This window comes from Diceros bicornis, chromosome 24 (assembly GCF_020826845.1).
Source record: "Diceros bicornis minor isolate mBicDic1 chromosome 24, mDicBic1.mat.cur, whole genome shotgun sequence".
Taxonomy (NCBI): domain Eukaryota; kingdom Metazoa; phylum Chordata; class Mammalia; order Perissodactyla; family Rhinocerotidae; genus Diceros; species Diceros bicornis.
Genome location: NC_080763.1, coordinates 11,149,776 through 11,293,954, shown reverse-complemented (window position 1 = coordinate 11,293,954; position 144,179 = coordinate 11,149,776). Strand labels below are relative to the sequence as shown.

Genomic DNA, 144,179 nt, shown 5'->3' with positions numbered 1-144,179 from the left:
AATTTATTCAAAGAACTTTAGAAAATCCTAATGAAAGGTCAGACATAAATAGATGGAGTATATGTTACCTATGACTGAGCGGCTAACCAGCGTATTTCCCCAGCACCCTCACGGAATTCTGTCAGCTGCCGTGTGTGCTGTAGTTAAATCTCTTTTTTATTCAAGTAGTTGAGTGGGTTCTATTGTCTGCAATAAAAACCTTGGTTACTACAGAAGACAAGGAAACAACTAGAATTGCTTCTCTATAGAAAAAAGGTAATCAGCGGGAAGAGGAGAGGAAAAAGAGGCGAGGATGGAGAATGGCCGAAGGAGTTTAGAATGGGCACATCCAACACTCAGTTTTATTTAAACTCTCTGTGTTACTAAAACGTAAACTTCTTCCATCGCCCTAAACGATCAGTGAGCGGTCTTCTACATATTCAAACGTCTTTCAAGGAATGGATGGTACGTGTTTGGGTAAATTGATAAAAATGGATTCAGTTCCTCGTCTGGGTCAGTGCAGTATAGACACAAGAGCAGCCATCAGCAGTAAAAGTGCAGTGGTCAAGAGACACTTAGCAGGAATAAAGAGTTGGAAGAGACTACCATAATTCAAGCTCCAGGAACTGGATTCCTAAGATTTCTACGAAGAAGGATATGGGAGTAAGGCACTTGAGCTGACCTCTGAGTTACACAAGGATGAGCTTCTTCTAGCCCATCGGATCCCCTGGAGGGGTGATTACAGCAGACTGCTGAGCTCCACGAGTTTCTCAAACCATAGGTCTGGGGAAGATGATCACTTACATTTCTAACAAGCTCCAGGTGATGCTAATGCTGCTGGTCCAGTGACCGTACTTTGTAAACCCCTATTCTAGACCCAAAAAAGTAGGTCTTGCTAACCTGGGGCACATGATACATTGAGAGATTTTGAACACATGTCTATGAGCCAGGTAGAGAAATTTTTGTTAGAATATCTAGAGTTTGAAATTTATTTTTGTAGAAAAGTTGTTAGATTTTGTTATCAATGCATTGCTGCTGAAAGTAAAAATTGGTGCAATCTTTCTGAAGGGAAATTTGGCAACATGAAAATATCAAATGAGTATATCCTTTGATTCAGCAGTTCCACATCTAGAAATAAGTAATAAGACAGTGTAAAAAAGATAAATTCAATTATATTCTTGGCAGTATTTTCCTAATTATTAAAAAACCCTAATTGTCCATTAAAAGGTGATTGATAAAATAAATCATAAAATAATCACCTTCATGAGACAACATTCACAATGTACTATTTAGTGAAAAGGCAGGTCAGTGTGGTCCATGTTACTGTAGTACTTAGTGCTACGCAAAGTGCCAGGGTACTAACTGATTTTTAACATCTGTGAAAATTATAAATCAACACACTGCCTCCATGGAAAATCTTTTGTCATAGCAAATAATGTAACAATTTATCTTAACCTCAATGTCTTCGTATGCTAAAGGGGGATAAAAATCAGGATTTATAAAATGTAGGTTTCTTTCAGGCCTTAATGAAACTAGAACAAGTGCTTTGAAGACAGAAAGACATTACCAAACACTTGCCCAGTTTACGGGGATCCTAGGCTATACGCCATCATACATTAACACAGCAAACATCATACGGCTTTTTCAAATAATAGGTAATTGCGATACAGTAATGTGTTTAATAAACAATTTCGAAAGAGAAAAAGCAGAGCACCAAATAGTATGTATATGCCAGTACAACTGGATGTGTGGATGGGTGAGCTACATCCAATGTGAATTCAGGACTCTGGCCATGTGCTCTACAGAGCTGATACGCATGTGCCCATCCCACTACAAGCACATGGAAATTCTGGATGATATATAACCAGTAAATTAAATGTAATTACATAGGTGAGCTCCAAAAGACAAATAGTCCCCAGATTCCAAAATCAAAGAAAATCAAAGCCAGAGCCTCAACAATTCACTGGGGTTTTAGTCTCAGATTTAGGGGTGATGGGCCTACACAAGGAAGAAGAACAGGCATTAAAGCTCCATCCACAACTCTCTGCCAGAGTGAAACCCAGCATCTTAAAGAACACTCTTGCAAGTGAAAAATAAGACTATACAAAGCCTGCTCACTAACCCAAAGAAAAAGCAAAGACATTGCTGAGTGCCCTGGGTCTTGAGTTGAAAAAAAAAAAAAAAAATCACCCATGAGAAACAGAAATCCTAAGCTTACACAAGGTGAGGGGTTTAAATTTTTCCTCCATGCGTAGTTTAAGAACCCCAGACAAATAGTTAATATAAAAAGTGACCCAAGACCACTAAAATCCCCAGGGATCCAGTAAACACAACACAAAAATCTCTGTCCTTAGGGACTGTTTCACAGTTCAGGGCTTACGGAAAATTCTCACTAAAGATGAACTAGCAAAATTAAATGTCATAGACCACATAAGGAAATGAATCACAATAAGGGAGAATCAGCAGTCACCAAAATTGACACTTCCAGGAGTGGGAATAGATGGATCTAATAGACTAGAAAATAATGTTTTAAAATAATTGAGAAATCATATTGAAGAAATAAGGTACTACAGAAAAAAACAAAACTTTTTTTGAGTAACCAAATAAGAATTTTATAAATGAAAACTATTATCCCTGGGATGAAAAACACTAGATAGGTTAAATACTAGGTAGACATAATTTAAAAGAGAACTGTTGAAGTGGAGAACAACTCTGAAGAAATTATGGGGTGTAGGGGGTGGGGAGAAAGGAGGGAGAGAAAGAGAAAGAAATATGAAGATGACTGAATGAATGGATATGAAACAGAAAGAAAAGCTTCAACATACATCAGTCTAACAAGGTTTAAGAAAGAAAGAAGAGAGGGATTGGGGGAGAGGTCGTACTCAGAGAGATAATGACTAAGAATTGTCCAGAATTAGAGAGGTGAGAATTAAGATTGAAGTGTCTTGGGGCAGGCCCCATGTCTCAGCAGTTAAGTGCGTGCGCTCCGCTGCTGGCGGCCCGAGTTCGGATCCCAGGCGCGCACCTACGCACCACTTGTCTGGCCATGCTGAGGCGGCGTCCCACATACAGCAACTAGAAGGATGTGCAACTATGACATACAACTATCTACCGGGGCTTTGGGGAAAAAAAGGAGGAGGATTGGCATGGATGGTAGCTCAGGGCTGATCTTCCTCACAAAAAAAAAAAAAAAATTGAAATGTCTTGAATAAGATAAATAAAAACAAATCACCCAAAAAAAGCAAAATACTTACATATAAATCTAACAAAATATATACAAGTTCTATGTGAGGAAAACTACAAAACTCTGATGAACAAAATCAAAGAACTAAATAAATGGAGAGAGATTCCACGGTCATGGGTAAGACTCAATGTTGTCAAGATGTCAAGGTCCCAGCTTGATCTATAGATTCAATGGAATCCCAATGAAAATCTCAGCAAGTTATTTTGTGGATACTGACAAACTGATTCTAAAGTTTATATGGAGAGGCAGAGACCCAGAATAGCCAACACAATATTGAAGGAGAAGAACAAAGTCAGAGGACTGACAATACCCAACTTAAGCCTTACTATAAAGCTACAGTAATCAAGACAGTGTGGCACTGGTGAAAGGATAGACAAATAGATCAAGGGAATAGAAAAGAGAGCCCAGAAATAGACTGCCATAAGTAAAGTCAACTGCTCTTTGACAAAGGAGCAAAGGGAATACAATGGGGCAAAGATAGTCTCTTCAACAAATGGTGCTGGAATATTGGACATCTACAGGCAAAAAAATGAAGCTAGACACAGACCTTATACCCTTCACAAAAATTACCTCAAAATGGATCATAGACCTAAATATAAAATGCAAAACTATAAAACTCCTAGAAGATAACATAGGAGAAAACTTGGATGACTTTGGGTATGGTAATGCCCTTTTAGATACAACACCAAAGACAAGATCTGTGAAAGAACTGATAATCTGAACTTCATTAAAATTAAAAGTGTCTGCTCTGCGAAAGATAACTGCAAGAGAATGAGAAGATAAGCCACAGACTAGGAGACAATATTTGCAAGAAACACATCTAATAAAGGACTGTTATCCAAAATACACAAAGAATTCTTAAAACTGAACAATAAGAAAACAAAACACCTGATTCAAGATTGACAAGGGGGGATGTTCTCTGTGCTGTGGTATATTTAGCAACACCCTTGGCCTCTACCCACCAGATGCCAGTAACAACCTCCTAATTGTGACAGCAAAAAATGTCTTCAGACACTGTCAGATGTCACCTGGAGGACAAATCATCCCCAGTTGAGAACTGCTCTCTCTGGCCAAAGGACTAGGAAGAGGACAGCCCAAGAGGACAGAATCTTTTCTAATATGCCTGCTCTAGGCAAATACCATAAAAGAGCCACATCCCTCTGCCTCTCCACCAGGCGCTGTGTAGACCAAGGGGAGGAGCCCTGTTGACCATCCCTGCCCTACACCAACAAAGCAGAGTCAGCATGCCTTCTCCTTTCCACTGGGTGCTGCAGAGAGGGTGGGTGGAGCCCCCTTGACTATCCCTGCTTTGCACTAAGACAACATCAGGAAAGAGGCAGTGCCCCTCCCTCTCTTCACTGTCACAGTGACCACAGAGGCCACATGGACTGCAGAGAGAAGCACCATTGACCACCACGCACTGTACCAAGTGTAGGACAGCACAGAGGCAACATCCCACCTCATCTCAACTAGTAGGGGCTTGGGGGGTAAATTACAGAAAAGAGGGAACTGGATAAAGGAATCTTATAAATCTGTGCATGAAGACCTGAGCACATCCCTAAATAATCCATGCATAAAACCAATCTGAATCAACACAGGAAACTTTTGAGAACTGAACTACAGTGAGAAATACCATCCAGGTTTCAAATTCTAGCCTGTGGGTAATCAATCAGGGCAGACCAGAATAGCACTGCAAAGGCTATGAAAACTAAATTGACATTCAAACTACAGCCCACAAAAGTGGATAAGGATGTGAGTTTTGAACTTAAGCAAGTTGATGGCCTCCAAAACTATAACATTTAAATACAGGAACCAGAGTCTTGTTACATAATACTCAAAATGTCTAGGATACAATCCAAAATTATTCATCATACCAAGAACAGGGAAATTTCAACTCAAATAAGGATAAGAAAATCAACAGACAGAAACACCAAGATGACACAAATGTTGGGATTATGACAAGGATTTTAAAGCAGTTATCATTAAAATACTCCAACAAGAAATTATAAACCCTTTTGAAATGAATTGAAAAATCAAAAGTCTCAGAAAAATATTGAAGATATAAAGAACAAAATAGAAATAATAGAACTGAAAAATGCAATAACTGAAAAAATTTTAAAACTCACTGGCTGGGCTCAGTGGCAAAACGGAAATGACAGAGGAAAGAATCAGTGACTTTGAAGATATATCAATAGAATTTGACCAGTCTGAATAAAAGAAAAGGTTGGGGAGAAAAAATGAACAGAGATTCTGGGAGCTGTGGGACAATAACAAAAAAAGCTAACATTTATGTCATTAGCATCCCTGAGGGAGAGGAGAAAGAATGCAGAGTTGAAAAACTACTTGAAGAAGTAATGGCTGAAAATATCCCAAATTTTGAGAAACAGATCAATCTGGAGATTCAAGAAGCTGAGTAAACCCAAAACAGGAGAAATCCAAAGAAATTCACACCCACACACACTATAATTAAATTTCCAAAAACTAAAGACCATAAAAAATCTTGAAAACAACCAGAGAGAAATCATGCATCATCACCTATAATGGAATAACAGTTCAAATGACAGTGGACTTCTCATCTGAAATCATGGAGGCCAGAAGGAAGCGGCACATTTTTCAAGTGCTAAAATAAAAGAACTGTCAAGTCAGAAACCTATATCCAGTGAAAATGTCCTTTAGGAATGAAAGAGAAATCAAGACATTCTCAGATGAAAGAACACTAAGAAAATGGTGCCAGCATTCCTAGTCTAAAAAAAAATTGCTAAAGGAAGTTCTTCAGAGAGAAGGGAAATGATACTGAGAGAAATTTGGATCATGAGGAATGAAGAAGAGAAACAAAGACGATCAATATCTGGGTAAACACAGTAGAGAATTCTCCTTTTGAGTTCTTTAAAATATGTTTGAATCTTGAAAGCAAAAATGATAACATTGTCTGATGGGGTTTTCAGTGCATGCGTATTAGTTTGCTAGGGCTGCCATAACAAAATACCACTCACCAGGTGGTTTAAACAACTAAAATTTATTTTCTCACAATTCTGGAGTCTAGAAGTCCGAGATCAAGATGTCAGCATGGTTGGTTCCTTTTGAGGCCTCTCTCTTTGGCTTCTAGATGGTCATCTTCTTCCTGTGTCATCACATGGCTTCCCTCTGTGTCTCGCTGTGTCCAAATTTCATCTTCTTAAAAGGACACCAGTCATATCAGATTAGGGCCCACCCTAATGACCTCATTTTAACTTAATTACCCTTTAAAGACCCTATATCCAAATATAGTCATATTTTGAGGTACCAGGGGTTAGTTTCAACATATAAACTCTGGGGGGACACAATTCAGTCCACAACAGAATGTGAATATGATATACAAGATAACTAAAATATACAGGGAGGGACTTATATGCTGGTAAGATTTCAATTTTTTATTGAAGTGGTAAAAGATTGATTCTAAGTAGGCTGTGAAAAGTTAAGTATGTATATTGTAATTCCTAGTGCAAACACAACTATACAAGATATAGCAATAGATAAATTAAAATGGAATACTAGAAAACATGCAAATAACCCAAAAGAAGGTAGAGAGGGAGCAACAGAGTAACAAAAACATATCATGACCAATAGGTCTTGTCCCAGCAATGCAAGTTTGGTTAACGTTACAATATCAATGACTCATTTCCAGTTAAAAATGGCAGATTGAATATATGCATTTATCTCCATTCCCGCCTCTTACTGAAATTAGAGAAAAGGAATTTTTTTTTAAAAGGTAAAATCAGCATAGACAAAAAGAGCAAGGAAGAAATAATAGCAGACAAAAAACATCAACGCATTTTTGGAAGATTGGAAGGAGATAGCTAAAAACTAAGTTTCACTCATCTACACAAGAGACATGCCACGATAAGCAAGCCAATTCACTGCTGTAGAATCCCAGAATGGCTCTGTAATTGTGGGTACCTGTTACCTCAGAAGGTGGGAGTATGACTGAAAATAGGAGAACTGGTGCAAAGATTTATAGAGCACTAATTTTCCAGAAGACCCACCTCCACTACTAAGCCAAAGGACTATTCCCTTCCCGTTATTGAACTGAACTGTGTTCCCCTAAAATTCACAGGTTGAAGCCCTAACTCCTAATGTGACTGTATCACATTAGGATACAGTCCTATCCTAATGTGGAGGATAGGGCCTTTAAAGAGGTAATTAAGGTTAAATGAGGTCATAGGGTGTGGACCTATCCAATAGGACTGGTGTCCTTATAAGAAGCGGAAGAAACACGAGAACTTTCTTTCTCTCCGCCATGTGAGGACACAGTGAGAAGGCAGCCATCTGCAAGTCAGGAAGAGAGGTCTCACCACAAACCACCCTACTGGCTCCTTGATCTTGGACTTTCAGCCTCCAGAACTACGAGAAAGTAAATTCTGTTCTTTAAGCCACCCACTCCATGGTATCTTCTTATACAGCCGAGCTGACTGAGACACTAGGTCTTGGGACCTCGGTTTAATCCCTGAAGAAACAAAAGCAGGGGCGCTCTGGGTGTGGGAACCTGGCATCCCTTGTGGCAAGGATGAAGTTCTATGCTGAAAACAGGGTATTCAGGAAGAACCTATATAATGAAGGGAAAGATCGCCAGACCTCTTTACCTTCTGGACTCAAAAATGATGACAGCTGGGCTGATACACATGCGTGCTTACACAGTGAGAGACAGAGACAGCAGAGACAGGAAACTGGAGTATTCGTCTGTAAAGAAAATGACTGGGCCCAGGAAAAATATCTAAAAATACCAACAGCCGGAGGTCCACAGTGAGATGCATTCCTGAATAATCCCCCTGAAGTGACACAAGTAAAGCAGTCTACAACCCCGCCCTCACAAACATGGATTTGAGTGCCTCCCTCCCACATGTGAAAGAACAACCAAGGATCATATCTCCTTTGCCAAGAACCTAATGAAGGACTTGTTCCAGCCTAACCAATATAGAGCAAGGCAGCGGTTCTCGAACATTTTGGTCTTTGGACCCTTTTACAATAAACTCCGAAAATGTAAGGACCCCAAAGAACTTCAGTTTTTGTGACTTTTATTTATCAGTACTCACCATGTTCAAAATTAAAACTAAGAAATTTTTAAAACAGAAGAATACACAGGCACAACACTCTATTAGCCACAGGGTGATGATGGCCTTGCTCCTTGTGTACCCTCTGCAAACTCTATGTACATGAGAGAAAAAGAGAATAAAAAGACAAATACAATCTTAGTATTATTATGAAAGTAGTTTTGACCTCGCAGACCTCGAAAAGTCTAGGGAACTCCACCCCTGGGTTCCTAGGTCCACACTTTGAGAACTGCTGGAGTAAAGGATGGGATCCAGGAAAAAGAGGAGCCTCACAGTAGGGAAACAGACTGAATTTGGGAAACATTTGAGTGGTTACTATATGCAAGCCACCATGCTTATTCAACAGAATGACAAAATTGAGGAAATACACCTAAAAGTAAACCTTGCCCTCAAGGAACAAACAGACTAGAGAGCGGCCAAAAAAGAAAAAAACTTAAGAGGTATAGATAGAATGAACAATGGATTCTGTTGAGAATCTGATGGATAGTGGCATCTGTTAGAGAGCTGACAAAGACTACAAAAAGAAAACGGCATGTGATATGGGCCGCAACGGAGGAGAGAATCCTTTTTAAGAAAATAATTTCGGGGGGCTGCATAGTAGGTAAGTTCGCGCATTCCACTTCCACGGACCCGTGTTCACAGGTTCAGATCCCGGGTGCGGACATACACACCATTCATCAAGCCACACTATGGCGGAATCCCACATACAAAATAGAGGAAGATTGGCACAGATGTTAGGTCAGGGACAATCTTCCTCACCAAAAAAAAAAAGAAAAGAATTTCAGCCTTCTCCCTTCTATTCATTTTACATAGGCTGATTTTATCAGATAAAAATGTAAATGCTTGTCTTCAGGACACAACTCAATTTATTAAGACTAGGATAGTCCTCTCTTGATTACAAGTAGCTAATGACTCTAACTGCATCTCTTTTACTGTAGAATAGCTTTCAGCTGATAAGTAGCAACCAAAAAACTCAAGGTATTCAGAGTTATAAGAAAGGGATTTGCAATAAAAATTAATATTTTCCATTAAGCAAACCTCTTCAGAATAGTTTCATATTCTAAACTCTAACTCTGAGTCAATGATCTTAAAGCAAGAATTCAGCCAGCAGTTTGTTGTCACACAGAACAATATTATCAGGCAGCCAGGAACTGTCCAGTTTCCAGGCATCTGTCACCCTCTTACTAAGTCAAAAACAATAGTTTGAAATGAATAAAATCATTTATAAGAATATACAATACAAACATATAGAGGCTTAAAACCTTAAATAATCTCCTATCCTCTTATAATGCTTCATACATTGGCAAGGCACCTTAATAAAATCCACTTGCTCCCATGAGAGAACAGCTTCTCTTTGATCCCATTCTCGTCCCCCTTATTTTTCTCACTCTGTGCCGTTCATTGACTTTCAACTCTAATTCCATAGCTTTGTCCTGACTTCCTTTATTTTTTAACTTTTCCAAAAATCAGACCTTTTTGAGTGTTTCAGTTTTTAAAAATTTGTAACCGTTTTCATAAAATTCACAAAGCATGTGGTCTTCTGCTGATTCAAAGCTTCCCCAGCAGCATCTCATTCAGACGTGACTTCCCAACAATAGCTCAAAAACCAAAACTTACCCTTCCCTGAGCCCTTCCACTACCATCATTCCTACAGTCCAACAGCATTCTGGTAGGAGAGCAGAGAACAATTTCTTTTCTGATCAAGGCAATTATCATTTCAGGCTTTACCATCCCAGTGTTATCTAAAGTTTTAAGGAGGAATGTGATACTCCAAACAAAAATCTAGTTGAAGAAGTAGATACTAAAAGTTTCATGAGCAGTATGGCAGACGGATTCTAAGATGGGCTCCAACTGTCCCCACGTCCCTACTCACACCCTTGTTAATGCCTTCCCTTTGAGTTTAGGCAGAATCTATAGCTCGTTTCCAACCAACAGAATATGATGAAGGTGATGAGAGGTCACTTCCATGATTCTATCACATAAGATTTTAAAAACCTGTCTTGCTAGGAGACTCTGCCCCTTGCTAGCTCTGATGAAATAAGTGGCCAAATCGAGGAGGTTCATGTATTAAGGAACTGAGGGTGGCCACTGAGATCCTTAGTTTGTCAGCCCACAAGGGTTTGAACCCTGCTAATACCATGTGAGCTTGGAAGTGGATCCTTCCCCAGTCAAGCCTCAGGCCTTCAGATGAGAACCCAGCCCTGGCTGACACCTTAATTGCAGCCCTGCAGACTCCAGACTCCCAGAAGCCCTGCCCAGACTCCCGACCTGTAGAGCCGTGGGATGACAAATCTGTATGGTTTAAGCCACTGAGTTTGTGGTCATTTCTTATGTAGCAATAAATAACACATACAGAGGGACCACAAAGAAAAATAACATATATAACTATAATTATGATTGTAATTATCACCACTAAAATCTAATAATTGATTTTATGGTAATGGGTAAGTTAAGAAAGACATTATAATTATTTCGCGTCTAAAAAGCCTGAGGACAGGCTAAGAGGTGAAGGGTTGTCCTCTACTTTCCCTCTGGGGAGAAGCAGGTAAGGGCTGGTTGAAGGCAGCCTAGCTGCTGGGAACTCTATAACCCTGAGATTGACAAAGCCAGTGTGTCTCAGCCAAAACTCACAGGAATAGTGTAACCAAAGGAAAAAGCAGATCAGCAGATACAAGAGTTAGAGCAGGAGCTGGAAAGCAAGAGAAACAGGGAATGTCAAGATGGGAAGCAGGAGGGCTTCCCAGGGCAGGAGTGTGAGACAGAGAATGGCTGCCCTCAGAACCTGATGGGCAAGGCTAGGACCAGCGGAGCCAGCAGGCAGATGAGGTCATTATGTATGGACAACACTAGAAGATTAAGCCTTTATAAAGCTCAATAATGGGACAACCAGCAATTTTCTCAGGCTTATCGACGTCATTGGACAGGCTTTTATAAGACTTCAGAGCCAGGAGGGTATCAAATCCTGGCAGGGATCCTGAGACAACATCCACTCAGCGCTCCACCCACCCATCAGTCACGCCCAAGAGAGGGGCAGACCACAAAGCCCAAAGAGATCACCAAGAGCAAATCAGTAGAGAGGATTCCAGAATCCTCTTGGATCTTTAATAAAAGAAACAGCTGTTATAGCCCCTCTAAGAGCCCATCACTGAAATCTCCCAAGGTTATTACAAGTTGTCTGTGCGCACATGCACCACAAGCCCACAGGCTTGCTGTCTATGCTGCAGGCACACTTGTGCAGAACAGTAAGCACTGGGGAAGAAAACATCATGATTAATACTTCTATTTAAAATCTGAACTCCCTTTGGGTGCTTTCTCCTATATTCTCTTCCCTGAAGTCTTACCTTTCTACACAGATCATTTGGTCTTCATTTTATATTCTTCACAAAGAAAAGTGGAACCGATGACTGGGGACCCCATTTCTGAAGGTCCAATTGTTCTTGTAACATGAGGCACACTCTACAGAAGGGATCTTGTAGAGGGTGAGGAGACAAACATTTATTTAATGCCTACTAAGTGCACCATCTCTTAATTCTTGCAACTCCTGACAGTGGAATAAGACAAAGCCTCTGGGAAGTTAAACAGTTTACTTGGTGTTACCCAGCCAGTGAGCGGCAGGTCCAGCGTTCAGAACTCAGGCACCTCTGAAACTAAGCCTGTGCTTTCTTCCACCATCCCACACTGAGTTCATCAATCTTCTGAAATTTCTATTGAGCTAAGTCAACTGACAATCTAATTTTTATTGGTGATAGATTATGAGTAAAGTAGCATACAAATACACTAGTATACAAGCCAAGGAAATTTTCCCATTGGGTGGATAAAATAATTTTGTCTTTTAACCTTCATTCCACTTTAAGTCAAACTATAAAATGTGACTTAGCGCATTCCTAAAAACAAAACTCTCAAGAACATTATACTCTGTCGACAAGAAAGTCTATTGTAAAGGGATGGTATCTACGCATAAATTTAAACTGCCTAAAATCAGATGTGCATAATCCCTTAATGGAAGGATGATAGCCGCACATAAGAATTTTATTTCCTATCTGTGCTTCAGATACCTCCCTAATTTACTAGAAAGAGCTGTCATTGAGTTTTATTATCATTTTCACATACAGATAATCATTGTTAAATGGCATAATGGGCATCTTTCTATCAACCAATAATGGTAAATAATAGTAGTTAATTATTAAATGACATCCTAGTGACCTGACAGATCAAATGTCATCCAGATCTTCCACACAGAGGAGGAGGTTTATTCCTCCCAAGAGATCTGGCCCATTTCTATTACAAAACATTAGATATTAACCCCTTATCAGATATACGGTTTGCAAATGTCCTCTCCCAATTGTTAGATTGTCTTTTTGTTTTATTGATGGTTTCCTTTGCTGAGCAGAAGCTTTTTAGTTTGATGTAGTCCCATTTCTTTATTTTTTCTTTTGTTTCCCTTGCCTGGTCAGACACAGTATTCAAAAAGATGCTGCTAAGACCGATGTCAAAGAGCATACTGCCTATGTTTTCTTCTAGAAGTTTTATGGTTTCAGGTCTTACATTCAAGTCTCTAATCTATTTTGAGTTATTTTTTGTGTATGGTGTAAGATAATGGTCTACTTTCATTCTTTTGCATGTGGCTGCCCAGTTTTCCCAATATCATTTATTAAAGAGACTTTCCTTTCTCCATTGTATGTTCTTGGCTCCCTTGTTGAAAATTAGCTGTCCACAGATGTGTGGGTTTATTTCTGGGCTCTCAATTCTGTTCCATTGATCTGCGTGTCTGTTTTTGTGCCAGTACCATGCTGTTTTGGTTATGATAGCATTGTAGTATATTTTGAAACCAGGGAGTATGATACCTCCAGCTTTGTTCTTTTTTCTCAGGAACCCTTTAGCTATTCAGGGTCTTTTGTGGTTCCAATTAAATTTTAGGATTCTTTGTTCTATTTCTGTGAAAAATGTCATTGGGACCTTGATAGGGATTGCATTGAATATATCTCAACAACAAAGAAACAAACAACCCAATTAAAAAATGAGCAAAAGATCTGAACAGATATTTTTCCAAATAAGGTATACAGATGACCAACAGGCATATGAAAAGATGTTCAACATCACTAGTTATTAGGGAAATGCAAATCAAAACTACAATGAGATATCAATTCACGCCCATCAGAATGGCTATAATTAATAAGACAAGAAATAACAAGTGTTGCAGAGGATGTGGAGAAAAGGGAACTCTCATACACTGCTGGTGGGAATGTAAACTGGTTGCAGTCACTATGAAAAACAGTACAGAGATTCCTCAAAAAATTAAGAATAGAACTACCATATGATCCAGCTATTCCACTGCTGGGTGTTCATCCCAAGAACACGAAAACACGAATGTGTAAAGATATACACACCCCTATGTTCATTGCAGCATTATTTACAATAGCCAAGACTTGGAAACAACCTAAGCACCAATGAATGGATTAAGAAGATGTGGTATATATACACAATGGAATACTACTCAGCCATAAAAAAGATGAAATCTTGCCATTTGTGACAACATGGATGGACCTTGAGGGTGTTATGCTAAGTGAAATAAGTCAGAGGGAGAAAGTCAAATATTGTATGATCTCACTCATAAGTAGAAGATAAAAACAACAACAACAAACAAACATATAGATACAGAGATTAGATGAGTGGTTACCAGAGGGGAAGTGGGGAGGGAGGAGGGCAAAAGGAGTGACAGGGCACATGTTTGTGGTGATGGATGGTAATTAGTCTCTAGGCGGTGAGCATGATGTAGTCTACACAGAAATCGAAATATAGTGATGTACACCTGAAATTTATATAATGTTATAAACCAATGTTACCTAAATAAAAAAAATAAAATAGGGGCCAGCACCATGGCGTAGCGGTTGAGTGCTCACGCTCCACTGCTGGCAGCCTGGGTCAGCTCCCAGGCAGGCACCGACGCACTGCTTGTCAGCCATGCTGTGGCTGCGTCCCATATAAAGTAGAGGAAGATGGACACAGATGTTAGCCCGGGGGCAGTCTTCCTCAGCAAAAAGAGGAGGATTGGCATGGATGTTAGCTCAGGGCTGATCTTCCTCACAAAAAATAAATAAATAAATAAAACATTAGAAAGTAGTTCAGTCAAGAAAAAGCTTCACTAGGCTTACCAAATCAAAGATACCATGCTGAAATTAAAACCTATGGAATTCTACTCAAATACTATGAAAGTTGTCATTCTGACTTTCAGAATGTTTCATTAGGATAACACTGAATGAGTAAATCAGTCCAGAATACTGTCTCCATACCCATCCTTATGTTTTCTTCAAGAATTTGATTATTGGTTTAAAAACAAGAGGAGGAGTTTGGAAAACAAAACAAGATCAAGCAGCTTCTCAGACCCTTTCTTCTACACCGTTTATAATTACCCAGGCTTAGTCAGCTTTTCAAACTTAAAACAAGTGCACTACCCATATATGTCAAATCAATACATTTCTCAGAACTCTAGTTACTATTCTATAACACTAACAATGTCTAACTGTATCTATGCTATCATTTCTTACTGCAGAATTGTTACTTTTCTTAAGTGCAATGGCAGTACGGGAGTTCTGGGAGGAACACAGTGTGCACACAGGCACACTGAAGCATCATGGTTAACATAACATGACGTCCTGGATTTGCTCTCAAAATACCCCCCTCAAAAAAAAGCAGAGGGTGGGGGGAAGATGCAATAAGATTGGCAAAATTCTGATGATTGTTAAAGCTGGGTTACCTGAGTACATGGGAGTTTATTATACTATTCTCTCTTCTTTTGTATGTATATAAAATTTTCATAATAAAAAGTTTTGCTAACATTATCATCTCAAACCAGAATTAAGAGTCCAGAATTAAGAGTCTTGCAACATTCCTTCTTTCAAAAAGTAAACTCAATAGTGTTAGACCACGCTGCCTAGAATCACAGCTTGACATCCCAGCGCTGTCATTTATAAGGTTTTTTTTCCTCAAGTTTATGGAAGAGTTGCAAGAATAGTATAAAGAACTCCTAGCTTCACCAAATGTTAAAATTTGCCACGTTTCATCTTTCTTTCTTGTATAAATAACACAGATATACTTATAAATGCACACATACACATACATTTTTCTCCTAAACCATTTGAGATTTAGCTGCAGACATCATGCCCCCTTACCCCTAAATACTCCCTAAGAAAGACATTCCCTTCCAAACTGCAATAAAAATACCATATTAGGGAATTTAACATTGATACAAGGTTATGATTACCCAATATCAATCCATATTCAAATTTCACCAATCATCACCATATTGTCCTTTGTAGCATTTTTTCCTGATTTAGGATGTGATCCAAAATCATCCATTGCATTTACTTGTGTCTTTAGTCTCCTTTAATCTGGAGCAGTGGCTCTGCCACCTTCCTGACATTGACTTTTGTAGAACGTCTCCTGTCTGATATTTCCTCTTGATTAGAACCAGGCTATACATTTTTGGTACAACGAGGGGATTGTGTCCTTCTCAGTACTCCATATCAGGATATCAGTTTGCCCCATTACTAGTGACAATAACTTCGATTGTTTGGGTAAAGTAGTGTACTCCACATTTCTCCACTATAAAATTACGATTTTCCCCTTTGCAATTAATAAGTAACCTGAAGGGAAATTCTCCAAGAATGCAAATATTATGTTCTTCTTCGAGTTTTCACACACTAGTTTAGCATCCATGGATGATTCTTGCTTGAGTCAATTATTACTGTGATGGTTGCAAAGTAGTAATTTTCTAACTCTCTTTGTATTTTTTAGTTGGCATTATTCGTAAGCTTTTTATAATTACTATGATTGGAAATAATTTTACTCAAGAATTTGAGTCCATTTTCACTCAAAGTCAAGCAATTTTCTTTTAAATCCTAAACATCCTAAGTCCTGACCTCTCAAGTAACTGTTGGTAGAGGTTCCTAACCTTTACCTGCTGAGGGCCAACATTTGATGTTCCCCTCCCCTGCTCCCTCTGCCTCCATCCACAGCACTAAGCAGAGTGGAAGTTGCTGATACGATAGGTAGGATGGGGAGAGAGGCAACTGCAGGTTGCCGACCAGTAAGTAGAAGGGAAGGAATGGCCACTGGTGGAGGTTGCTTGTAGGGTAGCAACCACATTCAGCTGTGGATGGACCAGGCCAAAATGACAGAAGATCAACCAGGAAACCAGGAGCAACCAGATGGGGACCAGATAGTTCCCTTATGAAGCCAAATGTGCATGAACAACAGCCCCAAAGACCCATCCACCTGAGAATTACCCAAGATAATAAAGTTACATACTTCCAGCATTGCTCAAGCATGCCTGGCTGTTCCTGAGAAATTATTATTATAAACAGACTCAAGTGACTTCAACAATAAAGACCCAGAAAGAGAAGCATTAATAATGCAACAAACGACATAAATGGAAGAAAAAAAGAAAAACACTTCACTACAATCTGGAAAGACAAAATTATCTGGAATACTTGTTACTGAGGAAATTACGAAACACTAAGTACCACCACTTATATAATAAACCAGACTGCTCATGCTAACAGGGCTTTTTTTTTTCCTACCAGTCTTTTATCTTTTCTCTATTACAATTCCTTCCAATTTTTTTGACCTTTTAAAGATCTTATAAACCTGAGTTATCCAAATAAAAATCTTAATAGCCCAAGGGGAATTTAGTTTGAGGATCTCAAAGTTCCTCACCATTTCATGATAAATCACTAAAACCCAAGTTGAAGCTCTCAGATTCTCCATTCCTCCTCTGGAATCTGCCCTTAGACAGCATGCTGTCCAGACATAAGGACACTTTCTATTTGTTACATTCTTTTTTGTGAAAGTTATAAGTTGCCAGGCAAATATTTTAAAAATATCTCTGTATTTTATACACATTTACATACCACATTCATAAAGAAGTTCCTTGTGGATTCCTCCCAGAAATGATTGGAATAGAGCATTCAGGTTTTGCCTGGCTTTAGAACCAGTTTTTCTCTCAAGGGGAAGTTTCTTGGGGTAGAAAAGTGGGGACAGCAGTCAGCAACAGCCCTAAGGCAGCACTGTGCCCAGGTCTGACATATCGTAATGAGGCCATGTACTTGCTGCACAGTGACGAGACAGGACTGCCAAAGAAGTGATCGTCACTCTCTGCTACCTGCCTCTCCCCTGTCATCCCCTCATCTGCAGAGGTGAGGGGAAGGAGAGGAAGCACAGGCGCTTCAACATCACCTGCAACTTGTCAGAAATGTAAATTCTCGGGCTGCAACCCAGACTTACTGAATCAGAGACTCTGGGGGTGGGACCCAGATCCCTTCATAACAAGCCCTCCAGGTGATTCTGAAACACATGAAAGTCTGAGATTTACTACTTTAAAAAAAAATACTGATGCCAGAGTATTTTTTTAAAGCTCTTGGGGTAATTCTAACATGCAGCAGGCTGGGAAGCAGAGCTAACCAAAGAAGCCTGTGTCTGGGAGGAGCCCTGGGCTCTACAGCTTCAGGACCACCTCAGCGCTCCCTGTAAAAGGACTGTGGGGCTTTAGGCTACAGACATGGTCAAGATTTGGGGAGAATTTTTCAAGACACCGGCTGAGAATACTTCCTTTCTCTTCATTTCCATAGTAGTGACACAGAGTAAGTCTCTCACGTTACTTCTGAATAAGAACAAAGATGAACTGATTATCTTCTACTTTCCGGAAAGTGAAAGGAGTTCCAGCTCCACCCCAGCTGAGAATGAACATAATTAAGATTGTGCCTAAAAATCAGCTCAAGAGCTAAGCTGGTTGAATATCATAATTTTTTCCATAAACACACAAAAGCCATGGGATAAAGTCTGATTCTTCAGGAGAGTTGAATATACCATGTAAGGAAATGGAAGAAACATTTATCTAAATAAATTGGGACAGAGCATGGCCAATTTTTTTCTAGGATACCAAATGTATCATTTTTACCCAAAATATAAGAAAATGAATACTAGAACACTGTCCCACTGCATTTGTGATGCAAAAATTGCCTAGAGATAATTTGAGCCCCTCGATCTTTGTTCTTCGTGAGAAACACAAGAATAAGACCAAATCTAATTTCCTTCCACTTTGTTGAGTCTTACTTTGTTAATAAAAGCCTAAATCCATAATTTCTTTTCCTTGACAAAAGAAAAGTGAGCCAGACTACACTTTTTATAAATGAGCAGAGAAAAAGGGAGGCTTGGCCCAGATTAGCTGATTTTACTATAAACATCTAATCCACATTTATCTAATTTTAAAAGGGGGAGAGCACGTTGGTATCTCCACACATACAACATGATGGCAAAGAGGGAGGGGGAGGGCAGCCACCCTTTACTGAGGGCCAACTGTGTGCCCATGGCTGTGCAAGACCTTAAAGATAAATAGGATACTTGCCACGGTCCCCTGCTAGTGAGTCTCACGGGTTTAAAACACAGACCTGTTAGCCACAAAAACCCATGCTCTCTGTACTATACCAAAGTTGTGTTCTTGACTGGGATAATAGCTTGTTTAAAAGAAAAATAATAGGGGCCGACCCTGTGGCATAGCGGTTAGGTGCTGGCTCCGGGGGGTTCGGATCCCAGGCACGCACCAACGCACCGTTTGTCAGGCCGTGCCGTGGCGGTGTCCCACATAAAGTGGAGGAAGATGGGCACGGATGTTAGCTCAGGGCCAGTCTTCCTCAACAAAAAGGGGAGGACTGGCAGATGTGAGCTCAGGGCTGATCTTCCTCACAAAAAAGAAAAGAAAAATAATAAATTACTGAAGAAAGGTTGACCCTCATCTTCCCATCTTTGCTCCTTCTCACTTCTCAAAAATGCCTACTAAAGGGCATCTCTAACCAGTATTTATTCACTCAATGAGTCCCTAACCACTCATTCATTCATTTAATGAGTCCCTAACATGTGCCAGGTGTGCAATCGGGGCTTTGGACACAGCATCTTCTCCACACTAGGTATGTGGCAGGTGTGACTGCCCTAGTGGTTTTACTCTGACCTCCCTTTGAGGTTTCACTAATATATGGCTAGCTTCCGACACACGCAACTTAACCAGCTTTCATAACCTGATTCCATTTAGCCACGGAGCCAATAAAGCAGTGGTGCCAAGATGCCAAAAGCAGGCCAACCCAGCGCCTTCCAACACTTCCATTCCGTAGTTTTAAGCTGACATGTCCACGCGCTAATCTCACTCACTGTCCATGGTGACCAGGTGCAGTCTCTGGCCGGCCCTCAGCTGTCCGCTGGGAACATGGCCCAGGTGGGGCCACAGGGCAGCCGAACAGTGAAGCCACCCTTATCCCTAGAAGGCAAGCGCGCAAATCCAACCCGGAACTCAGGCGAACCTTGAACTCACAGCGCCAGAAGCTCGCGGCGCCCTGGTGGCAGGGCTTCCCAAAGGCTGGCTCTGGGCCTAGGGGCACTGCCCCCGAAGGGCTGCGATGACAGGCCCCGCTGCCCCGCGGCACAGCAGTGTCCCCTCCATCCCGGCGCCCAGCGCACGCCCTTCTGCCACATCCTCCCGGGCGGGCTGTCATGACCACCTGCGCCTCTCAAGTCCTGCCAGGCAGCAAAGGGTGACGGGCCGAGTGTCTAGGGCCCGCCCGGGGCGAGGGGGACCCCGGCCGCTGCCCCCGCGAGCCCGACACAAAGGCGGGCGTCGCAAATGAGGAGAACTTCCCACCCCTGAGAGCCGGGGCCTCGGCAGCGGCGCGCACTTACTGTCGGTCGCCATGGTCCGGCGAGGGGCTGCTGGGCGGGCGGCCGCCCGCGGCTGGGTACCCGGCGCCGAGCCCGGCCGGGCGCGCGCTCCTCGCCGGGCCCCGCGTGCTCGGGGGCCGCGCCGCGCACAGCCCCTCCCGCCGCGCGCCCCCGCCGCGCCGCCCACGCCCCGCCGCTGCCTCCAGCCCCGCCGCCCGGGCAGAGCCGGCCGAGCCCCGGCGCCCGCGGTGGAGCCTCTCCTCCCGCCTCCCAGCATCTGTCCTCCTCACCCCCTCCCCCAAAGACAATAAATGCAGCAACTTGGAACCCCGCTCCTGGCCACGCCAGGGGCGCCTCGCCGGGGTCACCTCTCCAGGCCACCTTTCCCACTATATTCCCCCGGTACACTCTTGTTTTCCTGTCACGTTTTCCAACTTCCTCCTCATCCCTGCCTCCAGCTTCCTACCTGTGGCTTGGGACCTAGAGTCAGGACCCAACCCCAGCTGGAGCAAAGCAGGAAAAGGGAGTTGAGAATGGGAGGCGACACTCAGCCAGGAGCCCGACATGAATCCTCCAGGGCCCAGAACTGTGGGAAACCCGCTCACACCATCCTGGTAGGTTCCAAGTGTCCTGTGCCCTTCCTGTTACCATCTCTTTTGTCTCTAACGTGAAAATAGCGTCTGGCACATAGTAGGCGCTCAGTAAACATCTGTTGGGTGGGTGAACGGATGACTACATGACTGGAGGCCTGTGTGAATAAATGAACCATTGAATAAATGGCCAACAGCTGATTGGATGCAGACTGGATGAGCAACTGATTGACAGATGACCCTGGGCCAAACCACAGCCCTGCCAGCTGACTAGGAGTGGACCTTCTAGTAGGTGGATCATCATGAATGAGTGAGCAAGACCATTTTTGTCCCTCTCAGGCCATTCACGGTGCAGGAGGGCCCTGAGCTGAAGCTGTCTGTAAAGGTTGTATACATCTTCTTGAAGTTCAGAAAGCAATTCTGATGGACTCTTGGTGTGTCAGGGGGAGTGGTACCAGAGACCCCCAGATCCCTACGTAAAGAATCAAATGGCCCAAACATGTGTCCTAAAGCATAGGGCAGGCTGTTTACTTCCTACAGACACAATCTATTTGATGCATTTGGGGGTGCACATTCAACCCAATCACTAGGATCCCAGTTGGGCTCATCCAGTGCTGGCTAGACACTGAGAAGACCCTGGAGTAAGGCAGGGTCAGAAGCAGCTCCCATCTGGCCGGGCAGACACAGGAAACAACCAGAGAACAACACAGGAGTCCTTTCTGGCCAGTCATAGAGCGCGGGTGAGGGAGATGTGGGTATTCTGATTGGGCTCCACATCCAGAACCAGGACGTTTGCAGTGGGACTCAGGGGCTTCGGTTTGTTGTCTGTTTTCAGTCCTTGTGTGTTTAACTCGGGTGACTCTGAAGCACACTTCTAGTTAACAACCACAGAGATCTGGCTCATTTGTCTTTCCTTCTGTGGTAGGCCCCAAAGCAAAAAGACTTGAAATGGGTTAGATGGGGAAAAGGAAAAAAGAATTAAAGACGACCCTGGAGTTTTGAACCTTTTGGGAGCACACAAACCAGGAGGTTAAGCCGGTTTGAGGAGGAAGACGGTGATTTGGGTTTGGACTCATGTGAGGGGTCACGAGAACATTTGTGAGGCACTTTATTCATTAAATGAATCTGCTTTTCTAAGTCAGAAAGAGGAAAAATGATAGCTCAAGGCATAAGTTCAATAAATGCTTTCTGAATGATTGAACTGTTAGATGACAGGTTTATTAGCATAGCGCCAGATGACAAATGAGAAGGGGGTAAGGAATAAGCAGATTTCAAAGAGGTGGAGGCCTTTGGTAGAGAGAATTCTCTCAAAAAGTTGGGCCATGCAGGGAATGAAAGGGGATAGAGAGCTTCAGGGGAGAGCGGGATTGAGGTAAGACTGGGTTTTTTGGTTGACTTTTTTTTTTTTTAAGATAGAGAATTGTTTAGAAGGAAAGATATTTCTGTCGTATATATTCAAGTATGTAAAAGAAAAAACTTCATTTTTCTACAACTAAGTTAACTTTCTGGCCCAAGTCCCCATTCTACCTATTGTCAGGAAGCTTGATTTTAGCCAGTTCAGGGTAAACTCCAATTCAGAGGCAATTCAGAGATATCCCTCCCCACATTTTTTTGGAGTTGCATCCAAGTTTGGAGGAAGGGGTGGATACATCAAGGATGTGAAGAGGTATCTGGCCCTCAGTCACCGTCTCCTCACTGTGAGGGACCTCTTCTGTCTGGACTTGAGAGCTCCTCACGCCTCCTCAGTCATGGACGGCCTCTAGTTGTCAGTCCACGAGTGCGGCACCCACTGCTCTGTCCTCTCGCCCACACCCAGAGCCTCTCCAGGTCTGACTTTTTCTCCTTGACTTTCCCATTGCTCTTGATGAGAAAGATGGCTATTTGCCCAGGCCATTCTGAGGAAACAGGGAAATCAGAGGAGTTTCAGGCCTTTTCTAACAACCATTTCTTTCTTATCATTGCCTTACCATGATGGTAAAGGGGAACTCTTCATGGTTTGCCAACAACTAAGATGTTTAATATGATGTGAGACAAACATCCCCTTAAATCTCAATTTCCCCAACCTATCTGGAAGTTCTATCACCCACCCCACCCCCCGCCCAGTCCTTGACAATGGGACTTTTCTCTAAGAAAGAGAGTAGAAGGAATGGGTATAGGATGTTTTCAACTACATGTAACCGCATAAGGGTGGCTTAAACAGTAAGAACATCTTATTATCTCATATAACAAGGAATCCAAAGGTGGGTGGTCCCATGGTTGGTTTAGCATCTCAACAATGTCGATGAAAACTCATATTCTTTCCATCTTCCTACTGTGCCATCCTCAATTTGTCAGCAGCACTTCCCCTTTGTGATCACAATGAGACTGCTGGAGCATAAAACCTCATATCCTCATATGACAACATTCCAAAAGTGAAGGAGGGGGTATTCCTTCTCATCTCTCTCTTTTTAATCAGGGAAGACAATCTTTGTTAAAGCCCTCAAAAGCCTCCTCCATCAATTCTAGCTGTAGTGGAGGCTGGGAAAGCCATTGTCTGTTATTTTCAGCTTCTATGGCATGAGGTGGGTTCTGCTAGCAGGAAGAAAGGGGTAGGGAAGGGCTGTTGAGCACACCATCAGTGTATGCCCTTGTCTTCTCACACCCCCAGTGGAATCTCACCTCATTGCTCTCCTTTATGACCCTTCCTTTCTCCATGGCCAAGGAAATCTATCTCCTAAGGGGCTGGAAAACTGACTCTGTATTCTTGTAAATCTATGCGTCTTGGATGTGGACCTTAGCTTTTGAAATTCAAATGCCAAGATTTTGGTTGTCTACACAACCTAAGGCCATAGATGCCAAGGTCTAGGTAGAGACAGGGAGACCACATGGTAAAGGAAATTACGTAACAGGAATGAAAACAACATAAGTCAGTATCAAGCTAGGATTCTAGTAACTCACAAGGGGAGAAGGAGCCATTGGAGAGGAAGGATCTAAAATATAAACAAAGGCAAGAATAGGTGTTGGATGAAAGAGTGGCTGGCATCACCAGCATAGGCAGAGAGTTTCACCTTAGAGAAAAAGACTCATTTTTAGTCTCAGAAACTTAAGTTGAGAAAAAGAGTAATGACGCAAAACAGTTTTGTGGTTGGAAGAGGAAGGTTGAGGGAGTTCAGGTGTGCTATATGGTCACCGAGTTCTCTATAATGTAGAACATATGCTTAATTGCCAAGAAGAAAGGGAGCAGAGATAAGGTTGAAAACTTAGGATGAGGGAAAGGTTTTAAGCTGCCTCTGTTAAGAAGGTGAGAGGGAATCTAAGGGATGAATAGAAGAGAAGGACTTCCAGCCTGCAGTGAGGGCCCACCTGGAATTAGACCACAGGAGCACAGGAGGCAACCATGTGGAAGCTTTCTCCAACATCACTGGGGAAAGCAGGTAATGGAAGGAGATGAGACTTGAAGGAAGGCCAAAAGGGGGAGGAATTCTACGTCACTGTGTCCCCGCAATAGCTAGCCACAGGGCTCAGGGGGGTTGGAGCGATAAGTGAAGCCACAGCAGGAGTGAGGAGGACTGGGAGAATGTGGAGAGTCCCAGGGCCTGGAGACCCTGAAAATGGCAAGTAGGAGGACACACTTGAATGGGCTGGGAGAACGTTAGCTCTTGGGGCTGTATATACATAAAGAGGGTTGGGACAGAGAAGGCACAGAGAAAGGACAGGACGGAGCAATTGTTTATAAAATGCTTTAGCTAAGGTAATTTATGATTAGTGCAGGGCTCTTCTGACTTATTTGCTATAATTGTGATTCAAATGTCACCATCCACATTGCTTGAGTTCATTTCCAGCGTAAGACAGAACAAATACCTCTTAGACATGCTGCGCAGAAACTACTGTATAGGCTCTCTGACCCTTGGCCCGTGACCACATCCTGTTGACTTGATCAACACTCTGGCTCTAAACAAGCAATGAGAGCAGGGAAGGCTGAGGGGCCGCAGCCTCATGCTGAGTGGGTCTGCGTCACCGCAGAGACTATTTTTGGTTGAAATAGGTCCTGCTTTGTCCCTTTGTTAGAGTAGGTGAAAATAGAAAAATTATTTTAACTATGATTTGTGCATGTAGCTTGCGAACTACTGAGCATTTTAGCTGACAAGAGAAGAGGGGAGTTTTTGATTGTTTGTTTTGTGCCCTTGATTTTCCTTAGGTTTCTGTATCTGTCCAAAGCTCCTGAACTCAAATACTTCAAAACATTCAAAGGCGACATGGGCTATGGTAACAAACAAAGTTTTTTAAAAAATAGCCATTAGGTAATAAATAGCATCATGTTCTGATTTAACCCTTGCAAGTCACACAGGGAATGGGCAGAAGTAAGACAGGGTTAACCGGGTACAAGTCTGGTCTGGACAGTGGAAGCCACAGCCTGGGTCCTGGCCCTGCAGTGAGGTGATTAACTTCCAGCAGAGACTCAATGGCTTGCCTGTCGCCCACTGCAGGTTGCCTCTTAGCTGGTCCATACATGATGCAAGGCAAACCTTTAAGAAATCTGTAAGGTAGGAATTTAGAAGAGAAAAACTGGTCTCAGGAAAAAATAAGGGTCTGGGGACCAGGCAGACAAATAGGTCAAAAGGATAGCTTTGCTGTTCCAAGGTCTATATGAACACAGCATTAATTTCTTTTTCTTAATAGTGACTAAGTGCAGCCTGTTTTTTAAAATAGTTTTCAACAGTCATTGAAAAAAGTCCAAAAATGTATTATCACCTCATTTCAGAAAGCAATACACAGTTATAGAAATAATACTAAAAGTCTCAAGCCACACATACTCACCCTGGGAGCAACTATGCTTCGAGGAGGGAGAGTGCACCGGCTAAGGAATGAGTCCTGAAGGGTTCTTCTCTAGTTTTCCCAAAGGCAAGCGTAGGCTGGCCTTCATCAAGTGTGGGCCTCAGACCACCTGATCCAGAATCACCTGGAGAACTTGTTAAAAATGCACATTCTCGGGGCCGGCCCGGTGGCACATGCAGTTAAGTGCGTGCGCTCCGCTGCGGCGGCCCAGGGTTCGCCGGTTCGGATCCCGGGTGCGCACCAACGCACCGCTTGGCAAGCCATACTGTGGCAGCGTCCCATATAAAGTGGAGAAAGATGGGCATGGATGTTAGCCCAGGGCCAGTCTTCCTCAGCAAAAAGAAGAGGATTGGCAGATGTTAGCTCAGGGCGGATCTTCCTCACAGGGAAAAAAAAATGCAGATTCTCAGACTCCAACCAGCACTTACTGGATCAGAAGCTGTAGCAAAGCAACCCTAGAATTTGCATATTAAATAAGGTCCCCAGGTGTTTTCAATACAACCTAAAATTGGAGAACCTCTGACCCAAGTAACAGCAGCTGGTAATAAAACTACTGGGGGACCTGGAATTTCAGACCTGGGAGTTTCTGCTTTTGTCCTCTCTGACAATGGAGAGTGAAAGTATTGATAAGCTACTAAATACTGAGAATGCAGCCAAAACAAATTCAGTGTTAACAAGCTTCTTCAATAAATGGCCCTTAATTAGATCTAATTAAAGATATCCATTTAAAAATTAAAGTCCATTCCTTCTTTTTATCCTTTATAAAGATAGAGAACTAGTCACCGTTCTCAATAATTAATTCCTCATATAGTAATAAAAAGCTCCAAGAGTTATGGGGCCACATAGTTGCTTTCTATTCTCCAAGCTAAGTAACTTCAAGTCTTTGTCAAAGTACTCACTTGTAGGATATAATTTTTCAAAGCTGTGTTTTACTTCAGGAATCACTCTTGGACAAGGAGGGCATATGGCTGTCAGAAAATAAGATATCCACTTCACTTTACCTTTGAGTATTTAATTTTTTTTTTTTCCATTTGGGACAAGAGAACAGAGCTGGATAACTGTAAGGGGAAGTGTAAATAAGTTTTAAAACACTGATCTACAATATTATATTTAAGACTAGAATAAAATTTATGGTTTTATCAACTTATTTCTTATGTAATTTTCCATAGTTCTACTTTCTAAACCTTTAAACATCTTGACCTCTTAATCTTGTGCTCCCTCTCAGCGAACTATTCAGTTTCTCTCTGTTCTCATGCAGACTTCTGAAAAGAACAATCCACACTTCCCATCCACAGTGCATCACTTCCAATTTAATCCTCAACTCGCTACTAAAATTTGCCCTCTGTATTAATCCATTTGGGCTGCCATAAACCTGGTGGCTTAAACAATAAACATTTATTTCTCACAGTTCAGGAGGCGGGTAGTCCAAGATCAAGGCACCAGCAGATTTAGTGTCTGATGAGAACCTGCTTCCTGATTCACAGAGGGCCATCTTCTGGCCGTGTCCTCACATGGGGGAAGGGGCAAGGGAGCTCTCTAGGGTCTCTTTTGTAAGGGCACTAATCCAATTCATGAGGGCTCCACCCTGACGACCTACGCACCTCCCCAAAGCCAAACTTCCAAATACCACAACATTCAGGATTAAGTTTCAATCTATGAATTTTGCAGGGACAGAAACATTCAGTCTATAGCACCCTCAATAAAGGCAGTTTCTAATTGCCAAACTCAAAGGATAATTTTCGGTCTTGAAACAGCAAATAAAACATTGCAGTAACAGAGACAGCACTTCACATGTGCCAGGCAGCAGCCTATAGCCCCAGGATGATGCTGGAACCAAGAATCCTCAGAATGTTGTCGGCAGAGCCCTTTACGAAGTGAGAAGGCCTTCAATAAGGGAAACCCAGCTGCCAGCAGCTTGACTGCCATATATGGACTGATTCGACACTGGCCACTCAGCTTCTGTCCCCAACTCCTTAAATTTTGCTCTGAACTCTGGACTGGGGAGACAGATTTGAGAGCCTTGCCTCCTGTGTCCTTGACAGTCTACGTTGTAACAAAGCCTTTTCATTTCTCAAAAGCTGGTGCCATAGCATTGGCTTCTGTGCATGTCGGGCAGCGGGCCCTTGCTCGGTAATAGCCTTTATCATATCATACTGCTGTGTGTGATGACACTCCTTATCACTCCCTCCTTGAAATTCCATTCCCTTGACTTATGTGACACTTCATTTTCCTAAACTTCCTCCTACACATCATATCATTATCAATAGTTCTTCTCCAAGACTCCTCTTCCCCTCTGGACTTTCCTTATATTTGGTGCTCCATTGGTTTATTGCTCCATCCTACACACTCCCTTGTATCCTATCATCTCTCATGGTCTCAACAACCAATTCTTTGCAACAATTCTGTGCACTCTTCCCTGAGATTCAGACTCAACGTGTGTGTGGAGTCAAACCACATGGCTTCATAATGGCTTCATCACTCACCCGCTCTGTGATCTTGGGCAAGTGACTTACCATCTTTATGCCTTTGTTTCCTCTCTGTAAAATGGTGATAAATTAATACCTTCTGGGATTTCCACTTCTGGCAGTATAACAGATCAGATACTTTCAAAGGGCATTCTCACTCTTGGGTAAATTACTACAAAAATAATTTTTTGTGTCTGTGAGGAAGATTAGCTCTGAGCTAACATCCGTTGCCAATCCTCCACTTTTTGCTGAGGAAGATTGGCCCTGGGCTAACATCTGTGCCCATCTTCCTCTACTTTATATGTGGGACGCCTGCCATAGTGTGGCTTGGTAAGCAGTGCGTAGGTCTGTGCCTGGGATCTGAACCTGCGAACCCCAGGCTGCCGAAGCAGAGTGTGCAAACTTAACCACTACACCATCGAGTGGGCTCCACAAAAATAATTTTTAATGCATTTCTGTACTCACTTGAAAGTAAGGAAAATCTCCAAGAGGAAAAAGAAAACAATGAGTTGAAAGCAGGGCAGGAGGCAGTAAATCGTAAGCAAGCAGAACAGAGACGAGGGACGTAGCATTGACCTGATAACTCCTGCGATCAAGAGACCAAACTTTGAGCTTAACTTGAGACTCCGAGGACTTTAGAGGCACCAGAACAGGGGTATTCCTGGCTTTTTTTTTAAATTATAAAACCTAAGCCATTTATTGATCATTTGCTTTTCTAAAAAACACAAACATGAGAATAAAAATAAATACACCCAAGACTCACTAGTCCTTTCAAGATAGGAAGAAGCCCTGGACAGAAAGCCTGCAAGTGTTTTTCTTTATACCTAATATCTGCACTTCCTCGCACATTCCAGGGTTCCATGTTTTGTCACCTCATACAGGGGAAAGGAAACTGAAGCTACAAAAGTCATGTACAAGAGGGTCATAAAAACATTAGAGCTATTTGATGCTAATGGCTTGTACATGCTAGCTTGCAACTCTTGAGAAAGATTATCAGATAAGAACTATCAGATACCTACTCCCTACTACCTTTCATGTCATTCTTTGAAATTGCATCTTTGGGACTATTTATGTTCCTTCGTTGTAGCTTTGTTTATCCCCAAGCACACACCCTAAAAACCGGCAAAAAACAGTAAACATAAGTCTTCTCTAAAGGAAAGCATCCCAAATTAGGCCCACAGGATCCCACATGTGAGATTCAAGAAAATAGGAGCTCCAAATAAAAATCACCGAACAACAAGGATAAAAACCACCATGAGTGAGTTAGCAGAAACAACAAATAATAGACTGATTTATTGAATTTCAGATATTGAAATTATCAGATACAGAATGTAAAATAATTACGCTTTAAATATTTAATGAAATAAAAGAACTAGAGAATACCAAAAATATCCTGGCAGATGTAAATAAAACTCTCAGAAATGAAAAAACAAAGTAGATATTTAAAACTCGATGGATAGAGCCATGGCTTGGCCTGGACTTAGCTTCCCTTGGTTCCACAAATTCTAGCCTACAGAGGCCTGCCTGGAAGCGCACCCCTGCTGTGTTTTATTTTGTGTGGTCACCCTGAGCGTACAAAGTACTCAAGATACTCCTCATTTTTTCAAAAGTTGATACCAGAAAAAGTGGGTAAATCCACCAAAAGGACAAAGATTTCTATCTGTATAGCCCTCAGGAAACATTCTGCATTTTTCATTTTCTTCTCTGAAGCAATAAGTCCCAATTATGGAGATCTAAAAACATTATAATATAGAGATATAGTCCTAATTCCATAAAGTGTAGTTTTGTGAATGAATTGTATTTGTAAATATAAGGGATTTTCAGAAAGAAGGCTAACAGAGTTATTTACTGGTATAATATGTATACGGGTAATTTTGTGGGAAATTCGATACTTTGTTAGGTGTCAGCGGTAACACTAAAGAAGACAAGCTATATCTTTTGATTGCTTGATTCATCTTTAATTATAAACAGAGTGAGTTTCCAGACATATGGTCTCTAAATGAAGGACAGAGTATCTAGTTTTTAAATGAAATACAAAAAGTTTCTGCTGAGAAAATTTTATAGGTAACTAGTTGAAGTTTACAGAGAGAATACCTTCAGTTAACCAAGTATAATAATATAGGCAATATACCAATTGTGCTGCAAGAAACTAAAAGATAAATCAACCATTTAAAACATTTAACAAAGGCAGAAAAGTTAATTTGTAAAACTTTAGCAAAATTCATTTAAATTATACACTATAAGAAGTTCAGGTTCAACAAATTTTGTGGGCATTGACTTCTCTAAAAATAGTTAACTGAAACTAACATAGCCCAGTTAATTAACTACTATGGTGATAAGGTATTTGAAATTAGCCTGTAGATAATGTAATTATGTGAAGGCTTTCTTTCTTGTTGTTTTCGTTATTTATCTTAAATAAGACTTTTTAAAGCCTCATATTAAAGTGCTTGTAAGAAAACACTGGTGCATATAAAAAAGTTTTCCTGATAGTATAATTTGTAATTAGCCTGATGATCAGGCTTTGTAGCTTGCAACCAAAAGCAAATTAATAACATAATTTGATTATTCTGTAGTGCTTAGCATTTTGGGAAGATTAACCTCCTTGAAAAATCAGGGATTTTTAACATATTTTCAGCAGTGCACGAACTTTTTTCAAGCCATTAGGTTAGTGTGACACTAAATTATGATCAAATAGCACTTGGGCAACCTAAATGAGTTAATAAACTCCCAAAGAATACTAAGTGGAATCTTGGTAACCTAGGAGATGCTCAGGGCACAAATCCAGTGAAGAAGGTTCAGTGATCTCTGGGTAAACAGGAGGCTATTGTCTCATTCCTTTCTATGGTAAAAACTATAGGGGACGCAACCCTTGAAAGAAGGAGAGATCTATGTATACACAACGTCCCCCCTGGGGGGCATGCCCAGGACCGTGGAAGGAGCAGGGGTAACTTGGCAGAAAGCCTGAGTCTTACTAACCTGAGGAGTCAGAGAGTGGAGGTTGAGACGGGAAATCCCTGAAAGGAGCAATTGGAGAGAGGACAAGCCCAGAATGTGGATGTAAAATCCCCTCCCACCTTAGGCTGTGAGCAGGACAAGAACTCCACTGACTCCAGGAGGGCTGAAAGTGCTGAGCAGATATTTCTGCAGCTACCTTCTCAGGGGTCACCTGAGTTCAAAGTTCAAGCCCTGCAAGGATACAGGGATGTGGCAAACACTTTAGGCTTTCCCTTAAAACGTAAGGAGGGCCACACCTTAGAAATAAGGGCCACATACCAGGACTAAGGTACTTGCCCTAAAACTAAGGACAAAACCAAAATAGATCCAGCCTAACAAAGCCTACAATCAAACCTCTACAATTCTAAGATGCTGTCAGTGATTTAACTGCCTCCTAGAATGAAAGTCAACATTCTTCAGAGGGAGATAATAGAATCCAGAGTCTCTAACATGTATCACCACACAATAAAAAACTACTAGATGGGGAAAGAAACAGGAAAATGTGACCCATAGTAAAAGAAAAAAATCAGCCAACAGAAACACATACACTGATGACCCTAATGTTGAACTAACACAGACTTCAAAATAACTAGGTAAGTACACTAAACAATCTGTAGTAAAAGATGGATATAATGGGTAAAGAAATGGAGAATTTCAGTGGAGATATGAAAACCATGAATAAGAACCAAAAGGACATCTTAAAATTGAAAAATCTGACATCGAAAATTTAAAAGTTATTGGATGAGATTAACAGCAGATTGAATACATGAGATGAAAGGATTTGTGAACTTGAAAACAAGTCAAAAGGTATCATCCAGTCTGAAGCATAGAGAGAAAAATTATTGGGGGGAAAAATGCCACAATGACCTGTAAGACAGTATCAAGCAGTGGACACACATGTAATTGGAGTCCTAGAAAGAGAAGAGTGAGACCAGTGCAGAAAAATACGTATGATATGCTGAGAAAATAAACCACCATAGGCACATCATATCAAACGGCTGAAAACCAAAAATAAAGAGAAAAATCTTAAAAGCAGCCAGAGAAAAAGGACACATTATATGCAAGAGAACAACAGTAAGAATGAAAACTAACTTCTCATCAGAAACAGTGAAGGCTGAAGACAATGGAACAATCTTTCAAGTGCTGAAAGGAAAAAAGCTGCCAATCTAGAATTCTAAATCCAGCAAAAATGTCTCTCAAAACTGAAGGTGAAATAAAGACATTTTCAGACAAACAAAAGCTGATAGAATTTGTCTCCAACAGAGCTGAGCTACAAGAAATTAATTTTAAAAGAAGTTCTTCAGACTGAAGGAAAAGTATTCCAAATGAAAGCATAGATTAGCGTCAAGGAAAGAGCACCAGACAAGATTCATATGGGCATAAATGTAATATGTTTTTTCTTTTCTTATTTTTTTCTTTGTTTAAAGCAAGGTAAAAATGTATAATGAGGTTTATAACATATAGAAGTAAAATATATAACAATATCACAAAGGATAGAAGGGGATTTAAATGGAATTACATTGCGTGAAGGATATACATTCCTAACTTATTACAGGTGGATTTTATTAAGTCACAGGTGCACACTGTAATCCCAGAGCAAACCCAGGCAGTCTGTCCCCAGAGCAATTTCTCTAACCACCATGCAATGCTGCTGTTTCTCAAGTGAACATTTTTGCCACTATTTGATTACTTCACAAAGTTGCAATATTGATGATAATGTACAGCATCATTATCATTTTAATCAAATCATGGTTGGACTGAGAAATCCATGAGATTCTAAAGGCCTGAACTGCTCACCTCTTCTAAGGAAAGCTGCCAGAGTTGAGTCCTTTCACATAACTTGCTGTGCCCTGTGGGTTGTGACTCTGCTACACTGGCCACACTTGATTGTACCAGGGATCTGTGTCCTAATTAAGGCCAGCCATTTGGTTGGACATAAGGAAAGCCAGAATGACCCAGTAGAATCTCTGCCCAACCTGGGCTGTCTTTTGGATTATAACTAGTAGACTCAATCAGATTCTCTTTCAGGGACAGGAGAAGTAGCAGAGGGAGAAACAGGCAGAGAGAAGCTGGCATAAGAGTAAGCACTTGTGACTACACAGCAATAGACATCCATTTCGACCATGAGGACACAATGCAGCCATCTGTGCTGCTGTGTTCACTACATAACAAAAAGCGATTTTTCCAGCTCTCCAAGAAGCTGTGCCTCTGATGAGATGGTCACCTACTGTCCTCGGTATTCTTAAAATGAGCCCCCAGCATTTAAGATAAGGTGAATGTGCCTTTGTTCCTTGCAACCTAATGGAGCCTGTCCAAACTTATCTTTAAGAAAATCCAGACCTGCAATATACAGCACATTAAACCAAATAATTCAGGCATAAAAAATACCACATAACAAGGGTTATACAGCCTGAGGCTTTGGCATTTACTTTAATACCGAGAGTTTTTAAAATTTGCAATGAAAACTACCACAGTTGTTCAAAAGATAAATGAAAATGTGAATAGCTAAGCACCCACAGAGTCCTCTCAATGCCATTTAGAAAGAAAACATTCTTTAATCTGTAATTTAATTCAAGAGTCAAGGGTAAGTTGGGAAGGCATTAATAACTCTTATTTTCCTGGGCTTTTTACATCAAAGCAAAAGTAATTTTCAGGTCATAAAGTTCATTTTTAAAAACACCTCACTTAAAGATATTTTGTCTCGCTCTATATTTGTGAATCTTTTTGTCATAACCAAAACAGGTTATAAAGAAGATCTATAGTGTACACAACTCAGTTTGAGAAAAGGCAACCAGGCACTCCTGAAGTTGACTGAGCCGTGAGAGCTGTGTCTCATAGCAATCTGAGGATGTGTAAACACGCGAGCTTTCAGTTATTACGACTGAAGAAAATCATCAGAATAATCACCCCATTAAACACTAATAATCACTTTCATTTCCTCGGCGTCCAGGTACTTTTTAAAAGCTTACACTTTCCGGCTGTAATTATTTTGAAGTTTAGCATCCATATTTTTGCATTTTCAAAGCACTATGCAGTTCTTAATATTTCTGACAAGTCAGTTAAATAGTTCTGTATTATCTTGAATTTACAGCTGAGAAAAGGATTTAAACAAAAAATTTTTTTTTATGGATACACATTGAATCAGTGGCAGAACTAGGATACAAATTTTTGACTTTCTAGTTGCTAGGTCTGAAAATTACAAGTATTCAAACCATTTAGATAAAGTTTTTAATGTGTTTCCCTATGGTATCACTGTTCTGGAAAACCTGTAGAAGACAAGTCTTTGCCTAAAAGTTGGCTCACTCTCTTTGGCAGCAGACAATACCCTGCAGATGATACAACTGTGTCTGTTTCAGGGAACAAGCACTGTAATTGGGTGTTACAGAGTTGGGGAATGTTCCCCACATTAAATATATCCACTTAGTTAGGAAACCTATGAGGCATTAAGAGAAGGGGGTTGTAAACCCAGATGGGCTCTTAGGTGTGCTTACAACAACATAAACCCCTAACAGACCAGGCAAGGAAACAAAGACAGCACACTATTTCACACAGAAAACTGTGTGAAACTACAGTTTGAAACTACATTTCCAGGGTAGTTTCTTCGGAAGAAATCAATTACAATTCTTTATTTTCAAAGTGAAAAATACTGCCCTAATAAACATCCATACAAGCTCCATTTTCTTTATGGTTCCACTTCTTTTATTCATTGTTTGTTTTTCAGATACACCAAGTAAACCTGGTATATAACATTAAAACTACTATAATTCCAATTTTCTACTTTGAACAATGCTTTCATATATTAAGATTTCTGAAAGTGGTATGGTTTTAAAATATAGCTTGTGTTTATGAACACTGTCATAACCCCTCCTCCTCCACAAAAGATTAATAAATATTGACTATTAAAATCATGCATTTACAACTTACTGCAGTTATTTTATTATAATCAAGTTAGCAATAAATAGCTTAATAGGTAACCAGTATTTGGATACCACATTGTAATTCTGAAAAACCAGTTACACACAAATATTTTCTATTTGAACTGTTTAATAAGCTTCAATTTCACATTTAAAGCAAATCTATCAAGTGCTTCACATCATATCTTCAAAACATGTTCATGACAGACTTGCTCTCAGCTAAAGCCCTGCACTCTGCCCCATGTGACCATGTGACAACTCACATCGCTTAGCACAATTTTGTTACTTTTCTCTTTCTGCATTTTCTGCTGTTAAGATTCAGGCTGTATTCAACTGAATAAAGATTGATTACCAGTGTAATGGAGGGTCCCTTGCAAATACTTAGTAGGAATGTAAATTGGCGGTCTTTTTGGAGTTCCATTTGGCAATAATTAACAAAATTTTATATATACATGCTGACAAGAAAATTCACACGCAGATTTATCCAACAGAAATACCAACATAAGTGAGCCAAGGTATACACACAAAGCTCAACACAGCATTGTTTGAAATAGTGAAAATGAAATGGACCTGTGCAGAAGAGGCAACAAATGAGGCCTGAGACTGCCATCCTTAGAAAGGTTTGCTTGCAAGGTTGGCCCTTGGCTGGGAACTTGGCTGGTGAACAGTTCCCTACAGTGATATCAAGCTTGCCCTGAAGACCCAACCCTGGATATATGAAGCCATCATGGAACTGATGTACTATAAAACCCAGAGCCAGCCCGCATTGAGACTCAACTGGTTTTAAATTAAACTTTCTTTTTGTTGAGGTCATTTTGAAGCGGGATTTATTGCTTGCAGTCAAAAGTATCCCTCTGGATTTCCATTTCTGTTGGCTCATATAAAATGACACTGAAGGGGCCGGCCCCATGGCTTAGCGGTTAGGTGCGCGTGCTCCACTGCTGGCAGCCCAGGTTCGGATCCCGGGCGTGCACCAACACACCGCTTCTCCGGCCATGCTGGGGCTGCATCCCACATACAGCAACTAGAAGGATCTATCCTTCTAGTAGATAGCAACAACTATCTACTGGGGCTTTGGGGGGAAAAATAAATAAATAAATAAAATCAAAAAAAAAAATAAATAAATAAAATAAAATGACACTGAATTATAGGCCAGAGCCCTGTGTTTGAATCCCAGATGCATCACTTACTAACTTTGTGAATGTGGGCAAGGCACTTACCATCCTGAGTTACAGTTTCTTCATTGTACAAGTGAAATGATACTTTGTATTTTAAAAGCACTGTTGTGAAAACATAGAGGGCAACTCACTGTGTAAGCTGTACAAGGTTTGTAAACTTAAGTGATCAGACAAGTTCTAGCAAATAACCTGGTATACAAGTGGCCAGTAATGGTTCCCTGCCTCTGAGTGCCCCAACCCTAGAATATTTAAATCCCCGAAGCTCTGCCCAAGTGTCCACATTATGAAAACTGCCCCATTTATTCCCAGAAACATCTGAAGTCACTCAAGGGAAACAATTTTGTTTAGCTGCTAATGTGAAAGCATAAATTCTAATAAATGAAAATTTTATCTGGGCTAGCATTAGTATTTTGATTTTAAAAGATATCACATATTTTCACTCATAGGACATTTGCAGAATTCCTGAATAGACGATGCTGGACAACAACATGGAGTATAATCAACTGTAAGATAGGCTGAGCCAGCCACAGGATATGGAGATGGTCTGCTATTGTCAGCAATTCAAACAACATGGCTCAAGTAATCTCCACTTAAATGTCTCAAATGAGAAATTAACAGAGAGGCATATTCATGAAGCTACAGAACTTTTTTCTGTAAGTACCAACTATTCTGTATCACAGACACATTCTGGAATTTACATTACCACTTTTAAAGGTTTTATTAGAAATAATCAGTACTTATATGTTGTACTTGTATTGACTAATCATATCATATGTATACATATATATGGATACATACATATATCTATACATACACAAACATACATGTGCACATACATAAACGTTAGGTCAAGGGGAGCTTTAAAACAAGCACTAAAGAATACTTAATTGACTGCAAAAGTAGAAACTGAGCTTCCTAAGTTATCAATCACATAAGTTACTGATTATGTAAGTTTCATACACTAAAAAATAAAGCAAATAAGGCAAAAACTTAATTGCACTTAACCATACAATATACAAATAGTTCACATACATCATAAAAAAAATCCATTACTAGACTGTAGATACAAAATTAGCCATTTACATGTAATACATTAATATTTCAAGAAAAAAGATTTTAAAGTGAATAGTTAATATTACCACAACTGTATTAAGACAGTATAATACCACTAAAGTGGTAAGAAATAATAATAATCTGCAAATAACAGTATTATTTCTATTATATTCTAAATCCAAATCTTATCTCCAATGATACAGATTTCATACATCTCCAATGATGCAGATTTCACACAAGAAAATATTAAAATTAAATTTCAGAGTGAAGTCTTACTCTAATTTTTTGTACTTTTATTCTAGAACTGTATTAAAGTATTGCCATTTCAAAGAAATAACCTACAGTTTCCCAGAAGAATTATTTTTAATACTGGCAGTCTTCCTGTGCAATACACAAAATATAAATCTTCTCTTCTGTCAGAAAGCTCACAATTAAGAACTCGACACCAGGCTCTTTTTTCTGTGTTTTCTTTTCCTCTTGAGTGTAGTAAACTCTAAAGACATAAAAGTAAGAAGCCTGTCAGATCTAAAAACAATAATATTACTGATAACACATTTAAACTGTATAGATGTCTAACTGGGGTAACAGGAGGAATGCCTTCACAGCAAAGGCTCAATGAAAAACCTGAAACCTAACACACACAGGATTGTTTTCTTCAAAATGATACTGCAGTTGAAAACTTACCAATGTAGATCCTAGTCATCCTAAATGCTACTTAAAATAAGCTACTCTAAATTTGTTTCATAGGGGTATGCCCACCCCATATTTACCATGGACCCAGAGTGCCAGATCTGAAACGTATCTTGGCCAGTGCTAAAAGAGATAAAGTGACTAAGATTTCAATTTCATTTCAATTAAACCTGAAAATGTAACCCAAAACACTAGTACCATACAGTTTTTTGGCTATCACAGCAGATGCCATAACCAACACTCAAATAAGTGTCCGTCTAGAAACAGTTGTGAACCTAAAAGTTACTGATCATTAAAAACAAAGAAAATAATAGAAGATATAAAAACATGAAAATTATGAAAGATGTAAAGAAAAGAAATATTCCCCCCCAATGAAAAACAAGAGGGGAGTGACAGGAAAAGGAACCAGAAAAGGCGAGGAAAAAATTAAGAAGAAAAAGAAACCACACTCCCAGAAGAGAGCAGCAGCCAGGACAGAGGGCGCAGGCTGAGAGCAAACTGCCCAGAGTGAGGCAGGTCAGAGGTCTGGAGGAGGCTTCTTTAAACAGATGAAACTGAGAAAAAGCCTAATGTGTTGGAATGTACCAAGAGGACATTTATATAACCGAAGAAGACTTTGGGGATAAGTGAGTGATAAGTACATAGAAAAAAATGAATTAATTAATAAGGCAAAGAAAAGTTTTTAATTCTCTAGGGAAAACAATAAATATACTGATTAAGAATCATAGTATATGACATGGCCCTGCTGTCAATAATGTTTTGTAAATGCTGAATACTAATCTAATACTAGTCTATACTAACATATACTAAAATACTAATACTAATCTAACTAAAATACCACTTATATTGGGAGGGTGGGGGTGAGAAGTATACATGTGTTTGGGGTGGGAGGTGAAGAATATATTAAAGAGAACTAAATCCTTGCCTTCCTTAGTGGGAAGTCAACAGATAATCCACAGAACTAAAATATGAAGAAGTGGCGATATAAATATGTTATTTAGAGACATAGAGGTAAATACCAAAATAATTAGTAAAGAGTTAAAAGCGGTTGTCTCTGGGGAGTAAGAAATGGGAGTCAGAGTCAGAAGACTGTGGTTTCTTATAATGAGTATTATAAAATTACTTGAGTTGTTAAACTATGTACATATGTAATTATAATTTGATGAAAACCAAATTTTTAAAAATCACAAGCTGACAGACTTTGGAATGGGACTTGCCAAGTAGCTTTAAAGATGTATGTGCGTGTGTTTAATTGTTCACTCACAATAAAAGCCACCAATCAAGACCGGAGAGAAAATTCAGTCCAAAACTCACCACGAAATTGTAAAGGACTGTTTTAGGCCAACCACAGCAGCTCTCAGATTTCTGAAGAAACAAATATGCCCTTTAATTGTCTATTCTTTATCTTCTATATGCTTCTATAGCACTTTGTTTCTCTTTGCTATAATGTAGTTTAGTTGTTTCTCTCCCACCCTAAACTGGAAGGTCCTTGGGGGCACCGACTGACCTGCTTCATTCAACAAATGTTTACTTAGTCCACTACGGCCAGTCACCCTGCTCAGATCTACAGCCCCTGTGATCAAAATAAAACGGTTCTTAAATTCTTATAGGATGTATCTTTATATCCCTGTACCTAGCTAAGTGCCTGAAACACAATAGGCACTCAGTAAATGCTTGCTGAGTGAATATAGAGCTAAAATGAAAAAAAGTCATTAGGCAGTATTCTTAATACACATTATATTCATTATCATTATACACGTTATCATATCCATCATCACTGATACTAATTATCGAGCCTAGCCTGCTAAATATAACTTATTCTCTGTAATACTATAATTATTACTGAAAATAGTTATTTAAACTATTGTTTAATACTCAAATTATGAAAACCACAGCAATACTAAAAGGTATAGCTATCTTAATTCATATTGTGCAATATACCACTATTTAGTTACAACTGTCATTTCATAGGTGAAAAATTTACATCTACTAGAATTTGAAATAAATACTTTTTAACAATAAAATCTTCACTTTTAACTTATATCCAGAAAGTCATATTTTGTGAACCTTGCTCTTGGTTAGGAATACATTCCAGACCAGACACCCTCATGACGAGGGATATTCACTTACTGATAAGGATATTTTTCCCTATCACCTCTCACCTCCACCAACCTCCACCAGCCTCTCCATATCCATTCATTTATTGTATTATAATTTACTTTTAAGTGTCATGATTAACGGTATGATTAATACTAAAATCCTCCAAGGTGCCAAAGCGTCACAAGAACACACAGCCAAGTGTCATGCTCTTCAAGGGTTCTAACCCTCGATGCTCCACGAGCATAACTTTCCTTCAGTAGTTTGACAAAATTTCATCTGTACCTGTTTCACTAAAACTTGCATTCTCCTCTTCCTCTTCCGTAATTACAGGCATACTCAGACTTAAAGATTTATCTTCCTTATGTACATTCTGCATATCATCTGAAAACAGTTGGAAAAATAATTTTATATGAAAACAAAGAATGTTATCTTTGAGAAAAATTTTTACACAAATAATGGCATTACTGCAACAACATAAAAATTAGATGTTTAAATTGAAAGCTAAACTTGTAAACAGAAATATGCATTTTAAAATACATGTTTTTTAAAGTATTAATATATTTTTATCTATGCTTTGAAAATAATCTCTAATTCTTCCACTAACATAAAGAAAATGAAAGAAAAGGGAAGAAACAAACTCAGCCAAACACAGCGATCTTATTCCGTCCTTATCACATATGGCATGGTTACACCTGTCGACATCAGGGAATAATGACGTTTGTTACTTCAATTTTATTAATTAATCACAAATGTAATTTTAAAGTTAATAGCCTTGTTTTTGAATGCAGACACACTTTCTTTTATCACCACGTACGCTCCACAAGATGTATTTCTCTGGTCATAATGTGCCACTGACTTTCCATTTTCTAAAACATTGGAGGTTTTCTGTATCAACCTTCTGTTGCCTCAAGAAATATCCTCTTCAAATTTATCAAAGACCATTGTCATATCAGGTCTCATTTAGCAGCTAACTTCCATGTCCCAGCAGCAACCCCCACACAGTCACCCTGATTCTTCACAACACTTGACCACCTGATACATAACAGATTAATTTGTTTCTTAGTAGTCTGCATCTTCCCTCTAAGAAGTTTCCCAAGGACAGAGCCTGGTTGGTTGAAGCTGATGTTATCTCCAGCATCTTAGAGAGTGCCCGGCATATAGTAAAGCCTCAATAAATATTAAGTGATCAAATACGGATTCAACTATTTTATAACACAATATTTCATAGAGCACATATGTTAATAAGTACCAGTCAGCACACGAGGCAAGAAATTAAATGAAAATGAGCTTAAACCCTCTGCTCTCAACACATGTATGCTGGGATCTTAATAGGGGGTGGATTTTATGGAAGGAAGAGATTGCTCTACAACCGAGTTAAGTAAGCTGTAGCAATAAGCTTACATTTTAAACACAATTAAACTTGATAAAATAATACCAATTTCCCATTAAGTCACTAGAACAGAATTTTACCTTTACTTGTAAGTCCTAAGTATTAATTCCAATAATTTCTTACATGATTTTTAAGATGATAATCTTTTAGAAAATCTCTTTCCATATATAATCACGTTTTTTTAGACTTTGAACCTATAAAATTTTTCAGTTGCTCACAAAATTATAATCAGTACAATCTACCCAAAATTACTAATATTGTTCTTCACAATCTTTTAGCCATGTCCATCCATATCAGTTATTAATGATTTTTTAAAATCCACATTTACAACCTAACAGAATCTATCCAACAATGTCAAGGGAACGATTTCTGAGTTAAAAACTGACAGCTGAGAAATAAACCTTCATCTAGTCACATGATGATTAACTATATTTTAGAGCTCTATTTCTCCATTAAATGAATAAGTTTAAAAAATAAAAAGCAATGTTCTCTAAAGGCTTTTAAAGAAACAAATACAATGTTTCACCCACCACCGATCATGCAGCCAGGAACCAAAAGTGAGCACACAGAACTTCAGGATGTTTATCTCAAAGTCCACATATTAAATAAAGCTCAATGAACTTCACAGGTATGTTCCTCAAGCCTTTATCCACAACCTGATAACATTTATTTTAAATAAAACTGAAGTGAATGGCTAACCAATTTCTTAAACCATTACAGTTAAGAAGCAGCAAAAGGGCAAAAAAATTGCTACAAGCCTGCACACTGAGAGCAGCAAGACACCCACCACAACAAATGTGACAGAGACGCTATTTTTAAAGAATAAGACAGAACTGACAAAGTACTGCAGCAGGAAGACATAAGTATAAACTGCCCCTACACTGAACATATTTCTTGATAGGATCATTATATTCTAAAACCCAGCAAAAGAGTATGCTCATGATGATAACCCTGAGTCATAAAGAAAAAATTAAATTATGTTCAGGATATATAGTTCTAGAAAATAGGAGAGCATAAAATATATGTTAGTATTTTTATAATTATAAAAATGATAAATGCACATTGCAGAAAACTTAAGAAACATATAAAGATGACTATAATATGTTTAGAAAGATATCAACCAGAGTAATTAAACTTTTAAAAAGTAAATTTTGACATTTAAATCATTAACCTCAGTTATCCACAAAACTAACTCCCCAGAGGGTGTCAAATGGAGAGCTGTACTATGCTCAAAGCCAACTGTGCAGGATGCAATTGTAAGTAATAGACTATTGCTCATCTCAAAACCAATGATTACTAGACATGCAGCTACACTATGACTTAAGTGCATGTCTAATCTGAGCTCCAGATCCACATTCCCAATTACCCAAGAGACAGCAAGGATAGCAGTTAAAGATTCAGGCTTGGATTCAGACAGGCTGCCACTCAAGTCTCAGCTGGATTTATTAGCTTAGGTGACCTTGGACATGTGAAAAGTTTGGCAGATAGTAAGTGTTACATAAATAATAGCTCCTATCATCTTCACCATCATATCATCATTACTATTACTGATGTCCTTCCCAAAACATGCATGTCATATTCTAGGAATGGTGAACAGGTATACTGTAGCTTAAATAGCACAAACTTAGGTAAATCCAATCACTCTACCGAGCACCTATTCATGTGCTAGACAGCTATTACGGGAATTGAGTCTGGAAGGGCAGATTGGGGTAAACCCTCCCCCAAAGGAAATCTTCAACCCGTGATCCTTATTTCTGTTCAAGGCACCAATGTTCCCTCAGCTGCTCAGGCATTAAGCCTCCTTGTCTCATCCCTCTCCATCAGCCTCTGTATTTGGTTACCTGTAGATACACACTGGCTCTCATATCTGTTAGCCTGCTTCTCTAATTCCTACAACCATCTGGCCAGATAGTCATTACCCCTCAACAGCCTTTTACTTAGTGTTCCTATTTTCAGTTTGTTCCCACCTACCTACCAACTACTCCCAGACTGATTTTCTTCAAAGGAAATTGGTCATGCCACTTTCTTGCTCAGAGGTCTCAGATGACTCCCCTCTGCCTACCAAATTAAGTCTAAACTTCGTGGTTCCTCATTTAAGGCCTGGTCACAAGATAATCCTCAACATATTTTCTACATTATTAATAGTAACTCCTGGGGCCAGCCCGGTGGTGTACCGGTTAAGTTCGCGCACTCTGCTTCAGCGGCGGCCCAGGGTTCGCGATTCAGATCCCAAGTGCAGACCTACACACTGCTCATCAAGCCATGCTGTGGCAGTGACCCACATACAAAATACAAGAAAACTGGCACAGATGTTAGCACAGGGACAATCCTCAAGCAAAAAAAATAAATAAAGAGGAAGATTGGCAGCAGATGTTAGCTCAGGGCCAATCTTCCTCAAAAAAAACACAAAACCCAGTTAACTCCTTGACACATCCTTTATAATCCAGGCAAAACGGACACCTCACTCTATACTTCCAAATACTTTGCCTTTTTTCATGCCAATCCCTCTACTTGTGTTGGTCTACAGAATTATTGTTACATTTATTTTATCTTTTTTAAATCTTTGGATTTTTTTCTGACTACTAAAGTAACATATGGTTATCATAAAATTCAAACATTACAGAGATTAATGGAATTGTAAATTTCTCAGGCTCCTATCACTGAGAATTAACCACTGTTAATACTTAATAGGCTTCTAGATTTCTTCAATGATATATATTGCATTTGTGTCTACACGTTTATTAACAGAAATTAAATCATAGTCTTCTTTGAAAAGACATTTTCACTAAGCAATGTATCGATATATTTTGGACATATTTTTATGTCAGTATATATGGAACTTTCTCCAGTTTTTTAACAACTGCAAAAGACATGGACTAACAAAAATTTTATGTACCCAATTTTTCAACGTTATACACTTGATTTGTTTACAGTCTGCCATTTCAAATAATCGTGCAATGAATGTCCTGTGTTTCTGTCACTTGCAAAGGATAAGTTCCTAGAAACTGAATTGCTAAGTTAAAAGGCATGCACATTTAAAATTTTGATGGTAATTCCAAATTGCTCTCTGAAAAGGACATGCCAGTTTATATTCCCACTTAAATTCAGATTTTATCTCCTCAAACTTTCAATACCAATGCTATTCAGTTATCTTTAATCTTTGTCAATCTAATAAATTATATAAAAATCATGTTTTAATTTACATTTAATTATTAATGAAATTAATTTTGTTGTGAATTGCCTGTTTGTGTCCTAAGCCCCTTTTTTCTACTGGGTGGTGGCATTTTTCTTAAATAAGAGCTCTCATAAAATCAGAAATTTTAACATTATCATATGTGCTGAAAATGTTTTTGCAAGATCTTTGTGTGTGTGCGAGGAAGATTGGCCATGAGCTAACATTCATTGCCAATCTTCCTCTTTTTGCTGAGGAAGATTGGCCCTGAGCTAACATCCATGCCCATCTTCCTCTATTTTGGATGCCGCCACAGCGTGGCTTTGATGAGCGGTGTGTAGGTCTGTGCCCGGAATCTGAACCTGTGAACCCCAGGCCGCCAAAAGCAGAGCACGCGAACTTAACCACTACACCACCAGGCTGGCCTGGTTTTGCAAGATCTTTCTCATTTTATGGAATATACAGTGCCTCTTTTTTAAAACATTATGAAATCAAAAATAATTTTCTACTTTAAGGAAGTGAACTTTTGATTAAAGAGAAACTATGAAGTCAGCACTTGGATCTTTATTGAGGTAGAGAATAACGAATTACCTCTGCTTCAGAGTACTTACAGTACCTTCTGAGCTACAAAACTGGTTAGCTATAACAGTGGAGCTATGATTAAAGATCTGAATTCAGATCATATTTTATTGTATTTTCTTTCTCAAGGGTTAAATCTTCACTGGCGCACCTTGGTAAATTCAATAACTGATCTCAGATGTGCTAAAGAATCTGTCCCTTAAAAATTAATTTCAGAGTTTATGAAAATGTTTTGGGTAACTACATTAAGTAATAAAATATGGCTTGTGGAGGAAGTGATGTTTCATAAGTTGTGCCAGTCAAACATTTACCATGAAAAGGAACTTGCACTCTCTCCTTCCCCATCTTGCACTTGCTCCTCCTCTGTCCCTCAACCATAGGAAGAAGCTTGTTTTCCAGCATGTGAGAAGGCAGCTTGACCAGCTTACCTCTCTGCTATGCTCGTATGAAGTCAGGTTGATTATTAATAAAAAATTTTTGTGCAGGCTTCTAAACCTAAGTATCTTTGATACCTCAGAAAAAGATATTTTAATCTACCAGAAGTTAATTTTTTAAATATAATCAAACTCATCAATCTTTTCCTCACGTCTTCTGGTTTGGTTTTGTTTTGGTTGTTTGTCAGATTTGTTAAGTATTACTAACATATAATAAAATTTGCCATTTTTAACGTACAGATCTAGAAGTTGGAACAAATGCATAGCTGTGCAATCACCACTGCAACCAAAACACACAACAGTTCTCTGATGCCAAAAATTTCCCTTGTGCCCTTTTGCAGTCAACACCTCCCTCCACCTCTAATTCCTACCAACCAATGATCTGTTTTCTGTTCTTATCAATTGCCTTTTCCAGAATGTCTTATAAATGGAATCATATAGTATGTAGCCTTTTGTGTCTGGCTTCTTTCACTCTGCACAATGCATGTGAGATTCATCCATACATGTTGTTATACGTATCAGTTCCTTTATTGATGAGTAGTATTCCCCTGTATGATTATACTACAGTGTATTTATCCTATGCCCAGCTGAAGATATTTAGGCTGTTGGCAATTTTTCACAATTACAAATAAAACCACTATAAAGTTTTGCATACAAATTTTTGTGTGAATATAAGTTTTCATTTCATTTCATTCATTTCATTTCTCTTTGGTAAGTTTTCATTTCTCGCGAGTAGGACTGCTGGGTCATATGCAAGTATATTTAACTTTATTAGAAACTGCCAGTTTTCCAAAGTGACTATACCATTTTGGATACCCACCAGAAGGTTCCAAATGTTCTATTTTGTGTTTTTTGGTTCTTATAGCCATTCTGTCAGGGAATAGTTGATTACTGTAGTTTTAATTTGCATTTTCCTAATAACTAAAGATGTTGAGCATCTTTTCATGTGTTTATTTGCCATCCACATATTTTCTTTAGTGAAATGCCTATTCAGATCTTTTACTCATTTTTTTAATTGGGTTGTTTATTTATTACTGAGTTTTGAGAGTTCTTTATATATTCTGGATATAAGACCTTTATCAGGTTTGTATTTTGCAAATACTTTCTCCCAGTCTGTGGCTTGTCTTTTCATTTTCTTAACAGTGTCTTCCAAAGAATTTTAATTTTGAGGAAGTCCAATTTATCAATTTTTTTTCTTTTATGGCTTGTGTTTTTTGTCACATAAAAAAATCTTTGCCCAGGGCCAGCCCAGTGGCGTAGCTGTTAAGTTCGTGCGTTCTGCTTTGGCAGCCCGAGGTGCGCTGGTTCGGATCCTGAGCGTGGACCTACTCACCACTCATCAAGCCATGCTGAGGCGGCTTCCCATATAGAAGAGCTACAACTCTACAACTATGATATACAACTATGTACTGGGGCTTTGGGGAGAAAAAAGAAAAAAAAGTTCTGCCCAACCCAAGATCACATTTTCTATGTTTTCTTCTTCAAGTTTTATAATTTTAAGTTTAATTTTAGGTCTATGATCCATTTTGAATTAATTTTTGTTTATGATGTGAGGTATGAGATGAGGATCTGTTTTTTCATATGGATATAAAACTATATCATTACCATTTATTGAAGAATATCCTTTCTCCATTGAATTGCCTTTGCACCTCTATTGAAAATAAAACCATATACGTATGGATCTATTTCTAGATTCTCTATTCTTTTCCATTGAGCTGTGTGTCTGTCTTTTCACAGCACATTGTCTTGAGTTCTGAAGCTTTCCAGTTATTTTTCAAAACTGTTTTGGCTACTCTACTTTCTTTGCATTTCCACATCTACTTAACAACCAGCTTGTTAATTTATACAAAATAACCCTGTTGGGATTTTTTTACTGGGATTGCATTTAATCTACAGAACAATTTAGGATTAGCTGAATTTTTAACAATATCCAGTCTTCTAATCTATGCAGACCATATACCTCTCTATTTATTTAAATCATCTTTGATTTCTTTCATCGTTTTATAGTTTTCAGATCCTGCACATATTTTGTTACCTACATAAAGAAGTAGTTTGTGTTTTTGCTATTATACTTTTAAAAAAATTTTCAATTTCTAATTATTCTGTGTTAGTATAAATACTAACCCTGTACCTTGTGACCTTATATTTTTTGTGTGTGTGTGAGGAAGATTAGCCCTGAGCTAACATCAGATGCCAGTCCTCCTCTTTTTTCTGAGCAAGACTGGCCCTGGGCTAACATGCATGCCCGTCTTCCTCCACTTTATATGGGACACCGCCACAGCAGGGCTTGATAAGCGGTGCACTGGTGTGCTCCCGGGATCCCAACTTGCGAACCCCGGGCTGCCGCGGAAGCGGAAGTGGAGTGCGAGCACTTAACTGCTACGCCACCGGGCTGGCCCCTCTTGTGACATTATTAAACTCACTTATTAGTCCTGGTAGTTATTGTGTAGATTTCGGGAGATTTTCTGTGTAAAAAATAACTACATTTGCAAACACACACAGTATTATTTCTTCCTTTCCAATCTAAATGTCTATTATTTCATTTTCTTGCCTTAATGTATCGGCTAGGACCTCCAGAATGATAGGAGCAATGAGAGCAGGCATCCTTGCCTTGTTCCCAATTTTCGGAGGAAAGCACTGTTTTACTATTAAGTATGATGTTAGCTGTGGGTTTTTCATAGAAGGCCTTTATCAGGTTGAGGAAGTTCCCTTCTAACCCTAATTTGCTCAGAGTTTTTATCATGAATAGATGCTGGATTTTGTCAAATATTTTGTCTACATATACTGAAATGATTTACATAGTTTTTTTCCTTTATTCTGCTAATATGAGGAATTATGTTGGTTTATTTTTTTTTTTATAATTTTATTTTTATTTTATTTATTTTTCCCACAAAGCCCCAGTAGATAGTTGTATGTCATAGTTGCACATCCTTCTAGTTGCTGTATGTGGGACGCGGCCTCAGCATGGCCGGAGAAGCAGTGCGTCGGTGCACGCCCGGGATCCGAACCCAGGCTGCCAGCAGCGGAGCACGTGCACTTAACCACTAAGCCACGGGGCCGGCCCCTATGTTGGTTTATTTTTAATGTTAAACCAACCTTATACTCCTGGAGTAAACCCTAGTTTGTCATAATAATTGTCCTTTTAATACATTGTTGGATTCAATTTGCTAATATTTTGTAAGGATTTTTACATGTATGTTCATGAGGGATTTTTACATGTATGTTCATGAGGATTTTTACATGTATGTTCTTTAGTCTTCTTTTCTTATAATGTCAATAAGCTGGGAAGTGTTCCCTCGTACTTTCTGAAAGAACAGGATTCCTTTCTTAAATGTCTGCTAGGATTCCCAGTGAAGCCATCTGGGGATTTAATTTCTTTAGTAAACATAGAATGACTCAGATTTTCTATTTCTTCGTGTTAGTTTCAGAAATGTGTGTCTTTTAAGAAATATATCCATTTTATCTAAGCTAACTTATCTGCATAAAATTATTCATAATTTTTCCTTATTATCCTTTTAATTTCTGTAAGGTCTGCAGTGGTAGCCCCGACTAAATTTTTTGTTCCTAATTTTTTTTTACCCCAAATTCTCTTTAGGATACTCTTTAGGTGTAAAATCAGTCATTTTCAAATCATGATAATTTTGTAGCCTTTCTTTCTGATATCTCACTTCACTCTCCTGCCTAATTATGACTAGCCCCTCAAGAGCAATGTTACATAAAATTGTGATATTTCTACGTACTATCAATAAACATGAGGTGGCTTTTAGGCTAATACCGCACGGACACACAGCACACAACATTCACTCTTTTTAAAATTAGGTTAAAGAAATAACCATCTATTTCTTTTATTTGGAGCAGGGGTCGACAAACTATGACTCTAGGTCAAATCTGGCCCAAAACCTGTTTTTGTAAATACAATTTTATTGAAACACAGCCACACTCATTTGCTTATGTATTGTCTATATGTGCTTTCACGTTACAATGGCAGAGCTGAGTACTTGTGACAGAAACCATATGCCTCACAAAGCCTAAAACATTTACTATCAGGCCCTTTAAAGAAACAATTTGCTAATCCCCGAGGAATTTTTTTTTAAATCAAGAATGTATGCTGGATTTTATCCAATGTCTTCCTTGGTAACTATTAAAATGACTTCACATTTTCCCCTTTAACCTATTCATATGGCAAATTATATTGATAGATTCCTAACTGCACCATCCTTGCATCCCAGAATGAGTACACTCATTCAAGTTGTTTTACATTTGGAATTCTTTTGATATATATAACTTAGGATTTTTTTAGTAATAGTTATAAGTGAGATTAGTCTTACAGTTCTCTTCACATTATCTGCTAACTTTGTAGAAAGAAGTAGAAAATTCTCCTTTTGAAGTATTGCTTGATTACCCGCAGCAAATGTAGTATCCTTTCTCTGAATTCTCAGTGCACTTCAAGCAACTGTTACAAAACTTAATCATATCTGGACTATATTAAAGGTATTTAACTTCAATTCTCCCTCCACTGCCTCAATATAGGAGAAAAACATTTAAAAGATTGTACCATATCCTCATATATGCTGCAGTAGCCAGGAGTGTGTTTTATATTAGGCATGAAATATTTACTAATGTTTCTAATGCCCATTTTTTTTCCTGAGCCTGCTAATCAGATTCCAACTTTATGTATGGTATATATATATTATTTGTGTAATTTTTTTTTTTTTTTTTTTGGTGAGGAAGATCAGCCCTGAGCTAACATCTGCCAATCCTCCTCTTTTTGCTGAGGAAGACCGGCCCTGGGCTAACATCCATGCCCATCTTCCTCTACTTTATATGTGACGCTGCCACAGCATGGCTTGACAAGTGGTGCGTCAGTGCGCACCCGGGAGCAGGCACTTAACCACTTGCACCACCGGGCCTGCCCCTTGTGTAATTTTTTAAAACTGCTGAAATTAATATAGTCATTTCTTTAAAAAGCAAACACCAAAAGTTATTTTATAGATACACTATTTCAAAAGAAAAGCAGGTACAGCTTAATTAGTGCAGCTAAAGGGAAATATGGTTTATAGATTGTATTACTTATCACAGCTTATTTACATGTAAGTTTGATGCACACACAAAAATTACTAATTAAGTATGCTCTGGATAATTCTAGACTGATTCTGTAACTATTTAGCTATATCACTTTTGGACAAGTTATTTAATCCTTATGGGCCTAAATTTCATCATACAAAATGACGAATTTGATGATTCCTAGAGTCCCTTTCAGCAGTAAAAGTCTAAGAATCTCCGATAATTTTTTTTTTTTTTTTCTGTGAGGAGATCAGCCCTGTGCTAACATCCGCCAATCCTCCTCTTTTTTTGCCGAGGAAGACGGCCCTGGGCTAACATCTGTGCCCATCTTCCTCCACTTTATATGGGACGCCGCCACAGCATGGCTTGCCAAGCAGTGTGTCAGTGCGCGCCCGGGATCCGAACCAGCGAACCCCGGGCCGCCGCAGCGGAGCACGCGCACTTAACCGCTTGCGCCACCGGGCCGGCCCCTACGATAATTTATTTTTAATATTAACTCTCACAAGGTTCTCAGTCAAACAACTATCTAATCTTTTCTGATAAAGAAAAAAATGGGGAGAGGAGGTTGTAAATGAGACCCATTTTTCCTTGTTGAGTCTCAAAAAGACTTTAGAAGTTACCTCTGTTTCGGGAAGACATCTTCCTTCCTCCTGATTTCAACGTTTCTTTGTTTCTTTTTTTCCTGGTTGTTTTGATTTGTCCTTGACCAGATGCAGAATCAGAGTCAGAAGAGTCCAGTTTGACTTGGCGATGCCTTCTTGACTTGGAAGCCTTAAGAGTTAGAAATCAAATTAACCACAGCGAATCCAACTGACAGATAATTTATAGAAAGACAAAATACACAATCTAAGATGAGGAAAGATTTAAGGAAATACTTGTCATAAAGTACTTTACCATTATCTTGGCTTGCTTAATACTTATCGCATGTATATACTCTTTTATCTTTACAACAGGAAAAGTTCCCTGCAGCTGTCATCACCATCTACTCAAACTGGGTTAAAATGTAGTTGTTGGGTTAAAATGTAGTTTAGCTGCACGGTTGGGAAATGGAGGTGTAAAGGACAAGTACTGTTTTTACTGCCTAATAACCTATCCTCCCTTTCTTCTAATAACATTTTGTTTTCCTTAGTTACCACATAAGTTTCGAGTGGAACTATTTAACGCCTGGCTCCAGGTATGGCCATGTGGCCCCATCCAGTCAAAGTGAGTCTCACATCCCCGTGGCCACTGTGATTTGTTCAGCGTGGGTATGTGAGCTGTATCATGGCCGATATAACTTAAATTTAGAAATCTGCTTAACTATTAGTGATGCCGGCCCTGTCATCAGTTCCCCTACGTTACACCCAGCATATATGGGGTTAAAACCAAAAACACTCATTCCCTTTCCCTGCTTCTCTAAGTTGCATTCATATGTAAATATTGGTTTTTTAAACCATTGTCTCCCTGAACTTCAGAAGACATTTAGAAGTTACAAATTGTTAAAAGGTGGCCTCTCATTGGGCTTACACTGGCTAGTTATGGGTCTTCTGAAGTTTATTACAGGGAAACTGATGTCCAGAGAATATCAAGAAGCTAAAGCTCCCCAGACCCCAACTCCTCAGCTTCCTGGCACCAGAATCCACTCTCCACCATGGAGGCGACAACCAAGGACACCCACGGGGGATTCCCTTATCTCACCCTCCTCCCCTCCCTGCCAGCAGCCTCACAAGGCCAAATACAGGCTGGTGGGAAAGCACCGACCAGCAAGGCCACAGGCTCCCCCTCCCTACAAGCAGCCACATTCCTCACAACCTTTAAAACCCCTTCCCTCCCATCTTTCGAGGAGATGGAACAAGTTTGAGACCTCTTGTCTCTGAGTTGATGTCACCCAAAATAAAAACTCTTTCCTTGCCATAAGCCTTGCGTTCCAGTTTTATTTGGCCCCTCTTGTGTGGCAGGTAAAGAACTTGTGTCTGGTAACATTAGGAAGGAAAATTCTCCATTTCCACTGAACCTAAACCTGGGAACATGCAAGGCTGGAGCTGTCGTAAACAGCATTTGAAGCCAGTGAAAGCAACATGAAAGGTGAAAAACGGAGGGACAGTCCAAGGACTTTTTAGTTACATCAGTCAATGAATTCCCTTATTTGCTTAAGCAGAGTCCTGACTAAGAGTTTTCAGTTAACGTCATATATGCAGTGCAGGTATTAACAGGTGTTAAAAAGCTACCGTGCATTCTATGTTAATTATACCTCAATAAAGTAAAAAACCCACAACTATGCAAGGACACACACTTATAACAATTTATGGGGATTATAATTTGTTTAATGATTTTTAAAAAGTATTTCATAATGTCTTAAGATATACATTAAACATCACTTAGTACCATACAATATGGAAATCGTTCTAGTTTAAAAGAATTTGGAATAATTTATTTATTGTCCTTGGTGTTTTCAGTCAACAATATTTTGTACTCAATTTACTGTGGTATAGCAAATATATAACACAACTAATCTATACTCACTTTTAATTTTTTTATTTATTCTTTTTTATTTCTACAACCAGAGAATGATAGTAATTTCCCACAGAATAAAGCCATTCTTAGATTCATGAAAAAAATTCACAAAAAGAATGAGATTAAGCACGTAAATTTATCAGTACTCTCTCCTGAAATCCCATTAAAATGAGAGTAAAGGAATAAAAATAAATTAACTCGGGGCTGGCCCTGTGGCTTAGCAGTTAGGTGCATGTGCTCTGCTACTGGCGACCCGGGTTCAGATCCCGGGCACGCACCAACGCACTGCTCGACCAGCCATGCTGAGGCCGCGTCCCACATACAGCAACTAGAAGGATGTGCAACTATGACATACAACTATCTACTGGGGCTTAGGGGAAAATAAAAAAAAAAGGAGGAGGATTGGCAATAGATGTTAGCTCAGAGCCGGTCTTCCTCAGCAAAAAGAGGAGGATTAGCATGGATGTTAGCTCAGGGCTGAACTTCCTCACAAAAATGAATAAATAAATTCACAAAACAGAGATAACAGGAAACAATGCAGCTGTAAACAAAAACAACAAACTTTTGGAAGAGAGAGAGTGATAGCTGATTTAACAGAATGAAGAGAGCTGAAACCTAACGGCCTGTATTGAGGAAGTTACTATAAAGCAAGCTGATCCAAGTGGATCAGGAATTGGAGTCATCAGAAATGGGAGTAAAAAAATGGGTAGATACGTTGAAAATCTACAAAGGGAACAGTGTCCCTTTTCCCAGTTTCAAAACTAAACAACTGACCCCCTCCTGTAGAAAACAGGAGGTGTGCTCTCTGGGGAGGCTACACCAGAGAAGCTGTAGGCTTGAGGAGACTGGAAGAGCTGAGGAAGGGGACAGATCACGCCTCCTACTGAAAATAGGGAGGTTCAGTGAAAACCTGCATAAGGAATGGTGAGCCTCTCGCCTGAGTCTCTCTGTAGGCTCCCAGAACACCGGCAGCTGGGCTCAGTTACCACTTTCCTCCCCCGGACAAGGGAATGGAAGACTGCTCTCTGGTAAGAATGACTAGATCCAAGAGAAATACTGAGGTTAAAAAGCTCTATCTCCACATGACCACTCTTAAATATGATGAGGATCTTCAAACATTTGAAAAAAGCCACCAAAATGAAAGACAGAGATCAAACTAAACAAAAATAGGAACTCTGAGGAAAAAGAAAGAAACTTCAAAAAACTGTAATCAATATCCTCAAAGAGATAAAGATATTGCATCCAGAAAAAAAAGAGACTTTTTTTTAAGTAAGAAAAGATTCAGGGAACAAGAAAAAATCTTAGTAATGAAAAAATGTCAGAAGAAATAATAATTCAATATAATAGTTCAGAAGATGAAGTTTAAGAAATCTCCCTCAGGGGCCAGCCCCATGGCTTAGCGTTAAGTGCGCACGCTCTGCTACTGGCGGCCGGGGTTCGGATCCCAGGCACGCACCGACGCACCGCTTCTCCGGCCATGCTGGGGCCGCGTCCCACATACAGCAACTAGAAGGATGTGCAACTATGACATGCAACTATCTACCAGGGCTTTGGAGGGGGGAAGAAAAAAAAAAAGGAGGAGGATTGGCAATAGATGTTAGCTCAGAGCCGGTCTTCCTCAGCAAAAAGAGGAGGATTAGCACGGATGTTAGCTCAGGGTTGATCTTCCTCACAAAAAAAAAAAGAAATCTCCCTCAAAATAGAAAGATTGAGAACAGAAAAGAAAAATAAGAAAATAAAATTTCAAGAAAAGAAAAAGAGCAAAAATGCAGTAAAGAATACTATCAAAGAAACAATACAAAAAAATTCCTCAGAACTGAAGGCTATCAGATCAAAAGGATGCCCACTGTGAGAGCCAAGGACAATGATGGAAAAAAGACCTATACCAAGTTACATTATCATGAAATTTCAGAACTCCAGGGATAAAGAGAAAACCCTAAAACCTTCTATGATCAGGAATACTAGAAGCTGGAAGACAATAAAGAGCAATGGCATCAAAATTCTAGGTAAATACCAGAAGAAACAGCTAAAAGAGAAAAAGTTGAAGATGGTTGCCTCCTAAGATTAGGAATACAGGGGTGGGAAGTGGTGGAGCAGGAGATGGTTGGCTTATATAAGCTATATAGTATTATTAGACTTTTAAACTATGTACATGTATTACTTTGATGAAAAATAAAAATTTAATTTAAAAAGCATCAAGTCAATTTCTAAATTACCTTACTAAACAAATAACTTACCTGAACAACAACTGAAAAGGCCTTTGATTTTATTTTCGCTAATGATTCTGCCCTTTCACATCTCTGGAAGTAAAAATAACCAGGAAGGGGAAAAAGTTAAAACACATTAACATTAAGTGAAATTATGAAAACCCAAGTATTTGTTATCAGAAATAAGATTTGAGACAGAAAGCAGGGTAAAAGAACTAACAGTTACTGGACACATATTGAGTAAAGACACTTAAACACACACATTTTCATAGCAGGTAGCATGATACCCTCCAGAGAGGTACTGATCGTTTTCATTCAGGACTTAAGGAGGATAATATGAATGAAAGCCTTGGTGACCAGGCCATTCCCTCCTCATCTGCCTATGCCAAAGATGGCTCCTTGTCTCATCCACTGAGATGGATGAAAACTGCACACAGGAAGCAGTAAATAGTAGCTTGAGCTCCACACTGGGTGAAAGACTGACAGGAAGTGAGAAAAGACATATTACAAAGCCTTACTCTGCCCCTGGAAGGACCGAGGGCACCTTTTACCATCATCCTTCCCTTTCCCTGCTGAACACTGTTAACATCCTCACTCCCAATCTACACCTGATGTCTCTCACAAGGTTTCCAGTAAAGAATAGACTAGCTCTTCACAGAACCCATGTTTCAGAATTTTCTGGGATTTTTATTATAATACTGACAAAGGGTAATAATGCTTGGTATACAGAATCACAGCCACACATAAAATGAAAAGAAGCTAACTAAACTATTGCCCTGTAAGCAATGATACAGTAAATTTTTCTGACCTCCGATTCTCGTGAATTTCCTTCCCTCTTTTCTTCTCCATCTTTAACTTTTGATTTTAAGGATGGATTCTGAAAGAGCAAAAAAGTTATATATACACATTTACAATGAAAATTAACTAAAAATTAACTGCAAATCAATTTCATAACAATGAGAATCATTTACTTTTAATTACTGAAAAACCAAAAGATCGTTTCATGTTATTGTAGCCTAGCTTACCACCTAACATTAACATCACAGTTAGGTTTCAGAATAGTTCTAAAATTCATCAATAAAATGCCTAAATCCTCCTAACTAATGAAGAATAACACACAGTTTATGTGGTAGTAAGAAAACTGGTTTATCCTCCTTTCCTTCAGGTTTTCAGAGGTCATGGTAATGCTCATTAAAGAGAGTTTATTTATTAAAAGAGAGTACTATAACAGATTTTTACATTAAATGCCTAGGTCATTTATGTAACCCATTTGTAGCACTTCAAGTATTCAAACATTCTAAAATGTGCTCTCTCTCATTAAAATAAATGTGAGTAGAGGAAGCAAATTATTTCCTTCTTCCCAAGACCGTCATTCCTCATCACTTGCCTTTTTTATCTTTTCTAAAATTAAGTTTTGAGCCAGCTCCCTTTTTATATAATAGAAAGCCAAAAGGTGGCAACAAGTCTTTCTGAAAGACAATATATAAAATAATAACACCTATCTAACATCTGTGAAAACACTAACACGTTATCAGACACACAGTAAGTAATCAGAAATTGTTCATTTTTTACTTTTACTTTTTCCTAGACCTATTTACTAAAATAAGATGGAGCAGTGGTTTCAAAAGTAAATTTAGTAAGGCTGGCCTTTAGGTTTCCAGAGTAAAAAAGTTTCTCTAGCTGAAAAGGTTAATGTGGAATATGGGCAGCTCTAGCATCAGTATTTGGATCAGAAAACCAAACTGAAGATTTGTGTTGATGAGATTTGTAAATGGATAAACCAAGGCAGATACAGCATGTGGCAAACAGAGAAGCACATGCCCTGTGACAATGGGAGAAGCCACTACTCAGGTCTACCTGTTTGCTGCCATGCAGCAAAGTGGGACCAGTGTTGCCAAATCTCTGGTTTTTAAGAGAAGTTGGGCGTCTGGAATTTTAAATGAAGTCCACAAATATTTAAATATTAGTTAATTCAAATATTTAAAACAATGGTAGGATCAACACTGTGACAAACAAAATCCATTTGTGTGCAGGATTCGGCCCAAAGACTGCCAGTATGCAACCTCTGCAAAACACTAAATTATAAAGATTGTAATAAACGTGTGGTATACCAAGATTACTTATTCCTCTACAATTATACATATATTAATTATATATTATATAATTGTTATTAATTATAATTGTTTAATTATATATATAATTATACATAAAATCAGATTGTAAGGTTAAATAACATCACATAACTAACAAGTGGCAAAGCCAGAATAGAAATGACACCCTCTAAATCTTAGCGGCACAGGGAGGCAGCTACTCAACGGGCTGCCTCTCAACAGTGCCACCCACGTGGAGCCATTCGTGAGCAAGGCAAATGCAGAGGTGAGGTATCAGACAAGCCGTCGCATACCTTTCTGTCTTTGTGCCACTGCTGATGCTCCAAAACTATGTTCTTAATATTGTCAAAGAAATCATCCTTTATCAAGCTGAGGGCTTTGTCTGGATTGGACTTATCAGCTGAAATTATATGTTTCATGTTCTGATAATGATCATGAACATTCAGCATTTCCTAAAAGTGAAAAGATGAGTCTTTTATTTCAATTTTTGAAGAGAAACTTAAAGGCAAAACCAACATAAAATAAAACAACCTTCCAAAGTGACTGAGTTGATAAGGAATAACATGCTACAGTATGTTGAAAATGACATAATCACGCAAACAAAATAGTACAACTTTATTAGCGAAGGCTGCTTTCCAGAGGTAAGGACTCGTTGAATTCAACTCCAAAACATTAACTTATATACACTGTATGGAGAGACACTGGGGAAAGACCAATTAGTTAACATAGGATTGCATTCCTAGATATAACAAAAATTATTAGTAGTATAACATATCATAAAATATCACTACTGATAACCAAGATCACATTTTTATTTCATATTGTCACATCAAGGGTGTTTATATAGTTGTTTATGCTCTGCTGGAAATTCCTATATAATGACTCTCACCCAATCCTTCACAGAGATGTGCTGACTTTTAGAAACATCAAAGCCTGTGTGCCTGCCCCCATAAGCTTCATCATTACTTCAGTGATAAGATTCAGGATTAAAAGAAATAGAGGATGATTTATGACACCATTTGAAGTATCATTTATTAATTAGACCTTCCTCCCCCAAAACTCCAGCCAAATGGACAAGTCTATGAGGTAAGGAGAAAGATAGCACATTGCAGACTTAAGAAACAAGATAAAACCAGTACTGGGACTGGGCTCAAAGACCAGCAGAGAGCTACTGACACTTCCATCGTAGACGGCCACTGCAACATCTGAGTCATCCCCGAGTCAGGCTAGTCAATTCATTTCTAGTAGACCTTGATGGAATCGACAGACATCTACTCAAGGAATCAGAAACTGCTCAGTACTGGTGAGTGCTCACATATGCACCATCTTCAAAGGGAAGCAGTGTCCAGGCATGGAGAGCCCCTAACTTTTTACAGTTTACAATGTGCTGTACCTCCATTATTTTACTACATGCAATACAACAGGACAGGGGAAAGAACACTACTAGCTGGACCTGATTTTGAGTCTCAGTTCTGTCACTTGCTAGAATGTGACCTTGAGCAAATCCCTCAATCTGAGAATCACATTCCCAATTTGTACAAAATTAGGTGATGTCACCTAACGCCCTGTAAAAGTATTAAGTGAGCTTATATAAGTAAGAATGTTCTGTATAATGTAAAGCACTATGCAAAATTAAAGGATTAAGAAATAAGAGAAAGTGTATGGACTTTGGAGCCTTACAGACTTGAACTTGAAACATGAACTTGAACATTCAAATCCAGGGTCTGCACCTTACTTTATGCAAATTACTTAACTTCTCTAAGCCTCAGCTTCCTTGTTTCTAAAATTAGGAAAATACCACCTCCTCTGCAGGGCTACTAATGATGATTAGTGAGAATAATATATGTAAAATATCTAATAAAGTTCCTGGCACATGTTGAAAACTCAACACACAATGACCATTATTATAATTGTATAAATGAAGAAACAGACTCAGAAATGAAATGACTGGTTCGAGGTCATATTTAAGTAGCAAAGTTAGAATTAAAAATCAGATGTTCTGATTTAATATCCTATTCTCTTCATTTTATTATGCCTCCTTAATCACAAAACGAGAACCAATGAGTGCCAGAGACATGACCAGAATTCAGGTCTGCTGACATGGAGACTTAATAGCATTTGCAGGCAGTCGAAGGAAAGTAGAAAAGTATTAAATGTAAGGTTTATCAGTGAGAATGGGTCAAAGGCTATGCTAGTACAGGATGAATAGAGTCAACAGAGGTATTGAGAGAAAAGTCTCTCAAAGCAGATCTGTGGCAAGCAAAGACCCTAGACAAAGTCAGGATGACTTCACACAGACTACTCCATTCCTAGAAGCCTCTAGGAATAAGGATTTCATAGCTGGCCTTCTGACCCTCCTCTCCAATGACACTAAAAGAATATGGCTTTGTGTATCACCCCAGCTCTGTTCTCTAAAATCATCCATACCTGTTTGCTGACATATACAATTTTTTTTTTTAACATAGGAAGCTTTAATTCAATACGTTGTAGTAAAAGAGCTTAAAATCAAAAAGTGTGTTTAAGAAGGTATGTTGGAAAAAAATTAACATTCTACCATCATATTAGGCAACAATAAAAAATTATAACCAATTGGATTCAAATCATCTTTTTTCATTAGAAGAATATTGATAAGAACAATGTCTTGCTGTTCTAAAACATCCTCTGCCTCTCTCTTTATGATTCACATCAGTATTTCTTAACAAAATCTTTATGGTAGCCCAAAATCTTTCATTCTCCACAATGGCTACTCCAAACTTTCTCAATTCTCAGTTCCTTGAACCCCCATGGCCCTCTCAAAGTGCAGGCTATCAGGTCTTCTATTTCTCTTCTTCACAACAAATTATACAAATCCTTTTCACCTCCTTCCCTAAAGTTTCAAGAGGAAGAAGTGTGCCTTCTCCTGCTCAAGGCTTATCTCTCCACTGGGCTCTTCATCACAGACCCAACCACCTCCTCCACAGCAGAAACCTTGCTCTGTTTGTGTGTGTGTGTGTGTGTGTGTGTGTGTGTGTGCGCGTGTGTGAGGAAGATGGGCCGTGATCTAACATCTGTTGCCAAACTTTCTCTTTTTCCTTGAGGAAGATCGTCCCTGAGCTAACAGCTGTGCCAGTTTTCCTCTACTTTATGTGTGGGACAACGCCACAGCACAGCTGGTGAGTGGAGTAGGTCCACACCTGGGATCCGAATCTGTGAACTTGGGCTGTGGAAGCGGAGTGCACAAACTTAACCACTACACCACTGGCTGGTGCTTGTTCTCTCTGTTTCACACAACCTCTCCTTCCCTAAACCTAAATATATACTTTGAGTCTGTCAAATCTTGCAAACTTTTAAATGATTCCCCTCTACCAAAAAGACAAAATACAAATTCCCTCTATTATACAAAGTTCTCTTATCACATTTATTCTTCTACATATAATCTCTCCCACCTCTTTCTCGCTGAGCCGCTAGAGGTTAAAGATCCGAATTTTTGTTATACTTCACTCCCATGTTTGCTGAATGATATATTTCTAACCCCAGTTCCAGCTCAGACAAAGCCTTTGCTGTCTAACCAATAGGCACTGCAGCCATACAGAAGCTTAGCTCCAACACTTCCTAACTTAGTATCTCTGTGCCTCAACTTTAAATCAGGGATAAAAACACCTACTTTAAAAAGAATTAACAAATAATTAAAAATTGTTTAAAGCAACTATTTTGCAAAGATGTTGTAAGGAGTAAAATAATCTACACAAAACATCTTGTATAGCTCCTGCACTATACTATGTCTTTAGACATTTAGTATTCAATTTCCTTCTAATGCAGTAATTCTTAACCTTTTTGGGGGCAAAAACACCTTTGAGAATCTGAGGATAGTTATGGTACCTCACTGTAACCAAGCATCCATACGTATGACACTCAATTTATCATACAATTTAGGGGGGAAATGGATACATGGACCATCTGAAGGCCATCCATGGATCCCACATTAACAATTTTTGCTCAAAAATAAAGTCATTTTACAGATCAGACTCAGAGTGCTTTCAAAAATCAATTTGCTACCTGAATTACCAACACCATAGATGCAACCTGACAGGCTCAAGCTATCAGCACACGTCGGCATCTAGCACATGGAGAAATATTTGAGCAAATCAAAGATCTGATCCCTCTTTCACTCCTGACATAGGAAAAGACTGAATAAGGTTGGGAAAAAAAAAAAGTAATATTTATTAAGAGTCTACTATGTGTCATATGCCACACACACCACTATTCAGGCATAATTCAGTTTCAATTCTCACAACTGGATGAAATCAGGACTGTAATTCTAATATTAAAGAGGGAGAAACTAAGGCTCAATGAGATTAAAAACCATGACCAAGGCCCTCCCTACACACACTCACTCGCTTGTGTGCTCTCTCTCTATGAATGCATTCTTTTGAAACGGGAATGCACCATTGATTAGATGGCTGTCGCCCTGTAGTGGGGTTTTGTTTTAACCTCAGGGCAACGCTCTTCCACACACATAAAACTGTGTGAGTATCACTACTTATCCATTTGAAAGAGGATTTTTCCCAATACTGTACAACGCAAAGTACCAAAATAGATGGTAAAGCTATTTTAAGACTGTACCTCTTACACAAAATTCTTGATTTCAATTTTTTTATCAGAAAAAAATGGTGGGTTTTTAAATAAGCATTGTAAAAAAGGAACCTAGGAAATGAATTCATATTGTTAAAAAAATAAAATAAAGTCACTTTACACTCTTGTTTTATGACCTATCTAAAGTCAAATACAAATGGTGGTTTCGGTATTTGAATCTAAATATCCTGAGTCCACGTCCAGTCTTCTACATCTTTCCGTTTCTCACTGTGTTTCAAGATTTATTCCATAAATTTTGATATATTTAGGGTGTATTATTTCTGATACTTTAGGGAAAATAATAAGCATTTTATGATTGGTTAAAATCATTAGAAAATTTTTCAGTATCCAGTGGATGAAGGTATAACCTCAATATACAGTTAACAATAAAACATTTTTTTAAAAATTTCAAGAGCATAAAAGCAAACTTACCTCTAATACATCAGAAGTGATAAGTTTCATGACACGATCATTTGGGTCCTTAAATTCTTCTGTAACTTCAGCTCGTTGAATTTTTTTCTTCATTCTATATGACAGCTATATGATAATGAATGTGTTTTAAAGGATATTTCTTAAGTACTGAAATAAGTAAGCCAGCAGTAAAATTATCTATTAGTAAACATGGATGAAACAAAAGCAGCTCTAAGTATATCTTTATTAACTAATTCATTTTCTAACGACAATTAAACTTTTGAAATAAGTCTTAAGATGCCACGACACGTGCTTACAAATTCAGATGAGAGTCAGAGACGTTACATGATTTGCCAGCGGATGGCAGAACCAGGACTAGAATCTAGGGTCTCAATTGTCATAAGACTGAAGAAATATCATATTTTATCAGTAGAAGTTTCAACTTTTCACCAACTCACATTAAAATTCCTTGGTCCTCTTTCAGTAACCTTTCTGATATTTGAATAAAGGAATGAGAAAATGCAGATGCCAAATCTAATTTCCTCTTCTAACAATCTGCGTGACACAGTATCCAGAAACACACTGCATTTAAAAGCAGAGACGAATTTTTGTCTTCAAAAAAAAGTAATCAGAAAGCATTTTATCCTATTTTAAGAAGCCTCTCTACAAGTATTGGAAACTATATAATATTCTGTCCACTTTATGGAGACTGAGGTACTTTATGGACCATGAAGCATAATATCTCATTTTGAAAAACAATCTATTTTAGATAACATACCAATTTGGGCATTGCTGTAAAGTGAAATGCTTTGTCTAGTCGTAGCTTCCTAAAAATATAAGCTGCGTCAAAATGTTGTGCATTTATCAAATCTTGCTGAAATTTTAAAATTTCATCCCAATCCTTCAGGGCAACTCTAACCTGCAAACAAGAGGAGTAAAAAAGTTGTTATTAAACGTAAATCTTTTTTCACAAATGTATTATAATTTTGAAACACTGGGGTTTCTATTTAAATCAGTTTGTTGTAAAAAATATTGTACCTCTTCCATATTTCAGCTGGAAGAAAACAAGTATTACCTTTTGTTTTGGTTGACACAGCTGTGTGTTATACAATCCATATAGCAGATACAAAGCACCAACTCTGATCTGGAAGGTGTATGGAGGTAAAAAATATCGCCAAGCCAAAGCTAAAGCTTCTTTTGTAAACGTGTTCTTTTCTAAATTTCTCATTCTACCACTAGAAAACAAAGAGAAAGTATATTATGACTCTAAGTAAATAATAAATGAACAAAAAATTAGGAGAGGTATAGTCTAGCAGCTGCTAGAAACTGGATGCCATTCCACATCTCATCCTTTCATAATTCAAGCACAAAGATGTAATTTTCTGCTGTGCTGCTTACACTGAGGCACAGGCACACACCAGGAAAACATGACGCATCTTCCTAAAGCAGCAACTTTAGTTGCTGAATTGTGGAGCAAAAGGGGAGGGGTTGCAAATTATTCCTGGTTAAGAATTTAAAACATTTAATATAGTAAAATAACTATGGTTATATTACAGAATAAAATACCAAAATTACATGCATTTTAATACATAATGCAGATTTTCCTCAATACTCTCAGGGATTCACACTAAACCTCATTTGTCCTTGCAACAGCTGGGTGAAAAAGCTAGAGAACCACAACACAACATAAGCCACCCCCTCCTCCCAATTCTGCAGGGCAAAGCTCACCAAAGTAAAGAAGGAGCAGGTAGAAAAGCAGACTCCACTATACTCCCAAAGTCTGGGCTCTTAAAATAATAAAAATACTAAAAGAAAGCAAAAATACCTACTATAGTATTGGCAACCGAAGCAATTTCTAAAGAAAATCCCCCACTCCTCAAGTGGTCTCCACTTTTTTTCTCATTTTAGTTTTTCCTCATTAGCTAAAAATTGAAGTAACCCCAGCAAAATTTTCCTGAACTGCCACTTTCCCCAAGAGGGACACACTGCAGGATCAAGGGTTTTGGAAACAAGCAGACATACCGGCTGCAACGTCTGCTCTACCCCCTGCTAGCTGTGTGATCGTGGGGAAATTACTTAACCTCCCTAAGCCTCAACTTCCCATCCATAAAACAAGGATAATTACAGCCGCCTTTCAGAGTTGTTCTATGGATTAAATACATTAAGCTATAAATGCCATTAAAAAATTAGTTCCTCTCCTTTCATTAACTGTACAACAAATAGCTCTGGATCATCCATCCCCTGCAATGTACAAACTACACAGGTAATTATTGTACATCCACAGAGAGAAAAAACAGAACTTTCACATTTTATTCAGCAAAACAGTTTTAATCACAAGAACTCATTCATTCAGTCAATTATTTAGCCTTTTCAATATTATATGTATTATGCTACTGGAATACCAGACTCATCCAGTCACTGTTCTCACAGAGCTCTGTCAAGGGGAGGGAAAATTAAAAAATAAAATGAACACTTATTGAGTACTTACAGTGCACTTAACATACTGTAGCTCATTTAATCCTGAGCACTACAATATGTGGCATTATCACTGTCCCTATTTTACAGATAAGGAAGCTCAGCCAAGTAACTCGCCAGGGGTCAGTTAGTGGACTGACTCCAATTCAAGCAGTTAGGCTCCATAATCTGTGCTCTGAACCATGACACTACACTGCTTTTTGAACTACACACTTACAATAAAATGTGGTAAGTCAAGAGATAAAATAAGCACAGACTGCTATAGGAAAAAAAGGGCGTGAACGCCTTACTTAGTCTGGAAGGGCAAAAGAAGGCTTCTCCGAGGAACTGTCCTTTGAGCTGAAACCTGAATGAGGAAGAAGGTGGCCAGGCAAGGGAGCTGGGGGAAAGCTCCAGGCCGAGGGAACGCCTGTAGAGGCCACAGGCAGATGCTGGAGCAAGAACGTGGGTGCATGGAGGAGATTGGAAGACGAAGCTGCAGAGACGGGCAGAAGCCCCTCACGGAGGGTCCTGCCAGCCATGTTAGGGAATTCGAGCTGCATCCCAAAGGCAACAGAAACCACTGGAGGGTGGTAAGCAGGGGAGTGACAGGTTCAAATCTGCACTTTAGAAAGATAACTGGTTGTTGGGCGAAAAAAATGAATTCAATAGTGCAGGGTTTCGTCTTTGTTTAGGCGTTTGTTTTTAAACACGGTGTTCTAGGAGAACAAGACTGGAGGAGAGCAAATGATGGTGACCAGGTCAGGGGGAGGCAGTGGAGATGGAGAGAGAAGGGCAGTCAGGCAGAGAGACATATTTGGGAAGAGGCCGCAAAAGGACGCAGCCGAAGCCAATGACATGGCCGCGGGAAAGCGCGTAGCCCGAGCACAGGCGCAGGGGGGGATGGAGAGAGCGGTCACAGACCGCCGCTCTTCTCAGCCCTCCCAGGTGCGGCGACGCCAAAGGCAAGGAAGTAACTGCCCACGCCGCCTCTGACCCGGAGAGAGGCGCGTAGCAGACGAGAAACACCCACCAGAAGATGGTCCCGAACTTCATGCTCCTCCAGAGCTCCGTGAAGTCCTCGAAGCGCACGCTGTCCGTCTCCTGGAAGCGGCTGAGCAGCACCTCGCAGTCTGCCTGCAGGCCCGGAGGAGTCCCCATCCCGGCGATGCCCGCACCCCGCTCGGGGACCAGCCAGCGGCTGTCGCCCAGGAAACCAGGCCCGGACGCCCCGCCCGCTACGACGTGACGCAACGCGCTCCGTGACGTGTTATCCGGCCCCTTCAGCTCCGCCTCCAGCCGGGCTCGCGCGAGCTCGCGATGCTTCCTGCGCTGGCGTGGGTGCGTGCTGCTTTAGCGGCTACTAGCCCCGTTACTTAGAGGAGTGAGGTCGGCACTTTGAAGTTCTTTGGAGAGGTTTACGTCTGAAGTGCCGTGTGAGCCCAAGAAGGATTTTAGGTCTACATTAGCTAGCTTATGAAAATTGGGTTTACCATTACTATCACTCTCCTTTAAGTGATCCTAGAGTGACAGAAGTCAACTTCCATAGCTAGGGAGGAACAGTTCGCCAGCCTCAACCCACCCCCACGTGGAAGGAGAAGCTAAAGAAGAGGGTTTACTAGGAAGTGGACTGGACACATTCTCTTATAGTCTATACCCACAGGATACGGTGCCTAATGTACAGCTCTCTCGTTGTAGTCCCAGCAGTCTTCCGCAGCCACTCTTGAGAAGCTCTTGTGAACTTCTCCCAGCACCCCGGCACACCCCTACGCTACCATCTAGCACAGTACTTAGCAGAAAGTATATACTGTGTATATACTTGCTGATTATTTGGTGAATTGGCCTTCTGTGTACACTCCATCTAGCTTCTTCCAGGAGCTAGCTATGGAGTAGCATTTTCTACTTTTCACGATTTCTCTGATTGCAGGGCATGCTATTTTTATTCTTTAGGAAAGATATCCTACTAGAAAAGCATTGGGCTTTCTGTCTGCAGATTCAACTCACTTAACTTTCCTGATCATTGATCTATTTTTTAAATTTTGTGTAATGTTTTATATATGCAGGGAAACTTAGGTAACATCTGAATAAGAAGCATAACGGTAAAATGAACACCTATGTACCTTCTACGTGTGTAGGAACCAGAACATTAGCAACACGGTCCCGTCAATCTGTGAATTCCTCCTCTAACCTATTCCCCTGCCTTTACCACTATCTTAGTAACAACTACCTTATTTTGTTTCTCATTCTCTTGTAAATATTTTACCACGTGTATGGATCGCTAAACAATATATTGTTTAGCTGTGGTTGGTTTTGAGTTCCATAAAGATGGCTAGAAAATGCAATTTCTAATATATATTCTTTGAATTGTTTCTTAAAGCTAATGCTTCTAAGATTCAATTATGTTATTGCTCATAGCTGTAGTTCATTTATTTTGACTGTTGCCTAATATTACGTCGTGTGAATATACAGTTTATTATTTTCTCAATGTAAATTTAGGTGGGTTCCAGATTTTGGTATTACGAACAGTGCTACTATGAACACTTTTGTACATGTCTGCTGTTATTTGTGGGATGACCGGAAAAAATACATGAGGCAAAATTAAATTTAAATTTCAGATCAATTTAAAAAATTATTCGTTCTTTATCTTAAATATAGTTTAACTGCCATCTTCTATTTTTGTTTGCTAAATATGGCAGTTCTACTTATATGTTGCAGGAGTCTAGAGTATATATACCTATGAGTGGAATTGTTGGATGATAATGGGTAGGAATGTAAAACTTTACAAGATAATACCAAATTATTCTCTTGAGTGGTTGAACTGATTTACACTTCACTATCAGTGGGTGAGAGTTCCTGATTCAGCCACATCATCTCAGAAACTAAGTATCTAGCTGTGGTCTTAATATGCGTTCCTCTGATTATTAATGTGATTGTGCACCTTCTCAAATTCTAATTTTGTATTCATGGTTCCTCTACTGTGAAATTCCTGTTTATATACTTGTACATTTTTCCATTGAGTCATTCACCTTTTTTTATATTGATCTGTAGGATCATATTATGTATTCTGAATGTTTGTTATATGTATTATAAATATCTTTTTGCAGTTTGTGATTTGTTTTCATTTACTATCTTTATGGTGATTTTTGATGTACATAAATTCTTATTTTTAGTGTAGTCAATTTTTTAATCTTTTGGCCATAAATATTTTATTTTGGCCCCTGACTTCTGCTGGTCTGCAAACTGTTTTTCACCTCTCCATAACAGAAAATTACAGAAATTGAGAATAAGTGTCTGCAAACTTTAAATAGCAATTGTTTTTTTCTTTTTTTTTGGTGAGGAAGAGTGGCCCTGAGGTAACATCTGTACCCATCTTCTTCTATTTCGTATATAGGACACTGCCACAGCATGGCTTGATGAATGGGGCATAGGTCTGTGCCGGGGATCCAAACCTGCGAACCCCAGGCTACCAAAGTGGAGTGCGCAAACTTAATCACTATGCCACTGGGCTGGTGCTAACAGCATTTTGACAAAGTAATTTTATGTTGTTGAATCTAATTATTTTAAAAATGGACTTGTTTGGTATGACTTTTTAAATTTCAATTTTCCAGTAATGTATATTTATTGTAGTTTACAAAAGTATTGGTCCACAATAGATTGGGGAGAAATGGTACATTACCACAGATAGATTGAGAAGCACTGGTGTACACTATTTCAGTCCACATTCTGTTGGCCAGAATTCAGTCGCATGGACCTATGCAAGTGGAAAGAGACCTGGGAAATGTAGTCCATAACTGGGCAACCTCTTCCCAGCAACAACTCTCATCTGTGGGAGAGGTACCCAATCTTTGTGCCAACATCGCTACCAACATCGCGGCCACAATTTTATTCCAAAAGTCTTAAAGTATTACTCTTTACTTTTAACCCACTGTAATCCATCTAAAAATGATTTCCATTATGGTATGAGTTGAGGATTCTATTTAACTTTTTTCCATATGTATAACCATATGTATGTATATATATGTATTTTCCATATGTCTAATTTTCCAGCACCCGTGATCGAATAGTCCTTCCTTTTCCCAATGATCTAAAAAGTTACTGTGTCATGTATCAAGTGTGCACGGCTAATTGAAGCCAGTACACAACTGTTTGGCTCTGTACCTGTTGCTAACATACTAAAATAGTTCGATTACTGTTAGTATATAGTCACTGCCCTGAGCCTCCTTACTACCCTCAACCCCACAGTTTGGGCCACCCAGGTCCCTCCCCTGGAATCTCCTAACCTCCCCACAGTGCAAAAGTGAAATGGTTAAACCTGGCACAGGAAGAGGCTTCCAGTACCCATTCCAGCTTCAGTCTGTTTATGGGGTTACTATTTACTTCCAAAGGTCAATTTAGATGTCACTAAACTAATACAGTACTCTACTACAGCTGTTTAAAATAATCTTATCTAAGAGGGAGATTTAAGAACATCTCTAATCTAAGAAGAGGAAAAATCTTATCTAAGAATCATACCTTATTCTTCTACAGGAGGATCTTGACTGTTCTTGAGCTTTTGCTGCTTCATATAAATTTTAAATTCAACTTTTCAAATTTCTCTAATAGTGCCAGTGGGATTTGGATTGAATGGCGTTAAATCTGTAAGTCAATTTGGGAAGGAATAACATCTTTATCATATTCAGTGTTGCTATCCCATAAACATTTAAGTAATGTTTAGCATCATTAATAAAGTTTTATAATTTTTCTCCATGAACTTTTTACATGTCTTTTCTTGGATTTATTCCTACATACCTTATGTTTTTGTGTGGCTATTGTATTTGGGATCTTTTAGTTCCTTACATTTTCTTTTTCTTTTCTTTTTTCTTTTTTTTCCAAAGAATAAAGAGTTTATTTCTTCCCACTTAACAGTTCATAGGTGAGTGACCCAGTTTAGTGATGAGGCTCTCTTCCATATGATCACTGCAGGGACAAGTTTTTCCACTGTATTATTTTGCCGTGTTAGGACGTGTAGTCATCAGCTGAGTTGCTGCCATGTCCAGGTTTCATCTGACAGAAAGGGAGCATGGAGGAAGAGGCAGGCCCAGTTAATTTTTTTTTAACTTTTTTTTATTGTGAAATTTTTGTTGTACCTTATTGTTTATCAGTCACCGTATAAGTGCATCCATCCACCCCTTGTGCCCACCCCCCACCCCCCTAGCCCCTGGTAACACCAAACAGTTCTATCTGTCCGTGTGTTGGTTTATCTTCCATATATGAGTGAAATCATGCACTGTTTGTCATTCTCTTTCTGGCTTATTTCACTTATAATACCCTCCAGGTCCATCCATGTTGTTGTAAATGGGACGACTTTGTCTTTTTTTATGGCTGAGTAGTATTCCATTGTATTTATATACCACATCTTCTTTATCCAGTCATCAGTCAAGGGACACATGGGTTGCTTCCATGTCTTGGCTATAGTGAATAATGCTGCAGTGAACATAGGGGTGCATAAGCCTCTTTGGATTGTTGATTTCGGGTTTGTTGGGTAGATAGCCAGTAGTGGGATAGCTGGATGATAAGGTATTTCTATTTTTAATTTTTTGAGGAATCTCCATACTGTTTTCCATAGAGGCTGCACCAGTTTGCATTCCTACCAGCAGTGGATTAGGGTTCCCCTTTCTCCACAGCCTCTCCAGCATCTGTTACTTTTTGTCTTGGTGATTATAGCCATTCTAACGGGTCTAAGATGATATCTTAGTGTGGTTTTGATTTGCATTTCCCTGATGATTAGTGATGTTAAGCATCTTTTCATGTGCCTATTGGCCATCTGTATATCTTCTTTGGAGAAGTGTCTGTTCATTTCCTCTGTCCATTTTTTGATGGGGTTGTTTGTTTTTTTGTTATTCAGTTGTGTGAGTTCTTTATATATTATGGAGATTAATCGCTTGTCAGATATATGATTTGCAAATATTTTTTTCCCAGCTGGTGGGTTCCCTATTCATTTTGATCCTGGTTTCATTTGCCTTGTAGAAGCTCTTTAATCTGATGAAGTCCCACTTGTTTATTTATTCTTTTGTTTCCCTTGTCTGAGTAAACATGGAATTCAAAAATATCCGTTTATGGCTGATGACGAGTAGTGTACTAGCTATATTTTCCTCCAGGAGTTTTATAGTTTCAGGTCTCACTTTCAGGTCTTGGATCCATTTTGAGTTAATTTTTGTGTATGGTGAAAGAAGATGGTCTACTTTCATTCTTTTGCAAGTGGCTGTCCAGTTTTCCCAGCACCGTTTATTGAAGAGACTTGCCTTTCTCCACTGTATGTGCTTAGCTCCTGTGTCAAAGATTAGCTGCCCATAGATATGTGGTTTTATTTCTGGACTTTCAATTCTGTTCCATTGATCTGTGTGTCTGTTTTTGTACCAGTACCATGCTGTTTTAATTAGTATCGCTTTATAGTATGTTTTGAAGTCAGGGATTGTGATGCCTCCAGCCTTGTTCTTCCTTTCCAGGATTGCTTTAGCTATATGGGGTCTTTTGTTGCCCCATATGAATGTTAGTATTCTTTGTTCTATTTCTGTGAAGAATGTCCTTGGGATTCTGATTGGGATTGCATTGAATCTGTAGATTGCTTTAGGTAGTATGGACATTTTAACTATGTTTCTTCTTCCAATCCAAGTGCATGGAATATTTTTCCATTTCTTTATCTCATCATTGATTTCACTCAGTAATGTCTTATAGTTTCATTGTATAGGTCTTTCACTTCCTGGGTTAAATTTACTCCTAGATATTTTATTCTTTTTGTTGTAATTGTAAATGGGATTTTCTTCTTGAGTTCTCTTTCTGTTAGTTCGTTGTTGGTATATAGAAATGCAACTGATTTCTGTAAGTTGATTTTGTACCCTGCCACTTGGCTGTAGTTGTTGATTATTTCTAATAGTTTTCCAATAGATTCTTTAGCGTTTTCTATATATAAGATCATGTCATCTGCAAACAGCAAGAGTTTCACTTCTCCGTTGCCTATTTGGATTCCTTTTATTCCTTTTTCTTGCCTGATTGCTCTGGCCAGAACCTCCAGCACTGTGTTGAATAAGAGTGGCGAGAGTGGGCACCCTTGTCTTGTCCCTGTTTTCAGAGGGATGGCTTTCAGTTTTTCCCCATTGAGTATGATGGCTGTGGGTTTGTCATATATGGCCTTTATTGTGTTAAGGTACTTTCCTTCTAGACCCATTTTGTTGAGAGTTTTTATCATAAATGGATGTTGGATCTTGTCAAATGCTTTCTCTGCATCTATTGAGATGATCATATGGTTTTTATTCCTCATTTTGTTTATGTGGTGTATCACATTGATTGATTTGTGGATGTTGAACCATCCCTGTGTCCCTGGTATAAATCCCACTTGATCATGGTGGGATATATGATCTTTTAAATGTATTGCTGTATTAGGTTTGCCAATATTTTGTTGAGGATTTTTGCATCTATGTTCATCAGGAGTATTGGTTTGTAGTTTTCCTTCTTAGTATTGTCTTTGCCTGGCTTTGGTATCAGGGTGATGTTGGCCTTGTAGAATGTGTTGGGAAGTGTTCCATCTTCTTCTATTTTGTGGAATAGTTTGAGAAGGATAGGTATTAAGTCTTCTTTGAATTTTTGGTAAAATTCTCCAGAGAAGCCATCTGGTCCTCGACTTTTATTTTTTGGGAGGTTTTTGATTACTGTTCCAATCTCTTTACTTGTGATTGGTCTATTCAGTTTCTCTATTTCTTCTTTTGGGAGGTTGTATGAGTCTAGGAATTTATCCATTTCTTCTAGATTGTCCATTTGTTGGCATATAGTTTTTCATAGTATTCTCTTATAATCTTTTGTATTTCTGTGGCATCTGTTGTAATTTCTCCTTTTTCATTTCTAATTTTATTTATTTGAGCCTTCCCTCTTTTTTTCTTGGTGAGTCTGGCTAAGGGTTTGTCAATTTTGTTTATCTTCTCAAAGAACCAGCTCTTTATATCATTGATCCTTTCTGTTGTTGTTTTTATTTCAAATTCGTTTATTTCTGCTCTGATTTTTATTAGTTCCCTCCTTCTGCTGACTTTAGGCTTTGTTTGTTCTTCTTTTTCTAATTCTGTCCGGCGTAGTTTGAGGTTGCTTATGTGTGCTTTTTCTTGTTTGTTAAGGTGGGCCTGTATTGCTTTGAGTTTCCCTCTCAGGACCGCTTTTGCTGCATCCCATCCGAGTTGGTACAGTGTATTTTCATTTTCATTTGTCTCCAGATATGCTTTGATTTCTCCTTTAATTTCGTCAATGATCCGTTGGTTGTTTAGTAGGATGTTGTTGAGTCTCCACAGCCTTGTCACTTTCCCAGTCTTTTCCTTTTCCTTTTCATGGCATTATGGTCTTAAAAGATGCTTGTTATGACGTCAATCTTCTTTTTTTTTATTATAATTTTTATTTATTTATTTTTTTCCCCCAAAGCCCCAGTAGATAGTTGTATGTCATAGCTGCACATCCTTCTAGATGCTGTATGTGGGACGTGGCCTCAGCATGGCAGGAGAAGTGGTGCGTCGGTGCGCGCCCGGGATCTGAACCCGGGCCACCAGCAGCGGAGCGCACACACTTAACCGCTAAGCCACGGGGCTGGCCCAATCTTCTTAAATTTATATAAGCATGCCTTATTTCCCAACAGATGGTCTATTCTTGAGAAAGTTCCATGCAGGCTTGAGAAGAATGTGTAATCTGCTGTGTTTGGATGGAGTGGTCTGTATATGTCTAGTAAGTCTATCTCATCTAGTTTTTCTTTTAAGTCCATTATTTCCTTATTTATTTTCTGTCTGGATGATCTGTCCATTGATGAAAGTGGGGTGTTAAGATCCCCTACTATTATCATGTTGTTGTTAATATCTCCTTTTAGGTTTGTTAATAGTTGCTTTATATACCTTGGTGCTCCTGTATTGGGTGCATATATATTTAAAAGTGATATGTCTTCTTGGTGGAGTGTCCCTTTTATCATTATATATTGCCCCTCTTTGTCTCTCATTACCTGTTTTATCTTGAAGTCAACTTTGTCTGATATAAGTATGGCAACTTTTGTCTGCCATTATCTTGGAGTATTGTCTTCCATCCTTTCACTCTGAGCCTGTGTTTGTCTTTAGAGCTGAGATGTGTTTCCTGGAGGCAGCATATTGTTGGGTCTTGTTTTTTAATCCATCCCACCACTCTATGTCTTTTGATTGGAGAGTTCAGTCCATTTACATTTAGGGTAATTATTGATATATGGGGGCTTGTTGTTGTTATTTTATCGCTCTTTTTCTGGTTCTTTTGCATTTCTTTTGTTTCTCATCCCGTGTGTTTCGGACTACCAATTAAGTTTGGTAGTTCTGTATGGAGGTTCTCTTAGTTTTCTCTTTCTTTATCGTGTGTGCTTCTGTTCTGATTATTTGGTTAGTGGTTACCATTAGGTTTGTATAAAAAATCTCGTGGATGTAATAGTCCATTTTTTTATGGCCTGTTAGTCCCTTAGACTAAGTTGATTTGATCCCTTTCCTCTTCCCCTTCTAAGTTATTGTTGTCACATCTTATTCCTTCTTGTGTTGTGAGTTCCTGTTTAACATGATGAGGTTATATTTATGCTTGGTGCTTACCTTCCCTTGATCTTTGGTTTTATAGTTAAGTGTTTGCTAATCTATTTTGATAGAGGACTGCAATTTTTCTGGTGTTGTTGACCTATTTTCCTCCTTGTTCAAAACTTTGAATCCCCTTTCTCTTTTTTTTATCAGGGATGGGGGCCTTCTTGAACACTTCTTGTAGTGGGGTTGTGTCGCAATGAACTCCCTTAGCTTTTGTTTATCTTGGGTAGTTATTATTTCTCCATCATATCTGAATGATATTTTTGCTGGATAGAGTATTCTTGGCTCAAAGATTTGTCCTTCAGAATTTTGAATATATCATTCCACTCTCTCCTAGCCTGTAAAGTTTCTGTCGAGAAATCAGCTGAGAGCCTGATAGGAAATCCTTTGTACGTTATTATTTTTTTTTTGTCTAGCTGCCCTTAATATTTTTTCTTTGTCATTGACTTTTGCCAGCTTTACTACTATAAGCCTTGGAGCGGGTCTTTTCATGTCGATATATTTAGGAGATCTATTTATTTTATTCACTGGTATTTCCAGCTCCTTCCCCAGGTTTGGGAAGTTCTCAGATATTATTTCTTTGAACAAGTTCTCTGCCCCCTTTTCCATCTCTTCTCCCTCTGGAATACCTATAATCCTTATGTTGGATTTCTAATTGAGTCGGATATTTCTCGGAGAGTTTCTTCATTTCTTTTTAGTCTTAGTTCTCTTTCCTCCTCCATCTGGAGCATTTCTGCATTGCTGTCCTCAATATTGTTAATTCTTTCCTCCATATTGTCAGCTGTGATGCTTAAGGCTTCCAGATTTGTCTTTATCTCCTCTATAGTGCTTTTCATCTCTAAGATTTCTGATTAGTTTTTTTTCTTTTGTGAAGAAACTCCTGATTTCATTGAATTGTCTGTCTGTGTTTTCTTGTATTTCATTAAGCTTTTTTATGATGGCTATTTTGAATTCTCTGTCATTAAGCTTATACATTTCTGTGCTTTCTGGGTTGACTTCTTGGTGCTTGTCATTTTCCTTCTGGTCTGGAGATTTAATATATTTTTTGCATGGTGCCTGTCGGTGTTGGCTTACTTTTCCTCATAGTGAAAATGTATGGTCACAGTTTCCTCTTGATGGCGCTGGGTGGGGGTCAAGGGCTGTGTATTCTGGCCCGCCTCAATCCGCGGGCACTCTTGTCGGCCCCTGGCTGATCTGAGGCATGGCTGAGTGGAGGCTGCTGTGGGGAAAGTATGGGAACAGCTGGAGCTGGAGTGTGGGAACAGCTGAGACTGGAGCGCAGCTAGGCCGAAGCAGCTGGGGCTCGGGTGTGGGTGGGTTGAAGCAGCTGCAGCTGAAGTGCTGCTGGGCCAAAGAAGCAGGAGCTGGAACACTGCTGGGCTGAAGAAGCTGGAACTGGAGCATGCTGAGCTGAAGAAGGAGGAGCTGGAGCACGGTTGGGCTGAAGAAGCTGGAGCTGGAGTGCGTTGGGCCAATGAAGCTGGAACTGGAGTGCACTGGGCCAAAGAAGCTGGAACTGGAGTGCACTAGGCCAAAGAAGGAGGAGCTGGTGCACTGCTGGGCCAAAGAAGCTGGAACTGGAGTGCGGTGGGCTGAAGTTGCTGGCGTCAAGTCAGCTGGAGCCTGAGCACAGGCCAAGCTGAAGCAGCTGGAGGCAGGGGGTGGGCGGGTGGTCAAGCCAAAGGAGCTGGGGGTGGGGCACGGTGGAGCCAGGGAAGCTGGAGCCATGGCTTGGTCCAGCTGGAATAGCTGGGGCTGTGGCATAGTGGGCCCTGAGCTTTGGCTGCCTCTGGTGTGGGGGCACAGGCTCGCCCCACTGCTGGTCAGGCTCGGACACCTGGGGGGCGCTGCCTGTGGGGGTGGGGTGCCATCACACTGCCCCTGCTGGTGGGGCCCGGGTGCCTGGGGGCCACTGCCTCTGAGGACAGGGCTGAGATGAAGCGCCGCTGTGCTGAAGCACCAGGCGGATGGGCCGGGTGGGGGAGGAGCGCTTACTTTCACCTCCCCTATCTCAGAGGTTTCTCGCCTTGCTGTTGCACTCTGCTCTCCTGAGGGGCTAGCTTGTTGAAACTGCCCTGGCAACAGTTCCACTCCCTCCGTAGGGGGATCCCCATGGGCTGTGAGGGGTCTTGGAGAGAGCCGGTTTTCACCTTTCTGAGAGCTGCATGTTCTCAGTCTCTGGGTCACAGTCCTTGGGGAAGGAAGGGAGTGCTTCCTACCTCCTTCCACTTACTCTGGGGATTCCAGCACCTCAGTCCTCAGGTGTACGGCTGCCTGGGTGCCTCAGATGTCCCCTGTATTGTGTGAATAGCTTCTATTGGAATATGAATGTCCTTTTTGTTGTGTCTTAGAGGGGGAGAGTTCAATGGAGGAAGCTCACTCCACCATGATGCGGACATCACCCAGGCCCAGATTCTTAATACTCTTTCTTACATTTTCTAACTGTTTGGTTCTGATATATAAAAATGCAATTTGGGGCCAGCTCAGTGGCCTAGTGGTTAAGTTTGTGCACGCCACTTTGGCAGCCCAGAGTTCACAGGTTTGGATCCCGGGTGCGGACCTACGCACTGCTTATCAAGCCATGCTGTGGCGGCATCCCATATAAAGTAGAGGAAGATGACCATGGATGTTAGCCCAGGGCCAATCTTCCTCAGCAAAAAAAGGGGGAGGATTGGCAACAGATGTTAGCTCAGGGCTAATCTTCCTCACAAAAAAAAAATGCAATTGAATTTTATATATTGATCTAATATCTAGTCCCCTTGTTAAACTCTTGTTAATTATAATTATTTCTCTATAGATTCTTTTTTCCCCCATGTCTTTTATTTATTTATTTTTTTTTAATTTTTATTTTTTTAAATTTTTTGTTTATTGCGGTAACATTGGTTTATAACATTGTATAAATTTCAGGTGTACATCATTATACTTCTATTTCTGCATAGATTACATCATGTTCACCACCCAAATACTAATTACAACCCATCACCACACACATGTGCCGAATTATCCTTTTCGCCCTCCTCCCTCCCCCCTTCCCCTCTGGTAACCACCAATCCAATCTCTGTATCTATGTGTTTGTTTATTGTTGTTATTATCTACTACTTAATGAAGGAAATCATATGGTATTTGACCTTCTCCCTCTGACTTATTTCACTTTGCATAATACCCTCAATGTCCATCCATGTTGTCACAAATGGCTGGATTTCATTGTTTCTTATGGCTGAGTAGTATTCCATTGTGTATATATACCACATCTTCTTTATCCATTCGTCCCCTGATGGGCACTTAGGTTGCTCCCAAGTCTTGGCTATTGTGAATAACACTGCAATGAACACAGGGGTGCATGTATCTTTATGCATTGGTGTTTTCCAGTTCTTTGGATAAATACCCAGCAGTGGAATAGCCGGATCATATGGAACTTCTATCCTTGATTTTTTGAGGAATCTCCATACTGTTTTCCATAGTGGCTGCACCAGTTTGCACTCCCACCAGCAGTGTATGAGAGTTCCCTTCTCTCCACATCCTCTCCAACACATGTTGTTTCCTGTCTTGTTAATTATAGCCATTCTGACGGGCGTGAGGTGATATCTCATTGTAGTTTTGATTTGCATTTCCCTGATAGTTAGTGATGTTGAACATCTTGAGAAAAGGCTTTATTGCGAGGAAACAGAAGGCGAGGCTCTCAAATCTGTCTCTCCAATCCAAGGTTCAGGGTGAAATTTAAGGTGTTAGGGGCTACTAAGCTGCAGCTGGGTCGTAGAAGCTGAGTGGCCAGTGTCGAATCAGCCCGCATATGGCAGTCCAGCTGCTGGCAGCCGGGTCTCCCTCACTGAAGGCCGGGCTCATCCTGGGCTGTGGGTTCCCAGCTGGGAAGGGTTAATTCAGCAAGTGCCTCTTGTAAGGGAGCAAAACTAGTTTAAGCTGGCCAATGTTTTCTGAGTTGTTTCATACACATATATAAAAATCTCAGACCCCTCACACTTTTGGACTTGACACCAAATATAAAAGCATTTGAACTCTCATCTGAAGACAATCAATAGCCACTAATTTAAAAAAAATTTTTTGTTAACAAAAGTAATCATAATTTGTATAAACTATTACAAAGATACAGAAGTGTGTTATGTAGGAAGTTAAAGTCCTCTGGCACTCCCCCTCCCAAGGACAATTATTGTTTTACTTTCATTATACTATTCCCAATGAGGGCATTTTAAATATGGAAATAATGAAGGTGGGTATCTGAGGGGTACTGTAGACATTAAACCAATTTGCTATTTTACCTGTTTAACTTGAGGGGTGACTCGGGGGTCTCGAGGATTTGTGAGCCTGTTTTGCAGGAGAAAGAGCGTGCCTTTGGGGAGGTTGTGATCACTGGATGGATGGCCTGGCCTTAGCAGCTGTTGAAGCCCCAGATGTCAGATTGCCCAGAGGCTTATCGGTAGTGACCACTTTGTTTCCCTGAAGCCCCTCCTGCCAATCTCCTTAGCTTATAAAACCCCCTGCTTTCTGTTCTCGGGGAGGTGGATTTGAGCGAATCTAGGCTCCCACATACTCGTTTTGGCCAATTCGAATAAACCTTTCTCATCTCCAAGCACTGATGTCTCAGTGTTTGGCTTGCTGGGCATCGGGCACCGAACTTGAGATTAAGAGGTTCACTATCAATAACATAATCATAGTTCTGTTTCAGAAAGGTGAGTTTGGCACCAGTGCAGTGTGGCAGGGGTGGGGCAGAAAAGAGGGAAAGTATAGGAAACACAGGCAAGAACCGACGAGGCAGTATCAGCAGACATGTAGGGAAATGGGTGATTAAAGAATATCTAGAAACAAAAACAAAGACTTTGTGTCACTGACTTTGATGATACTAAAGCACTATTTTTAAATTTTTAGGTGTGACAATAGTATTGTGCTTGTGTCAGAAAAATAATATTTTTTAGAGATACATACTGAATTATTTACAAAAGAAAGTACACGATGTCTGGAATTTGCTTCAAAATAACGGGGGGTGGTGTGTAAAGGTATGAAAAAGTCATGAGTTGGTGGTTGTTAAAGCTAGTACTGTGGTTGATGCTGTGAGGGGAACCCAGATGTCTCAGGAATGAAAGACTCATTCTTCTGGCTGCTGGGAGTGCATCAGAAGATGGTCCTCAGCTGTCAGTCCTCTTTCAGGACTGTCTTGGCTGAAAAAAACTCCCTCACTAAAGGTCACGCCTTATTCTGGGGGCAGCCCACATCTAGTGACTGATCAGTGTAGGGGTATAAAGGCCTCGCTTTCCATGTAACGGGGGACAACACTCAAGGGCTATCCCAGGTCCAGAGCTCCCCATGTGGCTGCTGAAGGCCTCAGCTGGGACTGCATCTCGGCTCAATTTCTCTCTCGCCCACTTCTGCTTTTTCCCTTCCACATGTGTTGTTCCTTAAAGCACTCCCTAACAAATGGCCTGCCATCTCCATCTCAGTCTACTTCCCGGGGACCCCAAACTGCAAAGACACTTTGGCATCATTATACTATTCTCTTTACTTTTGCACATGTTCAGAATTTTCCACAAAGACAATTTAAGGGGGGGTCTGGCTCTGCGGCGTAGCGGTTAAGTGTGCACACTCCGCTGCTGGTGGCCCGGGTTTGGATCCCAGGCGCACACCGAGGCACCACTTGTCAGGCCATGCTGTGGTGGCACCCCATATAAAGTGGAGGAAGATGGGCACAGATGTTAGCTCAGAGCCGGTCTTCCTCAGCAAAAAGAGGAGGATTGGCAGATCTTAGCTCAGGGCTGATCTTCCTCACACAAAAAAAAAAATTTAAGGAAAGAAAAGGACTGAGTCAAACTGGACGTGGCGGACAAGGCTGTGGTAAGCAGCCTCTAGAGCTCTGGTTTTGGAGCCTGAGAGGTGCCATTCACTGAGCAGGGGATGCAGGAGGAGCAGCCATTTGGAGGGCACATGAGGAGTTAGTTTTTGAGAGGCCAAATTTAAGGTGCCTGTGGGCAGCAGTCTAGCCTGGATATAGATTTTCAAGCTAGACACAACTTATCAAAAGGAAAGGTAATGGTGACTTAGAACATCTTAAATGGCCAATAAAAATTCTATTTAGCTTTCAATTGTATTTGCACAATTATAGTTGAATGTATGAATTTCTCATAGAATGGGAATTAACCACATTCTTGATGGCAGGTAAACCTTCTAGAATATTTATATCACCCACAGGTCTTAGAATAACACCGTCTTAGTCCATTCAAGCTGCTTTAACAAAACACCATAAACTGGGTGGCTTATAAACAACACATACGTATTCCTCACAGTTCTGGAGGCTGTAAGTCCAAGATCAGAGTGCTAGCATGGTTGGGTTCTAGTGTCAGCCCTGTTCCAGGCCGCAGATTGCTGGCTTCTTGTTGTATCCTCACATGGCCAAACGGACGACTGAGCTCTGTGGAACCTCTTTATAAGGGCACGAATCTCAGTCATGTGGGTGGAGCCACCTCCTAATACTATCATCTTGGAGGTCAAGGTTTCAACATACAATTTTTGAGGGGACACAAACATTCAGACCATAGCAAACATCTTGGACTCAAGCCTTAGTAATTGTTCACTGAACGAATGGATTTCACTGGGAGAGCTCAGAAAATGGTCCTGTTTTCCTCATTCCATTCCTCTGATCATAGTTCTTCTCTGGTCCCATGTTACACAAGATCCTCTCCCACCTTCAATCATGTGTGAGTTGTCCTTGTGCAAACAGAGTGGTAAGTTTTAGGAGCAATCAAAGATGAATCAGATGGGAACCATGCTCTGAAGGCACCAAGAGTTTAGTAGGGGAGATAAGACATGCATAAGTGATCATGGAAGGTGAAAAAATGAGAGGTAAAGTAAGAAAGCTAAAGGTGACGTGACGTGGAAGTTCACAGGGGTGGCACATATTTGCAGTTGAACTTGCCTAGGAAGAGGCACAGCACCTACCCAGGCTGTGCTGGCTCCTCTCTGATTTGTGGTGTTAGTAGCTCAGTTTGATTGGTTTTTGCTTTAAATGTTCTACCAGCAGACCAGGGAGTTTATCAGGCAACAGTTTATCATGGCTTACCCCACAGCTTGTTCAGTGCTCCTGGTAAAGAGCTTGTCATCGCAGTTGTGTTACCGCACCAGGTCCATTTTTGCCCGCAGCCCAGAAGGCCAATCACCACGACAATGAGATTGCAGAGAGACAGGGTTTAATCACAAGGCAGCCAAGTGAGGAAAACGGGAGAACAAGTCTCAAATCCGCCTCCCGAAAATAGGGACTCAGGGGTATCTACGGAGAAGGGGGCAAGGTGGTCTGAAATGATTGGAGGTGAGGAGAGATGAGGTAACTGATGATCTACGCAAAGCGTAGTCAGCCTTCATGCCTCTTGGTAGGACACACGTTCACAGAATGGCGGCATTAGCGTGCCCTGAGGGTGGGGTTGCAACCTCTTGCCGTCAAAAGGGCCCAGTTGATGGGTTGGTGGTCTCAACCCGGCCCGAAGTAGACAAGGGGTTCAGTTCCTGAAAAAAAAAATAGCTCAAACACCCATTACCATGGTAACTCAGGCTCCAAGGAGATGTCATCTATAGGAACCTGGTGGGAGTCAGAGAGCATATTGCCCAAACAACAGTTAACAACGAGTAAGTTTATCACGCAGATTTAAGTCCTTGCCTTTCCTTCTGATAAGTTTCTAGGTAAGGCCACCCCCCCTTCTTCCTGGTGCAGGGAAGAAGATACCTTTACAAACGGAGATTCTCTTTACAAATGTAAATATCTCTCATAAAGTGTAACTAGAACTAAGAATGAGCTTAGCACAACCCACCCAGGTACCTGGAGATATCTATAGTAATAGCCTTTTCTGGGGGCAGGCCTTCCATCCCAAACTCCTTTGGTCAGTTGGTGGGGGTCAAAATGTCATTCAGGCAGAGACATATTTTGAGTTGGCAAATTCAAATCCCCCATAGTTACTAGCTGCTTAATCATCAATGGCTGTTTGCCGGTTTCAGTTGTATGTAAAACCATTTAAAAAAATCTGTTTCAAAGAGCAAATAATATCCAGAAATATTTGGAAAGGATCTCTACATAAAATAGTGTTTCTTAATGTTTTAATATTTCAAAGATCTCTAGAAAATAGATTTGACTTAGAGTCTAATCTACTTGTCAGGCTATGTATGTTACTCAGCTTTTTAAAATGCATTACCCTTTGTGATAAACATTACAGCCACCCCCCCTCCCGCCCCCGCCTGTTCTCTTCCGTGGAGAAGCACCAGTTTATAATTACTTATTATATCCATAGGACCAAAAGAGTTGTAGCACTCTCCTTATATGGCATCTCTCTAATTAAATACAAACACACACGATGATTGAGGCTAACAGTTTTTATTAGTAAAAAGTATTTAAAACACCTTGACCACTTTTTAAAATTGGACTCTTACTTTCTAGGAAATTCTTTTGAAAAACCATAAACAATGAATTTTCTTGAAGGAAACAATTTAAAATAAAACGTAAAGACAGAGACAAGGTTATTTATCCTCAACAAACCTGGCTTCGTACTTTACAACAAACTGCGCAATCACAACATACTAATTTATCGTTAGTGCCATCCATCGGAGTGTGACTCCTGGTGACCCTGTGGACAGCAGAGCGGAACCCTGTCCCGTCCTTCTGCGCCATCCACTCACCCACCAGTGCTGTATGAGACACTGCTCCACTACTATTTACAGCGTTTTCACAGCCAATTTTTCTGGAAGTGGGTGGCTGGGTCCTTCTTCCTCATCTTAGTCTGGAAGCTCCACTCAAACCTGTCCACCATGGGGGACCTGCCGGTATTTGAAACATTGCAGGCAGTTTTCAGCATCACAGCAAGACACAGCCACCACAGTACCAGACCCCACAGAGGAACCTACTAATTACAAGAGATTAAATTTAAGGCCCCAAGTTTTTCCCTATTCTGTAAACTCACCTCCCTTTCTGTCCAACAAGTTTATCTTCTCCCAAAGGATTCTCAATAGTTGTCCTCGATAAGGGGCAGGCACACAACAAATTCAAAACCACTGCAAGCCAAAAACAAAGCAAAACAAAATAAAACAACACCTGGGGCAGCTCACGTTTCGACCTACTCAACCAGGGATACCTCAAAGTGCTTTACTTCAACTAAGCCTTTGAGCACCTTAAGAGGAGTATATTCAAATACACAACTCTTCCGTTTTGGACCGGATTAGTAGATGATTAATTTTTAAACAACTATTATACACTTAACCACGGTCCACTGCGTTACGAAACCTCAGATATTTTTCTTTTCTACAAAGCACAGCTTCACACAGCAACACATCAAGTCTCATTCCTTCATCCTGCCCCATCCAACCAAAAAGTGAGCGGCAGCGCCAGCGCCAGCGCCGGCGCCAGGCATCCGAGGCGGACGAGGCACCGCAGACAAAGGGCAGCGCGCAGCCCTCGCGCCCCCGCCCACCCCACCCGGGGCGGGGAGGGCGCGCTCCACATGCGCCGTCACACGTAGGCGGGAGCGGGCAGCAGCGGCCCACGGAGCAACCGCGGCGGCTCCCGCCCCCCGGGCCGGCCGCGGGGCCGCGGGCGGGGGCGGCGTTGCGGTGCTGCGCCCCAGCACGTACCGGGGCGTGGCCGGCAGCGCGGCGGGCGGGGCCTGGGGAAGTTTCCCCCGGCGGCTCGGGTTTCACATCCTCCTCGTGTAGTACCAGCGGCACCGGGGACGGAAGGGGTGCCCGATCCCTTCTGCATCCTCGGTATTTTCTCCGCTGAGGGTCTGATCGCTGCCGCTCTCAGGCACCTGCCTTTCCTCTCCGTCCCGGAATGGAGCCAAGACAAGGGAATAAAGGAAATAAAATAGTACAAGGAGGTCGGGTGTCTGGGCAGCGTCTTGGATAAAACGGTCCACCACAGGTAAGAATAAATATTATGTCCAAACCTCTGGAAGGTGTGAACACAACAAAGCTTCAGAAGGCGTTCATAGGAGGGTGTGTGGTAAGGTATAGCTTTTATCTTACAGGGAGAGGATTTCGTATCAAATTCCACAGATTGAACTAATTCTCTGTAAAACGATCTCGGACAACAGGTTCAGCGCTATTTAAAGGGATGAAATGAAATATAAGCAAAGGGGTTACTGGCCGGCTTAAAAAAACACCCGAGTAAAAGATTTTTTTCTTTACATTTTTGTTGGTTCTAGCTAGCAACATGTTCACAAAGGTTCTATTTAACCAAACCCTATTGTTGAAAAAAAGAAAAAATTCCGTGTTGTTTGCAACTTGTTTTTGACCTTGCTATATTAGAAATTTTAGAATGTTTGTTTCTGCAAAGCCACTAACTTTAAGTTCATCTTTTCTTTATTTTAGAGACTGTAGGGGGAATTCAAGATTTACAGTAACTGTGAGATTATACAGACTTAAAATAAACATGTCTATTATGCCATTAAATTCACCATCTCTGGAAGAACCATACTATACATTTGTACAGCCTTTTAGTTTAACGTGCTTTTCATACACCACCTCATTTACCCAAGTCATGTCTGCATGAATCTCTAGTTCAAACTAAAACCCCACTGAACAGCACTTCAAAACACCACTTTTACTAATTTCCATTTATATCCTGTATGATCTCATTACTTTCAGGGGACACCCACCCTCAGTTCCTTACACCCTCACCGTTTTCTATTTGCTATTTAAACAGTTAACAATGGGGAAAAGGGTACATTCTACTAGACTGGCTGGCACAGCAGGATGGTTAGCACCGTGGGCTGTGAGTCACTGATAGCCAGCTCAAATGCTCTGCACCTTGGGCCACCTGTCCAAGACTATTTTCTCATCGACAAAAATGAGATACAAGTACTAATTCATAGGGGTTTTTGGAAGATTGTGAGATAACATGCAGAATGCTTAACACAAAGTCTAGCATATAGTACTTCAGAGATGTTAGATTCATTGTAACTCCTCATCTATGAGCCATTGTACCTGGCAGTGTAGGCTCTGGGAAACTATTTCTAGTTCCAAGGTTAATAGTGAGGCTTAGAACAAATGAACAAAATACACTAAACTCCTTTCCCATACTTTCTTCAAGTGTGAAAATAATACTGTGGTCATTCATTCACAGCAGCACCAGAAGGGGAAAGTACAGGCATGCACAGGGAGGGGAGAGGAATCTTAAGGGGAGAAGAGCTATGACAGAATTATAGTTGCTAGGGCAGGGTTATACTTCTAGCATAGAGGCATTATAAAGAATTCTATAAAGATGGTGTCCGAGACAGCGCACAAGGCTGGCAAGGAAGGGCTGGTTCTGGGTTTCAGACAGCTTCAAGCACTCCAGGGGTTTCTTTTCTGAATGCCCCATAGGTGGGTACTTGTTTTCTTCCAGCTCTGCTGTCCTTGAAAGTGGCTGTCTCTTCTAAATCATTTCTCTCACAGATCATTTTCCCAGATGCCTGGTCATTACATAATCTGACCACTTACTAACAGTATTTGAAAACTATACAGACACTTCTAGTTTTCAACTTAAGCAGAATTTTTGATATTTTGATCTGGGAAAATTAAACAACTACTTTACCCTAAAATACCACCTCTAGTACTACGTATCTGTATTTAAATACAGAAGCGCTTTGGATCATAGTATTTACAGTGAAGTATACATGTGCCCCCCAAATCTTGGATTGAGTCTTAGTATTGTAAACTTTTGTTCCCCAATTTTCAGGTAATTGTAATCACCTTTTCTTCATTCTAAGATGAACACAACCACCTAAGATCTGTGGCTTAGTTCATTTTGTCCAGGGTATTTTGTTCCTGTAACCTCATGCTGCAGGACCTAAGACTCGGGCACTACCTACGTAATTTGTCCATAAAAATAATCTGCTGTTACCTCTTGGTGCAGGGATTCACAGTGATCTTCCTGTTTCTTTTTTATATCTTTTTGTGCTGTCTTTTTTTTAAAGAATGAGAATGTATTACTTTTATAATCAGAAAAGAAATATTATAGATATTTCATTAAAAAAATACAGGAGAAACGGAATAAAGCTAATTAAAACATTTTAAATATACAGTATCATTAAAACAAAAACAAAGCAAGGTTTGTTCTCAGTTTGATATTAGAGTCAGAGACCTGAGTTTAAATCTTTGGTCTGCCACTTATTACCTTTAGGGCATCAACAAATCATTTATTATTTGTGGTCTATATTTCTTCATCTGTGAAAGGGACTAGATTAGAAATCTTTAGAGGAATTTCTTGCCCTTATAACATTGTGACTATAATGTTCAGGATTTGCTTCACTCATCCCACTCATATTAAAAGATTAAAATTTTTTTTTTTGAGGAAGATTAGTCCCGAGCTAACATCTGTTGCCAATCCTCCTCTTCTTGCTGAGGAAGATTGGCCCTGGGCTAACATCCGTGCCCATCTTCCTCTACTTTATATGTGGGATGCCGCCACAGCATGGCTTGGTGAGCAGTGCACAGGTCTGTGCCCAGGATCTGACCCTCCAAACCCCAGGGCTGCCAAAGTGGAGTGTGTGAACTTAACCACTACGCCACTGGGCTGGCCCCCAAAACATTAAAGTTCTGTTTTACTTTCATAGGTTCGTAAATTTATAAATGACAAGTTTCTTTTCTAAAAGCATACTCTTTACAGTGGAACATTATGGTTTCTTATTAACATGATATTTAGGAACACAGTATACATGAGAGTGATAGCAATAGGATGAATGTAGACATAATTGACAATGTAATTTTCATAAAATACTTAAATTGTTGGTAAATCATTTTAGGAGTTGGAGGCGTTGAAGCAAATATTATTTTAACATAAAAGCTGAGCAAGGGGGGGCCTGGTCCACAGAAGATATTTATTTGATGTAACAAAACAATACAGTTAGTGTTAGATCCAACCACAAAGAGCAAAAGGAATGAAAAATTTGTACAATGCACATAGAAAAACAAGATGTTTACTGTGACAACTATATATTTCTAAAATAATACTTCTAAAATTACTCAATTATTGAAATCTATATGAAAACAGAAGGATGTTAATAGCGACAAAGTGCATAAAACCAAACATCAAATTTTGAGCAAATTAACATACTAGGCAATTTTGCTAACAAAACATGATTTTTCTTGTTCACAATCTGCTCAAAATATCTTTATACCAACAGAGTGGGCAGAACATTTAGATTTAATATCAATTACACAATATTAGCATAAACTTCCACAACTACAGATAGGGTATTGTTTTCTTTTGAGCTGGCAAATTGACTACAGAAACATCAAGATCATTTCTCTGAATTGAGAATTTTATCCAAATAAATGCCACATACCTTCCAGATATATGCATATCTTTCTATATCATGTAAATGGCTTTACCCATTTAAATAATAAACCATACAAGCATTTAAGAATCATTATATGATTAACAATGTCATGTTCCAGGGTTTAACAATTTCATAGGCCAAAAAAAAGTTCTTCTTAAAAACTAGTTTTATAAATGCAGAATATATTGCGTGAGTAACTGCTGGTATTTTTTTAAGAAAATATATTGTGCAATTGTGGCTACCATGTACTGCCGGCAAATCATTATTGTTTATGTAAAATGTGAAAAAAACCGAGTAAAAATTTTTCAAACTGATCATGATGAAAGGTTACTTACTGCCTTCTTAAAAAATTATATTGGCATCTTATTAAAAATAATTCGATAAGGGACAAACTCCCTAGCCCAAAATAAATAAATAAAAAGGTGCATTTTAAAAATGATGCTACTGCAATGCAATGGTTTAAATACCAAAGAACTGTGAAAATGCGCTGTCTGTGATCTGGCATTAAAGAACGTACTAAAAAAGAGCATAAATGTAAATTAAGTATAAACGGGATCAAAATTGAACTAAGAGAGTTTGTGCAGTATTGTAGCCAGGCTTCTAAAATTAGATATAGAAAATATAAATAGACTGCTTTAGGTAATGAGCCACCAGTGTCCAAAAAAAGGAATGAGATTATGAAAAAGCTCAGTTAACTTGATCCAAAGCTCTGAGTAATTCTTCACCCTGCAGTAGGTTTCTGCTGCCTTGTATAGGAGCATTAACTTCACAATCATAACTGGTCAGCTGTGGTAGTCCACTCTCATCCATTGATTGCCCCAGCAGTCTACATGCTAAATCTGAAAAACAAAGAGATACCTAAGTATGCATTCACCTAGTTAATGAATATTATTAAACACTCACTATTCACTAGGTATTGGAGAAAACAAGGCAAATGAGCTCTGGAAGCATTTTTAGTCTATCAGGCAAAACCCACAGCTATGGGAACAAGTAAATGCAATCAAGTGTTAACTGGTGCTACGTCAGAAGTGTTTACAGGGTACAATGAAGGCACAAAAGTTGATAAATCAATTTAGAAAAAGGCATAAAAACTTCATTACTTTTTAATCTTGCTAAGGAACAAAAATCACTCTCTCACTTGGAGTAAAGCTCTTAAATAAAAAAGTTTCATATATTTTAATTCTCTTTGTGATGTTCAAGGGCAGAAAGAATAAACTAACCAGAGGGTATTAAAATAATGGTCTTTTGCTCCATTCCATTCTGTTCACTAGATTTGCATCCTTTTATGCGTTTCCAAGAAAGTGATGTAGTAGTTGCACGATCGTCTGGCTGCTGTAATAATGCTCCCTAAAAACAGTAAAGTTATTTCAATTTTACTATGTTCAATTTTTTTAAAAATCAAAACCTTTGAAATCAGTGTAAGTTTAGTAACAATATGTAGGCAGTTTCTTAAATCAAATACTGCCCTAAATTATTTTTAATTCTTTCTCTTAATACTACTATGATAAAGTCATTTGCCACTCATTACAGCTAATGTGTCTGTAAATGCTTTCTATTTCTAGTTAATTTGGTCTGAAAATATCAGTATGGATTACACTAGCATTGACTTAACCACTGTATTTTGGGGGTAAGAACAGAAAAGTAACTTAAAGGGAAGAGAACGAGACTGGTGGTAAAGTTAGAGGTGGAATAAGGGGAGAACTTCACTTTTTACTCAAAATACATTTGTAACGTTTGGAATTTTTACACCAAGAATGTATTCATTAAATGTTTATATATATATGTGTTTTTGTGAGGAAGATCAGCCCTGAGCTGGCATCTAATGCCAATCCTCCTCTTTTTTTTCTTTTTTACTGAGGAAGGCTGGCCCTGAGCTAACATCCATGCCCATCTTCCTCCACTTTATATGGGACGCTGCCACAGCATGGCTTGACAACCAATGCCTCAGTGCACGCCCGGGATCCAAACCTGGGAACCCTGGGCCGCTGAAGCGGAGCAGGTGCACTTAGTGCGACACCGGGCTGGCCTTAAATGTTTATATTTTTAAGAAATAGTGAGTACAAAGTGAAAAAACCAGTGTATAACTTCTGAAAATATAACTTTAATATTTGGAAGAAACAAGGAATTACCTGTGTATATATAACTCAGAAATAGCACATTAGCTAGAAGAGAAAAGCAAACATATATTCTAACACTTACAATTCCTACTGCCTGAAAAAGTGAACCGTCATGTTCTATTTTTCGCTTTCTCTGAGCATTCTGCAATGCTAGTATCTTTGGATTTAGTTCTTCCTCAGGAATGATAGTTCTGAAAAAAATTTTTCAAATAAAAATATAATTGTTTTATTATCTTTTAAAATAGCCATCTAGCTTTTTTAAACAAAATATATAATACCCGTTTTCCAACATTCAGGAATATAATGTTATACCTAAAGGGACTTCCCTGATTACTAAAGTCAACCACCTTAAAAGCCGACGTTCAAATTTTTAAAACAGAAAATTTTCTAAAATGTGTGCTTCCCTATTTATAAAATAGAACTGAACAGAACTAAATTGGTATTTTTGTTAAGTCAAAAACTGTTAAATATTAGTCTTTCATCTCATTTAATATAATAGATATTCTTGGGACTACTGTAATATAAGATTAATTTCACATTTGTATAACATTTTAGTTTATAAAACATTTCATATTTATTAGTTCATTTTAGCCTCACTCTAATCCCCAAGATAGGTAACACAGGTATATAATACCCATTTTATAAGTGAGAAACCTGAGGCCTGTCAGGTAACTCGCTCAAAGGTCCACTGCTAATTAGCTGCAGATATGGAAGTATGTTCTAGGTGTCCTGATACCCACTCCCCTCCCAATGATCTTCCCACTAAGCCATTTTGTACCCTCAGTATTGATCTGGTTATCAAACCTAAACTACCTGCGCCTAAAATAAACATTAAATAGTGAAGAACTGTTTTATGTGTCAGGTATATCAATTCTGTTATATTTATTTTGTCCTTTCAAGGACTTCCCCAGCCTCTGTACATAATCATAATGGCTCCTAGCTCTCTTCTATATAGTTGAGAATGCTATATGGGTAAGTGATGTGTTACTCTAACCACTCTCCTACATGCAGTTTTGTTTTGTTCTTTTAAAAAATCTATGAAACCTCCAATATATGGACAGGCAGGTTTTAAAATTCTTGTATAAATGCATTATGAAGTGTAACTCAGTGTATTATGTAAATATCATCTTTGTAATAGTGCTTTTAATGGTTTATCTTTAATCTTTGCTCTAAACTGTAAGTCATCTGATTTAGTACAGTACTTTAATTTTGCTAATAATTACCTAGAGAAGTAGTAAAGAAAAAGCCTCCATACAGTTCTGAAAGGTAAGTTCATCTCTTAAAGTGTTTAGTGCATACCATATTGGAACTGTAAAAAGAAATTGCTGAATTGACTGTTAGACTTTGGTTTTGACAAGTACACAGTTGTTCAGAAAACTGAATATCCCATAGTCCTCTGTAGCTAATAGTAGACTGTAAATTACAGGTCATTGCCATTTATATTAGCATATTCATTCATCTGTCCATCTAATAACCATTTATTGAGCAAGTACTACGCGTTAGGTACTGAGTTAAGTATTAGTACCACAAAAATCTCCAAGACATTGTCATTGCTCTAGAGGAACTCAGAGTCTAAAGTCTGCTGATGACACAGTAATTTACAAAGTAATGTAAAGTACTTTACATTTTGTTCTTTGTTAATCGAAAGCCCAGGATCTTTTCCTAGCTCTAGGAGAAGGCCTCTCCCAGCACTCCAGGTCAAAGTAGTGATGCAGGGCAGAGGACAACAGCTCTGGCTCTGGCAGTGCTTCTTCCTATTGCTATTAGTATCTGGCTCAGTGTCGGCACAGGAGAAGAGGAATCATTTCTGTCCTCCACACACTGCCCCACTGACTAGCTAAAACTTATTTCCTCTGACTATAGCCTCAAATTTAAAATATGTCAAATCCTATCACAAATTACATACAGATATTGTAACTTAAAATTTGAGTGGTGTCCAGATGTTTGCTCAAATTAGCTCCATAGAAGCAATGTCATAAATCATGCTTTGATTCCTGTTGTAGCTCTTAAAAACCTATAATATAGCTAATCTTCTATAAACATTTAATGAAAAATAAAAGCAACTGTAACATAAGTAACTATACATAAAATTTAAAAAGAAGTCTTATAAATATGTATATTGAATACTGAGGATTGAAGACCATCAGGCTCAATTTGGAATGGGGAATTGGAAATACCCGTAAGTTGGAAGGGCTCTTTTCAAGTAAGCTTAAAAAGAGCTCCAAGAGATAGGAGCAGTGAGGATAGTTAACTAGTCTGATTTAAACAACTGCAAGAAACTGGACCAATTTTTGTACATTTACAGAACTTATTGGTAGATTTTATTTTTAAAGGTATTAGAAGACTCTCCTACGTCCTACATTTAGACAGATGATATGATTATTTTAGAGAAAATAAATACACAAACTAATTTAGAAACAGTTTCTGGAGTGCAGTTTTAAGTTCAGAATTTGTACGTCAATTTTATGTTCCTTAAAGCATATACATCAGAAAGTTTCCTGTTTAGAAATAACTTACCATCACATACATTTTCTAAAAAATAATAAAACAATTATAACTTTAATGTTACATATAAATACCTTTGACTCAAAGTGACAGATAACAGGTTAGGGCTTCTTGGATGAGATTTTTCCGTCCGTTCTATGACTCCTTTTCCTGCTCTGTTTGGTGAGGCTGTCCGACTCGGAATATCACTATATGGTGATGTTGTGGCACTAGTAGTTTCTTTAGGGACGTGGGTAGGAGATGGAGATGCAATCAATATTTTAATGTCTTCCATACCATCTTTTGTCACTGTTTTTAATTCATCAGTGGCGGCAGTGTTAGTGATGGTGGTAATAGTAGGTTCTTGCATTTGAGTTGGCTGGAATACTGTCACTGTGCTTGCACTTTGAGGGCTTGAAGAACTGCTTTCCAATGGTGACAACTGATCGAAGGAACGTAACTGGAAGTCATCATCCATTGGGATATAAGGAGCTAACATCTCCAAGTCTAAATCAGTGTCCTTTAAAACAACAGATACATTAGTTTCTACAATGGCCACACCTTATAAAAGAAAAAGCTAAACCCCAAGTCATTTCAGACTAAAAATTAATAAAATTTAATATAAAATATAATAAATAAGTTCATATACCTGAGTGGAAAATGGATTCTTTGCTTCTGTGTCTTCAGCAAAAAGTTTCTCTACCAATTCCAACTTGAATTCATTGACCATATCACTATCCACATCAAAACAGTATTCACTGGGACTGTTAGGCTGTAAAAGGAATTAAATGCATTTACTATTCCCTGAAGATGTCTGCATATGTTTTGCTACTTGTTAAAATTCTCAAACCACATCTCAGAATATACAACAAAGTCTACCTCTTCTATCAAATTTTATCTAACTAGTAAGAAGTTAAATTTTTGAGCTTAAAACTAATTTTGTCAATATACACATTTCTGACTATGTAATAAAACATCATTTATAAAATTAAAATTAAAAGATGCATTTATCTGCTTATTCTAAAGAATAAAACTCATCTAATAATACAGCTCCCACATGGTACCCAACTGGCCAATAACTAGATGATATACCCACTGGGGCCTACTTTTATGTTGAGAAGGCACACTTCTGTTGTGATCTACCTGGAAATCTCACAGCCACGCTGGGAGGTAGGGGTGGAGACTTAAATTCTTTTACTTACATTCACTTTAATGAATGTACTACTATTTTACAAGTTCTGACCAAGAATTTTAACCAAAAAACTGTAACTGTGTATTCTAAGCATAAACTTTTGCCTCTCATTTTAACATTTTTGTTAGATTTACTCTTGTTAGATTAAAAACAAAATGAATCAAACATTTTTGTGCTAGGCAAATGGAGCAACCAGAGCACAGGATATTTTCTCTAGAAGGCTACGAGATGTCAAATCTCCTACTCTCAGCTTGCTAGTTTGAATCAATCAATATTTAATGTAAAATTATTTACCACTTATTAAAGTCTTATTTGTGTCTCATTTATCAAGTCATAATATTCAGATCTCGGTCACCCTACTCCTGAGCATATTTTTAGACATAGGAAGCTCTGAAATCGACTCATTCTAGATTCAGCAATAGAGACCTATGTGATACCTTTAGTCTTGGCCCAGCCTAGCCCTTAAAGACTATTTCTATTGTGTTTATAAGAAAACTAATATTAAGACAGAACTTGAATAAAAAACAGTTAGTAGGTATTTACTCTGTGTAAGACTTGATATTTTCATGTTACACTTATCCAGGATTTCAAAACAGTGATGGAAACTGTACTAAATTGGGCCAAGAGCTTAGAGACCTTTCCCTTTTCAGCCTGTTTAAGCCTTTTGCCACTGCACAGTTCTCCAACTCAAAGGGTACTATGTATGCGCGTGGAGCTATCGTAGGTACATACAGTATTGTTCTCTGTGGATGTCTAAATTCAAGACTTTTTTTGTCTTACTGATATAAATATACAGAGGAGAAACATAAGTTTACGTTTTATGTTAAGCCAGTTCCTTCCCATGTTCCTGACTATCTTTGACCCTAAAACACGCAGAAGACTAAGTTAGGCTCATAATAGCTTTTGTAGCAATATTCAAGTGCTAAAATTCACACGAAAAAAACTGTGACATGTGGTTCAAATTAAAGTTTGAATCAAAATTTCAAATACATTCCTGAATATTAAAATCTGAAAGTTATCCTTGTCTTATCATATGATGACACCTACCTCAGGTGAACTTTGTGTAGTGCTGCCATCAGAAGGACTAGCTGGCTGATCCTGAATCTGGGGCATGGTAAAAGAAAGTTCCAGTGACTCTGGATTTGGTTCTAATTTTAATGCAACTTCCTGATTGAGTGCAGGGTCAGCACTACTTCGAAGTGGCTTTGGAGTTTCAGAGGCAGGTAATGGAGACATTGCCAAATTTATATTCTGTATTTTTTCATTGGATAAGGGGAGCATTACATCATTATACAATGGAACTTCCTCAAGTTGTTGGTCATCAGTTTCTGTGTCTGTAGGGAAAAAAATTAGTCAATTTAGAGAATATCTAGATTTTAACATGTACAAAAATTCATGTCCCCTTTTACCAGAGGTCTGTCTAGTTCACTCAAACAAAAATGTTACCAAATTTTCCTTAATCAGAAAGTTTACAGATATTATGGTGTAAGTCTGAGTTATCTTTCCAGTCCACTATTGACAACTCCTGTTAATCTAAATAGCATTAAAAAACCTACAATTCCAACCTTTTTATAACTTTTATGCATTAAAATTTAACATAGTTTGAAATTATAGTTTTCATTTTCAATGTTTGATATTACGGTATGACTGATTATTTATCCTTTAATGCAACTATACCTATTGCAATATAACTGCTAAACTGTGGAGAAAATATGACAGTAGGATATAGAAATAGCAGAGTAGCTGAGAAAAATTAAAGTGAGAAAAAGAAATACCTTAAGGACACTTTGAAGCACAATTTCCAACAATGTGACAAAAAGCAGGAATGCTGAGAAATTACATGAGCAAAAATATTTAAGCAAATACTTTCAAGAAGACTGTGAAAAAATATATATAAAACCACAATGTCCAAATGATTATCAACAAAAAATGTCAGAGTAAAGTTCAGTTAAAATGGGCTTGCAGCAACAGACATAGCTTTGGCAATTAACAAAATAACTAAAGACCCACCATTGCAGCCAAAATCTAAAGATATGATTGTGTCTCCAGCAGCTGGGGCCAGCAAAGTTAAAGCATCAGGTTCCTTCTTAAGTTTATCAAAGAGGCTACTTGTATCTTCTGATTCAACTTTGGTGAATAGCTGAGTCATTTTCATATCTGAAGATTCAACTGGTTTGAGGACACATTCTGTTTGTTGAAGGGAGAAAATCAAGTCGTGCTGAATAATACCACTGTCAAAAAAGAGATTAGTAATTCTTAAATGAGCACTTGACACAATAAGGGAGGGGGATGCTCTGAAATGACTTTGTCTCTTAAATAAATTCTGCTTCATAAAAAGGAACATTTTAAGATGCCTTGACCTATAATCTCATGCATACTTGGTCACATTCAGGGTTTAAAATACCAATATGAAATCAAGACCTATTAAAATTCAAGATAATTCAAATATTTGACTAATTTGAATTAAGAAACTTCACTCTCCAATTTGGGAAGAATGGAGGTGACAAAGAAATGTAACAGTCTAGTACATGAAGGACATAAGTAGATCTTCATAATTTTTGTGCTGACTCACATATAATGAAATTGGCACAGAAGAACTCTGGCACTAATATATGAGGCATGACCTAAGGATGGTCTTAGAATACCAAGATATATAGATAAATGACCAAGGTCTTTCTAAGAAGAGTGCCATATTTTCTATGGTAGTAGGAAAATGATATGGTGATACCACCTATGGGACAGAGTTGAAGACAGATGATGAACAACAGCTCCATCTTCATGTCTGACAAATGTAAATTTTATTGCTCCTTTAATCAACAAATATTAAGTGTTTACTATGTGTGAAATGAACTGAGGATACAAAGATTAAAATATTAACCCTTGCCCTCAAGTTTATAACCCAGTGTGAAAGTAGGTGTGCCAACAATTAAAATACAAAGTGATAATTGCTAAATTAGAGAAGGCTTGCTTCACAGAGAGGCCAACAAGCTGAAACCTGGGCTCAAGTAGAATTTGTTAGGCAGACTGGGGTTGGGGGAAAAAAACGACATTCCAATTAGGTGATTCTTATATAATGGTAAAGTCACAAAAGAACTCTTTGGCACTAATATCAAAACATTAAAGGATGGTGTCACAAGTGGCAAAAATGAAAACAAATGTCCAAAGTCTCCCTAAGAGAGGCGGCCATAGATTTTAGAAAGAAGGCTAAATCTATGAAAGCATGGGAGTATAGAAAATAATGATAAGAAATGATGCTATGCAAGTAGGTGAGGGTTTATCTAGGAGGTGATAAAGGGATCCTTAAAACAATTCTAAGGAAAATGAGATGATCAGATATCCATGCAAGAAAACAGCCTGGTGGTAATGCGGAAGACCAACTAGAAGGGGGCAGTTGCCTACTGAAATAGATCAAATGAAAGATTAAGTTTATGATCATCTCCATAATATTCACAAGCCAATCAACTAAGCGAAGAGTTTATCAGTGTACAAAAGCCATGTATCACATTATACAGCCTTTTACAGGAATCGCAAATAGAATTTCATTTAATCCTCATTATAACCTTTTGAGATAAGTATTGTCATCTTTCCTATATGGATGAAATTCAGAGAAATGGGGACTTCCCCAGGGTCATGGAACTAACGAGTGACAGAGCTTTGACACAAACCTAACTATTCCAAGGCCAGTATTCTTCCAACAAAAATAGCATAGCTGCCTTTAGATAGTATATGGTGATAGCTGTATGACTAGCACAAACTAATCTATAGATATGTTATTTTTTTCAAGGTCTTTTTAAAAATGAGAGTGAAAAGGATGGGGATAGACAGCTACTGAGAGTAATTAGTGGAATCACTATAGTATAGCTGGCCTGGAAACTCAGGTCAGAGTACTAAAAACCATAATTAGGTAGAAATGTGAAAGTAAAATAAAATTCAGTTAATGTTTACAATCTTCTCTTCCTATAAAATAACAGAGTATCCAAAAAAGAGTTACTACTTGCTCCCCCCAAATATTTATTTCCAAGCTTACCTCACAACATAATTTACACATACAATGCATTGTGGTTGAGAGTTCTTAGTGTTATATATGACAGTTGCTTGAGTTTCAACCCAGACATATCCACCTCTTTTGGCAAGCATCCTGTACTGTCCTGTGGTGACTTGTCCTTTAGTAAACACTAGGAGTGAAAAGGAAAAAGTCATGCAGCGAAAATAACTTTGAATTTTCAGTCAAATGAATGGATGCTGAATGTTGATCACTTCTTAGAAAAGGAGAGAAATATTTATTTTAATGGAATTAGTTGTAACTGTTTAAATTGAGAGAGAGGAAAAGACCAAGCATAGCTGAAAATGTACCCATTTCATTCTTCTAACCCCCTAAACAAACTCCTTTCCTTTACACTTTAAATAAAATGAAAGCAAGGAATGAGGGACAGCAGTGACTAAAATTCCTTTACTGACTTACATGTTGAAAGTATCAGAAAGACTAGAGAATGAATAATCTTGATTCCACAGAAAACATTCAAGAAAGTGGCACTGCTATCATTTCCTTAAATTCCTGCTATAGTTTCAGAGAACCAAAGATACTTCAAACAGTTGTGCTACCACATTTGAATCTCAGTTGAAATCATACTGAAGTCTTTTGGCAATTTAGGCAACCTTAATTAATTACTGATTTGGGAGAAAGTACTACATAAATAGTAATGATGATATTATGAGTATTGGGGCCCTGACTACACACTTGGGCCCATTCTGTAGTTCAAGGCTAATCACACAAACTCAGTGACATTCAGGCATCCCCAATCACACTGGGAAGTCATACTTAGATACAGATTCAACAGGCAAGTGAGAAATTCCAAAGTTTTACTTACCATAGGATCTTCAAATAGCATTCATTTGAGTAAAACTGAGAATTCTACCTTATGTCAAAGGTACTTATTACCACTAGTGCATGATACTAATCACCCTCACTTTACTCAACAATTATTTTCCGAGTGCCTTCTATGTGTCAACCACTGTTCTGAATACTTAGGTATGAATTCTGAAAATGATGCTATAATAGTCTATATATTTTTGAGTCTTGCATTTAAAATGACAGGGAAATTTTATATATTATTAAACGACTCTGCTTTAACTGGTATTGGTTCTAACAAATACAAAACACAGATTTAGTGGTCAAGATCCCCTATGAAGGGGCCTGTTAAGATATTTAGTCTAGGAAGATGGGTTAATTTTAACCAAAAAGTTAGATGTATGACCAAATGGTAAAGACATTGCAAGAGGCAAGAGTTAATTAGAATTATCTATGAATTCTTCCATTGTACTTACTATCATGATGAGTTTTGGTCAGATGATCAGAGTCCAAAGCATGATAATATTCATAAATTGAGCGGCCCAAAAGTTCTTCTGGCTCATATCCCATTAATTCGGTAATTCTGTTAAGTAAAAAATGTAAGTAAGAAGAAAAAAGAGAGAGAAACTAACTAATAAAGAAAAAATTTGCTTCTCCAGCGTAACTGATATGCATTAATCTCATGGACAAGTGAATTTTCAAAAATCAAGAGCATCATTCTTTGCTTAGAATAAATTCACATCTCACCTCTAGTAACTCTACAGTCACTAAATGGGGCACCATGCATTTCTTTAAGTCCTCTGGGTTCATCCTGCTATTTGACCCTTTTATCCCCTCACCCAAACTTGTTATGTATTTTTTATCACATTTGATTATATATACTTTTGGTAACAAGACTGGGTACTGATATGAAGTGCTGCTAAATTAAATGATAAAAGTTATAAAGGTAGTCACTGACATTTAATTTAAAATATAGATTAAATCAGTAACATTATTTTACCATAAAATCAGATTCTGGGTGTGTGTGTGTGTGTGTGTGTGTGTGTGTACAAAACCAGATTCTTTACATAACAGTTCCCCAAGGCAAAGCTTCACTTTGGGGGATCCATATTCACTATAAAATTTTAATATCATGAACTAAAGGAATACCTATTACATTGGTTTTGGAAGATGCTCCTGTACTTAGTTTTTGAAATTTATTACATAAAATTATAGGAATTCATTTCAGATGACCAATGATATCAAGTTGAAAATGAACTAGAAAGTAATCCAGTTACCCCTTCTGGTTCCCTGGCAGCTCCTTTAGGACAGAGACTAGATCTTATTACTCTCTGTAACCACAGTCTGAAACGGAACCCATTCCATGAGAAAGAGAAACCTGTCTTCTTAGCACCATGCTAAACAGAAATGTTCTTTTCTGGGAGCAAAACATGAGTTAAGCTTTCCAATTTCTTAGCCTTTAGATTTCAAAGGACTTTCTGACTGAGGTGCAACCAAGTTACATAATATACTGTGTCCAAAATAACAACTACAGAAAGCACAGGGAAGATACCCTTCTAAGAAACGTATAAAAGTAATACTGTTTATGTTGTCATACTTTCAGGCAAGATTTGCCATAGTTTATTCCAAAATAAATAAATAGAAAGCTGATTTGTAAAAAACCAAAAACTAAACCAAACCAAGCCAAAATCCAGAGTTCTTTACAAAGGGATATCCCTAAACATATCTACACTAGGTGGCAGCATTTCAAAGGAAACTACTGGTTTAAAAAAAAGTCCTATTTCTTTAAGTTATGCTTTAAAAATAATTTTAATTGGTCTTATATAGGTTATATGTTTAAATAAAATTCCCATGAAATTATAATTTTTTTCATTATTTAAGCCTTTTATGCCTATGTATGCCTGGCATTCTTCTAGGTGTGAAAATGCAAACACAAAACTCAACATGTGGCTAATCTGCTGGTACACATACTACTTATGAAATAAAGTGGTAAGTGCAGTGATGATAATCTGCTGCAGGAATCAGAGGAACCATCTCTATCCATGAGAAAGGATGGTGTGGTAAGGGCCAGCTTCTTAGAGGAGACTTATGAGTTGAGTATAGAAGAGAGTCAGAGAGAGCAAAACCATTTCAGGAAGAAGGTACACCACAAGCAAGGCAGAGATGAGAAAATGCTTGACACTGTACAGGCAACAAAGGCTCTGATGTGGTTAGTGGGGGCAAGTGGGGAGAGATGAGGCTGGAGAAGTAGGCAGGAGGATCAGATTAATGAGGGCCTTGTGTATCATGTTAAGAAGCTCTGATTTAAACAGTCATCCATCAGTACTTCTCAATCTGAGTTGAGGTATGTCTATCACTAAGGAATAAAAGATGCCAAAACATAAAAATATAAACAGCATATATTTTCCTAGAAGGTCAGTTTTATTCACATTTGAGCAAGAAAGACCAAGTTAACTTTAGAGAATTACATAGCTTATATTCTGTACCAAAAAGGGGAGGAGTGATCCAGAAAATTTGATCAAAAATCATTTTTAATGGACTAGGAAACCTGTGATCTAAATCAGCTATGCAGTATACCATTCATTCATTGTGTCTTGAGGGCAGGACCTGTTCATCTTCATGTCTACATTAGTGCCACAAACAGAGCAGGTGCTCAAATAGATGTGCTGAATGAGTATAAGTGGCAATTAGTATAGGAAATAATAGCTATTTGTGGATATTTTGGATGTTAGATTTTCTTAAAATGGGGCAAAATTTTTTTCTGTATCTTTGTTCTTAGGGGTTATAGATGTGAGATGTTTCTATAAAGAGCTCTAACCAGAAAACTAACAATCTCCTGGTCAAATTCAAAACTTCACTTGGTTGATCTCTAAGCTGGCTGTCTTTCCTCCCGTCATGACCATTTTGCTAATTTTCTGATATGACCAGAAGGGGACTGTCACTCCCTTCCCCATTTTCTGCTTCTAGCTGCATCACTGTCCTTTCTCCCCAGCCTACCCCTATACTTTGTTACTGAGTTCAAAAAAATAAAAAATAATTCTTCAAAAAAGGATGGGCATCTCTGTTCTATCATACATTCACATGAATACTGGCAGTAAACACAATAGCTTTTTTTCTTCTTAGCTTTTCTATCTTCATCTTTCTTAAAGCTGACACCAGTGGTGGAGCATTCACTATGTGCACTAGGCACTCAACAAACTCCTTTAATCCTTACAACAGACTTTTCAAGTACGACCCTTATTTTACAAATAAGGAATGTGAGATTTAGAACAGTGAAGTTCTAAGACCAGGGCACACTGTAAGTACCAGAGCTGCAAGCCAGGACTGAATCCAGGACTATATGATTCCAAAGCCAGTGCTCGGTCATGTTTCCTTGTCCAATGGCGTGGGGGATTGATTGATTAATTAGTTATTTATTTTTGTGAGGAAGATTAGCCCTGAGCTAACATCTGTTGCCAATCCTCCTCTTTTTGCTGAGGAAGATTAGCCCTGGGCTAACATCCATGCCCATCTTCCTCTACTTTATATGGGACACCACCACATCATGGCCCGAAAACCGGTGCGTCAGCGCGCACTCTGGATCCAAACCTGCGAACCCTGGGCTGCCAAAGCAGAGTGCATGTACTTAATCGCTACACCACCGGGCTGCCTCCAGGAGTGGGGGATTCTTACCTACTTTATATCATGGTTAAGTGCTTAAAATTGGTTTTCTCATATAATCTTCAAGTTTGACCACATATAAAGCAGGTGTTATTAAAGATGAAGAAATTGATACTCAAAGAGAAGAACTAATGTGTCCAAGATCATTTGGATATAGGCAGCAAAGTCAGGATTTAGCAGTCTGACTACAGAATTTATGCCTTTAGTCACTATTATACAGCCTTATAGTAAAAAAAATGGGTAAGCAAATAATTACAACATAGAATAAATTCTATGACAGAGTTATGTACAAGGAATAGTACAGTTTCTTGAAGGAAGAAGGAAAGCTCCACAAAGGAGTAGATGAATAAGCGGCTCCTGGAAGGTAAGTATGTTTCAGGAGTTGAAGAAAACATCACTGCAGAATGGAAAAGTATGTGCAAAGGCACTAAAGCAGCCAAACAGCATGTGGAGCTCTCTGGCTGTAGGATGTTAGGGGCCACATCAGAAGGGGTCCTCCCTCCTCCTGATTAATTTGGAGAAGTGAGCAGGGGGGGCTAGATCATCAATATCTTTGTTTGCCATGCTAAGAAGTTTAGATTTTATTGTGTAGGTCTTTTTTTCTTTCAGTTTTTCAATATGCACATTTTTTTTGGTGAGGAAGACCAGCCCCGAGCTAACATCCAATGTGAATCCTCCTCTTTTTGCTGAGGAAGACTGGCCCTGGGCTAACAGCTGTGCCCATCTTTCTCCACTTTATATGGGACGCCGCCACAGCATGGCTTGACAAGTGATGCGTCGGTGCGCGTCTGGGATCTGAACCTGCGAACCCCGGGCTGCTGAAGCAGAGCAGGCGCACTTCACCACTTAACCACTGCGCCACTGGGCTGGCCCCATCGATATGCACATTTTTTGATAAATAAAAAATCTCCTGCCCTCCTTTACTATTTCCATAAACAAGTTTTTTGTGTGTGAAGATGAAGGGAAGCAACTGTGGCAATTTCAACAGGAGAAGGACACGATCTAGTTTTCACATTAGGAAGTCTACTTTTTTGGAAACCTAGATGACAGGTTAAAAGGGCACAAATCTGTTGGCAGAGAAGCAGCTTAAGAAACTATGACAACAGTTCAAGCCAAAGGTAATAATGAGCTGAAGAATTCGATGGCAGGAGAGCAAGGGTGCAAAGGAGGGAACGGATCAAGAGACATATGTAGATAGTAAATCTTTAAGATTTAGAGACCAATTGAGTGTAGATAATGAGGGTCAAAGAAAAGGATGACTTGCAAATTTTTACTGGCATCATGTGTCCGTCTACAGTGGTATATTTAACCATGATAGGCATTATAAGAGAGAAAGCAGTTTATGAAGTTGTTGTTTTGGGGCAGTAGTGGTGCAGTTCAGTTACAGAAATATTTAATTTATAATACAGAAGAGTATCCAGATAAAAATATCAAATTGGCAATTAAATAGAAATAGTTATGAATATAATTTGGGAAATGGCAATTGAAGCTGCACAGGGAACATATGTAGGGTAGGGAGAGGACCGAAGACTTTCCTTTCTAGTCCATAACCGAAAGTAATCTTGCTTTCCTCAAATTATGCATTGTATGTCTTTGGAATATTTTCTGTTTAAATAAATTAGAACCCCTAAAGGAAAAAGACTTCATCTTATTAATTTCTAGATAGCACCTGGTAGAGTAAGTATTCATAGTACATAGAAAGTATTTAATAAATGTGGCTGAATTAATCTACAAAGTTAATCTAATATTACTGAGTTCTAGAATGAATCATTGTATTCAATTTGGTGGAAAGAAGCATATATAGTTTTTACTATAGTGAATAGTAAGAAATGCTGTGGACTAATTAAAAATTTCAAGTTATATTTTATATCTCATTTACCTTTCATCACAGTAAGAAAATTTCATATCCAGACTGTGACGACTGAGAAAAGTCTTGCTATCTAAAGGAATTTCAATATTTGAAGGATGAGGAATGGGTTCACAAATCAGCACCAAGCACGTCATGGGTGGTTTCTTATACCCACACTGAGACTGGTTACTGTTGGTGTCGTATACATGAATGTGACCTGTGCAGTGAAGTACCTGTGTAGGAAGAAAGCAAAGTAGTTTTTAAAAAATATACAAAACTAGAAAAACAAAATGCAGAGAGAGAAGTAGTTGAAATGATGTGGCAAGTAAGCTTTGATAAAATTTACAGTTATCAGTAGATTAGCTATACTTTTGAAAATCAATAAATGTTTTCCCTATAACACCACACATGCCCTACTCCTCAGGCACCAAAGATTATGCTTTAAAAGATCTCCTTCATACAAATCTGGGCTGATTTTTCATTCATCTGGCTATTTCTTGCTTTGATGACTGTGTTTCAACACTAAGCAAAGAAATGATACAACAATGAATAGAAAATTAAGCACTATCAAGATTCAAACACTGGGTGGTTGGCAAAGCCAACTGATTAAGTTAGCTCAGTACACCAGTGTCACAGTTTACATAATTTAAGTTCATGCCTCAAACTGCAAACTACTACACTGTTTTGGATGTTAAATCTGCAAATGCCAAGGAACAAGTGCAGTAAGTTTTCCCTCACAATTCTAATGCTATCTTAATACTAGCAGTGTCAACATGTATGAAGTTATCTACAAATCAAGTGCATCACCACTCACAAATCATTTTTACTCACCTTCCATGTTGCAGACTTTATGTTCATAGTTCTCCCCCGGCTAGTTAGGGTACACTTCATTCTGAGAAAAAAGCTTCGCTGTGTATTTTGCTCTTTACCCTTTTTCACAAGGCCTAAGGAAAGCATGAAATAAAGTTTAAAAACATAATTGAACATACAAATTTGTTACAGTAAGAGTAGCACAGTACCTAGCACCTAAGTGCTGTTCAAGTAAGTCTCAGCATGAACACAGTGATTCACACCCACTTTGCCCACTCCAGCACATCCAAGGCATCTAACACACTCCAGGCGTTACCAGGGGTTCACAACAGCAGTGATTCCCTGAGTTGGTGGGAGAAGAATCCATATTTGGGATAAGAGTTAATGATATCACATTCAAGCCAGTAAAGCTGATCAAATTATGAAGAAATATAAATATGGTATGAATTTACCCCATAACTGTGCTATCAGTGTACAAACACACCCAAAAAAGGAACTTCAGCGAACTCTTCCAAACCTTTACTAAATGTGTTAGCTCAATTTACAGTAAGCACTCATGTATTTATAGGACTTTTAAAATACCAAATTTCTTTTCAATAACAAATAACATTTTTAAATATCTGATTTTTCCTTAAATCTTCCTTTATTATAAAGTAGGCAGGAAATTATTTCTACTTTGTTACTAGGAAAAAAAATGTATTGAATGACTTTTCAAAGCAAAGTTAAATAAATTCAAGTCTATTTATGTATTCCAAACTTCACATAAAAAATGAGATTACACTCAGGTGACTAAATAGCAACTTGACTTCTTATCTTTATTGATCAGTCTGATTCAAAACAAATATAAAAATATTCATTATTCAGGACTTGGACTAGATGTTGCAGGCAATATAAAGATGAATAAGACACACTGCCTGTCCTGAAAAAGTTAAAAATGTAGTAGATGTAATGAGGCCACTGACAACAATACAAGGCAGAGTTAAGTGCCCAAGACTTATAAGAATGCTTTAAAGAAGTATAGGGTGAGATCAGAAGATAACTTCTAGTCAAGAGGAAATCAAGCAGTCCTTCTTAGACAAAAAGACCTTAGAATTTCAGTAAGTAGGGATGGGTTAGAAGGGTATTCCAGGCAGAATAAAGAGAATGAAAAGCACAGAGGTGCGAAAAATAGCACATGTGAGGAAGAGGAGATAGTTCAGTTTGGCTGCAACATAAAGTACATGCAGAAGAGAATGGAGACCAAGTCAGAGGGAAGGTGAGGGCTATAACTATGGAGGCCTTGGAGGCTACTATGAGGAGTTCAGCCTTAAACACAACACAGAGCTTCTAGAGTCCTGAGGTGGGAAGCACAATCAATAATTTAAGGAACATTAATCTAGAAGCAATATATAGGATATATTAGAATAAAATGATGGGAATGAGGGGCTGAACATAGCAAAGTGAAAAGAAGGGTGGCAAAAGACAAATGAAGAGGTAGAATCTATAAAAGCTTGAAAACTGATGGAAATAAGGGAGGAGAGAAATTTTAAAAAGATCTAGAGATTTTAAGCCTAGTATATTGAAAGAAAAGTGTCAAGTGGAAAAGACATGATAAGTTTAAATTTAGGCCTAGTTAGCTAGAAATGCTGGACTCTTGAGGAAGAAGAGTTCTAGTTTATACTCATAATAATGGAACTAGGGAAGTTGGGGCAGTCTTGGTGCTGATACAAGTTATTTGAGTTTACTCAAATAAGGACTGAATGTGCCCTCCTAAAAGCACTTGAGAGTAGATTTTAAAAAGATGCCACAGAACCACACTGGTCTTGGTGATGGTACAGGGTGTGTGTGTGTGGGCGGGGGCCGTTGTGGTGGTGGCAGCAGAGACCCACATGTAAACTCTTTGGGGTATTTTCAGTCCTTCATAATCTAAACTTGAATTGGACTGACCTTTGAAAACCCAAAGCCTTTGAATTGGGACATGAAGATAAATTTTAAAACCAAGGTAATTGAAAAGTATTAGCATTTTCCTAATGGAAAAAAACGTTTTAAAAGAACTAAATTTTTAGTCCTCTAAAACCAAATCATATTTTATAATAATTTAATGAACTCCAAATCATTGTTTTAGAATTTCAATGTAAGAGTAATAGGACTGTGTGGTGTGAACACACCACCGGTTCTTAGTGTATCACTAAAATGTGATGTGTTGCAGCAGCCCCTCTTTTCTAAAAATGAAAATCTGCATTTTTGTTTCCCAACAAAACATTAAAAATTCATTAACTGCATTAGGAATGATTTCAAAAAATATTCCTGTGCTTTAAAGAAACATTTGGTTAAAAACATAAAACTATATTAAGTAGACTATATCTGATTTAGCATAATGCATTAACATCCTTACCAAATCAATACAAGACTTCCTAATCTCCATCCATTTATAGCCTAGCCCAAAGAAAGCATGGAGCAGCAAATACAAACATCAAAGTCTAAATACTAGAACTCATATATTAAACTCATTGACAGCCCACTTAGGCCCTTGCTCAGAATGTATTTACTTCTCCTTTATACAGAATTCTAAAAAGTATGCATTTGCTTTCCAAGTTCACAGTAAACACACAGTATGAAATTTAAAAACAGGAGAGGGCTCCTCCTGGCAAGGTGAAAAATGGCAGCAGAACGTAGTCAGAGCTGGTGAACACAGAAAGAGCTCTCAAGAACTAAGAGTGTGGACTCTGGAGCCAGTCTACTTGAGCTTAACCTACACTCTGCCATTTACTAACCAAGTAATCCTGGGCAGGTTACTCAATAACTCTGTGCCGTGGTTTCCTCAGTAAAATAGAAATAACAACAGTAACTTCACAGGGTCGTTGTGAGGAACCAAGGAGTTTAAGCACATAAAATGCAGAGACCAGTGTCCCGGCACAGAGTGATCTCTCAATACAGGTTAACTATTATTATAAATGAGATGAGATAAAAAAAGGAAACCATAAAAAAACTATTCAAAAAGTTCTATAAGCATGAGGTTGTTTAATATAGAAGCAAACAAACTCATACACTTAAATTGGAGAGCTGCAAAGAACAACTGCAGCACATAATGACAAATTTTCATTGTGGTAACTTTTCATCATGAAAAAAAGGTTAAATTATGATCAGTATACTCTGTTTAACAAGGCTCAGGTATGAAAAGATTTTCTTTAACTGTTACGTTTTTGTAATTCAAGAGGTACTTTCCCAAAATCTTGGAACATTTGATTATTTTAAAAAATTCATTCCTAAGAGTTGGAGGTCTTAGCAGGTCTCTTTTGCTGTTGCTAATGTGGGGGCAATCTGTAGTGTAATACTTTGTAATCTAACAACAGAGTCTCAAATTATGTTGAACATCCTGAGAGGTCAAATAAGTGGTGATTATGTTCTTTAAAATCTGGTGAACTTTCTCTTTTCTTTTTCTTGGGCCTTTAGAAAGCTTGAACCCAAAATGGCACCTCAACTTTAATAACTGTCTAAAAGCCTATTATATGCCATATGAATTATGACTTCCCCTTGCCTTTTAGTTGTATTTTAATTTATAACTTCCTTGGTTCTGATGTTTATTTTTCCATTTTATTTTATCTATTCTTATATCTATATAATTATGTTTGGAATTAGGTGGGCTTTTAAAAAATTTTTTAGGTATTTTAAGGAAATTCCTAAAAATAGGATAACATGGATTTAACAGAGAATAGAGTAACATTTTACTAAATATAAAATGATGTTTTGTCTTAGGTTAGTACAATAGTAAAATTTTTAAATGAGTAACAGAATCCGATTAGGTAAAACCACCTGTCACATTAAATCAAACAATAGACTTTTCTTCTCACCATTTCTGTGTGTAAGCATTTCTCTCATTTCCTCATGGTCACACGGATGAGTAAAATCAAACACACTGTGTCCAGTTAGTTCAAACTGTAAACACATTTTGAAAAATTAGATCTATATCATAAAACCATAAAAAGATACAGAACGGCTCTTAATATATGTGGGTATTTTACCTGAGTCAATCCCATGTATTTGTTCACATTATCAGAAATGTAAATCATGTCACCATCATCTGTGAGAACCATAACAAAACCATCCAGAGCTTTCAAGTAAAAGCAGTTCATCTGTGCCTTCATTTCATCTTCAATGTCCAAATCACCTAAAAAGGGCAGAAGAGGAGAATAATTAGTTAAAAAGTTATACTTAATAATATTTAAATGTTTTTATAAAGTTTTCCCCAGATACTTTATCTGATATACACAGCATATATTTTTTGTGTATATTTAATTTTTGTTTCCCGTCACTCTGCTTTTAACATAGAACTCAAGGCCAGAGGACAGGAAGACTAAAATCAGATTTTCCAGATGCTTTTAATGATTATTTAAAGTAATGTAGCAAGGCAAACCATTGAAAAGAGAAAGAAGGGTCATGTTATTAAAAGGAAGAAGTAGGCAGGCAGGTAGGTAGGGCAGGAGAAAATGAGGTAGAAAAAGCCAATATCTTAAAAATTCCTGACTGAAGCTTTAAAAACAGGTAGTAAAAACGATATCATATTAAGGAAGAATTGAGATCTAAATATGATTTCTAATTACTTCTAATTTCTAATTTTTAGGGCTTTTATGCCCTTGTACAACAACTCACCAGCATCCAGAAGTTTCCTCACACGCAAATAGCTGATGGTAAGCCTCATAACAGAAGCCTTATCAAGATGAGAGCTCACATTATGAGGAAGTGGCAACTGATGAGCAAGCTCATAAAAAACTTCAGACTCTTTACTCCGCCGAGATCTGGCTGCATCTCTAGACTTTTCTTTTCGTCGCTCAGAACTTATTCTATTTAACAAAAAAGAAAGAGAAAAGAGACAAGAAATTTACATTAGTCTACCTCTGCTTGAATAAAACTAATTTTACATTTTTCTGCTTACCATAGAAGGATTAGAAGATGCCATGTAATTAAATTATATAGAGATTTGTCTACTACATGAATGTATTTTTATAAAAGACAGCTATGCAAATTTTTGGATTACTGCAGACATAAGGAACTCGCACAAGAAGTCCAAGATGAAGCTGTAAGCCTGTTTCCTCCCTGCATGTCAAATTGGAGAGGATGTTTTTTTTGTTTTAGCAAACATCTGAAAAGTAGCCTGTACATCTAAGGCTGCATCTTCATAGCCATTCAAAAGTAGTCTCGACATACAGAAATCATGCTTAAGTGGAGGGAAACTAAAGTTGTACACAGTAACCTGAAAACAGGCGTTGTTAAACAGGTAGAACAGTAATAGTTACAAACTAATTTTTGACTCCAGTTTCTTTTGACTCCAATACTTTCCACCCTCCACCTTGCACATGAGCAATACTGACTATAAGCTATAGGAATTTATATTGGCAGCTATAATAAGCTATTCTTTCAAGGTGCTTATTCCCTTAGCAGCCCCTTATCTATTTACTGGCACAACAGGTACCAAATAAATGCAGGGGTATGGAAGAAAAAAAAGATGTGGCATAGTACTAAGAATTTAAAGGAATAGGTTAACGAAGATTAACAAAGGTGTCAATACAATGGCATATCTTTAGGGAACTCTTGCAAGAATCAAGTCAGCCAGAAAGATAGTCAGCCAGAAAGATTTTCATAAGTCATACCAAGCAGAGGTGTCTTCCTTTGCTTAACTGCATAGCAACATCTATTCCTCCTGACCCAGCTGAAGGTAAACAAGGTTAAATCTGGTTCTGTCCTTAGCTTTTTCTTTAATAGCCATTTATTAAAACCTACTATGTGCCAAACACTACTCTACTAGGTACCTAGTTCTCTCATAACAACCTATAAGGTTTGAACCCAGGTGTTCTTTTACTCTGTTGTCTTTGGTCTTTTACAGTGTTTCATCTTAATGGAGAAGGCTGCTTGCTTCTACCTCAAATACTCAGCTGCTCTACTATGACCCTCAACCTAATCCTAAGTCAATTATTTATTAAATATTGAAAATAGCCATTACCATTTATTGAGCACTCAGCAGTATGCTAAGGACTCTGCCAGTATTATTTCACTTAATCCTCCTTACATCCTATGAAGTACCTAAGTGTCTCCACTTCAAATCTCTTCTCCCTCCAAATATCTGCAAAGCTGCAAGGTTCAATCATAGATGCAATATTCTCAAAAATCTCAGGGTTCTCAGCGTATGCTCCTGTGATGTTGCATAATAACAAGTGAATACCTAACAGCTGTACTGTGACAATAGTGATAACATAGTTTTAGCCCTTACTCAAGTTTGTGTGCTTAGCTGACTTTTATACTTTAGTAAGGATAGAACATTCGCTGTTGTTGGTAACTGAACTTTGATACGAGAATTTCAATTCAAGCATCTAGATCAATTTAACTTGAGTATTTTTGAGATTTAAGGTAAGCTATTAAGAACTACTACTACGTGTAACTACTTATCTATGTGAATCAAGATTTTCTCAATGCCGTACAATTTTAAAAAGCCACAAAAATAAAATTAGATGCTGAGGCTACCGTGAAAATGCGACAATGTCAACAGTCTACTTCATTTTTTACCTGCATTTGAACGGCCTCATTGTTCTCACTGACTTTAAGTAATTGTTTTAAATTTAAATTTAAAATAAAATGTACAGGGGCCGGCTGGTGGCGCAAGCTGTTAAGAGCGCACGCTCCACTGCGGCGGCCCGGGGTTCGCCGGTTCGGATCCCAGGCGCTTGTCAGGCGATGCTGTGGCAGTGTCCCATACAAAGTGGAGGAAGATGAGCATGGATGTTAGCCCAGGGCCAGTCTTCCTCAGCAAAAAGAGGAGGACTGGCAGATGTGAGCTCAGGGCTGATCTTCCTCACACACACACACACAAAAAAAAGTACAATAATAAAAGTTTTAAAAATCTATTTTACACCTATACCAGAGTTCTTGTGGGTTGGGGGAGAGACCCAGTGTGTCCCCATTGGCCCTAGTATCTCGGATACTGTTTCCCTCACTTCCTTCCCCTCTTGAATTGGCAGGTGAGAAGCAGCGATGGCAGTGGGAAACAGATTCCTATCTGGTTCAAGCAAAACCGCAAAAATCGCCAAAAACGAGTAATGATCAATGATCTCATGATAAACCTGAATATTAGTTCAAATACCACAGTTAATCCAGGTGATCAGAATTTTATCAGCAACTTTCATCAGACTTACTATCCCTCTTTCTCTTAATTACTCAACCAAATCTAAGCTACCAACAAATGACTACCCAAATGAACACACTTGGTGAAAAGTTTAAATCCTTATATTACCTGCTATATATTTTTAAAGGATAGCTGATCAAGGTAACCATGGTGACGGATTATCTCCATATCTTTAGAAATACCTGCACTGTCCAGAACTTTGAAGATAAAAGGATTGTCCAAGATGTGGCAACTAAGTTTATAAGACAAATCCATTAGAAATGTGAGCTTGGATAAAACATTTGAAAGACAAAATACTCAAGCTAGTGAAGACTGTGAAAATAAGAATTTGAGCATAAGCCAGAATTCTGGAAGAAAAATAAGCCTTAATAAAACAAGTAATATGATACTTCAAGAGCTGACAAACCTAAATTAGATGAAAAAGGTGATGAAAATCAGTATGTCCTCTAGTACATAATCAATCTAGACATAAAGCAATAAGGAGACCAGCAAGAGTTAATGAAGACATTTATCTGATGTTCTTCACATGTGACTACAGGCGTTCTTAAAACATTTCTAAGCTTAAAACTAAAGCTTCCAAAGTTCTTATGAGTTTCAGCATGTGAACTGCCAGCTTCCTGTCTATTCACAGGAAGGCTCTTTCTATCAGGTCATACCCCCACAGAATTTACAGTATTGACCAAGAATTATTTCCATCAGACCACGTGGTCTAGGTCCCACAGAGATGAATCCTGTACCATTTGTTTCCTTACTACTAAGGTTACACAATAAAAGGTTTATAGACCAGAAGGAAACAGGCAGATTTTCAGCATGCAAATAAGGTCACTGTATTATTCTAAATTATCAATTCCATTTATGTTGTTTGTATTAAGTACAGATCAAGTTCTGCTACTGATATGTCTGCATAAGGTGCTATTTCACAGTCTGCTAGTCATACCGGAAATCAATTAAGAGTACAGTAAAAATTCTGTCTTTTGGATTATTTGCTTACTCATTCCCATGAGTGTTCTAGAACTAATGTTTGAATAAACTAACAAAGTAGCTCAATCTTTGTGGTACTATAGTTTTCACACACTATTTTATTATTATTTAACAAACAGTACTGGACAAGAAGCTAACAATTATATCTTGAAATTATTTTGTGTAGGAAATATATTTAGGAAAATAATTTAGAGCCGCTGTCTTATTAAGCTTCTTGTGTACAAAGTTCATGAATAAGCAGTAGCCATTTTACAGAGAATGCCTATTATTCTTTAGATTAACAAGAACACAAAATAATTGCAGATATTTTAAGTCATCTATCTATGTTGTCTACTAATTACACAAGAAAAGTCTATTAGAGTTCCTGATTGTAAACATATGTGACTTTAAGAACTGAAACTAGATCATAATCATTCAAAATGTTAACCGGTGATCAGACTTATTTCTAATAAAGTTAATGTATAAATTTTAAAGAAGTCTCTCAACTCTATTATTTGGTGATTTAAAACTCTTTCTGGCCTTGATGGTACAAGTTGTTGTTTCGCACTTCCTGTGTCTGTATTTCTACAGGATAGACATTCTGAAGTGAAATTCCATGATCTACAGGATGTGGCATTTAAATTTTCCTTTCCAAAAAGGTCTGTACCCATTTTCGTCTCTGCCAATCCATGAATGTGTGTATCCATTTCCCCATGCACTCTGCAGTAATATATATTATTGATCTTTTTTATCTTTCTAATTTTTGCCAAGCTGATAGGTGAAAACTGTATCTCACTGTTTTAACTGCCTGCACTTCTTAAAGTCTCAGCCAGAGGAAATTCCAAGGAAATTTTCATGTTCTTTAGTTGGCATTTTGGCCTGCAGCTTTAAATCCAAACATCTATACACAGCGCTTACTATGTACCCAGTGGTATTCTAAACATTTTTCATCTATTAACTTATTTAATCTCTATTATTATCACCATGTTACAGATAAGGAACCTGGTTAAACAGCTTACCCAAGATTACACAGTTAATAAATGGTAGAGCCTATATTCAAACTGAAGCAGTCTGGCTCTAGAACCATGCTTTTAACACTAGACTATGCTGCCTCTCAGAAACTAATTACCAAGATAAGTATTCATAAGTCCAGGCCATTATTATAAAGTTTAAAATTTGTCTACTCCACATCTCCAAAGACATAAAGGAGAGGTATAGGAGCTGGCTTTGGAATTTGGGACTTGATCTTAAGCTATTCAGAGGAACTCATGGCTAGGCTCTTTCCTGGAGTCTGCTTGTAAATCCAAAATCCTAATTGAAAGGCACCTACAATGACGATGCCCTCTGCTCCACTGTCCACCAGCTCTTCAAATCAAGGCAACCTTTAATGGGTACTGCCAACCACAAACAGGAAAGAATCAGAGGACAGAAATTCAATCTACCTCATAAACTCCCACTAGGCTTTATTTTTAATTTGTACAGAGAAGCTCTTTGAACATCTTAGCTCACTATTGTTGGTGTTTTATTTGCTCAACATCTGTATCCCCAAATAAAACCAATCTGCATACTCACTTCAGGAGACCTGGCTAGGCATAAGCCAATTGCCAAGATATCTAATCACACAAAGTACCATGAGAGAAAAGATAACCTTTCCCCTTCTAACATATGTGCCAGGCACTGTGTTATGTGCTTTCAAGTATCAGCTCATTTAATTCTAACAACTCGTTGTTGTTAGTGCCTTCAAGTTGATTACAACTCCTAGCGACCCTGTGTACAGCAGAGTGGACCGTGCCAGGTCTTTCTGCGCCATCCTCTCACCTTCCAGTGATGCATCAGACAATGCTCTGCTGCTATTGGTAGGGTTTTTGTGGCCTACCTTGAAGTGGGTGGCCAGATCCTTCCTCCTAGCCTGTCTTAGTCTGGAAGCTCTGCTGAAACCTGTCCACCATGGGTGACCCTGCTGGTATTTGAAATACTGGTGGCACAGCTTTCAGCATCAAAGTAACAGTCAGCCGCTACACTATGACAACTGACAGACAGGTGGTATGGTTCCCTGACTGGGAAACAAACCTGGGCTGCAGTGGTGAGAGTGCTGAATCTTAACCACTAGACTACTGTAACCATCATAGACCAATGTGTACTGGCCCTATTGTATCAATAACAAAATATCAAAATTATCTTGCAGGGGCAATAAGTAAAAACTGCAAGTCATGTAGCTGGAACATGCTCAGAAGATGGAAACCTTGTCCTCAGATGACCTCGAGCCACCTAGGAACCAAAAGTTCCTTAACTACGGAACTCAATGTGAAGAGAAAGTGGCGCAGGGAACCTAATAAGAAGCAAGTGGTCCCTTGATTTGTAGCACACTAGACTTATAAGACTGTCACACATCCACCCTCCAATCAGACTCTGCCAAGCTAGCACTTTCCATAACCACTCCCAACTCCTTAAAAGTTCATCATCGCCGCCCACCCCCTTTCCCCACCTTCAGCTCCAGGAGACAGATTTGAGTTTTGCCTCCTATCTCCTTGCTGGTCAGCCAGGCAATAAAGCTCTTTCTTCTCTCAAAAGCTGGTGCCATAATCAAGAAGATGTGGTATATATATACAATGGAATACTACTCAGCCATAAAAAAAAGACAAAATTGTCCCGTTTGCAACAACATGGATGGGGCTGGAGGGTATTATGTTAAGTGAGATAAGCCAGAAAGAGAAAGACAAACACTGTATGATCTCACTCATATGTGGAATATAAACCAACACATGGACAGAGAAAACTGTACTGTGGTTACCAGGGGCAATGGGGGTAGGGGGTGGGCACAAGGGGTAAAGGGAGACATATATATGGTGATGGACAAACAAAAATGTACAACCCAAAATTTCACAATGTTGTAAACTATTAAAACATCAATAAAATAAAATAAAATAAAAAAAGCTGGTGCCATAGTATTGGCTTCTATGCACATCAGGCAGCAGATCCTTGCCTGGTAACACCACCAGGGCTAGACAGAACCAAGCACTAGATGGGAAGTGGCCTTTGTGAATCTCAGAATAACCTCCTTCATTCAGGAAATAGTCACTCGGTAAATATTTATTGAGCATCTATTGAGTACCATGCACTGTGTAGATAGCAGGAATATAGTGATAAGCCGAACAGCCCTCAGTGAACTTAGAGAGCCTCCCACTTAGTCTACTGAAATGTTTACCTAATGCTGCATTCCCAAACGCTGGTCGAGCTGCATCAAATTACTTGAATTCAACGTTTCAGCCTTCTGGGCTCTACCTTTGTAAATTCTGATTCAATAAATCTGAAGCGGGGCCACCAAATCTGGGTTTTTAAAAACTCCCAAGATGCATATGATACACAGTGAGATTTGGGAACCACTTACTGAACTAGTCTTCACTGTTACTTTGCTTTAATTTCTCCCTCAATTTACTACCACAATGATCCTGCCAAAATAAGAAATATGATATTATGTCCTACTTAAAATCCCATCAAACGCACACAGGACAAAGTATAATTATTTTCAAGGGAAACCCTCCCTTACTTAGTTCCCTGCTCATCTCTTCATCCTCATCGTTTCCCATATTCTTTGGCCACAATGCAGCTATTCAAAAGCATAATATTTCATCCCTTTCTGGCTTGCTCACCCCACTCTCTCTGCCTGGGGTACCCTTCTCAATATGTGACCTGGTAAATTTTTGTGAGAAACTTGCAAGACTCAACTCCAGCAGCACTTTGTCTCTGTTCTGTCTTCCAAACCTGCTCCTTTCCCCTAGATCAGGCCACTCGCCTTATTTTGCTGTATTTATCTTTCTCTACAATCCTTAAAGCTTCTTGGAGTCAGGAAACTGCCTCGTTCATCTCTATTCTTAGTAGGGATGTGCATAAGTTCTACCTGGCTTTAGTATTTGGCCCAAATCTGCTATTTGACCTTGACTTCAGCCCATGGAAGGTTGACTGCCCTTTCAACATTCTTTTTGGGATCCCTGAATTTGTGCTTCATCAGCACTCCTGAAATCCTACACATTACGATCATAATTGAACAGCATAACAATGTCAGTACTATCAACAAGGCATACTATTTGGACTTACTGTGATTATCTGGATATGCACTTTCAAATATAAGTAAGTATACTAAATGTAAGTTAGAGTGAAAAAAAAAAAAAGCTATTGATTAAAAAAAAAAAAATTCACCAAGCATGTGACAGTGAATAGCAACAATATCATCACCAAGGAGTCAGTGATCTTGCCAGAGAAAAGATTTAGAGGCATAGAGAGAGAGCTGAGAAACTAGAATACCAATTTGCTGAAAAGAGGCTCAAGGTTTATTTTTTATTATTATTTCCCTTATCATTGTGATCTACACTCTAATGTCTTTTACTGTTTTGTCCTAAGCTAATGTGGTCAGGAAAATGCATGAGTTATAGTTAATGCTGTTAACCAATTAAATCAACACCTTTATCACCTTTATAAATATGTCTTCCTAGCCTAACTAGAAATGTGAGAGTTGACTCATTTTGTTTTCTACAATCTTTTTCAAGAAAGTGGTGTAATTTTCATCATAAGACATAAAAGTTTTCATTAAGTTGACTTTTAATCCTACTGGCTTTTTTTTCAAGTATTTTATGTTGATTATTAGGAGTATTCTTATTATTAATAGGATTTGTTATTATATTTTCCATCTGGTAATTGCTATAAAACTGGAATACTTCAAACAGATAATGTTTAATTGAAAAAAAAAAAAAAAATCCCTACTTAATGGAGGGCCCGGGTATAGTGGTTGGGTTTGCATGCTCCACTTCGGCGGCCTAGGGTTCGCAGGTTTGGATCCCAGATGCGAATCTATGCACCACTTATCAAGCCATGCTGTGGGGCCATCCCACATATAAAGTAGAGGAAGATGGGCACGGATGTTAGCCCAGGGCCAATCTTCCTCAGCAAAAAGAGGAGGATTGGCAACAGATGTTAGCACAGGGCTAATCTTCCTCTCACACACACACACACACACAAATCCCTACTTAATGGAAAAAACAGCAAAAAACTGACAATTCAGATTAAATATAAATTATATTTTCAGGACGACTAGCTACTTATTATTTATAATTATTTTCTCTGGGAAAATGTCTTCTGAGTTCTAATCAATAAACTTAAACATGAACCTTTAGGATATTCATGTTAGAGAATGTCATTCATTTATCCAACAAATATTTCTTGATCATCTCCTATGAGCCAGACACTGTTCTCAGCATGGGGCATATTGCAATGCATAAAACAAAACAGACCAAGTCCCTAACCTCATGAAGCTTACATTCTAGGCTAAATATATCTTTACATATCTTATCTTTATTCAACAGTAGTTACCAGGGTCAATGGCTAACTGACAAAACATTAGCCATAGAAATAATCTTTCTATAAAACCAAGTAACATAAAATTTTAGGAGATAAGACAAAGTCCATAAAAATTAATCTGTGCTTATAGAAGATGAAACAATATATTATGTGAAAAGAGCAAGTTATACAACAAAATTTGAGTATGAATCCATTTGTGTGTGTAATGCATGTGTATATATAAATGTGTATATCTGTACACACATAGACATATAACTTATAAATGCACAGATAAAACTAGAAAAAGACAATGATATACAGTGTTAACAAAGTTTACAAATATTAACAATGGCAGTTTCAATAGCAGATTATTTTGTACTTTAAGAAAAACTCACCAGTGAACTGACAGTATTAATGTATTATACTTAAAATTAATTTTCTGCATTTGTCAGAAAAATCTGAAAGAAGTAGTCATCTAACTTTTAAACTTGTTTTCCAGAAAGACTAATTAAAAACAAGTTAAATTTTTTCTTCATTTTGGAAATAAAGCAGGAATGATCATATTTCTTTCCAGGAAGTGGAAAGTAAAGACTGAGTAAGCAATATAATGCAATATTTTCAGTTTCTTATTCTAATCTAATTTTCAGATTTTGAAAACTAGGCATTTCATAATTTGAAATTACAAAAAAACATATAAAATGGTTTGTTTCTAAAGAAAAATACTCAGAATAAATATACTTATTCCTTGGTTTAGGTGATTATCATCTTACGAGCATGGCAATATCTCTTAAATACCCACAATTAGAGAAAAGACGGATTATCCGTCTTTCAGTAACCTCACAAAAATGCTCAGTTAAATACTTGATTTTCTAATGCTGCAGTAAAACAGAGAAAAAAGAATCACTTTCAAATTAGAAAATGACATCTATACCACATCTGAGGTAGCATTAACGTATAAATGTTCTATTTATACATCAATTAAATTTATTAGCTAATAGATTTACATCTGTTTACATTAATGTGTATTGAAGTTCTGTTTGTAAAAAGAATATGCTTTTGTTTTGTTTTGCTTTGTTGTGAGGAAGATCAGCCATGAGCTAACATCCATGCCACTCCTCCTCTTTTTTTGCTGAGCAAGACCGGCCCTGAGCTAACATCTATTGCCAATCCTCCTCCTTTTTCTCCCCAAAGCCCCAGTAGATAGTTGTACGTGATAGTTGCACATCCTTCTAGTTGCTGTATGTGGGACGCCGCCTCAGCATGGCCAGACAAGCGGTACGTCGGTGCGCGCCCGGGATCCGAACCCTGGCCGCCAGTAGCGGAGCACCCGCACTTAACCACTAAGCCACGGGGCCAGCCCCTATGCTTTTGTTTTTAGATTATTCCTAAATAGTGATTTAAATTAGCTCTCTCCTGGTTCAGAATTAGTATTCAGCCTCTCAAAAAATCTTTGATCCCCTACTATATAAAGTACTAGATAGATAAAACCCAAAATGTGTAAGTGAAGCTTTTACTTTAAGAAGGAAGTTCTCAAACTTCCTTGCATCATAGTCACCTGGAGGGATTCTTAAAACACAGATTACTGAACCTTCCCCCTAGAGTTTCTGATTCAGGAGGTCTGGATGGGGCCTGAGAATCTGCATTTCTAACAAGTTAGCAGGAAGTACCAATGATGTTGGTTTGGAGAACGATGAGCCTCTCTGCTCTAAGAAAGGACTTTATGTGTCCTTCAAAAATGCCCAGAGAAAGTAAAAGATTGTTCATTAACACTCAAAAATGGTTTATTAAATACTTTCTCTTAAAAAATCTGCCCAAATGCTTTACAAATACAGGAAACATATCCAACTTCTAAGACATTAAGATTGCCGCATACTTAGAACTCACTAACTATAAAATACACTATGTTCTTAGACTAGATTAGTCAATGGTTGAACTGTGGTGGTATAGATCAGAATCACCAACGGATCTTTTTTTCAGATATACATGCTTACATCCCAATCCTGGAAATTCAAATTGTAGGCTTGACATGTCTGTTTAAAAAACAATCGCACAGATGATTCTGATGAGCACTCTCAGGTGCTCACGGTTTGTGTTTCATCTTTGCTTATAAAATTTACAGATTCCTGAGTCCTGTTCCAAAATTATCAAATCAGAATCTCTGGGGGTGGGTACCTGGGAATCTTTATATTAAGTAAACACCCAGGTGATTCTTAAGTCACAGAAGTTTGAGAACCATTAGCAGGTCTTATAGCAGAGGTTTAACAGGTTAGCCAGCAAATTCTGGAAAATAAGAAAAATTTATTTTTAGCTGCAACTGCATACGCATACTATGGCAACTATGTCTGTCAGGCAGAACTCTGAACTGAGTGGGCTGGGCAATACTATGTCGAGCGAGGTACAATGGCTGGGAATAAGCAGCTAGAGTGCAACTCAATGACAAGGCAACAATAAAGTATGTGCTTAATAAAACCCAATAACTGTGCCTCAAAAATATAAGATTGTGGTTAGGCTTCAAAGACGACCAAAGGAAAAATGTGATAACTGTGGAATGTTTTTTTTAATCCTCTGAAACAATTTTTTAAAAATCACCTTTTAATCTCTTTATGAAAGCCACAGACATCAAAGGGTTGAGAATCACTGTCCCTGAGTAACAGCTGTGTGTTAAAGGCTTTCCCAAATCATATCACCTACTCTATCCGTCTTGTCCCTTTGCATTACCTCCCTTTCTGCTTGTAAATGCTTTTCTGTTTCCCTTATATGCTTTCTGATAGTAACAGAACTGAGACTAAACTTTGTGTGCATGTGTATATGTGTATTCAGAAGAATGTGTCCTTAATTATTTGCTTAAATATAACAGAAGATACATGAGATATAATAATCAATTACTTATATAATAAAAAAAAATCACATGTATTGGAATAAAAGTATACACATAGAAATCACACCCTGAAGATTTTTCCTATTTAGTTCTACACTCTGACCCTGATGACACAGGAGAAGCTCTCTTGAAGCAAATGTCTGGTTCGATACCTATACTAATCCATACAATTCAATGCTACCAAATAAATTTTCCCAAATAACCCTCTGATCCTGTTTTCTTGTCTATAAAAAGGGGATAAGTAGTAAGTGGCAGATCTCAGATTCCACCTGAGACAGAAGTCTCCATATTTAATATAGCCCATGCCTTTCCAAAAATCAGATGCTTAACATATAATTTTTAAATTAAAAGATTACAGAAATTTGGTGATGTTTTTACTTAGGAATAGAAGGAAAAGACATGATAACTACCTTCAGATATTTGAAAAGGATGTCATATGGAAGGCAGATTTGATGATTTATGCAACTCCAGAGAGTAGTGTGAAAGTTACAACGTGGTAAGGGCTTTGGTCAATAGAATTAAAGCAGTGTTGAGGGTAAACTCTACGAAAATTTAAAAATTGTGTTCTCATTTTGGTGGCAATGTAAGAAAAAGAAAAGGCATATTCTGGATCATCTAAATGATCTCTCTATAGGTCTACAGTCTTGCAATGTGTTTGAGGCTGCATTTGTTTATGTGTGCTGCATGCGTTTAAAGGATCACTTAAAAGGAACAGGGTTATATTTTTTAATGTGATATACTCAGATTGAGGTCACTGGGCACATCTCAAAGGTTCACAGGGATTACCTTGCTCCGAAAGAGATCTAAACATTAGTCAGGGTTGAGAAATGCTGGAATAAAGAACTTTCTAACATTTAGAGCTGCGAAAAATGAATAGGCTGTCTTGTAAAAGTGTTGTGTATGTGTGTCTAGGAAAACTCTCAAAGCAGATGGGCCAAATAGTAAACACAATTATAGAAGATGCTCTTGTGATGGTTGATATTATAATAAAGTAACAAAACTTAAATCCTAAAGTCAACATTTTGCAAGAACCTCAAACTTGGAATCACACTGTACCAAAAAATAAAAAATGGAATATGTTATGGATGAGCTAATTAACCCCAAAGATTGAATATTCAACTATGGCCTGAGCCATCAAAAATTCAAAGCTGTGCTTGACAAATTAGATGCACACACCTGATGAATAAATGAACGCACAATACAGCCATGGGCCACTTAACGACGGGGATGAATTCTGAGAAATGCATCATTGGGCAATTTTGTCATTGTGTGAACATCAGGGTGTACTTACACAAACCTAGATGGTACAGCCCACTACACACCTAGGCTATATGGTACTAATCTTATGGGACCACTGTCATATGTGGTCCATTGTTGATCTAAATGTCGTTATGCTGTGCATGACTGTCATCTGTTACAGGCCATAGTGATTTGGTGCTTGAGTAGTAGTCTAGGGTTGAAAAACATTTTTGAACCATTGAAATAAACCAACTTGTTCACATTATCCAAGAAAATACCCCTTCCACCATTCACAGTGAAGGCTTCAACAACTGATTTGACATATAACCCATTTAAACATTTTAGCTATGTTATCTGCAAAGGCAGGCAATTTCCAACTCTGCTCTGCAGAGTTGGAAACACGTTAAAAGACAGGTTAAAAGACATTTAATGAATTCTTGACACCAAAAGAGCATGGAAAAGTAGACTTTCTTAATTTCCCATCCTCTAAAAGCCAAATAAATACTCTTGAGAGTATTTTTCTTCCTTTATTATTATCACTATGGAAAATGATTATTTTAGAATAATGTGTCTATACCAAAAAACAAATATCTTCACTTAATTTTCAAAGGCCAAATATTCATGGGAAAAAAAAAATCAATGTAGAGAGAAAGCAGCACTAACTATTCTTTACCACTATTATAGGTTCACTGATGGTTTGGTCCAAAGGACATAAGGCTTTGTCAGACTGTCCCAAAGAAGGCTTGAGTGATTCTAAACAACATCGTGAGACTTCAAGGGAGTAAAACTCTTCCGAAAGCAACTTAATAAATATTACAATAATATGAATATAATGATAGTTTCTAGTTTATTAAGCCCTTACTTTGTGCCAAGAACTGTACTGACTGTTTCACATGGGTTAATATCTCTTTTATCCTCACAACAATCCTGTAAGACAATTATTCTTATCCTAATATACAGATGAAGGAAGTGAGACCTAGAGAGGTAAAGCACCAGCTACTAAGTGGCCAAGTAAGCAGCCAGACTAGAGCCTAGGCTCTCAGCCATTAGTCATTACTACTTCTTTCCGAAGGAAATGAACTGAAAACCCTAATCTACAGTAGGATAGACTCTAAGCTTCCCAAAATACACAGCAAGAACAGTTGCAGAATGACTATACTTGGTAGAAAACTCTGTAGAATATGAATTCAGGTGATCTGCAACAAAAACCTATAGCCTATTCATTACAACACTAGCACTGACCAAGAGTCCTATATAACTAATAATAATTAAATAATAATTATTACTAATAATTAATAATCTACATCTAGACAATCAAATAATCTACAATAAGACATTTACTCATGTAATCAGGGAACCCCATTGACATGGTTAAAAATGAATAGTCTAAGCAGGGGAAACTGGCATTCATCCAGGAAACCGATACATGGACACTGGAAGAGAGAGGAAGTTTCTTTTCATTTTTTATCACAAACTGTATGGATACAGGCCTGGGAATGCCAGTGGCCATCTTTCATACCATATAGATAGGCTGTCAGTGGCAGAATGAGGCCAACATGCAAACAGAGCAAAGGCATATAACCCAAGTAATATTCAAGAGAAAGTCAGGGATGACACTCTGAGGACATCAGTTGAGACTCTGGATCTAATTGTCCCTTAAACCAAAGCTAGATTACATGAGACCATTTCCAGCCTTTTTCCCCTTTAAACTAGTTTGAGTTGTGTTTTGTCACTTGCAATAAAAAAAGTCCTAATGCTCTCATTCAACTGCCAATGTTTCAAATTAAAAACAAATTTTAACGATGATAAAGTACAAGAAAATGGCATTCCTATATAGGGCTAGAGACTATAAACTGGTCCAAACTTTCTGGAAGTCTGGAGTAGACTTAAGAAATGTTTGCAAAATATGAAACAAGGGTAAAAATACTTTCCACACATTTACTGAACTGAATTTTCGCAGCCATACACTTAAGCCTCTTTTAGTAAACTTTTTTACTCAGTGTTCTGAATATACAGAATTGGTAGGCACTAACTTTTAACAAACCTTAAAGTAGGGTACTAAGTTACTTTCAAGGCCGAATACGTGTTACACAGCTGTATTTATTAACAAAATACGTCTTCTAGCCTGGTTCTAATAGATACCATATTTTTTAAATGACAAAAAATTAAAATTCAAGATCCAAGAAAGTTCTCAAGTAGCACAAGGGATTCCCAAGCATAAGAAAAATTCAATGAAAAGTGGGACACAGAAGAGGGAACAATAATGACTTCCAAAAATCTTAAAATCTTTCTCTTTGTTCATTCAAATACTTACTAACAGCTCACTGTGTGGCAGTATTCTCTTTTATATCACAAGTTTCAAGTTCAGTCTATTTGTGACCTTGCCCATTGAAATATATTTCAATTTTATAATTAAAAAAGAAGACAGGGGTCACTTTAAAGATAGTTGCTTAGCATCCGAATTTACAAGAAAAGATCTATAAGAACAGAAATATGTCCAAACTCTTAAAGACTTAAACTTTCTGCCGTTAAACCTTATGCTTATTTTTACCATAGTATTTTTCAGTTGGAAGAACAAATTCTCACAAACTATTAGGAAAAGGGTAGAAGCACAGGGAACTGTCCCTAATGAGTGAAAACTGCAATATTAACTAGTAAACACTTTTAATTTGTCTAACTATATTGTGACTGTCAAAACAACTGGGTCTATAGTAAGCTATGTTCCATCACTAGATTTTTGTCCCATTTACAAAACAATAAATTTTGAAAATCATCTTTATGTTTAATATTATAACCAAGTGAAATTTTAAAATGAAGAAACACTCATAAACGACAATTGAGATCACCACAACTAAAAGGTAACATCTTGGGGACAGTTTTCTTGTAAAAATAAGTCATTTCAATTATTGTTTTAAATCTTTTAAAACAAAGTTACTAATTAAATGGGGTTTTATCAACAATAGAAGAGGGATAGACCATTTTGAACAGTAAGTATTTTTCTGAAAAAGTACTGGCAAACCAAATCTTTCTAAGTCACTAGAAAAACAATTCTTACTTTAGAGGTGCTTAACTTCACTTCTGATAAAGCTTCCACTAGCAACCGTTCTCTGTCATTAGCTTTAAGTTGGTTAATTATCCACAAACAAACTCTTAAAATACAACCACTTCAACACATCCATTAGGATGGTTACTATCAAAAAAAAAAAAACAAACCCAGAAAATAACAACTGTTGAGGGGGATGTGGAGAAATAGGAACCTTTGTGCACTGTCGGTAGAAACGTAAAATGGTGCAGAAACTATGGGAAACAGTAAGGCGGTTCCTTAAAAAATTAAAAATAGGGTCACCATATGATCTGGAAATCCCACTTTTGGGGATATATCCAAATGAATTGAAAGTAAGATCTTGAAGAGATATTTATATCCTCATGACCACAGCAGTACGATTCACAATAGCCAACAGGTAGAAGCAACCTAAGTGTCCATCTAAAGATGAATGGATAAACAAAATGTGGTATACAACTGAATATTATTCAGCCTTAAAAAGAAAGGCTACAACATGGCTGAGCCTTGAGGACATTATGCTAAGTGAAATAAACCAGTCACAAAAAATCAAAAGCTGTATGATTCCACTTATATGAGGTATTTAGTAGTCAAATTCACAGGAACACAAAGTAGAATGATGGTTGCCAGGGGCAAGGAGGAGGGGGAAATTGGGATTAGTTGTTTAATGGTTATAGAGTTTCAGTTCTACAAAATGGAAAAGTTGTGGAGATTGGTTACACAACAATGTGAATATACTTAACACTACTGAACTGTACACTTAGAAATGGTTAAGATGGGAAATTTTATGTCTTTTTTTACCACAATTAAAAAAGAACACAATCACTTCAAAAGCTATAGAAAAAAGAAAGTCATGAGGTAATCACTTAAATTTTGTTTTTATAACTTTAGATTTTTTGTATTATATTTTTCTAAAGGGATCATGTCTGGCAAATAGATATGGGTTTATTAATTTTTATTGCAGAAAACACAAATTTTAATATAAAACTCAATGCACACACAAAACAGTTAATTCTTGATGCTCCAAAAGACAGAGGGATACAATTACTTTTAAAATGTCCAGACCTACAATTTAAAAATTCTCACCATACTTTTACCAAAAATACTGAGCAACAAGAAGACTGGCTTATCTTACTTTCAAATTCTTTTTCTAACCCTCTAGTTAAGCAGAAAATACTTAACACATACACAAGCAGCAGAAGGCTGGGTAAAATCCACTAACTGGATTAGTCCCAACATTTAAAAAAAGGAAACAAGAAAAAAAGAGAACGTCCTTCTTATGAACTAAAACCAATTTCTTAATAGAAAACAAATCCAGCAGCACATTTATTTTCTCCTAGTTGAGAAACAGACCTATGTTAACAATCTTAGATAAGAAAAGAATATTATTTTAAGAAGTATCTAAATTTTTAAAAATTATATTTTAAGACATGTCTGTGAACAAGCATAGTAATCTAACCCAAATCTTGAACATCCATGCATGATAACAGTTTTTTATTTCACCACCAAACACAATAAACTATTAAGAGTTCTTCAGAAGAAATTCAGGTCTAGAGACTAATTCCTCTCAGCCTCCCTCACACCATTCTTAACATACAACAATGGAATGTAGCCACAAAATCTTAACCTCGAGCCCAAACACCATCAGAGCTGCAAAGACAGTGGAAGCCAACAGGTAGAAAGGCTGGACATTCTCACTGCACAAAACGTTTTGCAGTGGACCACAGGAATGAACTACCACACTTTATCAGTCTAAAACAACACAACAGTTAAGTAAAGACATACACATGGACAACTGCACTAATACAGATTTCATACAAATGGAGCCACAAAAATTAAACTAACAATACAGGCTTGAAGCCTTGCCTTGAGGTGGAAGCCAAGGGTCTTAACTCTGGAGCAATTTATAAGCAAAGGATACTTTTTCTACCATGTAGGTTCATATGCTTTACTGGGAGTATTTTATCAACTCATCATGTTTAGCAAGGATTAATATTTATAAAATTGTCTACTTTAAACTGTGGTGTCAAGACATAACATGTTTTAAGTTACCGCCAGTCCTAAGACTGCTGTGCCTTGCTCACACCTTGCTGAAACGAACAGTGTGACTAGTATATGTGTTTATGAAGTCTTTAACGTCCAAGGCAAATTCAAAGTAACCTATTTGGGGAGGAAACAAAGGGGTAAGGTAGTGTGACGATGGGGGCCTAGGGTACACAGGAAATCAGATATTCAAGAAGAATAATTGATGCTAGATGCCAACACAACTCAGAGATGTACTGTTTTAACCAGAAAGAACTCCTTTTAAAGCTCTGGATCCAATGTTAGTCTTTTCATTTTTAGGAGGTATAGAAAAAATGCACGAAAGTGGGAGAAGAGGATCTAAAACAAAGAAATATTTGGAAGAATTTACAAAAAAGTTTTTAAGCGTTGTGGAAGTTTAAACTAGAACTTTAACAGGTGATGCCTATTTTCAAGTGCACAGTGTTACCAAGACTCCTAAACCAGGTCCTGGGCATTATCTCATTTAATCTTCACAACGACTGCTACGATGGGGGCTATGATTCTCATTTCAAAAGGATGAAATAGGCTCAGAAAGCATTCAGTAACTTACTCAAGCTCACAAAGCTGACAGAGTGAAAATGATGGACTCTTAACTCAGAAGTGTCTGGTTCCAGATCCTATGCTCTTAACCACCAGGCATGCTCCTCTTCCAACTAAGAAAATGAGAGAGCTTCTTGACTTTTAATGACCAAAGTTAAAGAAGGAAGTTAAGGAATGTTCATTCTCAGACATTTTACTTGAATGATCCAATAATTATTTGTTTTGGAAAACTTTGAAGGAGTCTGGCCTGAAACCTGAAACAGACCAATGACATTTCTTTGAAACCTAAAAATCTGTATCAGTGTACTGTTAAACAAGTCCAGCCCCTACTACTAAGGAATCAACATGAATGGCCCTATGTTATCTCTTATAACCATACCTATCCTCTGTTCTGATTTCTTCCAATCCTTCAGCTTTTGAGTTTCTAGACCTTCAAAAAAGACAAATTTGTCTACATAATCTGGACTCTGGAAGGCTCATTTAAACGGAAAAATTGTAAGGAAAAAATCCCTGCCCCTCAATCTCTCAGTTATCTTTTCAAAAAGTTTTAAAATTATTAGTTAGAAAAGGATAAAAACCAGACATCTCTAACAAATAGCGTCTAAAAGTTGAGTAGCCACCATTTATTAAGTGATTAACTTAATTTTTCAGTTATAAGAACATCTATATCAAGAAATATGATTCAATCTGATCCAAATTTGCTAAATTTCCAAACGAGAAAATTCCTTAAATAACAGATGAGTCTGGAAAAATCTAAGAACTAGTTTAGAATTGAGAGTGATGCACAACAGCTAATTAATTCATTTTTATTAAAGCTGCCTTTGATAGTCTCAACTGATGAACTGCAAAGGAGAAATAAGTACAATATTGCATATAAAAAGGAAGTGACGGGTGCGTAACTTGATGCATAGTATTAAGTATAATTCTGCATATAAGGACAAAAAATTGGCACTACAAAGAGGTAATCTGTCTTAGGTTTACAATACAGCAGCCTCATCATTTCATCAAAAGTACTGTAATCAGTTCTGCAAAATTAATTGAAATTAATTCCTGGCAACTCTTGGAATTAAGTCTAGACCTGTTTACTCACTTTTTGAATTTTATAAGTGCTTTCTCTGGTGTACATAAACTGAGAACTTATCATTCTATTGAATAAGAACCAAAAAAGGATCTACAAAATAGCAAGAACATAAACAAGTTTATCTTCTGCTGATACTGATTAGGGAAGTTAATCTCTCCCAGAAGAGTGGAAGGACTTAACAGTAAAGCCAGTCTACTAACCACAACTCTTACTATAAATCTTCAATTACTTAAAATGATTTCCTCAAAGGTTAAAATACCAAAGTGGACCCAACTGTACGTGGGGGGATGGAGGGGGATCACTCTTAACCCCACCGGTTCGACTCACAATTCTTAATCCTATAATGTATCACTCAGACGCAAACTTAAAAGTGTTTTAAAAACTTGCATTAAGTTCTAACTCGATGATTATTTACTGCGGATATATTTTGAAGGTTTCCCTTTAATATACTTCAACTTCAGGAAAATGAGACAGTTCTAAAAATGTTGCAACATTTTAGTGCTGCATTTCATACGCTCTGATCACATACCTTTTTTCCAATGTCATTAACAACGATTGCCCAAATTTAGCCAGCCGCTACATTTTCACCGTAATATTTTCAAGAATGAATGAGGCATCTATTCATTTATAACGTCTGGGCTTTCTTGACAGGTGATAGAAACACAAGTATCCAATTCTGATGTTCTCTTTAAAATGTTGCTGTTTCTCTCAATTCCCGTTACTCCCCCTCTAAGTCAAGGCAAGTTTTTCAAGGCCATTAAAACAAAACCAAACCTGCACGTGCAAACTCAAAAGTTAGCATCTTCAGGCCACCGCGGCAAATCCCGAACGCACAAAGGCAAGCCCCGGCCGCGCTGGACCAGCGCAGGGCCGCAGCACGAGCCCCCGGGCCAGGAGCCCAGCGCCTGGCGCCTCCGGGAAGCCCGGACCCGCGCGCAGGGTCCGCCCCGGGGCCGAGTTTTCAATGGAACCGGAGAGGATGGGGGCGGGAAGAGCGGAAGCTCGGGTGCAGCGCGGCCACCGGGCTCGCTCCTCTGCCCGGGGTTTCCAGGCCGGGGAAGTCCACCCGGATCGGGCGCCGGCGAGCCGGGGTCTGAGGCGGGGGGGGGGGGGGGGGGGCGGGCGGCGCGAGGCCCCGCGGCCGGGCGGGGCGGCCGGGCGGGCTCAGCCCCCGGCCCCCGAAAGCACTTTCGACGCGTCTCCCACCCCCCACGACAAGATGGCGACGCGGCCAGGGGAGCCGGGCCGGCGGGGCCGGGGGAGAGGGAGGAGAGGCGAGAGCAGGCAGAAACAAAAAGGCGGCCCCCCCCGGAACGCAAGGCCCGCCCGCCAGCCCGAGACGGCGGCGGAGGGCGGGCGGGGGCGGCGGCGGGGAGCGCGGCGGGCGGAGGGAGTGGGCTTACTTTTTCTTGTCGTTCGCGCCGCCGGCGCCCTCCATGGCGACTCGGGCCCCGCGATGCCTCCCGGCCGGCGGCCCCCAGGCTCGCTCCGGCCTAAGCGCTGGCTCCCTCCACACGCGGGAGAGATGGCGAGGCACGGCCGGAGGTGGGGGATGCGAGGCGGGAAACCCTCCGTGAGACGAGAGGCAGGAGGAGCGGGCTGCAGTCGCAAGGGTCCCGGTCCGGCTCAGAAGAGCCTTTCCTCGGGCTGCTCGTCAGGGCCCACCCCGACGCGTTGGCCGAAGCGGCGGCGAGGACGATCCTCGCGTCCCCTCGGACGAAGCGGCTCTGTGCTCTGACGAGCTGAGGCAGCGGCAGGGGGCGGGCTAAGGCGGGGGCGCGCTCGGGGGCGCACGCGCGGGGGGGGGGGGTAGTGTGTCGGGGGCGCGCCCGACCGCGGAGCCCGGCGCGCGCTCACGCAAGCCCGCCTCACCTGAGGGGGAGGCGGGTTCCTTGAGAGCCAATGGCGAACGACGCAGGCGGCCAGTCCCCACCCCAGCCCACGTCTCTCTCAGCCAATCAGGAGGCGGTCAGCTGAGACACAGCTGGGAAGCGCCGCGGCGCTCACGTGCTCGTCTGTGTGCAGCGGCGGAGGGAAGAGAAGAGCTGGGGGCGCGGCCAGCGTGGGTCTGGGGACTCTGCGCCTTCTCCCTGGGAAGGCAGTGGCTGGCTTTGGGAGGCGCTGCTGAGAAGAGATTTCGGTTTCTGGGTCCCAAGCCTGCATCACGTTTCCTGCTCGGTGCGGCAAGTCTCCTGCTCTCTTTTTCCTCGGCGGCTATGCTGTACAGGGTTGCCGCCAGCTCTGCTGAGTCCTAGTTCAAAAAAACAGACTTTTCGCGTCGTGGCAGCGAACTCTGGTTCCTTTGCCCAGATGTGTTACAATGGGGTCTTTCTTGCCAGGTCGCCCAGCCACGGGCCATGTCACCGACCACATTCTGCCATAGAACACAAGAGTACCCTCCTTGTCCACTAAGTTGTTCTGTGAAGTTTGATTACTGAACAAATGCAAATAAAAAGATAAACAAACTCCTCTTGCTGTAAACCTCTCAAGGGAAGCAGGTAGCAGGAAATCTTAAAATATGAAATTATTTTAAGCATTTACAAATAGGTATAAGTGGCTTTAATAAAAGAGCATAAACCTGAATTTCAGAGGAAGAGTAGGAAAAACAGCTTTAGATAGGCTTTTATTTTACTTTCCTGTTGCTTCTAAAAGAGCCGAAAATAATCTTAGAAGGATGGGAAAAAAGGGGAAGATGACCCTTGATTGAGACTTACCACCTTGAATTGAGTTCACTGTGTAGACTGGAAAGAGGAAGGATTCTTCAAACCCCTCGCTGAGACCTGGGCAGGGGAACGCTGAACCCGAGTTAACACTTTATGGTGGCGGCCAGTATTGCTTGTTTGCTAACATGACTTTGCAAGCTGCTGGATAAGACAATCACTTTTTGGCTTTGGAAGCATACATTTCAAGACTGTCAGTCTTTTAAATGAATAAAGAATGTGTTTTGAGCTCAACAAAGAAGCATTGCACATATATCTCCACTTGACACTAGATTACAGTATTTTGCTTCTCACCTTTGCATTATTAGTTATATTGTTACAATGTGGCTTTGGGTTGTGTATTAATTAATGTGGATATCTGTAGTAGGTTTCAATTATATTGGTGTGTGAACACAATGGTCTGTATAACATAGCATTAAACTCTGAGAAGACAACAACGGATTCACATAGCACCTCTCTGTAACTGGTCTGTAGACCCATAAAGATATGGTTAAAGAGTGATCTTAATGCTACTTTTTCTTCAGATCTACAATGCTGAATGATATGTATTCTTGAAAAGTACTGGAGAAAATGCCTGAAAAGAGGAAAGGACCGAAAATAATTACTCATGTTTTCTTTTTTAATTGTGGAAAGAATAAACGTAAATTACAAACCTTTTAGTTTAACATTCTGAAAACTCAGTGTTAAGAACACTGGTGCCAGAGTCAAAAGTGAGCTTGCAATACAGGCTCTGACACTTACTAATTCATTTAACCTCTCTGTGCTTCAGTTTACTCACTTGTGTCTATGCCACAGAATTATGGGATGATTAAATGAGATAGTACATGTAAAGCACTTAGAACAATACCTGACACATAGTAAGCAATCAATAATTGTTAGCCATTAGTATTGTTGGTGGTCTTGTTTTCATTATTCTTATCATTATTACCCCCAAATTTGTGCCTCTGCTAGCAGTAATTACTTGGGCTTCTGCCACAGGTTAGCTAGTTTTAGCTATCCAAAAATGTCAATTATGTTCATATACATCCACATATATTCCCTATTTTAAACTTTGGAACTGCCCACGGTGTTCCCACCCTCCTACACAAGCACAGTTGCAGAAATCTTCAATCATTTCCTTTGTCATTTACTTGTAAGAAATTCTCTCTGTTTTAGTGTTTGTTACATTTAAAAAATGAGCATTTTGTAATAGCAAATCTAAGTCATTTTTTAAAAAATTTTGAGCATTTCAAAAGTTTAAAGTAGAAGGATAATTCAAACAGCAAAATATATTTTTGAACGTTCATTAAATTTACCCCAAAGTTCAATTTTCCTTTCCAGAAATGTATAAAATATGGTATTTTATGTGTATATGTATACATATGTATGTATAAATGTGTATACACACACATACATATATGAACACGGAAAGTGGTAATATTCAACCAGCTTGTTTTCATATAATTACGAAGGAGCCAAATAGTATTCCTTAATTCAATCAATCCTGTTAAATAACAGAATTCTGAAAAACAAAATTTTCTATGGGATAAAATTGTAAATCATCCTCTTTACAACCACCTATTAATAAATGCATTTAGGTTATTACAATGAACATAAATCTTAATGAAGAGTCTCATTCAATCGCCTTCTAATCTTTGTAAGTGTTCAAATTTCATTCCAACTCACTTTGCAGAACTTTGCAAGTAGACTGAAAGATTATTGCAAATGACTCAATTGACCCTTAACCCATATTTAGTAGGAAGTTGGGCAGTGAGTCAGGAGGAAGCAAGATAAAACTTGAAATTTGGATTACTACTAAATAGTATAGAACATTGAGCCTTTTAAAGAGTGAAACACATCAGAAACAGATAATTTAGAATGTATCAAACTATATAAGAACACCTGGTGGTCAATAAGTGATTCTTGATCTTTTAGTACCCTTAGTCCCTCCACCACCACCTTGACCTATTGTCAACAACCTATTGTTGTTGTACAACAACAACAACAAAAAGCAATCGTCTGGAAAGTTCTTAGAATAGACATTAAAAATCTTTTTTCAAAAATCAAAACAAAATATGTATATTTGTCTGAGTTTCTGGAGAATAAGAATAGACTGAAAATTTGACACTAGCATTTTTCCATTATAATAGACATTTTAAGAGTAAATTTACAAAGGAATGCCAAAAGATTTTCAGTCTCTAGTCCAACATGCAAAGAGCTTGGGAGCTCCCATCCTTACAATAAGGAAAAAAGCTGAACAAACTGAAAACCAACAACTCTTCTTAAATCTATCAGAGAACTGAGGTCACAGGACAAACTCCTACCTGAAAACTAGAGAGACAGACAGATATAAAGAAGCACAGCTTACCAAAGGATCACAGTTGACCAGGAGCCAAAGCCAGCAGCTGAAGCCAACAGCACAGTTGGAGCCAATATCAATAGGAACGCATTCAACTATAATTGAGGAATTGCTGGAGGCTCTGTTTGGACCAGCTTGAGAGTTAAAAACTCCAAGGGGGCTCAGCCGTAGAGGGGCCCTAGAACTTTCCTGAGTTTTACTTCTAGGAGCCCTAACAGAGTCTTACTGTGAAGATGTGAGAAGCGTCTCCTCTTGCTTTTTGCAGGGGGAAAGGAAAATTAACCCTTTTGAAATACTCCCAGAGCTCTCTCTTTTTCTGAACCAGGTCTGCCCTCAAGGGAAACTATTTTACCGGAGCCTAACCCACCTTGGGGAAGGAAAACACTCAATTCCAGCCCCCTATAGCCTTCAACATGGGAGAAGGGAAATGCTCAACTCAGGCTCGCTAGAAGACTGAGACATAATTATAAGACTATAGAATGCTTCCCCTCCTCCCGCACCTCACCAGAACACCACATCAGTAGGGCTCCTACATAATAACGGGGGATTACAGCTAAAGGAACTGCAAGCCTCAGACCCTATTTAAAGAGTCACTAGGGACATCCAAAGACAACAAAAGAAACAAAAACAAGGACCCTAGAGGAAAGTTTAGCTTAGATACCACAGCTACAGCAAACAATAACACAGCCTAACACCTAGCCAGATAAACAAAACTTCATAGTAAAGGCCTATCTTCCTAAGTTCCTTTTACCTGATACAGCATGTCTGGCTTTCAACAAAAAAAATTACAAGACATGCTAAAAGGCAAAAAGCATGGGCTTGGGGTACTGTGCCCCATCTCCAGCCAGCTGAGGGGGCAGCGGACTAAGATGATGGATGGTTGAGCTTTTGCTTCTTGCTGTATTTCCTTGAAGCTAATTCATTATCCTGCAGTCCCTTCATCTTCCACACCAGTCCGCTCTTTCAGCCATTAACCTAATCACTCAGCTAAATAGGTTCATGAAGAGTGTTAAGTACTTCTGAATCACGTTATGACTTAGAACAGAGATGGCAAGTGAATGGCACACCATCACCCTTCTGCCCCCATGGTAGGTACGTTAACCTGCTTCAGAGTGTTTCCCACTACTCCCCGGTATATCCTCATTTCTCAAGATTCCCCCAGCAGCCGGTATAAGTGTTGAGACCTATTTGCCATCCCTGGCTGAGATACTGCTCACCTGTGGAGAAGTGTTTCCTAAGATCTTTTCTTCCCCTCTGAAAAAATAAAAGGCAAAAACACAATCTGAAGAAATAAACCAAACATCAGAACCAGACTCAGATATGGCAGAGATTTTAGAATTATCAGACCAGGAATTTAAAATAACTATGATTAATATGCTAAGGGCTCTAATGGAAAAAATGAACAATGTGGAAGAATAGATGGGTAATGTAAGTAGAGATATGGAAACTCTAAGGAAGAATCCAAAGAAAATGCTAGAAATAAAAAACAATGTAACAGACATGAAGAATGCTTTTGATGGGCTCATCAGTAGACTGGACACAGCTGAGGAAAGAATGTCTAAGTTTGAAGATATATCAATACAAACTTCCAAAACTGAAATGCAAAGAAAAAAATTAATGAAAAAGATAGAACAAGATATCCAAGAACTGTGGGACAATTGCAAAAGGTATAACTTAACTGTAATGAGAATACCAGAAGGGGAAGAGAAAAAGAGGAACAGAAGAAATATTCGAAGAAATAATAGCTGAGAATTTTCCAAGAGTACTGACAGACAGCAAACCACAGATTCAGGAAGCTTAGAGAATACCAAGAAAGATATTTTTTTTTTGGTAAAAATCTACACCTAGGCATATCATATTCAAACTGTAGAAAATCAAAGACAAAGAGAAAATCTTGAAAGAAGCCAGTGGGGTGGAGGGCTGGAAATACCTTACCTATAGAGGAGGAAGGATAAGAATTTCAGTGGGCTTTTCTTCAGAGACCAAGCAAGCAAGAAGAGAGTCGAGTGAAATATTTCAAGTGTTGAGGAGAAAACCCACACCAACCTACAATTCTGTACCCAGTGAAATTATCCTTCAAAAGTGAAGGAAAAATAAAATTGAGGAAATTTGTTGCCAGTAGACTTGCCTTGCAAGAAATGTTAAAAGAAGTTTTTCAGAGAGAAGAAAAATAGTATAGGTTAGAAACTCAAATCTACATAAAAAAAGGAAGCGTGTTATGGAAATAATAAATGAAAATAAAATAAATTTTTAAATTTTTCTTATTCTTGGTTGATCCAGCAAATAACAGTTTGTTCATAAAAATAATAGCAAAAATATATTTGGTGGAGCAGCCCTGATGGCCTAGTGGTTAAAGTTTGGCACTCACCACTCTGGCGGCCCAGGTTTGCTTCCCAGTCACAGAACCACACCACCCATCTGTCAGTTGCCATGCTGTGTTGGTGGCTCACATAGAAGAACTAGAATGACTTATAACTTGGATATGCAACCATGCACTGAGGCTTTGGGGAGGGAAAAAAAGAGGAGAATTGGCAACAGATGCTAGCTCAAGGTGAATCTTTCAAAAAATATGTATATATATGTATTTGATGATTATACCCTATGGATAAGTGAAATGAATGACAGCAATGTTAAAAGGAACTGAAGGGAGGAATTGGGGAAACTCTCTTACAAGGTATTTGCACTACTGGTGAAGCAGTATAATATTATTTGAAAGTGAACTTTGATTAGTCATAAATGTATATTGCAAACTCTAGGGCAACCACTAAAATTTTTTAAAAGTATAACTGATATGCTAATAGAGGAGAGAAAATGTAATCATATAGAATGAATCATATGGAATGCTTCTTTTTAAAATCAAAAGCAGAAAAAGAGTGGAAGACAAAAAAGAAACAAAGGACAAGGGCGACAAATAGAATTCCAAAGAATCAACAAACCAAAACACAACAAACAGAAAAACTCTACAACGAATAAGCAATTACAGCAAGATTGCAGGATATAAGGTTAATATACAAAAATCAATTGCTTTACTATATACAGAAATGAGCAATTGGAACTTGAATTAAAAGCACAACACCATTGACTATAGTTAACAGTACTGTTTTGTATACTTGAAAGTCGCTATGAGAGTAGAGCTTTAATGTTCTCACCATAACAAGAACAACAACAAAATGGTAATGATGTGAAGTAAAGGATGTGTTAACTAACCTTATTGTGGTAAGCATTTCACATTATATACGTGTATCAAATCATCACATTGTATACCTTAAACTTACACAATGTTATATATTACTTATATCTCAATAAAGCTGGGGGCGGGGGGAACACAACATTATTTACATTAGCACCAAAAAATGAAATATTAGGTAGAAATCTAACTTAATTTGTACAAAACCTATATGAGGAAAACTATAAAACTCGCATGAAAGAAATCAAAGAAGATCTAAGTAAGTGGAGAGATTTCATGCTCATGGATAGGAAAACTCAACATTGTTACGATGTCAGTTCTCCCCTCAATTGATCTATAGCCTCAATGCAATCCAACTCCCCACCAAGTCACTTTGCAATATCAACAAACTGACTCTAAAGTTTATATGTAAAGGGAAAAGATCAGAAGAGCTGACACAGTATTGAAGAACAAAGTAGGAGGACTGACAATACCCAACTTCAAGATTTACTATAGAGCCACGATAATCAAGATGGTGTGGAACTGGCAGAAGAATAGACAGACAGAACAATGGAATAGAATAGAGAGCTCAGAAATAAACCCACACAAAAATAGCCAAATGATCTTTGATAAAGGAGCAAAGACAATTCAATGGAGAAAGAATAGTCATTTCAACAAATGGTGCTGGAATAACTAGACATCCACATTCAAAACAATGAATCTAGACTCTGACCTTACTATGCCTTTCACAAAAATTAACTCAAAATGGATCCTAGGGGCCGGCCCAGTGGCTTAGCGGTTAAGTGCTGGCGCTCTGCTACTGGCGGCCCGGGTTCAGATCCTGGGCGCGCACCGACGCACTGCTTGTCCGGCCATGCTGAGGCCGCGTCCCACATACAGCAACTAGAAGGATGTGCAACTATGACATACAACTACCTACTGGGGCTTTGGGGAAAAAAAAAAAGGAGGAGGACTGGCAATAGATGTTAGCTCAGAGCCAGTCTTCCTCAGCAAAAAGAGGAGGATTAGCATGGATGTTAGCTCAGGGCTGATCTTCCTCACAAAAAAGAAAAAAAATGGATCCTAGACCTAAATGTAAAATGCAAAACTATAAAATTCTTGATGATAGCATGAAGAAAATCTAGGTGACTTTCGCTTCAATACCAAAAGCATGATCCATGAAAGAAAAAAATAGCTAAATTGGACTCCATTTAGTTAAAAACTTCTACTCTGTAAAAGACACTGGTAGGACAATGAAAAGACAAGTCACATACTGAGAGAAAATATTTGCAAAGCACATATCTGATAGAGGACTTGTATTCAAAATATACAAAGAACTCTTCCAACTAAACCATAAGAAAATAGACAACCCAATTAAAAAGTGGTCAAAAGATCTGAACAGACATCTCACCAAAAAAGATAAACAGATGGCAAACAAGCACATGAGAAGATGCTCAGCATCATATGTCATTAAGGAATTGCAAACTTAAATAACAATGAGATACCACTACACACTTAAAATGGCTAAAATCCAAAACACTGACAGCACCAAATGCTGGCCAGAATGTGAAGCAATAGTAACTCTCATTCATTGCTGGTAGGAATGAAAAATTGTATAGCCACTTTGGAAGACAGTTTGTCAGTTTATTACAAAGCTAAACATAATCTTACCATACAAACCAACAATCATGCTCCTAGGTATTTACCCAAATGAGTTGAAAACTTATGTTCACACTAAAACCTGCAGATGAATGTTTGTTGCAACTTTGTTCATAATTGCCAAGAATCAGAAGAAACTAAGATTCACCAATACATAAGTGGATAAACAAACTGTGGTATATCCAGAGGATGGAATATTATTCAGTGCTAAAAAGAAATGAGCTATCAAGCCACCAAAAGACTTTAAATGCATACTACTAAGTGAAAGAAGACAATATGAAAAGGCTTCATACTGTATGATTCTATCTGACATTCTGGAAAAGGCAAAACTATGGAGACAGTAAAAAGATCAGTGGTTGGGGGATTAGAAGGAGGGGTGTAGTGCCTGCCCCGGTTCCTAGTGGTTAAGTTCTTCACACTCCGCTTTGGTGGCCTGGGTTCAGTTCCCGGACACAGACCTAGACCACTCATCGGTGGCCATGTTGTGGCAGCGACCCACATACAAAATGGGGAAAGATTGGCACAGATGCTAGCTTAGGGCAAATCTTCTTCAGAAAAAAAAAAAAAGAAGGAGGAGGAGGGGGGATATGCATAGGTGGAGCACAGGGGATTTTTAGGGCAGTGAAACTATTCTGTGTGATACTGTAATGGTGGATACATGACATTAGGCATTAGGCAAGACCCATTGAGCTCTACAAAACAGAGTGTGAACCCAAATGTAAGCTATGAATTTTATTTAATAATAATGAATCAATATTGGTTCATCAATTGTAACAAATGTACTAAACCAATAAAGATATCAATAATAGCTGAAACTGTTGGTTTGCAGGTGAGGGAAGAGGAAGTATATGGGAACTCTCTGTGCTTGTTGAATTTTTCTATAGATCTAAAACTGCTCTAAGAAATAAAGTCTATTAATTACAAGAAAAAAAGGAATATGCCTCCAAAGTCAAGTTATCATGTCTTCCTGAACAAAGCAATGGGCTTAAATTTGTAGGAATGAACCTTGATGAAACACCCCCTTGACTACAAAGGAAGGTGATATTTGGATATTTTTCCAACATCAAAGTTAGTTGGAAAATTCTGAAAAGCCACAGCTCCATAAGATTTTCCACTATTAGAAAGGAAAGACATAAGAGAAAAGAGAACAGAGTATTTTATCTCTGAAAATTGATGGTAATACTACTTCCTGTTTCAAACACTTACAGGGTTTCAACATCTTTTTTCATCTGTATATAAGTTGGTACATTAATAAACCAAAGAAAGATGTTTGTTAAGAATCTGCCTTGCCTGCTTCCTATCCCCCATCCCAGACCACACCAATACGTTAGCATACTTAGATTATATCATCGTATTGTTCATTAATTCAATACATATTGTGTCCATTCTATTATGGGCCAGACATATAATTTCTATTTAATCTGCAGGTTTGTGTGCCATTGTGGAGTGTGAGATCCTTATGGATGAGAACACTTTTGTCTTGGCAGCCCCAGAATCTTGGATGGTGCCCAGCACACAAGAACAATCATTTCTTGAGCACCGGCCATATTCTGACCACTGTGCTAAGCGTTTTTAGATATGCTCTTTCATTTAAGCACTATGACAGCCCTGTGAAGAGGAAATTGTGGTGATCATATTATAGATCAGTAAGTTAATGGTCAAAGAGGTAAAAATATAAAGTCACAAAGCTGGGAATCAGTGGAACCAGGATTATAGACCATGCCACTCCTTTCTACCACTCAAACTGTGATACCTGTGAGTCAGGAAATGCTCAAAGCTATGGAAGGTGGGTGTGAGGAGGACAAAACATAGTTCATCTTCCTACAGCGTCAATTTTAGAATGAGGAACAGTTGCGTAATATAACTACTTATGTATGTTCCTGGGTATGTTATACATTTGGCTAGAAAAAATTCAAATACAGCAAATGAGCAAATATAAAAAGTTCTACTGATCTCCCTTGACTGTTCTTTCTCTGTAGAGGAACCCACTGTTACCAATTATTTGTGTGTCTGTCCAGAGATATTCAATTAGCATACCAAAAGGTCTGTTTCATGTCCTTTTTTTTGTACAAATGATAGACTGGTATACACTTTATCTGTTGAATTTATTTTATGTAACACTATTGTTTGTAGATGATCTCTTATCAATTCATATATATCTAATATTTTCAATATTTACATTAAACAGATGTGCAATGAAGTAGAATGCAAAATCACAAGAATTTTAAAATAAAACTAATGTAAAGTTAATATCTATGAACAAAGACCTTTTTTTTTTTTTAAAAGCAGCAACCGAGAGGCCACTTTTTATTTTTATTTGCTGAGAAAGATTCGCCCTCAGCTAACATCTGTCGCAATCTTCCTCTTTTTTTTTGCTTAAGGAAGATTAGCCCTGAGCCAACATCTGTACCAATCTTCCTCTGTTTTGTATGTGGGTCACCACCACCACGTGGCTTGAAGAGTGGTGTAGGTTTGCGCCCGGAATCCAAACCTGCAAACCCGGGCTGCAGAAGCGGAGCGCCCCAAACATAACCATCACACCATGGGGCAGGCCCCCAAGACCTTTTAAATTTTATTACAAAAAAAATTGGATTTCACTAGGCAGGTTAGAAAAGAGACATTTAACAGCTAGAAAGACAAACTTTTACATTATAGTTTGCTTTGGGAATACCCTACCATGTCAAATTCCTTATCTGTTTGTGAAAGCTAGCAACCTTAAATGAATTACAAATAGAGAAAATTGCTTTCTACCTATATTCACTATTCCAACTAGGTAAACAATTATTTTTTCTTTCCTTTGTCCTTACTATCTTTAGAGCAACTACTCTGATTTCACATATCATACATCGCTTTTTCAGTTGCAAGAACACAAAACCCCTTCATTGTAAATAACTAACAATTTTAAAATCCAGTTCAAACCAACTTATTTCCAGCTGATTTCTATGAAAGGAAGAGTGAAAAGTACACCATGAATATAAGAATTCTTTAGTAAGAGAATTAAGAATTCGCTTGCTCGATTTTGAGCATTTATGGTTGTGATATGAATTAATATTGTATAATTATTCTTTATTTGGGGCAAAAATTCAGATTTGCTCACATATCTCTAGAGGAGAAACATCTTCAAGTGCTATATATAGTCTGCTGAAGTTCTGCCAAAACTCTGCTAAATGATAAGCTCATGCTACACTGTACCCTTGCAGAATTTCTGTGCCACTCCATCTAATTTCATTTGAACGCTATAAGGAAAACTTCTTTTTTGTAGAATGATACAGGCAGTCAGATGATGGAGGGTAGGTGAGAGAATCTCAAAATAAATCTTAGGACAGAAGTGCTTACTTTTATAAACTGTTTGTGCGATATAGTTATCTCTCCAAAACAACTGTGGTTTCTATCAGGAAGAAAACACTACCACTACATTAAAAATGGCAGTGAATATGGCATTTAAAAGGTATTTTTCCTCTAGATGTTAATTTCTACTCCAAGTTGTATCCTTTTTATCCGGGCATTAAAAAAACATTTTTTTTTTAAATCAAAACCTGTGATAGAAAAGTTAAAGCAGAAAGAAAAGAAGGATCTTACATTACTTAATATTTATTGTAGCTTGGTTTTCTTTCCATGTGCACTAAGCCACTGGCAACTCATATTTTCAAAATTTTGGGTGGATAATGTTTTCCCTTTGATGTTTTGTGGCTAATGAAGAAACATTAGCTGTTTGGCTCTTATATTGGAAAACTTATAAAGGTTCCTCTGGTTAAGTGTGTCAGAACTTGCCTATGAAGAACCAGAGGCAGTCACAAGAAGTTGATTAATTTTATACCTGGACTTGCAAAGACAGGTTAGCTACTCTCCTGTGTGAGTGTAAATTACATGGCAGGACCAAATAAGCCAAAGCTTCATAGCATTATCTTATTATCAGGGCTCATGACATTAAACATGCACTATGTGCCAAGGTTTGGGGCGGATCTTGGGAATTGTAGACGTTGTCTATCATTATGTCAGCCAACACCTTCTAGTCCTGACTCTCACCTCCACTTCCCATTTCCTGTCCACTCTTCTGGGATTGTGAGGGACAAAAGGAAGACAATCCAGTGAATCATTAAAAGTTTTTGTATTTGGACAGATAAGCATCTGGATCCATGAGCTGATTGTTCCCTCCACACACCCCATGTGGCCAGGCAGCAGAACATCTGTGATCCTTGCTGCATGGACATTCTCCAAGCACTTTCCAGATCCTGTTAGCAAGATCTGTGGCATCTAGGTTCAGGGACAAGAGTTTATCTCAAGGTTTTGTTGCTACTGGTACTTCATTGATACTTTCTGTTGGAGCAAAGAAAAGTCCCAGAGCTTGGCTATCCTAGGACCTGCAGAAGGAAATAGCTGAGAAGACTATGTGGTGGGAAAACAGGAGTCCATCCTAAAACACTATCATATTGGTGTGCTGGTGGATATACTAGTATGTCCATATTTCAAAACACATTGAACTCACATAAAATAGGTTTATTCTATTGTATGTGAATTATACCTCAATAAAGTTGATTAGAACTGACACTATCATAGAGAGACTGACCACATATTCACTGTACCACTCTTCTAATTTCTGGCCTTTTCTTTGGTATCATCCCCACCAGGCTACATTTCAACTATCAATTGGTCGATCACCCGAATGTTTTCTACACCTTAGCCTTTGGTTGTTCTTCTTGGCTCTCTCTATGGCCCATTGGCTCCCGATCCCAGCTTCATTTTTCAGAGATTTACACACCCTCCTCTCACTAGTCCAACCAGAAAAATACACATAGCAGCCGATTTCCAGCTAGCATAAGGGAGAAGAATTTAGAAGAATAAAATAGCTGAATGAATTCCCTCTGCTCCAAAATGTGGAGGGAAAATGGAACGGCCAGACACAGATGTTAAAAGCTGGCTCTTTGCTCCTTCCTGCTCAACCAAGGGCTGCTCCGTGCTTAGGGAATGAACACCAACAAGAGTATTAGCAAAATACGTGTGTCACTGAGTACAGGGAAATACATGAGACATACAGGTGGTTCTCATATTGCATGTGGGCTTCCATAGGTATATTCTTAAATGGCTTAAGGACTTGGAAACTACCTATAGGAAGACTAAAACTTGCATATTAGTCCAATATGCAACTTCCAGCTAAAGAAATACACTGCCAAGGAGAGCATTAGCTATACGTCCTATGAGCTTGAGAGAACAGGTTACTTTTAATAGATATATTGCTTTTATTCCTAGTATTTTAGTAGAATATAAGCTCTATTATGGCAGTGATTTGTGTGTCTTGTTAAATGCTGTATCTTCAGTGCCTCAAATAGTGCCTAGCACAGAAAAGGAACTTGATAAATACCATTTTGTTTGTCTACTAAAAACTGAGCTCCATGAGCACT

The 144,179-nt window shown here is 38.7% G+C and overlaps 2 protein-coding genes, 1 long non-coding RNA gene and 1 pseudogene across 4 annotated transcripts; 2 read left to right on the top strand and 2 right to left on the bottom strand.

Moving 5' to 3' along the window:
• Positions 1-34,479: 34,479 nt before the first annotated feature.
• Positions 34,480-65,945, bottom strand: SNAPC1 (small nuclear RNA activating complex polypeptide 1). The gene is made up of 10 exons (XM_058567073.1): positions 65,772-65,945; positions 63,360-63,519; positions 63,063-63,203; positions 62,306-62,410; positions 57,556-57,714; positions 55,960-56,028; positions 55,182-55,244; positions 51,072-51,222; positions 40,095-40,193; positions 34,480-37,515 (listed from the first exon to the last, which is right to left on the bottom strand). Exons 1-10 carry the CDS (start codon positions 65,897-65,899, stop codon positions 37,454-37,456), a joined length of 1,137 nt encoding a protein of 378 aa, XP_058423056.1. The 5' UTR covers positions 65,900-65,945; the 3' UTR covers positions 34,480-37,453.
• An 18,029-nt stretch (positions 65,946-83,974) lies between these two features.
• On the top strand, positions 83,975-102,854 carry LOC131420822 (uncharacterized). Its single transcript, XR_009223688.1, has 2 exons — positions 83,975-84,229; positions 102,627-102,854. It is a non-coding gene; the product is annotated as an uncharacterized LOC131420822 (long non-coding RNA).
• On the bottom strand, positions 87,149-130,604 carry HIF1A (hypoxia inducible factor 1 subunit alpha). Of its 2 annotated transcripts, XM_058567070.1 has the most exons (15): positions 130,301-130,604; positions 109,220-109,410; positions 108,592-108,737; positions 108,421-108,505; positions 104,612-104,724; positions 103,811-104,013; positions 98,748-98,854; positions 97,450-97,597; positions 95,433-95,653; positions 94,470-94,756; positions 92,880-93,002; positions 92,326-92,750; positions 89,829-89,937; positions 88,850-88,976; positions 87,149-88,468 (listed from the first exon to the last, which is right to left on the bottom strand). In XM_058567070.1, the coding sequence occupies exons 1-15, from the start codon at positions 130,333-130,335 to the stop codon at positions 88,317-88,319; spliced, it is 2,472 nt and encodes an 823-aa protein (XP_058423053.1). In that variant the 5' UTR covers positions 130,336-130,604; the 3' UTR covers positions 87,149-88,316. The 2 variants fall into 2 exon arrangements, with proteins under 2 accessions (XP_058423053.1, XP_058423055.1); XM_058567072.1 differs by lacking the exon at positions 88,850-88,976 and having other exon boundaries at positions 88,387-88,468.
• LOC131421243 (polycomb group RING finger protein 5-like) lies at positions 111,820-112,489 on the top strand (annotated as a pseudogene).
• Positions 130,605-144,179: the final 13,575 nt, after the last annotated feature.

Bases quoted from the DNA above. Each gene is read 5' to 3' on its own strand.
- HIF1A (XM_058567070.1), bottom strand. From the start codon at position 130,335: ATGGAGGGCGCCGGCGGCGCGAACGACAAGAAAAA. The intron at 108,506-108,591 runs GTAAAATACCCA...ATGTGTTTACAG, and splicing joins AATACATGGGATTGACTCAG to TTTGAACTAACTGGACACAG. The intron at 88,469-88,849 runs GTTAGTTTATTC...TTTGTTTTTCAG, and splicing joins CATTATTTTAATACCCTCTG to ATTTAGCATGTAGACTGCTG.
- SNAPC1 (XM_058567073.1), bottom strand. From the start codon at position 65,899: ATGGGGACTCCTCCGGGCCTGCAGGCAGACTGCGAGGTGCTGCTCAGC. The intron at 63,204-63,359 runs GTAATACTTGTT...TCTTGTTTGCAG, and splicing joins TGTGTCAACCAAAACAAAAG to GTTAGAGTTGCCCTGAAGGA. The intron at 40,194-51,071 runs GTAACTTCTAAA...AACTGTTTTCAG, and splicing joins GATGTCTTCCCGAAACAGAG to ATGATATGCAGAATGTACAT.